This window comes from Lissotriton helveticus, chromosome 3_2 (assembly GCF_964261635.1).
Source record: "Lissotriton helveticus chromosome 3_2, aLisHel1.1, whole genome shotgun sequence".
In the NCBI taxonomy this organism is placed as follows: domain Eukaryota; kingdom Metazoa; phylum Chordata; class Amphibia; order Caudata; family Salamandridae; genus Lissotriton; species Lissotriton helveticus.
This window is the reverse complement of record NC_136062.1, coordinates 359495785-359638255: the sequence shown is the minus strand read 5'-3', so window position 1 is coordinate 359638255 and position 142471 is coordinate 359495785. Positions and strand designations below refer to the sequence as shown.

The 142471-nt window shown below is 44.9% G+C and overlaps 1 protein-coding gene across 5 annotated transcripts; it reads right to left on the bottom strand.

Annotated features, from left to right (window-relative positions):
• Positions 1–24893: 24893 nt before the first annotated feature.
• E2F8 (E2F transcription factor 8) lies at positions 24894–89409 on the bottom strand. 5 transcript variants are annotated; one of them, XM_078684235.1, is made up of 13 exons: positions 89037–89409; positions 76002–76128; positions 71286–71558; positions 64579–64735; positions 63044–63352; positions 62430–62591; positions 58661–58798; positions 57681–57899; positions 47799–47883; positions 33099–33618; positions 30637–30766; positions 30157–30539; positions 24894–25604 (listed from the first exon to the last, which is right to left on the bottom strand). In XM_078684235.1, exons 2-13 carry the CDS (start codon positions 76017–76019, stop codon positions 25422–25424), a joined length of 2577 nt encoding a protein of 858 aa, XP_078540361.1. In that variant the 5' UTR covers positions 76020–76128; positions 89037–89409; the 3' UTR covers positions 24894–25421. The 5 variants fall into 5 exon arrangements, with proteins under 5 accessions (XP_078540361.1, XP_078540359.1, XP_078540360.1 ...); XM_078684233.1 differs by having other exon boundaries at positions 76002–76085; XM_078684234.1 differs by lacking the exon at positions 89037–89409 and adding an exon at positions 87331–87503 and having other exon boundaries at positions 76002–76085.
• Positions 89410–142471: the final 53062 nt, after the last annotated feature.

Genomic DNA, 142471 nt, shown 5'->3' with positions numbered 1-142471 from the left:
CCAGTCAAAAGCACGAAGCAAAATATCCAAACCCTAGAGAGGCCTGTGAGTAGGAGAATCGTGTTTTCTTCACTTCAGATAACCTATTTAAGGATTCCCCTGGAATGGATTAAACGTTTAGTATAGATTTTGAAGCAAGGTTCATTTTACTCCTCGAAGGAAGGGATTGGCTATGAAAGCTTAATGAGCGCAATTGTCCTGACAGAACATTCCAGATCATTTAGTGGGCCCGACACACTCATGGCAATGGCTGGCCTATTTATTGTTAGTTGTCGGGAAGGTGAAACATGACACACATGCTATTTCGACAACTAAACAAAGCATGTGGAGCATTTTAGTGTTCATGCTTCAAGGTGGGTGACACATTTGATACCCTTCGAGGGCAGTCAGTGCAGCTGCTCTATCTAATAACCCCGACTTGCGCCCCCTTGCATAAATAAGGCTTTTTTGTGTCTCAACCCTCTGTTTCGTCTGAAAATATTGGCTGAAAATAGGAGCGTATTTACAATGATGAATCAACGGAATGCGAGTGAAGGCGCTTTTAATAAATATTAGAGGGAAAACTGATTCCCGAAGGATTTTCAGCTTATTCATAACAGACTGCGTTGCCCTTAGTAAATGGCTCCTTCGCAACGCGAGTCCTTTTCAATTTATCAAGGTCTCTTTTTAGCAATCAGAAGAAAAATATGGTCGCTCTTTGTACAGTAGTGAGACTCGCACCTGTGGCTGTGGATCCCAACTCGCACGGTGCCACAGGCTAACGCCCAGTACCCCTCCCCCCACTCTCCCACTTCACAGCGTCTCTTGGAGAGGAGCAAAAACACGTGGCGGCACAAAAGATGAGCTGGAAACCCCCTGAGCGGTGATAAAGCTAGCATTAAAAGGGCCTGCACAGTACATATTTATTATAATACAAGGTGTGAAACTTAGTAAAATTATCAAACTTCCCCAGGGTATCTATAGCTTGGGGCTGACTACAGTTGAATGACAAGCGATGGTGGTGGATCAGATCAGGAGTCTCTCTGTCCTAATGTATATATAATATAGCAGGACTGCAGGGGCGGTGGGTGACATTTCAAAGTGGTGGGGCGCAAAGTAATTAGCATCCAGCACCGTAGCGAGCGAGCGCAGCGAGCGAGCCCGAACCCCAAAAGGGGGGTTAGGGGGGATAACCCCCCCCTAGAAAATTTTGAAAAAAAAGAAGACAAATCGTGCATTTTCAAGCAAATTTGAGAAAGCAGGAAGGTTAATAAAGCAATTGTGAAAGTGCAGTTATTACATTAATAGATGGCATAACATAGGTAGCTGCTTATTCAGTATAACCACAGAGCTTCATACATTCCGTCCTATTACGCTCAGGTGCTGAATTCAGACTATAAGACTTTCATGAAAATCTCAGCTCTAAGAGAAGAAGAAGTTGCTCAGCAGTTGGGAAACAGCCTTCACAAGCATTGGGAAAATGAGAGGCAATTACTTGAAAGCAAACTGAAAGCAATGCATCAAGTAGTAACTTAAAGCAATGCATCCAGCAAAACTGTGCATGCAGTCAACCATACAAAAGTAAACTAAAGCAAGTGTGAACCTGTGAACCTTCACTTTGAAAGCAGGGTGCTAGTCAACAGGCCAGCACATACATTTAAACTGAAGAAGAGTACACCTCAGCATGCAGGCACCAACATAAAAGCACCAAGCAAGTCAAACAGTTTAATGAAAGAAAAATGAAAGCAATACATCCAGCAAACTAGACAGTGACTCAAAAAATAAACTGAAGCAAGTGCACACTGAAAGGAATGCGCAGTCATTAGTCAGACATTCACATAAAAGCAACTTACCAAGACACCTAATCAATTACATGGGAAAAAACTTGAGCCAATGCATCCAGAAAACCAGACCAGCACACCAAAGCATCCCACCACTGATAGGATGGCAGCTGTGCTCTTAGGGTCACCCCTCAGTTTTTTGGCAGGGTTGAGCAACCCCCACTTTTATGCCCTGTGTGTCTGAAGGGGAGACAGGTTAAAGGGGTCATAATGGGACATCTGGCACAGCCACTTTGTAATTGAGGTCACCCACCCAGCTCAAGATTGAGTTACAGGCTGATCCTAAATCTTTAAACAACCACAAGGGTCTCCAGCTAGTTGGTTCTTGAGCCAAAAGAGTCCTCAGCTCACTGGGAGTCTTTACATCGCGCCTGAGATGACATGACAATGTCCCTTAATCCGGAGCAACTGTGGGGACTGGTCTGGGTCTGGATCTGGATCTGACTTGGTACGCGCAGGATACAAAAAGTAACGGGTAGGTGGTAACCCACTTCAAGTGAAGGAGCTGTAAGGAACCTAAGCGCACTGGTGTTGATACCACTAACAGGGCAGCTCTGGCTTTCTCAGGGTGGGTGTCAGCTGTGTGATGAAACCAGCATGTGAAGCAGTTACCTCAAACAAACTAAAACCAATGCACTCATCAAGACAAGGATTTACATGAAATCAAATAGAAAACCACCATCAAGCCAGGTAGTCACCTAAAGGCAAATTGAAGTGACTGCACACTATGGGAAGTGCACTTCACCAGCCAGCCTATTACACTAAAGGAAAATAAAAGCAATGCTCCCAGTAAACAAGACAACATAAATTGAAAATGTTTCCCCGCAGGACCAACAGTCACAAAAAGTAAAGAAACAGAACGAAGTCAGAGGCACTCCAGGAATCCAGGTAGTCACACAAAATCATAACTGATTGAGCAAACTGTGTACTGAAAACTATTGCAAATAAGACAATTATATCAGAACAAACTAGTCACAGGAAAACAAATGCATGCACCCATCAAGCCGTGCATCACAAGTCAGCAAACTGAATCCAATTAAACCAGCAATACTTGGTGTCACCCAAAAGCAAAGTATAAAGTGCACTTCAGCACCCGAGATGCAATATGTACACACAAGGTAGTGGCACTCTTACCTGCAATAGGCGTACTTTTTGCCCTTCTTGCCCTGGACGGTTTTCGGGGAGTCGTTGGAAGCGGGGGAATGCTGCAGGAAGTAGTTCATGCGGGCTTTCCAATCTTTCAAACTAAAAAGGAAGAATAAAAAGGCACGTTAAAAACATGTCCCTCTTGGCAAAAGCGAAACAAGTGTGACAACGAACTACAGTAAGCATGCACAAAGAATGACAGGGGTCACAGTGGGGGATGGGCATGCACAAGATCACATGGAGCGGCCGCAGCGCTGGAAGCAGCGTGCATCTAATTTTCACACACCCACTCACTCGCGCTCAGACACCCCGGACTTTTCTAGTCGATTCCAGAGCCAAGTATGCAGCACAAGCTCGAAAGAACCACCACAATCCCGGAAGTGACCTTTACACCAAGGTGCGGTGAAGGCGTCTCAAAGTAAAGCTGATAATCGCTTTCCTGCATTCTACATATCATCGCGTATTTACAGACGTTTATGTTAACCCTTTGTTCGGCTCATTTATCGGGCACTGATGGGATTTTGGGAAGGAAGGCAATGTACCCAGATGTGGGTATCGGTCGCAAAAGATATACTCGCCCCCCTTAGTAAAAAAAGGAAATCTTCCTAAGTACAGAAGAACAAACCTCTTAGTCAGCCCTTTGGGGCGCTTCAAATCGATCTGCACTTGCATATTTCTGCAGCAGATGTATTAACCCGCTGAGCTAAATAAAAGGGGATTTCACACCAATTTAAGTGCACTGGCGAGAAAAAAAACACCTTTCTGTTACAATGTTCTTTAGGACGACTTTGGAAATCATACAAATTCTGCTTTTCGCAGTCAACGACTAATCGATTCCATTATCATTTTAATTACATAAAAATAACTAGTTATACAGCCGCCATCGAATGCCGGGGTAGCCTAACCAACAAGGATGCTACATTGAGGACGGTAGTCGGAACAACTGGATACTCGCAGTAAAGCACGCCAACGAATGGCCAGGGGTAGTAGGCGCTATATAAATGCAATTCCCAGTTTCCCTCATAATACAAAAGGTACTATTCTGGGATTCGGCAGAACTCCCTTCCCATCCAAAACTGTTTAATATACATTTGCAACAGAGGTCAACTGACAGCAAACATGACGTACATATAAACACTGCGCAGACAGGGCTTACAGACAACTCTCGCCAGCAGTTCTGCAAACAAGAACACACCAAGCCCAGACTACTGCATGTGATCACTTTCAGATGCTGGTAACATTCCTACTCCCATGGGTCCCGCTGCCCCTGTTCCTTTAACCCTACTGCAAGACCCACCTCCTGCCTCACAACACATGGATGTGATCAACCTCATCGCTGGTACACACATCTGCAAATTTATTTTTGCACTGCCATGTTGAAAGGCCCTGAAACGCTCTACCATAAAAATGTTGGGTATGGGATGCGGTAGCTACAACAGCATGATGTGTGCTGAGAAGGTTCAATGGAAGAGACGCAGTAACATGTACTTGGCATATAACTCGGCACGTAACTCAAAGCACATCAACATATACATTTACAGTTCTGTGCACATTGACATAGATATGCCCCAAATCACATAATGTCAAAATGGAATCTGGACCCATGTCTTGCTCAAACCAGCAGCTTTGTAGTCGCATCAAGTTGGGGCAATGGCATGACCTGGAAGTCGGTGCCCTCGCACCCGGTATTAGCGTTGCCAATATTCTGCAACTCTTTGATAACTCTAAGCCACCAGCTAGCAGCACATTTGTTAAGGTCAGCTGTTTTCATTTGGCCGCTTTAATAGGGTTTGAGTAAACGTTGACCTGTAGCAGCGGACACGAGGACTCGCGCAAACGGCTATTGAGGGGAGCATGTGGTTTTCACCTTTAAGGAGGTGAAGCACAAGCATGCCTACAGAATGGTGGCTTAATCACCTGCTGTAAGAGGAAAGTGCTTTGAGGCATTCGGATCAAAGCCATTTTTGTAAACGTATCATCTGTGTACGTTCAAAATGCCAGCTTTTATCTATGAGCAGACATAATCACTTATTCTTTAAAGTCAAATTAATATTTTTTCACTCCCCTGAGATGTTGGTCATATTATAAACATGGACATACCACAGTGTAGAAGAAACCTATTTTTTCAGTGTAATAACCATAATTTCCTTTTAATAAAGCGCTTCATACCGCCCTTGTGCTGTTTCTAAGCCGCTGTAAATACCAGCTGTTGCCATTACCCAGTTTAGTAATACTGTATTACTCACGTAATTTTTGTGCAACTAAAAGCAAACTGTATGTTGTCAAACAACCTTATGTACTAAAATTTGCTCACATGCCCTATGGTAATTGTTGGGATTGGTAGAAAGAAATGATTTTTAAACCACGCTGTTAAAATCTGGCAGAAGTCTGCCAAGAGTCTCTGTACTATATATGAGATATACTATATAATATATATTCATTATTATCTAGAGGGAACATGTACTAAAACCCCTCAAGAAAGAAACCTGTGTTGTTATTTCTGCTGTCATTTCAATCATCATGTATCAGACATAAAATGCAGTGACCGAGGAAGCGGATTGATTTTACAGTGTGCTTTCCTCCACCCGTCCTAACATGTCGGTAATGGAAGATCCTCACGTGGGCTCCAGATAATCATGTTTTATCGCTGCAGAGAGCAGGCATCCGAGTGATGGCTGCCTGAACCCCAGCCGGATCAATAGCCAGCAGACAGGTCATCGAACGGGTGGAAGGCTGAGTCAGCCTTCCAGGTTTGAAATCATGCCATCCAAATCATCTCATCTCAGCAGCAGTCTTTTATTCACCAAGCAGTCCTGACAGCCCAGCCCGTGTACAACAGGCGCTACATAGGGTAGAAAGTTCTTGTCCATGGAACTGCCTCGCAACAACGGACATCAGGAATATCTGTAAATGTTGGCAATGAAGGTGACTGTGGACAGTACGAACAAAACAGGCTCCAGACAAACTGACCACCAATCCCAACAAGCAGACACACGAGCTACGAAGCGTCTTGTAACACACTGTTTGCTACCTCGCACATTTTGTTTGCTTTAGATACTTGCACCCGGCCACCATTGCCTACGTAACGTTTGTTCTTGTGCTGGAGTGTCTGCCTTTTATTGCAGTATTATACTTCTACTTGTATTTTGTACGTTTTTGTAACCTGCACACATCACTTTTATTTCTCCTGTAATGCACCGATTGCTACCTCATGTATTTTGGTCGCTCACTAGTGACACTTTTGATCCATGTAACTTGTTTGCTTTCGTATTTTGTTCCTCGTGTATCATTATTGGCCCTTTTGTGAAGCGCTCTGACACCTTCGGGTAAAGTCTGCGCTATATAAAATTGCATAAATAAATAAATTTAAAAAGCCGGGTCAGCACCAAAGCAATGGTGCATGCAGGGAGCAGTTCTTCATCATCCGCCGGACACTTACATGGAACCTAGTCATTATTACCGTCTAGCCTTTGCGAGCATCAATACCTGTAACTTGCAAGACTGTGGTTAAAACCGCATTGAGATTGACTCCGTCTTTCGCTCCCGTATGTTGATAAAATGTGTATCATATAAAAACACCTTCAGATCTATTAGTGGGTTAACACTACATAACTTCTAAGACTCTCAGAGCCCTGCGAAAATACAGCGAATGTTAACATCTAGACTCGAAGCACAGGCACCTGGCAAAGGGTTTGAAATCATAAAAAGGCTCTCAGAGAGAAAATATTCAGGGCTCATGCTTATGAACACACACATCTTAGAACAGGGGGAGGCAGGAACCGTAACACCGACCCCACAGAGGTGGGGGCTCAACACTGTTCTGACCCCCAACTTATTATAACTAATTTATTTATTTATTTGTATTTATTCATGCGTTTTTCTCTCACACGGACTTTCCCCGAAGGCGTCAGAGGCTTCACCAGAAGAGCAGGAGGCTGGGAGGGAGGTGAGTGAGTGCCAGAGTCCTTCTGTCCCTGCGCGCGCTGCTTGTGACCCTCGGCAGATGATGCGCCGTGTGACCAGGGATCCACACTACACCCGGGGCGGGGGGCTCTCTGAACCTCCTGGTGACCATAAGATAATATGGCTCTGATACGAACCCCTTCAAAGAGCTGCTCTGGAAACCCTCAATAAAGGGGCCGTTTGAAGACACAAAGACAAACCATGCCTGTCTGTACAGCAGATCAGAACGAAGAGGAACGGCTGTGATTGTGAACTATCAGCGCTCCCTGTCCACACACGCAGGTACAATGGACGACGGGCTCGAGCAGCTGACACAACAGGCTATGTACACAACATTACAAATGGTAAATGCATTACGTTTTGGAAATACAACTTTTTTTACACGTCGTCCTGAAAAAAAAAACAATAACGGGAGAAAGGTTCCCAAAGTTTTCTTACCGCGGCGCCGACATCCTAGCAGTGCGTGCGTCAGACAGTGTGTGTGCCACCCCCAAGCGCGGCATCCAATGGGATGCTGCACCGGTGGACAGCAGCGCAAGGATTGGCTAGCGTGGCATATTTGCTGCTCGCCCTTTCTCCCTCTGTAAACCCGGGCTGTGGCAGGCGAACAGCACCCCTGGGTCCCGCTGGGGACCTTACAGTGCGCATGCTTGGGAAAGTTTTCAACTTTCCCAAGCATGCGCACTATAAGTTCCCCAGCGGGACTGCCCACTACGGTCTGCTGCAGCCTGAGTGTCTGTCACTCAAGCTGCAGCAGGCCACACCCCCCCCTGCACATTCCCGGCGGCTGATTTGTCTTTTATTTAGATAGGCCGGCAGTCGCGATGCGTCCATGGTGGCTGGTGGGGCTCCGCCCTTACGCCCCAATGGACGCACCGCTGCTGCAGGACTGGAGGTCTCACTTCTTACCTTAAGACGTCACGTTAAACAACTTGTTATGCCAACGAACAACGAACGGGGCCCGTCCCGAACCGACTCCACCCTCCTCCTGGCCAGGGAGCGCGCGCCGCGTACGGGGTGAATGCTGCGTCATAGACAGTGCTGTTAACTGCAGAGCGGGGGCTGGCCAAAATGATGTCAAGGGCCGTCATTTGTAGCGCTTTCGCGCGCTACCAGATTGACGGCCCTGGGACCCACATGGCGCCTGCGCACGGCACCAGGCGCACCACCACCACTAAGCTAGGTGGTGGGGTGCGTGCTGCGTGCATGATGACTGACGGACTGCCTTACCGTAACTTATTGCCTCAGCTGCGCAAGTGCGCATAGCGCTTTTTAACCTAATTTGACAGGCCGGCAGGGGCCGGCGGTGGGCCCCCTGTTCTGCGATCTACTGTGGGGCCGGCAGCGGGGCCCCCAGGAGCGCGAGGCCCTGGGCAGCTGCCCATACCGCCCATGCCTAGGACCGGCCCTGCTCTCACGGGTGGTACACAGATTGTACAATATTCACTTACTTTCATCAAGGGAGCCTCTCACGGGTGGTACACAGATTGTACAATATTCACTTACTTTCATCAAGGGAGCCTCTCACGGGTGGTACACAGATTGTACAATATTCACTTACTTTCATCAAGGGAGCCTCTCACGGGTGGTACACAGATTGTACAATATTCACTTACTTTCATCAAGGGAGCCTCTCACGGTGGTACACAGATTGTACAATATCCACTTACTTTCATCAACGGAGGATCCCACCGGTGATACACATATTATACAATATACACTTACTTTCATCAAGGGAGGATCCCAACCGTGATACACGGTTTGTACAATATTCACTTACTTTCATCAAGGGAGGATACCACAGGTGGTACATGGATTGTACAATATTCACTTACTTTCATCAAGGGAACATCCCTCGGGTGGTACACAGATTGTACAATATTCACTTATTGTCATCAAGGGAGCCTCTCACGGGTGGTACACGGATAGTACAATATTCACTTACTTTCATCAAGGGAGCATCCCACGGGTGATACACGGATTGTACAATATTCACTTACTTTCATCAAGGGAGGATCCCACGAGTGATACATGGATTGTACAATATTCACTTACTTTCATCAAGGGAGCATCCCCAGGGTGATACACGGATTGTACAATATTCACTTACTTTCTTCACGGGTGGTACACGGATTGTACAATATTCACTTACTGTCAAGGGAGCATGCCACGGGTGGTACACGGATAGTACAATATCCACTTACTTTTATCAAGGGAGGATACCACGGGTGGTACACAGATTGTACAATATTCGCTTACTTTCATCAAAGGAGGATCCCACCGGTGATACACAGATTATACAATATACACTTACTTTCATCAAGGGAGGATCCCACCCGTGATACACGGTTTGTACGATATTCACTTACTTTCATCAAGGGAGGATACCACAGGTGGTACATGGATTGTACAATATTCACTTACTTTCATCAAGGGAACATCCCTCGGGTGGTACACAGATTGTACAATATTCACTTATTGTCATCAAGGGAGCATCTCACGGGTGGTACACAGACAGTACAATATTCACTTACTTTCATCAAGGGAGGATCCCACGGGTGGTACAAGGATAATACAATATTCACTTACTGTCATCAAGGGAGCCTCTCACGGGTGGTACACGGATAGTACAATATTCACTTACTTTCATCAAGGGAGCATCCCACAGGTGGTACACGGATTGTACAATATTCACATACTGTCATCAAGGGAGGACCCCCCGGGTGGTACACGGATTGTACAATATTCACTTACATTCATCAAAGGAGGATCCCACAGGTGGTACATTGATTGTACAATATTCACTTACTGTCATCAAGGGAGCATCTCACGGGTGGTACACAGATAGTACAATATTCACTTACTTTCATCAAGGGAGGATCCCACGGGTGGTACACGGATAATACAATATTCACTTACTGTCATCAAGGGAGCATCCCACGGGTGGTACACGGATTGAACAATATTCACTTACTTTCATCAAGGGAGGATACCACGGGTGGTACATGGATTGTACAATATTCCCATACTGTCATCAAGGGAGCATCTCACAGATTGTACACTGATAGTACAATATTCACTTACTTTCATCAAGGGAGCATCCCACGGGTGGTACACGGATAGTACAATATTCACTTACTTTCATCAAGAGAGGATCCCACGGTGGTACACGGATAGTACAATATTCACTTACTGTCATCAAGGGAGCATCTCACGGGTTGTGAGAAGTTGGCCTGATATATGATGTTTCCAATTCTGGAACCACCTTGTATCAGTACAAACTATCCCTTATGGTGTCTGGTTGTAAGTCAACCTTGTAGACAAGCTATCTTAATGGTAGCATAGACTAAGCAGCCTTAAAGGCTAAACTCAAGAGGTCGTGTAAAGCGAGCTGTTTTACCAATCACAGTCCTGTAATATCAAATGAAAGGACACCACACAAGTATATATTATAAAAATATATGTGTTTATTTCTAAAAATAATCCCAAGTACTCTTTATGAACAAAGGGGCACAAGCGTTAAATCAAAAGCACAGTATAACATACAAAGTTGCACAATTATGGATGAGGGCGGGGGGCCACTCAGACCATATACTAAGAAAGTGGTATAAGAGATACCAATCGAACAGTGGTTAGGCCTAGGGCATCGCTGGGAGCAGTCGGGACAAGCAATGCTGAAGTCGGGAAAAGCCCGCGGGATTCGGGTGCAGTGCTTAAAGCACACGCATGCACCAATGTAAGTCAATGGTGCGTAAAAGTTACACAAACAGAGTTTTAGGATACTTCCGATGAACCTAGAAGGACAAAACTTTAGACACAGACCCTAGAGGTGTGTACCAGTGTGGGAACACCGGCGTTGCAATGTTACCTGACCCACAGGAAGCGGGTGCATAGGGTCGAAGTGGCGTCGGGTTTCGTCACGCAGGTTCTGGGTGCTTGAAGCTGAAGATGCTGCAGGCGATGTGAAGGAGAAGTGTCCGGTGTGATCCAAGGGTGGATCAGAGTCGAAAAGTACCTGAAAGCAGAGGGAACAGAGTCTGGGTCACTCAGCAGTGACCAGGGTGGAACCAGGACGGAACCAGGCAATGTTGGGCGCAATCAGGTGGTTGTCGAGGAGCTTCTCTCCGCTGCCACGTGGGCTCGGTGGCATCTACGACGTCCAGGAGCGGGTCACGAGCTGTCCCACGTAGGCTCTCACCGTCGGTACTGTCGGCTTCAAGATTGGAGCAAACAACACTTGGCAAGAGCAATCCACGCGGAACTGGAAGATTGCTTCTCACTCGGACCAGGAGGGTCAGAGTGGGAGCTCCTTTTCAGAGGAGCTGGTGCAAGTCTGGAGCAACCAGAATCACAAGTTGTATTTAGGTTTTTTCGCTGGCACAGGGGCCACAAGCCAGCTGGCAAGTGACCGGGCCAACGCGTTGAGCCAAAGAAAGCAGAAGGGCCCCACGCAGCACTCGTTGAGTGTAGAGGGGTGAACTTCGGTGCAAGAGTGGCTCAGGGTTGGGGCGTCTCAAACCCCGGTGTACAGCTTCGAGGGTCACTCGTGGGCTGCACGGTCAGCGTCTCGTGGTCTTTTCAAGATGGCGTGCCCCACGCTTCCGGTCGCCTCCACGGGTCTCAGCTCTGCAGGGACTGTGGATCGGGCTGTAAGAATGCAGGCAAGCTTGATCTCGTTGATCTCTGTCGCTCGAGTTCCGGCGGGAACTGCAACAAAGCAGACGTCGAGGTGCTGGATGGTGCCTGTTTGCACAGGGTGGTCACTCCTTGACCACAAGGGAGATTCTTCAGTCTTCTACGTCGAGTAGGATGTCGAAGGGTCCAGAGTTTCGTTTCTTATGTTTCATCAGGATAATCTGAAGTGCATTGGCACTGCTCCTACTCTTATTCGAATCTAGGGGGCTGGATTACCTGCTAGGTCCCCTCCTATGGGTGGGACCCAGGAAGGGGGTGGGTACACCCCTTTCCTTTGATCCAGGCCGCGCTGGGACGGGGGCTGGTGTGCCCCGGAACCGGTTTGGCCGGATTATGCAAGGGGCAGCCTTGTGCTCCCCATGCAGTGTCTGGTTTCTTTCAAACCTCCCTGCTACAATCCACTATCTCCTGTCTGGGGGGGTGTGACACCTCCCTGCGACAGGAAACCCTTTGTCCAGGCCTCCTTGGCTGAGTTTCGGTCAGCTGCAGGAGGTCAGACCCGTGTCTGTGGCAGAAACATCCATTTTGTGGATCTGAGGCGCTTTTAAAAATCAACTGCATTTTAGTAAAGTAACAGGTCTTCTCCCACTAGAGGGGTGGAATGCTATCCCCGTCGCCAGAACTGGCGAGGGGATAGTATTCCAAATCGTATGACACCTTACACGACATGTTTTGATAAAGCCAAACCAAAGTTGCCATATAACCGCGAGGATTATAATGCACTTAATAGTATATGGTATGGCATTATCCCGGAACAGCTTAGGGACTTGTTCCCGACAGCTGCAGACAGGCTCAGCTCATGCTAGAGCTCCATCTCACATTAAACCACGCACTCTGCCTCCAGGATTGATAAGGCCTTCCATAGGAGTGGCTCACAGGTTTATATGTGTCCAGATATAGGTTTAGATATAGGTATACTATATCTAAGCAAGAGGTGATTACACCATCTTGCCCCAGCTGAGTGATCAGCCAGTTGTGTCAATTTAAGAACCAGCCAGGGGTGGCAAAAGATATGCTGCAGCCCCTGGTAGGCCTTGGTGGCACCTATGCCCTGAGCACCTATAGTGCATAGTACAGGGGCTGACAAGGAGTCCATTTCCAATTGTGGTATGTACCTATAGCACATGTATTACTAATTTAGAGAGAGAACAGCAGGCTGGGGGTCTGGTTAGCATGCCCACAGCCTCAGTAAGTCGAAAACCAGTGAAGCAAAAAGCAAAAATTTGGGGTGACCATAGGATAGCAGACCCTACTCTACTACACGGGTGGTACAAGGATGGTACAATATTCACTTACTTTCATCAAGGGAGCATCCCTCGGGTGGTACACGGATAGTACAATGTTCTTTTACTGTCATCAAGGGAGCATCTCACGGGGGGTACATGGATAGTACAATATTCACTTAATTTCATCAAGGGAGCCACCCTCAGGTGGTACACAGATTGTACAATATTCACTTACTTTGCATCAAGGGAGCATCCCACAGGTGGTACACGGATTGTACAATATTCACTTACTATGTATCAGGGGAGAATTCCATGGGTGGTACACAATTGTACAATATTCACTTTCTTTGAATCAAAAGAGCATCCCACAGGTGGTACACGGATTGTACAATATTCAGTTACTTTGCATCAAAGGAGCATCCCACAGGGATTGTAAAATATTCACTTACTTTGAATCAGGGGAGCATCTCACTGGTGGTACAATATTCAGTTACTTTGCATCAAGTGGGGCATCCCACAGGTGGTACACGGAGTGTACAATATTCAGTTACTTTGCATCAAATCAGCAACCCTTGGGTTGAGTCAACCAAGCAGTCAACCATGGTGTTTGATGCAAAACCTTATCTTCTAACGTTTCTAGACAGGCATTTGTAAAACAAAATGACTCCTACTTAAAGTAGTCACAAACAAGGGGCCATTTTCTTCTCACCACACTTATCTAACCATGCATGTGTGCTGCACTCTACAGCACACAAAGTGGGAAAAGTTGAAAAATTAGTCAAAGCATAGTACTTTGTACTGGAAAGATATACTTACGGTATAAAATCTATGCTAGACTCACGCAGACACGTTTGCACACGAGTGTAAATGTGTGTAGGTTGCCCTAGGCAGTGTTAAAGTGCATATGCGTGGGAAGAGAGTGTCGTAACGAAGGAAGACGTCAGGGTATATGTACTGATAAGTGCTTTTGTAGTTTAATCAGAACAGCTGAGCCATCACAGGCAAACCAGTCGTAGCATCAACAACCACCAACTGTCATGCCCCAATGCTGTTTGATCATTTTGTCCGTGCAGTGGCAAATAAACTGATCCCGTACTGACTGGTCCGCAAAGTTTTTTAACTGGCCCTCAGATACCAACCTTCTCAAAGCGGTTATGTAAGTATCAACATACTCGCTGTTGTTTTGGTCTCGCAAAATAAAATTGTGTTGCAAAACCACCGGACTAGGCTGGACATCAAACCTAGTTTGAAGTCTTTTGACAGTATCTTGGTACTCATTGAGTCTCCTCACCAACAAGAAGAGGAAGAGGTTTCAAAATTTCCCTTCCCTCAAAACCTAAGGAATGAGGAAGATATTTCCTTCTCTCACATCTGAATCTTATGGCACCAATTGCATCAATATATGTCTCAAACACACCAAACCATTGTTTTCATTTGATGGGAGGGTCACTTGGAGTTTTCAAAAAGGGTGGGGGCGGCGATACAGCTTGCATATTGTAACGAAATGTGTAAAACTCTTTAAAACAAAAAGTGGTTAATATCGCACACACAAAAACAAATAGTTGAAGGTTTGACAAACTAGAGAGCAGTGCAAACATTTTTCATAATTCACTCCAAAAAATAGTCGACTTCTTTAGATTAACGACTACTCTTCAATTTTCAATGAGGCTTCAGTATCCCACACCATATGTATTGAGTTAGGATGAACAAAAAACAAGCATTTGCAATGCAATTGGTCTCGCATTTACACAAGTTTGAGCTATTGGCATTGTAAATGACAATGCCTTTTATGTACGTTTTAAAAACAAAAATTTAAAATAAAAGGCATTGCCATTTACAATGCCAATAGCTCAAACTCGTGTAAATGCGAGCCCAATTGCATTGTATATGCTTGTTTGGGTAGCCTGGGACCACGCCATGCAAGGCACTTCCGCAGAGGCTTCTGTACTATCCACACTGCCGACCCCCCCCTCCCACCCACCGCTCCTTGCACCCACCTCCCGCTGCCCACAGGTGTTCTGGAGAGGTATCATCTTTTGTGAGATCTATTCACACTGCCAATGCCTGGGGCAGAGAAGGCACACCTGAGCTCCAGTGGGGCAGAAACACAGCAGCTAAACTGTGCTAAGAGCCTCTTAGGGACACAAGGGTCTCAGTGACAGATAAGGGTTGGAAACACAGCGCCCTCAGTGACAGATAAGGGTTGGAAACACAGGGGCCACACACACTTCTTTGTCTGACAGACACCAGAAAGTGCTTGTCCACACAGCCATTTGGTTCTTTTCAAAGGAACAGCGCCCTCGGCACACGGGCAAGAAGGGGGTCCTTTTATCAAACTCGCAAGGATGCCTGGGGGTATGAGGTTGGAGAATGAGGAGGGGGCCAAGAGAGGAGATGGGAGGGAGTGAAGGAACAGATAGAGAAGGACAAGAAAGTTAGAAAAAAGGGGATACAAAGCGGCTCCTAGAAGAAAGGTGGAAAAGAACGGGGATGAGAGAGACAAATGAAGAGATGGAGGCAAAGGAAGAGTGAGTAAGGAAAAGATAAACACACAAAGCGGAACAAGAAATCAAAGTAGTGCAGAGAAAGTCCAATGGGCTAAGAAGACCCAATAGAGACGGAAAAGAAGAGAAAGCAAAATAAGAATGACATATAATTGAATAAATAAGAATGAAAGGGAGAAAGATACAAAACAAAGCTACCCTTGTTCATGGCACAGCATTAACATGCAGAGTGCATCCACAAAGACTGTGCCTTCGAATGTGTAGCAGCCTGATGTAACATGAACCCAAACAGCTTTCTAATCACCATAATGACGATATACCAAACATCGGGATATGCCACAACCAGCTCACAGCCCTGTCTCAGGCACGGGAGGCAAGGAATGGCAAAATAGAAAGAAGGTGCAGCTCCACATCCGGGCGGGGAGGAGACCTGGGAGGGCGAGCGCTGGCCCCGGCACCAAAGAGGAAGTGAAGTGCGGGAGCTGAAGTCCCGGGAGAGCAGCAGACAGCAGTGCAGGGCTCCCATGCCTAAGGAGGAAGCCCCGCATCGTGCTGCCAGAAATTTGGAGGAGCTGGAGTGCTCCAGAACCGCGCCGCAGCCAGCGACACCGGGTGAGTTTGCACGTTTCCTCTTGGCGGCGCGGGGGGGGCTTGGTCATGCCGGGGAGCCGGTCTTAGAGGCGCGAGTAAAATGAAATTCTGCTGTGATAGCGGAAAGGAGCACTTCGGTGCGCATTGACGGGCCGTGGAGCCCACGGCGGAGGGGGGAGGGAAAGTGAAAGTAACTGCATGAGGCTTACAAGGGAAACAGGAGATAGGCACAGCGCGTGAGTGTATGTGGTGAACGCGCGCGTTCACAGATCCAGGCCGACCTGCAGCCTGCACGTGTCCATCTCCTGTCTCCCTTGAAAGCCTAGTCGACAATAGATCTCGCTGGCGGCAGCGCTTCGCACTGCATCGCCAGGTGTGAGACCTAAAAACCACTTTGTCCATCTAGAAAAGAACAAACACCAATTTACTGCTTAACTGTAGTAGAAGAAGGATGACTGATAATATAGCTGTGCCATGCTGAAACCTTTGTGACGAACTCCCAAGCCGAACAAAGCAAAACCAGATTGCTGGTTTTGTAACAACACAATAGAGACAGAACGCGTCTCTGGATGCCTTTGAAACCAAGAACACTTGACGTCACAATAGAGACTGGACGCGTCTCTGGGTGCCTTGGTAACAAAGAAAACTTCCTTTGCGTTCCAGCCGGAATCCCTTACGCTCACCGTAATTGTGCCATCACGCCACTGTAGTCTATACGTCCTCAACATTGGTGAAACGCAAATCGTTCAATGGGTTTCACTGCTCCTTCTCAGCACGAAAATACCTCTTTGCCCCTTGCCTCGGATGTCCGATGTCGCCGATACATACTGCAGAAGCGTCTCACTTGAGCCAATAAACTCCACACACCGATCATCAAATAGAAAACGATGTCCTTTGTGAAGAAACTCTTGAGGCAGGCACGCTGGTCCGTGTTTTTTTGCCCTTCCTTGTCGCCAAAAGAATCCTCTCGTAACAAAGAAAGACACCAGGGAACAGGTACTGATAAGTGCTTTTGCAGTTTAATCAGAACAACTGAACCATCACAGGCACAGGAGTCGCGGCGTCGACAACCACCAACTGTCACACCCCAACTCTTGGTACAGAACACTCACACAGTGAGATTCTGCAGCAATGAACATTCCTGAGAAAACATAGCACAAGCTACTAAAGAGAGTAGTGCTTTCTGTTTGTAGATCTTTATTGTATGCTTGTAGATCCTTTTCCTGTCCACTACAAGATCACTTTACAAAATCAAAACTTGCAGAAGAGAATGGCATAATTTTCATGTTTTGTTAAAGATTAAATCCATAACCTGAACACTAATTCAATATCTCAATTTCTCCAAGTGCAATATTCAATTTACTGACTATAACAGTGTGTTCTCTTATCTAGCTCTCTCTTCCCCAACTATTCCACTGTTCCACTTTGGTACCCTTCCTCATCATAATCGAATTGTGAACTCCTATGTCCCTCTATTCTGTCCATATCCACGTTTCTGAGTCCTAAAGGTGATGTGCAATACAGTGTCCATGTTCCACATGAGCAAACTCCCTTTTACATGAGTTGTCCGTTTATGAATCATTGATTCTGATTTACCAGTGAACATAAAACCAAGGGCCACATGTGCTATTCTTTCATGCAACGTAGTACCATGCAGTAACCAAAGTTACAACTCTGAGATACGTGAAAGGGAGAGACTCGGAAAGGGAAAGAGGTGTAACCAGTACAAGCAGAAGAGGAGTGAGCCATCAATCATAATCGAGGGTGCACAGTGCAGTGGTCTGTAGAGGACCACATTTAGACCAACAATCAGAAACTAAGTGCCTCCATCTCGTATTCCATCTTTACAGGAGCTGGTTATAAGAACCTTTCTCCCTCCCAAGAGGATCACAGACACTGGCCAAATAGGGCCAAATAGGGATTCTTGTAATAGGATGTTACGGGCCGTCCAAAACGACTGTATTCCTATACAGGTGTGGCATACCGTAGCCACACAGATGTCCCTATTGGTCCCAAGTCATGAGGTATAGAACAGGGCCATACCTTAGGCATAGTACTCGGGACACGGCCAAAATGAAAAAAACATATACCACATCATTTAATTGTGAAGCATCAGAATGTACCAACAAGTTACTTAGCTTCAGTGACACTCTTTCTGGTGGATACTCTAACCACAGATTCCTCACTGACCCTCCCACCTCCCTGTTCAGTGAACTGGACGCTTTTCTATCTTAAAAGGAATTGGGGCTAAGCAGGCAGCTTGCATTGACCGAGTGCATGACAAGGCTGACTGATGAAAACATGTAGGCAAATGTCGCAATGTGCTTGGACTCATGATCTGTGGGTAACACATTTTGGTTGATTATACTAATGGAGGTCTGCACCACTAAGCTTTAGGGCAGCGGATGCTGTGTTGGGAAAGCTGTCTCCTGGAACAAGGCGAGGGTGCCAGGCAACTTGAGGATTGACAGGAGTTCCAAATCATGACTTTGCTCAAATTCCCAGTAGGATATCCATTAGGGCTTCACTGCAAGGAAGCAGAGGCACAGTGTGGATCTCGCCTGGCTGAAGGACCTCAATCAAAACATTTGTTTTAATCTTCATGGTTGGCAGTTAGAGGTCAAGTACATCTGTTGTCCTCTGTATCCCTAAAGCAAATGAAGCACTTTCTTCAGGTGAAATGACAGGAAAAACCAATCAAGTGTCTGGCAAAGTGTTGAGGACCGTCGCATCTTGTAAGACTTCATTACAGTGCAGTGTACTGCGGTATTAATTTGCCATCATCATATTAGTCGTTACTTGAATCTGTGCTGAAAAGGTTGTGAGGAACCTACTATGAGGTTGAGACAATGTGTCAGAATCCAAAAGGTTGCTGTAAGGCCAGTGCCCAGGATCATCATGGCATGGCCTCGGCTGAGGTCAAGATAAGTTTAAAAGCACTATTGAATTTGCGTTGTCCTCCGGCATCTAGGGCATGGACACAAAATCTGTGGCGTAAAGACTGAAGTCAGTACCGGAGCAGAACCAAGAGGGTGCAGAGGGTCCAATTGGCTCCAAGGGAGACCCCGTCAGAAAACCCCCAATTGGAGGCCCTTGAGATTCCTTGGCACCCAAAGGCACGCCAGTGGGTGACACTAGAGTGACACAAATATGCAGCATGGGTTCACAGAATTTTTCTATCTGCTGCGAAGAGCGCCAAAGGGAACAGTAACTCGGGCTGCATCAGGACCAGACTCCGAATTGGCTCCAAAATAGATCGAGTTTGGGAGTGCGACCAAGAGGCACATTTATGCCCTTGTGCGTTCTATTCGACTCGAGAGTGGCAGGAAGGGGTTGATTCTTCAGGTTTTTTTGGGGGGGGGGGGCTCACCGAGGATTTTCGACCGTGACAATGACCTGCTGCATGGGATGACTTTCTGAACTTTCGACTGGTGACAATTGCTTGGCGATGTAGAGCTTTGCATCACTGTGCCATATGACCGTAGGATTCATCTGGGTGATTCACTGCAGATTCTGAAGTCGTTTTTCGACCCCAGTAGATCCCATGGAAGTGGCTATGAAAGACTATAGTGTGCTGCAAGTGTGTCCCCTCATCAAGTTCTTGCTGTTCTAAAAGCCTGCTAGTAACCGCCCATCTAAAGTTTCGGAGTGTTTCCATCTAATACTTAACATGGACAGGGGGGGGGGGGGGGGTACAACACCAGACTTCATTTGCAGTCATTAGTCTTGATTTATGCACAGGATAAGGTCTTAGGCAAAGTAGCCTTCTCCGGTGTCTAAATTGCTGCTTAGTTTCTGGTGACCATCATTCCTACCTTCCCTTCAACAGCACACAATTTAATTTCAATGCCGTACATCATCCACAGTCTTGCCACTAGTGAGGTGAAGATCAACATGACTGAATGCGCCGAACTGAGTGGGGTCACCTCCAAGGCAAAGGGTAATTTGCAGTGGAAATCTTGGCACCACCTTAGCCTTTCTCCCTGAAGAGGGTAAATCACCTGTTGGAGTCCTTTTGTGGGTCTTTCCAATTATTGCTACGGTCATATGCAGTGGTCACCATAGATTGTGGCAAGGAAACACTACCTACTTGCTCCTTCTGGGAACTGATATCCTGAACAGGCTACCTAACATCAGGATATTTAGCATAGTATCTGGCACACTGCTATGACTGTATACAGCACTGACCAAGGACAAATATAGCAACCTGACCTTGTGTCATTCAATCAGGTCTCGCCAAAGAACTTATTAATGGCTTGGGCTGGGCGCTCCCACCCTCTCTTGTGATCTTAATCAGGTATCACTCCAGAATGGCTTTTTGTACAGGATCTACGCTAGCAGTCATAATCTCCGCTTCACAAGAGACTGATTCTCATAGCACATTTCAGCACAGGCAGGCTTCATCCATACAATCAATCCACTTAACAACCCACACGCCAGACTTCCCTCTGGTTGTTAAGGGATATTTTGGTGCTCCCACAACACCTAGGCTGAATGTATTGCTGCCATCTAAGGGGCCAGTACAACCACAAACCCAGATCATACGGATCAAAAAAGCACACTTAACTTGTGGTTATGAAGTTAGATCTGTAATTTACTTGAGAGTTATGCCCATTCTTTTTCAGTTTCCTGATCTCTTTCAAGTTTGATTATTTGGATAGGATTATTGTAAATGTCCTTGATTGCCCTCAAAGGGAAGTTGACGCTATAAACTTATCTCAAATCAATAAATCATTAAATATCCCAGCCATGTGTAAGTGAACATGGCTAAGTCCACCTCGCCCGGGAAACTAAATGCATAAAGACATCCAGCAATGAGTGCGGCAGCATTTTCTTGACCAAGAGTCTTTGCTAAAGTGTTCCTTCGTTGGGAGGTTATCAGAAGGAAGGAATATGAAACAAGCCACTGAGCACCCTTTTATGTCAGGTAGTGTTGATGTTGTTACTAACCATGCATTTTCCATGACAGCGATCGCTATTCCTTTGAGATTATGATTGGAGTACACGATGGAACAAGACAGGCTTGGGTGCCATCACACGATGTAGTGAAGCTCTTTATTCAAGATAAGGCATCTTCGAGTTCTTATGAAGAAACACAAAATAGGACAGTTGGCTGGTCACTGATGGGACCTAAGCAATTCCTATGGCCCTTTATCTGGAGGGCAGAACAACATCCAGAGATACACTAAGCAGATTGCAAATTATTCCTCACAAATAAGAAAGGTGTTTCTCCAAACTGTGATGAAGTACAACCTTCCTCGCTACACCTGCTCATCTCATTTGAGCACGGAGTTTTCATGATATCTTTCCACCAGCTGCGATTATTCGAAGGATTCTCTACAAGGTGAAGATTTTGAACCTGGACATAAGCGCCTTATGCCCAGAAAATGGATTTCTCTTTTTAATCTGATCCTTCTAAGCCATTGTTACTTATCATGCTTCAAATCAACTTATTTAGTTAGAAAGAAGGGGAATGTATCGCCAACCTTTCCCACTAGTGCGGAGTAGTTTCATAGAATTTAGAGGATGCCCACCTGAGCTTGTCAGACACGAATAGTGTTTGTGCATGTGGAGCCAGGGAAACCTAGACAACCGAAGTATTGGCTCTGCTTTTTTTTAACACTAGACCCATGAGCATTACAACTCTTTACAACCTTTCTCAGAACTAACTCTTAATGATGCTGCCATTTCAACATGGAAATATTCTTCCTATTTGGCGAGCTTCAAGTTCCACCCTCATATGGTCCAGATTTGCTGTTTCAGGCCAAAGTAGTATGGGAACAAAGACCTCTTTCATTCCTAATGTTTGGCTCAATTTTCAGAACCAAGAACTATATCTTCCGGTAGTTGAACTTATACCTCATAGTCCATGATCTTGGGAAACCATATAAACTTTAAGTTTTATTTGACATCTGCCATTTAAATGTCTGATCTTATTTATTACCTACAATGTGGTTACTCCAGGAAACAATATCGAGAAGGAATGAAGGCAGTATTGGGGTATCTCTGTATATACCTATTGCTAAATTTGTCAATCGGCTGCTTTGGTTACCTTGCATGCCTTCAGTAACTTACCCACTTGATGGATCTTCACAAAAAGATTACTGAAACCGGTTTACATGAACACTGGTCTGCTGTATGTAGTCTCCCCATCAAAGCACTGTGAGAGCGTAAGAATCTGCTAGGAAAGGAAAAGAACAGGAGTATACAACAAGTGATCTTTCTCTCTTCTTCTTCGCAACAGACCCCTCCACCCAGCCAATAAATTGCCGTACTGCAACCTTTCTTGGTAAGGAAAACATATGTTGGGAGTGAGCTGGGATGGCTGGCGGCACACTAGGTGAGGCTAGTGCTCAAGGAGGGAAACCTTGCATTGGGTGCATCTGAAAGACATTAAAAGCATCGTTTGGAAAAGCCCGATTTCTGGTTCTGCATTAAGTACGGGATGTCCCAACCATTTGTGAAGTATGGGGAAGAACTTAGATTACTGGAATCACGATGAAGGAATTTTCCTAACATGGGTGTTTTCTTGATGCATATCAAACCTGAATGATCAGTATACAGATTTTACAACAGTACTTTACCACAAAAGTATTCTTTTAACAATGGTTTTAAGTGACTTAAGCATAAGCATATATATATATATTTTTTTTCCCCACTGAATAAAACCAAGATTTAAGGGACGTTATAGATAGGTGTTGAAAAAACAATTAAATTCACTCGTTAGTTAACAGTTTATTATGTGCCCCCACCATGCACTGCTTATGACCTCATATTACAGCACTCATGACATGTTAAATGCCATCATTGGTGAGATCTAAAATGACGGAAAACAGCACCGTCATATACACTGTAGATACTGAGTTTTCACATGAGGCTCCATAGAAAGTGAAAGAATGCCTGTTTATAGTTATATGGTGCAGTTTTTACAAATCACTAAAGCTGGGGTGCAAGTATTACAAAGTTAAAGGTTGAGGACACTGGATGTAGGTTGCAGAGGCAAAGTAGGTTGTTTCTTAAAGCCAGAGTCTGATTAAAAAAATCTGTAGAAAAGGCCAGAACTTCTGCTAACAATTGACTGCCACCAGTGGATATCTGGGCACATGAACATTTCTATTATTATGCAGAACTTTGCTGAAGGATTGGAAGCATTGCATATTTTTCAATAATGTAATAGTGTCCCACATAGAGATGCATTTTCTCACACCGGTGTTTTACATATGGCTTACAGGTTGCATGCCTTTGTAATGTATTTTAAGAAACTACAGAGGGTTGTTCATAGGGCATGGCAGAAGGTGTCTTTTTTTCAGTTACAAAAGCATATAGGATCAACCTCATGACTTAACATTGCAAGTCGTGTGAAGTCTTTAAGACCGTAATCCTGTTAAGGTATATAGAAAATTGGCCACAGGTGTAATGTGTTGATTTACATCATGTCCACAAACCCTATAGGACACTGCAGCTGCTTCCGTGCAGGTAACAGCGGTGGGGCCGTGTAAGGGAGTAATCCTAGGCCTTACGCTGATGGAAAATTAATTAATTTAATTTTCCCTCACACGGCCTCACCGCTGTGTCCATTCGAGTTAAGCTTCAGTGGCAGCTACCACTGAAGTACCGTCGTACCGCACAAGAGGCTTGTGCTGGATCTCACTGGAGTACCCTTAAGACAACATTTTTATTTTGGCCTCAGGAGGGCTAGGTGGTCCCTTTTTCAAGACAAAGGGAAAGAGTCATGTAATGGTGGACGCAACATTTTGTTCCAAGTTGCTGCCAGCCAATCAGACCACTTGGTAGTGTGGGACCAGTTCTAAAATGGCTGATGGCTAACACACACCAAAAAAAGAAGAAACTTCCTCAACCAATCAAAGTCCCTCTCTTTAAACATGTTTATACTGAGGTACAACCGTTCTGATGTATCCAACAACATAATGGATTTCCACCAAATCAAAATTTTAGCCAAGTACTGACGTTTCTGCCAAATTTGATATAATTCGAATAAGCTGGTTTTTCTGTATCGGACCGCAAAGTTTCCTATTTGAATCAACATGGGAAATCAAGGTTTTGGGACCACCTACTCAACAGATCTGCGAGAAACTTTCCATTCCATGTAGGAGTCTGTGACAAAAACCATAAGGTTGAAACAACACGTTATAACTAAATAAATCATACTACCTCTTGGGAGTGCAATCACGCAGGGCTTATGGTGGGATCTCTAGAGGCACAACTGGATTGTAATATATATATATATATATATATATATGCAGAAGGCTACAAACACCAACCAGTTGCACACGAGTGGGTGCACACCAAATCGGGGGTGTGCCCGAGTTCCAAATTAGCTCCAAAGTCCCAGGAAAATAAATCCAAAAGGAAGGTAGCACACTCAGGGGAGGTTTCACAGAAGATTTAATAGGGTTTCCCTATTAAATCTTCTGTGAAACCTCCCCTGAGTGTGCTACCTTCCTTTTGGATTTATTTTCCTGGGACTTTGGAGCTAATATATATATATATATATGTATATGTATATATATATATATATATACACACACACATACATGTGTGTGTGTGCTAGTGTGTATGTATATATGTGTGTGTGTGTGTGTGTTAGAGTGTATGTATGTATATATATATATATATATATATATATATATATATATGTCTGTGTATGAGTGTGATAAACTATCATAATACAAAACAATGCGTTGTAAAGGTGTGACTGATGTGTTGTAATGTAACATGTTCACATGTGGTAATGTCTGTCATTCTAAGAATCTTGGGAAAACAAATGGTCTTTTGGAAAAGGTCTTAGTAAACGCATCAGAAGACATTCAAAATGTGGACCCAGAGTAGGCGCACATGCACGTGTCTTTAAGGAATTGCAACTGCTTCATGGACTGACAAAGACATTACTCTTCTCATCCAGTCAACAGACAAAAACACAATACAGCTTTCAAAATGCAAGTATTTTTAAAATTTGATTCAAATACATTATATAAATAATTCAAGTTGTTTTTCGGTGCCTTGATCAAGGATTCATAACTTTACAAACACATTACCGTAAGAACTTGTCAAACAAATTCCATCAAAATAGAACTATGGCTTCTATTTAAAATTACAGTATATACATATCACAGTACTTCCATTGTGCAAAAGGTGTACTTAATACACAAAATAAGTTTAAACACTGTACAGAAAAGTACTCTTTCTGCAGTATTGGTATAATAAACAGGAATATAACCTATTTCAGTAATGCTTTCTGAAAAAAATAAGTGTCCACGTTCATAAAATTATTACATAAACTCCAGCACCGAAAGGAAATTTTCTGTATAAAACATAGCTATCCAGCATTGGTTATGTAGTAAAAAAATACTTGTAATATCTTGCTTAGGTCTCTGAACTATGTTTACAAATATGTGTGCAATGCTAAATGCAGAAGAACTTCAAGTCATTACAGAAACAGACATATGGACAGCAGTTCACAGAACTTCTGCCCCAACATCAAGTTTTCTTTGTGGGATAGAAACAGCACCCATGGACAATTTAGCAGCACTGGTTAGATCCGAAGGAGACGAACTGGCACTTGAAGTCACACCTCCTGGAGTTCGGAAGAAGTTCTCCTCGATAGGTTGCGAGCCCTTGGGAGTCAGTGGCAGCGAAGTCTGTTCAAACAGAAAAGAATAACACCAAATTACAGGAAGTTCAGATTTTTATCTATACTTCAATTTTGAGCATAAAACAACTGCTGGTCAGAAGGCAACTAGATCAGCTTTCAGCGAGGAATGGCTCTCAGACATTGTACACCATTAGACAATAGGGACATTTTCTTAGGGTGAAGAGGGCACTACACAACGAAATGTATTTAAAAATGGTTAACTGCTAACTACATTTCATTTCAGGTCATGTGCCACTTCTTTGCTGAGCGCCCAGATTTTGATAATTTATGTTTTCCTTTCACGCCACTAGGGTTTTACATCGGAATTTTGGATTTAAAAAAAATCTGAATTTACAATGATACCACATTTTTATTTAGGTTCCAGCCAATATATCTTTCATTCAGCCTATCTTCTCCAGAGAAATACAATGAAATGAAAAAGACACAATGACAGTACCGTCATGCTACAAAATATGTCTGGAAATGTGCGTTTGGAGAGCCATCAGGTGAACATGACAATCACATGTTAGCAGCTCCTGAAGACAAAAATCGCTGTGTATCTGACTAGAGTTAGGGGTCGACGAGAGCGGAGCTGGAACAGTGAAATATTTGCTGTACTTCCCAATAAGCTTTAACACTGGCCTGGATTATTTACCATGTCCCTGTGACGTAATCTCCGGGCAAACATTTTTCTGTGGTTTTTATGCTATGTACTCTAAGAACTTTCCGATTCCCTTTCTAAGGAAACAATGTAATAAGAACTTGAGGGACGCACTGAATATGCTTTTATGGACGAGAAAGAAACCATTCTTTCTTTCACCAGGCTATGGCAGCTGCCATAGCCTGTCCCACAAAAAATACTTTACAAGTCACCAGTATGGTCTTAAAACTGGGGACTTTGCATTGTATTTGCTTTCCAACGCTAAACTCCTTTATCAAAAAAGTAATGCTAAGCAGCACATGACGCTGCTTTACATTACTTAACGCCATCAGGCGTACCAAGGGTGGAGCATGGGCGTTCCCATGCAGCCACTCAAAATTTCACACGCTAAACCCAATTCACTAACCAAAGTATATTGGGTTTAGCGTGAGAAAACTATGCCTCTTTTAAAGTAGGGGCTTGGAAGGAGAAATGAAAGCATTTCTACTTCTATTTCTGACTTTGTGTTCGTGCTGCCTGTGCAGCACGCATACAAAGTGGGAAAATCTTTGCATCTGGTCTATGCCTGGTATGGTATTTGTACAAGAAGGGTACCCTTCACGTACAAAACCAATGCTAGACACACACACACACACACACACACACACACACACACACACACACACACACACACACCCTAGCACTATGGCGTGTGCATGGTGCAATCAGTGTGGGCACAAGGGAAAAGGGAGGAGAGACATATTTTTGAAGATATGGCGCACTCCTACTTTTCAGGCAACGCATCGCAGTCTTGCTGGGGGCTGCACTGCATTTAATGGAGTTTTTATAAATCTCCCCCTTTTTGTTTTATGCACTATTGTTGGGAGAGAGTAATTTTAACCATTGGATGTTTTATACACATTTGTTTTTAACATTTTAATCTTTTATTGTATGTATATAACTGCTCTGCACTTTCATGGGTACTACTTGTATTCGAATAAAGCATATTGGACTGATATGTGGGTTCTTAGGGGGTAGTGGTATGTAAGCTCAACTACGCTTTTAAAATGGTTTTAAATCTCCAAACCCAAAGAGATAAACTGCGGAGTACCCGAAGGATCGTTGCGAAGTCCAAAATACCTCAATGAAAAAGTCTCCTTCCACATACCCAGGAGAAACCTCTGCTTTGCCGACCTCGCAGAAACCCAGCGCATCCACAGAACCAGAGGGGGTGGTAGAGCCTTTTCCTACAAGGCCAGGAACAAGTTTCCGATCAACATAAGAGGCTCCCCTACTCTGCATACCTTCAGGAAGAGTCTCAAGACCTGGCTCTTCGGGTGACCCGCAGCTGCACCCCCTCGCTGTGAGACCCTCACGGGTGAGTAGCACGCTTCACAATTTCCTGATTGATTGAATGTGTAAATCCTTTTCACAGTGATCTTACATAAATCTGAGGCGCAGCAGCTTATTGTGCCACGCTGCATCTAATAAACACAATGTTCCCAAGTGGGGGGCTGTAAAAACCTTGTTTCATCCAGCAGACTCGTTCTTGCTTTCAATCGCCACTCCTGTCCCGAAGAAACCACGGCAGCGCAGGTTTGCGTTGCCTCTGGTCTGTACTCGCAGCAGGGTTCCTTCCACGGCCTTGGTTTATTAGATGCAGCGTGGCACAAAAACTCACTGGAGTAGAAGTGGGGACACTACCGATACCAGAATGCCATGCAAACGGCCACACCCACTTGTGCTGGTATCAGAACTGATTTAAGAGTGCCCCGCAATATGTTTGTGCACGCCAGCATTTTCCAAGCCTCTGAAGAAGTGATCAGTCATGAAACGCGCCAGGCGGGATTTGAGAAAGAAAAGAAGCTGTGCCCCTTGTTTTTCCCCAACAGCAAGCTTTCATTACATTTTGAGCAATATTCCTCCTGCGTGGGCTCCTTCTGTTGTTGTGGCAACGATTGATGGAGCTATATATATATATATATATATATATATATATATATATATATATATATATATATATATATATATGGAAAATGCTACTTACCAGTATGCATCGGTTCTTGGCATGTAGAGCAGCAGAGTTATACACTGTAGCATAGATCCAAAGAACTTTTCAAGACAAAAACAAGTGCAAACATCCGGGCCCAATGCTAGATGGTGATCTATGTTACAGTGTGTAATCTGCTGCTAATATGCCTCGAACATATTTAACAGAGAAGAGAACCGTGATAATATGAGGCTTCCAGAAAACCTATGCGGTCTGTGACACTGCAAAGTAGCATCTATAACTGAAATAGGTTAAATGCATAAAGTTCTAAACTTCGGGTTCAACTGAAATCTATATCGGGAAGATCCCAAGTTTCAAATATTTATTGGGGAGCTGTACACTTTGAATAAAGACAAAAAGCTACACTTTGTTAACTCCTCTGATCAGCAGTAACAAGAAAAAAACAAGTTACTTCAATGGAGCTTCTTAGAACATGTCCCTGCAAACCTAGGAACAACCAACTTTTGGCGAATTTAGAACACTTTCGGTGACATGAAGTCTGCCTCCATCTCCAACAAGACAATGTGCAACCTTTTCTTTTTCTCAATGATTCAAGTAGACTCAGCAGCCATACTCAGATAAGTTAGTCAGCTGTGCATTGTTGGACTACCCTGAAGGTATTATGTATCAGAGTATTCCAATAAAAAGAGGATGGAGCTGCAGAACATGGCTGAAGCAAAAAGAATAGGTCTTACGTGTTTATAGTGAAGGTCCCCCACCCGCCCTTCCACAAAAATTGAACGTTAGTGAGGGTAAGCCTTACCTACAAGACATTAGCATACTGGACAGAGTCAATGTTGATCAAGAACCTGTCCTACAATATGAATTAATACTTTTTTTTTTAACTAGCAGTATCCAACCCATCAAAATTGCTAGCAAACTAGATTACCTACAGAGGATACCAAGACTGCGCCCATATCATCGACCTGTTTAAGGCATCAATGCTAGTCCTGCTCATTCCTAAAGCAAACACCCTGAGCTAATTTGGAAATGAACATGAAGTCATCGCTTTTCCAAAATGTTTATCTGAAGTAAGGAAGGTACCCATCATAAAGATTGACAGACAAGAGAAAAACTCCACTAGTCAATCTGGCATGCTAGGCGTAAAAAAGTAAACAGCTAAAGACACTAATTCTGAACATTGCTGCAGGCACCAGTTAGTCCACATCAGCCCAAGCCTGGACAGGCCTTTACAGCAAGCATTCTTATCCTAACTTCTCCCTGATCTTTCAGTACCCATCTGTCATGGATTAGTATGGACAGTTCTAGTCTTTTGCTCTTCAGATGCTGCCACAAGGATTGCGCTGAGACACTAAATTACATTTTATCTATGTCTTACACCTAGCAAATTTTTTACTTTCCCAAATATTCTGGGTCTGGAGTTAGAGTAGGTAATGAGCAGTGTGCGTGCCCACAAACCCTACGCAGTCCTGAATGTGTCACTGAAGCCAGCAACTCATTGGATCATTTGTCTGGATATGGTCTTGGCCCTACATGGTGGTCAAGAGCAGTTTAAGCAGAGATATTGAAGTAGGAGACTGACAGCTGCCTCAGATAACAAATATTTTTTTTCTCTCAAGTTTAGGGGCTCAGCCAAAAAATAACATGGGGAGAAAAATACAGTAACTTTAAAACTCCTGCATAAATGTGCATAGACAACCCTATTTACAAGTCAACATAAATGTGCATAGACAACCCTATTTACAAGTCAAATGTCAGAAATAACCAAGAAAAAAACCTGAAATCTGAGTTCTAGTTACCAGTAAAATAATGATCATGTTAACCAATGCAAGCGACAGAACAAACACAACAAGCCAGTTTGCCACATTATTTTAAAAACTTGCACTTGCCAATGATCTAGTGACATACCTGCTGTAGAGCAAATATTGTGACTGGCTGTCCGGTGAAATGACTATGTGCAGGTAAAGGCGAGATGTGTCTGAACAGTTGCCCATGATGCACACTCAAATCGTCAGGCATAGGACTGTTTCTCTGTGATGAAATTATAGGTCCAGGACTGGAGGAAACATGGCCCCCAGGAGAAAGCAATCCCATGTTCTGCAGTGTGAAATTTAAGATGGCTGGGCTCGGGCTTTGAGGGGCAAGAGGACTGGAGCCCAGCGGTGTACTTGCACTGTTCATCATGGGCATGGCTGCCAAAGATGATGGAGAGACCATCAGCTTTAAAGGAGTCATGTGAAGAGAAGGGAAATTAAGAGCCGATAATTCAGATGCAGACACTGGAATCACACCTGGAGGGAGAAGAGAACAAAAGTTAATTCTAGTAGGCCGAGCTAAGGTTTGAACAGTAAGTACCACCAAAGACAGACACCTTCCCCAATTACACACCCGCAAATGGAGAAGTGGGGATCGTATGTTCTGAAGACAGCGTTCCATTGTCTCTTCTGGAAAACACAGGATCCTTCCCAATGGATGCGAGATGAGCCAAAGGAATAAGATATCCAGATGGAATCAGTGTCTGGAATACAAAGAACACGTGACTGGCAGCTCATTATCATCCAGACTTAGTCCAGATATTGTGGAGTTTTACTTTGTTGCCTACCACGTCTACTCAAGAAACCTCCACCACTTTTGCTCATTTTGTATACTCACAATCGCGCATGACACCTGAGGGTAGCATGGCGCTTTACAACAGGTGTAATCAATTAGTCAAGTAGAAGCAATTCAAAGAACAGTTTTGTACTCCATATCTCACATTTATTCAGTTTGTCAGAAGAGTGAGACCACTCTTTTCACATTCCTAATATGCAACGTATTGGATTAAGTGAAGTACTGTATGCGGTAATGATGCACTTTAATTGGCTTGGAGGCTTTCCATTGTTAATGCATTTGATGAACAATGTATGATGTTTATTTTCTGTGAAACATTCTTTGAAGTACTATGGTATATTTAAAAATTAACAGGGCATACTGTATTTGTTCTCACCCCCCATGTAAGAGACCTCCAATGGCTCCCCATTCAGGAAAGATGAGAGTTCCTTAAGCACGTCTACAAAGCCCTCCACGACCTAGGACTTGCATTTCTCAACCACCAACTGAACTTCCACCAACCCTATAGACACCTGCGCTCCTGTTAGTTTGCCCTCGCACACCCGCCCCCCTGCATCGGTCATGGCTGCAGAGACGGCCGCTCCTTCATCAATGTCAAGACCTTGAACGACTGTCACTCCCAGCTCCATACAGCCCCCTCACTGGCAGATTTCAGAAAGAGACTCAAGACCTGGTCTTCGTCAGAGGCCCAGAGCCCAGATACCCCATGGGGTGACTGTGCTGTACTTTACTAATGCTGTTTGAATGAATGATTAACATCACCTCATATTTATTCTACAATTATAATTTTATCGATATCTTTATACCTAATTTGACATATGCTTGCATACTGCACTATATATGAAGATATTTTGACACATTTTAGGTTAATAATGCACTCAAAATGAAAAGCAAACCTCTCATGGCACATTCTACAAAATGTGGAACATGGCAACAATGCAGCAAATATTATTAGAGAATTTGCATATTTGTTTTACTGAGAGTGAAGTGGGAGGCCAGAGTTGCACGATTCCACATCTCATTATGAAACAAGCTGTAGTCACAGCACTCATACATAGAGGAGAGCGCTAGGATCAGACACGTTCTAATGCAAAGAGATGTGCCATCTCTGAAGAGCAAGGGGACTGAGATAGAAAGACAAACGCCTCGTGAGAGGTGGAGTCCACTGAATGACGGAGCTTGGAAACCGAATTGCAGCATAGGGTATTCTATTAAAAAACATGTTTCAATTATGTAGTTGACAAGAGAAATGTCGACTACATAACTGGTTACTGTGATGTAACCTACTAGTAGCACCCATAAAAGGTCTTCCAGTAAAGGTAAAAGAGGATTCAAATATTAACATGCTTGTTACTAGTATGAACCTGATATTGTGACAATGGGCCCAGGTAAAACCAACCAAGTAAGCATACAGCCAACTTCAAGTGGAGATAAAATAAAAATGAAGATGACGTGCTTAATGACAAGGCTTATCGGGACAACTACCTAGGAAGGCCGCAAAGAATGAGCCGCATTTCCACCAGATCCATCTAAGAAATATTATGCCCTTAGAGGAATCCCAGCGTTGGCCTTAAAACTCTGCTACCTATGTTTCTTCAAAATGGAACTTTACATGCTGGCTTTTGACTGAATTTCACCCAGTTGAAAGGTGGTGAAGTAACATCTGATAGAGTAAATCACACTTCTGTTTTCTAGCTTGTTTGAACCAGTGTCCATAGTGGCGGTAAAGTCAACTGAGGCACCCTATATGAATCTCTGATCAAGAATGAAGCCTAAACAGCAGACTTTCAAGAAACGAGATTAGGAGGACATCCATGTGCTGCGTCAATGGAGGTGCACAATAATTAATTCCAATAGGAGTTGTCCGATATGCACAAGGACATGAAGTCCTGTGCGGCTCATACACTCAGCCCAATATGAAACCGGTAGAGAAGCAGGAGAGGAGCATCTTTAACTGTCACAAGCAGTGTACATTTGCTTTATAAACTGGTCAGCAGTTGTAGTTGCAAAGAGTTCACGCTTGTCCAGTAGGCAAGACGGTACACTTGCTAAGAGAGCAATGGTCACCAAAGCTACAAGAAACCCATTTATGACCTGGACACATTCACATTTTTCGAAAGGGTGGAATCCTGAGAAACCAGAGGCTAAGATAAGTACACCCCTAGGACAGAGATTTTAGCGCCGAACCACCAACAGAAATCAAAGCACGTGCACTCTTTATGGAACGCAAGTTCACCTACCCCTGATAAGTCGTCACGTGTTCCAGTATCGCCTTTCAACCGCTTGCTACCACAGCTGTCCTCATGTGTTGGGTACCTCTTACAACACTTCTCTTGGGCACCTTCGCTAGTCGCAGCCTGCTCCTCCGTAGTTGAAGGCGGGCTATCGGCGTTAGTCGTGCCATGAGATGTCCTGTTCCCGCCTTCTGTATCAAGTGCATCTTGAGATTCAGGGCTGGGGGAACTGGTAATCCCGGGCCCATTAGTGCTGGGTACACCATGTGCTCCAAAGAATGGACTCTGTGCAGCCATGGCTGAGAACTGTGAAGGGTGTAAATAAATTGCGTACGGAGTGCCGGAGTGAGTGTGAGGTAGCATTACGGGCACTCCTCGAGAGAAGTCACTGTTTATCAGAGGCAGCAGGCTCGGAGGCTGCGATCGAAGCCCCGCCTCCAAGGATGACGTACTGTTTGATTTTGGCAATAATTTTGAATCGGAGGAGGCGGACTTACAGTTCCGTTTCATTTTCTTCTTCAATCCCCTGTAACAAAACACAATATATCCCAGATTAGGTCTATGCAATTCATTCAATGAAGGTAGGTAAAGATCCAACCAGTAGCGTAGAGCATGGTTTTACTTAACACGTTTTGGAAATATTTGTAAAGATTCATCAAAGGGGAGAAACGTTATAAACAGGGGAAGAAAAAAAGCTTTTCCTAGTGACAAACAAACATAACTATATATCAGGAAACTCGCGTAAACTCCTCCAGAATGAGACGGGCACGGAGACCAGCGCTTGTTGCTCTTAAAGAATTTTAATGCATTCAGTCAGCACAACACATTTCAGACAATCCTGGTCTTGATCACAAACGCGCCGCAAGAGCTCAGCTTACATTTATACTCATCTCATGGTGCATAGACTTAAAAGACATCCTAACATTCAATAATACCCAATAATAAAACATACAACTGCAGTGAGAGGAAGGGTTAAATTGTTACTAATACTACACTGTAAAATACAAAAAGTGCAAAGTGGTTCAAGTATCCAGGATAAATTAAGTACAAGTGCTCGGTCATAATACTGAATCACAGGACTCAATAAATAAATCCGGTGAAGTTTACCTAATTCAAATCTTATTCAAGGTTTCTCAAACCTATATTTATAGGTTTGCTGAGAATCCAAAATACAACCAATATACGGAATATTCCAGATTTAGAGCGAAAGGGATTCCTATTTTTATCTCCCATGGAATCCTCCCCAATTTTTAGGTTTCGCCCTGGGCGTTGCAACTGCGCAGCAGTTGCTCCGCCCACGGCGAAATCTCATGATCCTACATATGGGCTTTGGTTCCGCCTCTGTCTCCCATTGGCTAGCTCCATAAATGGAGGCTAGCCATTGGGAGACAGAGGCTGTCAATCACGCTTTCTTGTGAAAACGCGATTCGGGGGCGTTTCTCGGTCTTTTTTAAAGTCCCGCCCCTTTGTCCTGGGCCGCGCTGTCATTGGCTGCCGGCCCGGGACACCCCCGTGACGTCATTCCCCGGGCCGCGCTGTGATTGGCTGGCCGGCCCGGGACCTGACTTGTTTTTACATGTGTATTATGTCCAGCTAGCACGCTTTCAAAATGAGCCATCGCCTTATTAGATGATGACATGAAGCGAAGAGAAACAGTGTAGCAGAGAAAGAAACTGACACGATCTAGAAGCAGTGAATGAAAATCAAATGGGCGTTGTTAACCGCTGGCAAGTTCTGGACTGGTATTTATTTTATTGTCTAAAATGAAAATTTAGCGCGGGTATAAAGTTACACAATTAGGAACACTTTTACTAGATATAAACGCGGTGACTTATTTCGTTCCTTAAATGAGAATGCTTCTACGAATTTAGGAGTTGTGAATCACCCAGGTTAAGGAAAACATTATGAACTCTGGGGTTGCTACTACAGTCACGAGCACTGCTCCCAGCCCCAAGCGAGCACGAATTCGTCTCTTTGCATTACTCTTTTAAAGATGGCCACCCGAGCTGACAAGGTCCTTCCGAGGAACGCTCGGTTCCGATGTTGAAAACAGCACGGGTGGAAACGTGGTGCGCCGACTTCACAGTTCCGGTTGGAAAAGCTTCGGTTGAGACGGTTCTGTGATGAGATGCGACCGCTCGCTGCGCTCAGGAACCTCAGCCGAACCCTGCGAGTCGTGCTCGGCTGCGGACGAGCAGAACCGCGCTACCTCCACCTTCCGTGTGGTCAGCAAGGACCCGGTAGGGCAAGAACCGGAGCGCCTTGTTTGTAGCACACAGCTTGGAAATAACAATGCTTTAGATGGCCCCGTGCTGCCACTGCAGCTTCACGCCTGCATAGTTATTCATGGTCGGCACAGCCAAGAATGTTCTCCTTCCTGAAATGACACTTTCCGCTTGTTGATTGTGTTTTTCATGCCAACTGCATGTTGCATTATGGGAGTCGTAGTATTGTAATTATGGGTTTAAAAATCCCAGCAGGCAAAGTGGTGTTGGATAAAAAGACATGATCAGTAGCATTTCTCGTACGTGGTTTGGATGTTGTCACCAGTTTGTCTCCACCCGGAAAAGATGCTGCACTCGCTTAGTTTTTGACCTTTCGAGATCTTTAGGGCTCATTGACGTCAACAGCCTCTTCTGACATAAGTTACCCTCTTAGTGCTGTGGATGGAAGGAGTCATTTAGGCGGCCATGACATACACACTGTATTTATTTGTACCAAATATAGTGTATGGTTGGATGTATCATACGAGGATCACTTGACACATCTGAATGTACTTCTTACATTAATTAACTAGATTAGATACATGTTTTGAGGGTCACGTTAGGACGTGCAGTTAGGTGGCCAGTCCATCTAAAAAGGTGTCTGCTGTCAACTCCAAGTTGGAGACGCATCGAATTAGTACATGTGGGTTTAATGGCTGGTTGAACGGGTGTCATTTACAAGTTGAGTGGGTGACGTTCTGATTCCTTGTACATGTGTGGCTTTGGGGATGGGGTATCTCGATGTGGCAGGGTGATGTGCTGTGCTGGAGTCTGGCACTGGTGTATTATGTTAATGGACACTGACAGAGTAAACAATCCATCGTGATCAACCCGGATACTTACCAAACCTAAACACTCTCCTTACTAGTGGGAAGAGAAGAAATGCCCTCCGCTTTGCAGAAGAAAGCTGAAAATGTAGACCTGTAAAACTAGAGAAATGTACAGAGTGTAAGAATAAGGGTAGGAGTGAATGAGATACATGTGCCAGGATTAGTGGGAAGTTATGGAAAACTGTGGTTCTCTGTGGACTCAGTCTGGAAAACAGTAGTAAATATGGTGGCTATCTGATTCATCCACTAACGTTCAGATTATCACTCATGGAAACAACCATAGCCAACAGTGCCAGCCGGTTTTCCCCTCTCCACAATCCCCCTCCCCCCGGCATCGGCATTTCCCCCCCCCCCCCCCCCATCGGGACGCTTACACGTTTTTCACACGGTTGGTCTGGGCGAGACATTCATTCGGCCCCCTTCCTCTGGCACTCTCTGCAACCATGGTACTCCAGCGCGGAGAGCAAATCCGGCCCGGATGCTATAATTTCCATGACTCCACAATGATTGTGATAACCATCACGCTCATGTCCTCGAGAACAGAGTGAACATGAAAGATGCCCGCGAGCACACAACACCGACCTTAGTAAGGGTTTGTTGACATTGTCTTTAAAGGAACCCTTGATGTTTTACCTTTCTTCATTGATGGTATGCCTGACTTTAAGTGGTTTCCAGCTACGGGCTCAATTTCCCTCCCCACCTCCCTCTTTTTTCCTTGTAACTTGTTTGTGTTTATTGTTCTCTTGTAACTGATGCAATTAATGTATCTATCCACATTTATGTAAAGCGCTCTGATACCTCCGGGTCTAGTTAGCGCTATATAAAACTCTAAAAAAAAAAAAAGCGTCTTTTTTGTGTGTGTAGAGTTTTATATAGCGCTCACTAGACCCGGAGGTATCGGAGCGCTTTACATAGATGATCTTTCATTTGCGATCTTTTGTTGGTGATGAGCCGCTTGGAAGTCCGGCTCCGCCTTTGCCTTCCTCCCTCCCCTACCAAAGACCTCTTTACTGGAGCATGAAAGCGGGGCCTGGACCGAGCCACCCTTCTCCCGGCTGCCACCTCACCCGCGCCCCTCTCACCTGCCGCCCCCTCCTTCTTCACTGGCGCCGCCCCCACAGTGCCATTTTCTTTTGACAAAAATGATCAATCCACTCAGCCTGTCTCAGGCCAAAGATTTGTCGGACGACTTCGAGCAAGGAAGAGGCATATATAACTTACATATTTATTCATTCATTCGTTCTTTCATTTGTTTATATATTTATGTACAATAAAACCATACATGGCCAGCAGCCCCATTGCTGTGGCGATCAGACAGGATTGTGGCCGTTGTGGAGGGCTTTGCTGGACTTTACTTTTGGGTTGTGTAAGAAGCTGGACCCTCCCATCAGAGGCCGCTCTGCCCGAGACAGAGATAATACCGGCGAGCAGTCACATTGAGGAGAAGAACCCGGAGGAGTGTGCAGGTACGGGCATGAGTAATCAGAGCAGAGAAATAGCCTTCTCTGGGGGGGGGGGGGGGGGGGTGGCAAGAAGTAAATCGTGTAGGCTGGGCTTTATGTGGGATGAAAAAAAATGGGGGTCTCTCAAAACAGCGTGGCCAATATAATTAAGGGCGCGGCGTAAAAACATGTAAACTAAAAGTCTGTGCTTAATAGTATAGTGTGCCGCCCGGCCTGTATTTTGCTGTTTCTGTCATTACACCCAGATATATGATAAAAGTAACATATATACAAGTCGAGACTGTTGACTTTGTCAATAGTCATTCGTTGCATAAGATAAATAAGCAGCAACTATGGGTTGCATATAATCAGGGCTCGAGTCGGGGTACCACGCAGGTGGACTGCGTCCCCCCACTTTTTGTACCAGGTGAACGCCGTCCTGCCGCCAAACAGCTGGACTACACTCTTTGGCCTCTCTGGGACGAGATCTGAGCTCACAGCACACTTCTCACGCGCTGCTGGATTCTCAGATGCAATCGCATCTAAGGTATGAGCGAGGGGAGGCAATGAACCCGATGGTGCAAGCCACCTTTCGTGACGTCACTTCCGGTTGTGACGTCACCTTTGATGACAGCGTCCCCCTACTTCTTTTTTGGAACTTGTGCTCTGCATATAATATTGGAAAAGCTTCGACTTAAAGCCCTGGTGACACCAAGACAATGTTGTTGCTCCTTTATTTCAAAAAGAGAAGGGAAATCCAGAGAGAAAATTACTCTCTTTAAAGGATTCCCCTTCCCCTACAACGCTCACCTGGCATGACCTCATGCCGTAACTTCTCCACTAGTGAGAAGTGAGCAGTGTGAGCACGCATACATCAATGCTCAGCTATTGCCATTGTAAATGACAATGCCATTTATTTATCTGTTTTCAAAACCAACACATAAATAAAAAATTTGTCATTTACAATGCCAAAAGCTCTAACTTTTGCAAAGGCGAGACCGTTGCATTGTAAATGCTTGTTTTTTAATGAGAACACAAAATTATCAGTACAGGGCATTCATCTCTACAACAAAACCAAATTGCCATATGTCCAATGTACAAAACACCACTTTAAAATAACTGCGCCTATATGTCACCCAAAGTGTGTAAGGAAACTTAAATACACAAGGGGAGGGGCAGTAAAAATTCCCAAAGGGATCTTATACGGAAAGAATCACATGGAGAAAATAACCCCATTTGTGTAGGAGACGAATAAAATCTCAAGGTAAGAATATCAAAGAAAAACCTATAAAGAAAGTTGTAGAAATCGTAATCCATATGAGCCCATTGGGAGCCTTGAAATCTAGATTATTATATAAGTGTCTCCAGGTGTCTAAGAATCCTCTCTATTGCCTCCCCGAAACCAACTTGGAATGAATCACAAAATATCTGATATTACAAGAGTAGTGCTGTTAGAAATACCCTCTGTTAGAACCTGGGGTAGCCTGGCCTAGGGCAAGACTAACATTCAGAGGCACAGTGTAAAGGTTGCAGACCACCCAACAGTAAAACCACGCAATAACACTCAAAAAGAAAACGCTACACCAAAAATGTGGAAAAATAAGTGCTGCTTTATAAAAATAAGATACTCTTCAGTTTCAAATTATACAGTGTAAGATATTTTAGGTTATCTTAATATCGGCAATCACATTTCTAAGACTGTTAAGTAAATTACTAAATCATTCTCTTCAGTACTCTTAATCTTAATATTCAGTCACCTTTAGCAAGTAACTCCTTTCTTCTGTCAAACAATTGATTAAGTGCAACAATTCAGCTTCAGTTGGAATCACAGTTCAATACCGGTCAGTTTCAAAAGGAATCACAATTCAGTACATTACAGTCAAACTAAGAGGATTCAACTACTGAGCAATTGACTAAAGGGGAACAGGTTTATGATCTCAGTTAACCTAGATCACCCTGGCCAGATTATAGACAAAGTAGGCCTCCTCCCGGTAGCCAGTTCCAAGGTTATCACCAAGAAGAATAGCTGGATTCACTCCTCCAACACCTTGATATAAGGCTCCTCAGATTTCTGTCAACCTAGAACCCTTGTCGTTAACTGTGAGGGTGTTGGGAATCACCTCTGATAACAGTAATTCTCTCTGCCTGAAAAAGGCTCCCTGGCATCCGTTTTCCCACACCCCCACTCTCCTTACTTTTGACTCAAAGAGTTGGGGTCGTCCTGCGCCAGGCTGATAGAAGAACAGCAATGAAGGGGGTCGAGGAGCTGAGGCTGGGGAGGCCCTCACGCCTCGCAACGCTCCACAATGCTCACTCTCCCGCTCCTTCCTCCCCACTCGGGCCAGCTCCTCTGCGTGGCGCTCGAGGGGAAGGTTATGCCTATTTTCAACTGCCCACAGGCCACTCTCGGGCCTCTCCGTTTCCCCCTCTCGGCTCGGCCAGCTCCTCTGCGTGGCGCGCGAGCAGAGGGAGAAGGCGGGACTCTCCCTGGGTTCCCTGAGGCGGCCGGCGCTCCTTCCGATGCTCGGCGGGGCCGCTTCCCTCTCCGACCTGCGCAGTAGCGCTCGCCCTGATGATGCTACACTCCGCCTACGCTGCCAGGAAGGAGGCGTCCACCCGGGCCTGCTCGATCATAGGCCCCTCCTGCGCCCGGGACACTACAGCGCTGGGGCATGCGCGAGGGAGCAGCGTCTCCTTCCTGGAGATCGCGCACTCGCGTCAGCGCCTCCCCTCGCTCTCCTCAACTCCGGGGACCGGGGAAACCACCACAGGTCGGCTCCTCACCTCCTGATCCAGCCAATGCTCCGCACGGCGCCGCTTGACTCGCGCCGGTTAGGGGCAATACAGCCTGTCACTTCACTGTCTCCTCCACCACAGGTAGGAAGAGGGACACGATGGCGAGGTGGCGCTAGGGGAGAGGGGGTTTCCAGCAGTCGGCCTGCGACCAATGAATGAACCGGGTAAGGGGAAGGGGCACCAGGATTAGCCTCACTTCGTTTGGAACCCTTGCTGCAACAACCTCACTGGGATCCTTAAACTGGAACAGTCACTTTAGGATCCTATGCTGGGCAGAGGACTATACTCCTCAGTAGAAGAAGGTGATTGGGAGGGATTGGTCAGGGGTTGAAGGGGGAACGTCTTCCTGTAGTGGCTGTCTGTCACAAGGACAAACTAACTGCTCCCAGTGCGTCCTCCTCCTCTCACCACTGCCTCACTCCTCCACTCTCTGGTCAGCACAAAATGGCTGCCCCGCATTCCGCCTTATATAGGCTGCCCTTCAGTGGTCCAGAATGGACCAGAAGGTTCTAGAATGCCCTATGCTAGGCTATGGCCAAGTTCTGTGTGTGACAGTTAGGGCAGTTGGTGGCCACCATTTTAGGTGGTACCAACTTTCCTGTCAGAACAGGCCTCTGGGCCTGAGGTAAAGGATTATGAGGGGGAGAAAGAACACCTATCCCCCTGGCCAACACCTACAAAAAGTCAGTAGACAGAAAATTATCAAGGGTATGAGGGGCAAAAAGGGGACAAAATAAATAATAATGAGGAGGGACTGCGCAAAAAATCCAGAGAGGTCTAACACCCTCCAACTGTACAACTCTGATGCCTTGTTTGTAATGGCTCTCAAATGTTGAAGCACCCTCTTATGTGCTTGTACCTTGGTGCTCTTCACATACTGCGAACTCCAGTCACATTCTCACACAAACAGAAAATTCAGTTTTGCAGTTGTACATTCCTGTTATCTGTTGTGGTTTCTCATAGAATTGAGTAATGTATTTACTGATATTGTTGCCAAATTTACATGCCCTACAAGAACTACATTTGTAAAACCCACGTCATGGGTTTAACGTCATGGTTGATTCCTGCGCTGTGCTGAACATTCTAATGAGCCAACGGGCTCATGACGGAACCGTTCCGTCATGAGCATCGAAGGGGTTAACCAACTACCAGAAATCACAATTTCCGGATTGGACTTTACTAGTTTCTCATGCAGAGCTTTGCGAAAGGTGATGGAGGGCCGTTTTGGAAGTGTTGGCCCCAGAACGAGGTCCCCCTGCACTAATGAGCAATATCTGTTGCAGATGACCCGATAATTACTCATTGGTGGTCGTCACTGTGTAGTCATAGTTAGGTAAGCTTTTCCATAGAAAATGTGTTTTTCGTTTTGTTAATTATTTGGGTGCTCTTTTTTTTGCCATTTTTGTGCACGAAATTTGAGTGATCCGGCAAACGGGGGCCAAGAAAATTAAAAAAGGGGAGGGGGTCAAAATCACACGATACCCATCCATTTTCTCTAGACTTCTTTAAGAAGCACTACCACAAAAACTGCTGAAAGGATTTACACCAAATTTGTCAGGAAGCACATCTTGGTCCGCAGATTGTGCTTTGTGATTTGGTGTAAATACATTCAATAGTTTGATAAATTAAGGGTAAAAAATATTTATATAGCTGGACGGTTGGTTCCGCAGGAGTTTCTTGAGTCTCTTGCGGAGTGCCAATAATTTAAAAACAGAGTTGTGATAAGCTGCGGTCGTATCATAGGAGCTGTGGGGTCGGATGGGGGAAATTGAGACGACAAGGGAAAATTATATATTTAATTTACCCTCGTGGTCGTCTGTCAAATTACCCCTGCCAACCCGGCCCACCACTCTTACTTGTACGGGCCGCTCCTGGTTGTGGTTTCCCCTAGGTGCTCCCCCCCCCCCCCCCCTTTAGGCCATCTTGCTCCCGCGGAAGTCAGGAATTTAAAAAGAAGTACAAATGATAAGGAAGAAATCAGAAATATTGGTGTTGAACAACTGCACTACCAAAACACCGAACTAAAAAAATAGCCTAATTAACCTAAACAATTACTAGATTATTTGCTCTTCCAACACCAGCAGTAAAGCATTTGCTAGGATATTAGTTTATAGACAAAGGGTAAATTGCAAAATAAATTGGGGTCATGGATGTGCCTTTTAATTCTTGCTGTTCCTTTCTATATCTGTGGTCTGAATAAAATCAACTGAAGACCTGACTGTACACCACTTTTCCCAAGATGCAGTGTAAAGCCTTTGCAAGGTTAATGTGGATAATAAAGTACCTTACAGTACTCTTATCAGGTTACAATGGACGTTGGATACCATTTGCACACATATATCCAATGGAATTACTGGTTTAAATGTTAGTAGTTCTACATAGCGCAAAGAAGACCTAATCGGTTGCAGAGAACTTTATAATAAGATGGTTTTACAAAAATCATTGTAGTGTGTATATATATATATATATATATATATATATATATATATATATATATATATATATATATTTTGCACACTCGGAGATAGAATGCTATTCACCAAAGGTTTATTACCGCAAACACCGCTACGCGTTTCGACACCACGGTGTCGAAACGCATAGCAGTGTTTGCGGTAATAAACCTTTGGTGAATAGCATTCTATCTCTGAGTGTGCAGGATTATTGTGCGAGCAAAAGGATGGAAATTGCCCGGCGTATGGCTCTGCCGGACATGCACCACCCGACAATGGGACTGATCCCACCAAGAGCCTAAACTGTGGATTTATGTATATACACACACACACACATCAACGGGTAAAATATACCATAACAATATTAATAAGTCTATGTTGTCCTGTGACTATTAGTTCCCTGCGCCCATGCCCATCACTATGGGGCCTACCTGTGGGGCTTTCCAGTTTTCAAATCAGCTTCCTGGCCTTGTGCTGCCTTTCAGTTAGCAAGTTCCAGCCTCTCGGTCAATATTTTGAACTGGTCTTTAATTTCAGTTGGGTTTTCTGACAGCTAGAATGCTTGTTTAAACGTTTACATTTATTAGATGCCCTGACTATGTGGAATATCCTAATACTGATTCCTAGCTTCTTTTAAGCAGTTCAGGGCTTCATTTGCAATCCAGATTCACACCAGGTTTCATTCCAGCTAGTTTGCTTTGCTGCTAAAGACTGCTTAATCAAGGCAAAGGATAGGAGGAGGAATCAGCACATCTGTGATGAGCAGCTGCTAACTTGATCACACCCAACGAACATGATCATGAGTTAGCTCTGTTCGCATTTTTCTGCTCCAGTGCGGGGCCTCGTATACCTGAGCACGGTCCAGGTGAGGTGAGGTCCAGTCCCCTGTCATGCTGGGTGAGCAATCAAAATGTTTAGTATGTCTTTTTTGACTTGTTTATTATATGTATAAGAGAGGATGAGAGCACATTTGTGCGTTAAAATTATGTTATCAATTTGAATGTCATATATGTTTTCCTAGATCACGTTGAGCGTCCACTGACAAGGAGGATGTGTATATAACTGTAGGTACAGGTTGTATCGTTCCTACGTATCTTTTTTCACTGATTAGATAGATGTATTATTGATTTCACTTACACATAACCGTAGCAACCATTTTAGAGGAGTGGCCCTGATGAAAGTCAAGGGACGAGTTGCCCGGTAGGCAGAAACATGTTGGCCCGAATTGCAACAGTCATTTATTCCATACTGTAGTTTGCGCTGTTCCTATCTTTTAATTAGGGGGTGTGCCTGGTTCCTATTAAAGTGTTTGTTTAGACATATCACCCTATTTTAGACTCACCACTTTATTGTACGTTGCACAGTTTTTTCATTACTTTCCACTAACCATCACAATCAGACCAACAATTGGAGGTTCAATTTTCACTGTAGGAGAAGTGTGGCTCAATGGTTAGAGCGGCAGACCCTGATGCAGAGGTCTAGCCCGGGACCAGGGTTCAATTCCCCGCCTCGGCGGGTCTTGGGCTCAAAATTCTACTGACCTGATAATTCTCGCCTCGGTGCCTATTCCAATCATGGAGTCCCACTCTGCAACTCTGGGCAATAGCTTGCTTAATCTCCACAACGGCCCCCACAACGCTAAGGATGCCTGGCCTCCACCTTGGGGGTGCCCAGGAGTGAACACCTTACAGGGAAAGCCAGGATGGGTTCCACAGCGGTATTCGTACAAGCGCCTTGAGACCCTTGCGGGTGAGTAGTGCGCTATACAAGTATCAATTTACATTTTACTGTAGACCGTATCAGGTACTCACGACGACTGTGTGGCATGAGGTCTAGATGATCGAAGGACCCGCTAGGTCACAGTGTGGACGGCCAAATGATAGGACTGATCACCTGGTTTGTTTGATGGTTATCCACAAACTAGGTGTACTGGATCTGGTTTGACCAGTTTTCCAATTGAGTCTTAGATAGTACGACTCTTTGTTCTTTGTCCTTTCTCTCACACATGTGTCTCTCGCTCTCTTTCTATTTTTTAGACACTGTTACATGGTGGCTGCAGCACCAACTGACAGAGATATATTTGCCAGTTTTGCCAGCATGTTGCTTGGCCTATAGACCTACTGGGTTCCTGTTTGTAATTCATATGAGCTCTGTTAAAGGCTTTGTTTGCTTCAGCAGAGTTGGTCACCGATTCCGTGTTCCTCTTTAGTTGACCAACTTTTTCCAGAGCAAACCTGTGTCTCCTGAACTTGCAGTGTATCCTTGCTTCTTAAACTAAAACTGTGCTGAAGTTCTTTCTTGTTTCTTGAATCTCTACTGTTTCAGTGTTATCAGTTTCCCAAGCTAGCACAATTTCAGGTCACCTTACCTTTTATGGCCTTTACCACTTTCAGTAATGACTCCTTCAGTCCATGACTGCCTTTATCTGCTTGCTTAGCTCCTGGTATGCAGTCCTCCTCTCAATGATGCCCTAATTTCCAATTCCTTGCGTGCGGTTTGCTAACTTTCTGCCAATGTTTTGTTTTCCTTTATCCTGTTAAGCACTATTTCAGTCTAGTTCCTAGTCTACTGTAGCAGTGTTTAGTTTCTGCACACGTGCTGTTACGGCCTTGCGTGCTTCTGTGTGACTGTCAGGATTTTGTAGGCACACCTGCTAACGTAGAGGTTTCTCGTCCAGTGAGTACTGTCTCTATGTTACCTTTTTAGGTCTCGCCTAGCGAATGCAGCGCATGCGCTGCTTCGTCTTGGTGAGACTATTGTTTTCGGTTTTGCTAGCGAAGGGAGACAAACCATGTGCGTGCCTGGACAGGCGATGTTCACGCGCATGGTGTCTCCTCTCTGCTTCTAGCTAGCGTCCGACAGCCGATGTGCATGAGCACCGCACGGAGTCTCATTTGCTCACGGGCTTGTTTTCACAGCATGGGACAAACGTAATGGTGCCCTGGTATATTCGGCTTTAAATGCAAGGTTTGCAATGGCACCAGCGCATCTTCTTCAGAACGCATCCGAGAAGTATGTAGAGCGCAGCAGACTTATTTTATTAATTGTTATGATTTTATAAATGTTTTCTCCTAAAGTTTTTCTGTTCTTTACTTACACAGGGGTGTAGAAAATATATGCTCTTACTGGTGGCGGTGGGCTGGATGGAGGTTTACTCACAGTCTGCCGACAGCGGGAGCAGTTACCTTGGAAACGAGGTTAACATACACCAGAGAAGAGGGGTTAGGGGTTGGCAGGACGTTCAAAATCAAAACGTGACAGAGCAGCAGATGTTCATATGTTCTGACTGAGGTGGAAGACGTTACTGAAGGAGTTTGAATGATTTTAAGACCTTTCCTGGACACTCTGGCTTGTTTCTGGGTTTAATGGGGATTTCTTCACACTAGTGTGCAGTGGCAACCGCTCTCACGCCCATGACTGCACATATTTCCAGTTTCGGGGATCAGGCAACGCAGGCCAGCAGTACAGTGTGTCTGATGCTGAATCTGGAACCCGTCCTTTATTCGGCTAGTCTGTGGACAGGAAGCCAACCCTTTAATTGCACATACAGGGAGGGTAGCGCGTTGCTTCCTGCGTGTGCACGCCTCCAGTTTAATTACATCATGCTTGTTTCTTTTAGACACTCGGATAAGGGAAATTGTAAAACATTATCTTTGGTTTACAAATAGATGACTTTCCGTGGTACTCCATTTGTCACTCCACATAACTAAGATGCGTGGATTTGTATTCAAGAGCTTTCCTGATTTACAAAAGTACTTTACGGCTCTGAAAGTTGCAAAGAAAGGGATGCCTCCTAAAACAAGCATTTGCAATGCAATAGGACTTACTCGAGTTTTATCTATTGGCATTGTTAACGCCAATGCCTTTTATTTTTGTTTTAAAATAAAAAACAATAATAAAAGACATTGTCATTTACAATGTCAATAGCTCAAACTCGCGTAAATGCGAGACCTATTGCATTGCAAATGCTTGTTTACCATACTCATTGGTGTCAGCTTAACAGACCTGCTTTGCGTTTATATACTACATGTGGATATTCTGCAGAGAGTATCTACAACAGAAACTGTAGGCGTGGAATTTCAGTCTTACGGTTTGATGTTTGAGAATGCTTTACTCCACGTAATCTCTACTCTTAATGTTATCTCTATATCCTGCATGACCTGGTTGTAATTTTTTTCTGAATGGCGTGGTACATTGCCCGATGAGTGAGTGTTCTATATGAGCTTTGGCTATGTTACCTTGCGCAGAGCTTCCCTATTTGAGCCCTCTTCTCATTTGACTGTGTGTGAGATCTCATAAACCTCCAGAACAAAATTCTCTCTTTTCTCTACTTTGCCATAAATTCCATGGGAGATCACTGGAGAAGAAACATAGCAATTTGTTAAAAAATACTATAACCGAATTATAAAGTAATGTCTTGTTAATCTGAGCAATAGTTGAAACATGGTATACAAAATAGATAAAAACAAAATAAAAAGGGGAGCATGAGGAAGGAATAACCAAAACCACAAGGTTATATAGAGGAAAAAAAAAAACGCTTGGGTAAATACTTGATCCAGTGCCATACCATTCATGGGATACAGGGCGAAAAAACAACAGGCAGTTCAGCTCTTTTTTTGGATTATTTTGTTAAAATAGTCCTAATGGCCAGTGAAATTCATTTTCAGACACCGGGGTTACAACGTGAAACTGAGACTGGCTTTTTCTTTTTTCAAATTATCGACTTTTGTTTACATTGTGTTCAAAGAAACGTTATCACTGGGAAGCGTAAAAACCAGCAAAGCTTCAAGGCTGCCTATTACCTGTGAATGAAGCATGTGCTTTAATACAAGAGCTTGGGCACTTGACCAAATGCTGCAAGTTTGTGCTCCAAAGGGGAAGGTATGCATGTTATACACAACTCAAAAAACAGGCATAAACTTACTTGGATTGTTCCTCTAAGTGCAGTTTACAAATCGCAGCAAGCTGGGCCATTTTACTTGGTAGGGATGTAGAGTTCTGATCTGTACCTTTTTGAGAAAATAAAAATATGAATATAAAACAAAACTAAAGCTCAACGCAGTTCAAAAAACATATTTAGCTGCCCTTTGGAACAAGTGTGGCCATTGTAGGATTATAATCTACAATACAACTTCGAACATGATAACTATAAGCAATGTCCTTAAACTCACTTTAAGGCAGAGGTCTACAAACTTTTTGACGAGGAGACCCCCTTGTCAAACCTTTTTAGGCATAAGGACCCCCTTCTGACAAAGGTTTCTGAAAACTGGTACACCTCATCATCGCCAACTATCAACAACAATAAATGCCCCTGTTAGACAAGGCATCTTTTGGCGTGTTTCACCTATTGTATTAGGGATTGGTGTTTCAAGGATTGCCATGTTTGGTTTACTAGTAAGTCCCTAGTAAAGTGCCCTCAGGGTTCCAGGCCTGTCAATCAAGTGCTGCTGGTAGGCCTGCAGTACTGATTGTGCCACTCACCAAAGCAGCCCTGAAAAGGGTTATCAGACCTGCAACTGCAGTGGCTGCGCGCAGTTTGCAACTGCCATGTCGACCTGGTAAGTTAACCCACTTGCCAGGCCCTAAACTTTCCTTTTCTTATATGTAAGTCATCATTTTCTTACATGTAAGTCACCCATAAGGTACGCCCAAAGAACCCCTGTGGGCAGGGTGTCATGTATATTAAAGGTAGGACATGTACTGGTGTGTGTGGCATGTCCTGGTAGTGAATTACAGTGTGTTTCATTATTCACTATGAAAAGGCTATCTGTCCCATAGGATTGAGTGGGAGTTTACTTATAAGATCTTATAAACATATCTACCAATTGGGACAAATAGAGAAACTGGGTTTAGTATGCCTGAACTCAGAATATGTAAATGTACAGGAATTTATATAGCGCAAATCACCGAGCGGTTTCTAAGCGCTTGCTTAGGGAACCCGTCCTGGTATTCCCGTGAGATAACCCCAGCAGGGTATCCGCCAGGTGAAAGCCAGGCATCCCGCCGCGAGGGGCCGTTGTGGAGATTAAGCAAGCTATTGCCCAGAGTCGCAGAGTGTGAACCCGTGAATCGAGTAGGCACCAGAGCGAGAATTGTCGAGTCCATGGACATTTTAGGACTCAAGACCCCGCCGAGCCGGGAATTGAACCCTGGTCCCGGGCTGACCTCTGCTTCCAGGTCTGCCTCCTCTAACCAGTGAGCCACACTTCTCCACTAAGCATATTTTAGTAAAGATGATTTTAATGTTCTGTGTTTGAAAATACCACTTTAAGAAAATAGGTATTGTCTTGCTTAGCCATCTAGTGCGCCTCTGCTGGGTTTGTGGATTAACTCTATGAAACAAAAGAAGGAGTATCCCCAACAGAAATTTAGAGAAATTCTCTGGAGGGTAGACCTTTTGGCATAAAGGAAAAGTGTATCCTTTTGTTTAAAACCCCTCACTCACCAACCTAGCGGTGACATGCTTCATCATCAGGGTCCACCCTGGTGGCCTAGCGTCACCAGGGTGTGCTTCGACACCTGCAATAGAGTGGAGCGGGTTGTGACTGTAAGTTCAAAAAATTATGTTAAAAATTGTCCTGGTTTAACTCAAAAATATAATTTTTATTATAGAGCAACTGAACAATGTTAAAAAATAAATAGTGGCGAGATGCTGGTAGGCAAGTTACGACCAGTGCATCTCTATATGTGTTGGTGTGAATTGGTCGACATGTTTCTACCAATGGGCGAGTGCCCGGTGTTGGACCCGGCCTCATGGCGTGGTCCTACCCCTCCCGCATGGCGGGCCCAGGACGACATCAGCCCTCCTCCGGACCTCGGGCGGCCCCTTCGGCCCGACCCCGCATGCCCCAACACCACCGGTCCGGCTACCATCCCGGATCCCCATCACCGGCCTGGCTCCAGCGTAGGCCCATCACGACCTAAGCACGAGGCCGTGCCCGACTCCATCTTGGGTCCCCCACGTCATGACCACGTGGCCTCGGCCCCGGCCCAGGCTCCAGCGAAGCCCCGACATCGAGGCACCAAGATCCGCCCAGGTGGTCGAGTGGCCACTCGACAAATCCCGGAGGAAGAGGAGTTTCGATGGCCCTCCAGCCGTCCCCAGACGCCTGGTATCGATCGCCCTCCGGCCTCCCTGGGCGCTGGCTCCACCCCCCTGCTGGGTGTCTGGACACCATCATCCCGGCCCCTCTGACCCCCAGGCGAGAGGGTCCGGACATCAAAGGACCTCCGTCCTATATCTGGGCCAGCTCCGGAGTAGGACGCCAGTTGTATCCTGGACTGGAAGCCCTGCTGACGCTGTCACGGCCGACACCAGACGAACTCATCCTTCTTGTAACCCGACGTCCATCAGAGAGCCTGCTGGCGCTGCCGCGGCCCACCTTGCTGAACCACCTGAGAGCCTGCTGGCGCTGCCGCGGCCTACCTTGCTGAACCACCTGAGAGCCTGCTGGCGCTGCCGCGGCCCACCTTGCTGAACCACCTGAGAGCCTGCTGGCGCTGCCACGGCCTACCTTGCTGAACCACCTGAGAGCCTGCTGGCGCTGCCGCGGCCTACCTTGCTGAACCATCTGAGAGCCTGCTGGCGCTGCCGCGGCCTACCTCGCTGAACCACCTTGCAAGCCTGCTGGCGCTGCCGTGGCTCGAACCTCTCGGAACCCCCCAGCTCGAGGATTGAGAGCTGTGCGTAGGGTATCCCTTCCCCGCCAGAGTGAGACTGCCCCGCTACCTTATCCCCCTTTTCGAGACTTTACGGATCCCTCGATCCGCCTGTATATACTGCCAAGAACCCGCAACCTTTATTACTTCTAAAAGCCTGAGAACTTGACCTCCTGTGTGGTGTCCGTTTGTAGTGTTGTGATTACTCTGCTGTACGATCCTAGGAGAGGGCCCTCATTCAGGAGGCCTCTCGGTAACGCTCGGCTACTTCTCGACGGAGAGGTGGACCTAGGGGTGGTCAGTCAGACATCTTCTGCCTCCCCCGGGGTCGCCTTTCTAACATTGGTGGCAAGCGCCGGGATCCGAGCCCACGCAGATCGTACAGAGAGTGATTCACTCGCTACCGAGAAAAACCCACTGCGACCATGAGCACAGAATTCCAGAAAGAGAAAATGGAAGACTAGTCACAAGGAGCTAAAGCAATTCTGCAAAGAACTAGGCATCGCTACCACTGGCTTAAGCACCAAAGAAGACTTTAAATCGGCCCTACAGGCCTGGGTGGACGCCGGAGAGGCGCCACCCCCGAATAAAGATAACCCGGGCCCGAACGGAGGCCCGGAGACCGAGACGAACCCAGCGGGAGGGAGACCCGCAACCCCAAACACGGGCCTCTCCCACGAAGACGCCCGAGAACGAGAGAGGAACCGGCTCCACGAGTTGGATCTGGCTCGACTCCGACAAGAAGGAGAAATCCAACTGGCAGAAAGGAAGCTAGCCCTCGAGGAGAAAAAACTCATGCTCGAGCACGAGCGCGTCCTCAAAGAAATGGAACTTAAAGCCAAGGCAAACGAGACCGGCACCTCCGGGGCCAAGACCTCACCCCCCCCGGTGGACACGAAGGTGCAAATACCCAAGGATGTCGTCAAAGAGTACTATAAGAACGACGACATCCAACAGTGGTTCAAAGCCTACGAGGTCGCCATGACCGCCCATCGAGTACCCCTCAAGGACTGGGGCGCCGGCCTGTGGGGGAAGTTTATCAACGAAGGGCGAGACGCCCTACTGGAGCTCCCTGATACCGAGATGACCTCGTACGAGCACATGAAGACCGCCCTCCTCACTCGCTACGGACTCACCCCCGAGATGTACCGGCAGCGATTCCGAGACTGCAAAAAAATCCCCGGTACCACGTGGGTGGAATACATGAACTATTACAGCAGAGCCTTCGAGGGGTGGATTCGAGGCGGGGGGAGCTCTGACCGAGGAACCAGAGTGGCCCGCACCTCCGCCACCCGTCGTCCCCGAGGTCGCCGACCCTGAACACGGCCCCCAAGGGCCCGACCAAGAAGATCTCACCGAGCTCAACCACCTCCCAGAACTCGCTCAATGGCGCCAAGAAGGTGGCCCCACCCGCGAACAGTTCCGGCAGGAACAGAAAACCTGCCCCTCCCTCGAGGGGATTCGACAGCAAGCCGCTACTCAAGCCGCTGGAGACCCCGCGGGGTCCCACTGGGTCTATTGGGACAACGACCTCCTCTACAGTGAGCAGAAGATTGCTGAGCTAGGGGCTGGCCGGGTACTGGTCGTACCCCTCCGATTCAGAGACTTCCTCCTGAACTTAGCACATGATGTGCCCCTCGCCGGGCACCTGGGGCAGGACAAAACTTACAGCCGCCTGGTGACCCATTTCTACTGGCCAAAAATGCGCACCGATGTGCATAACCACTGCAGAACCTGCCCGACCTGTCAAGCCAGCGGGAAGAGCGGGGGGAAAGTCAAAGCCCCGCTCCAGCCGTTCCCCGTGGTGACCACCCCCTTCGAGCGAGTAGGAATAGACATCGTAGGGCCCCTGGACCCTCGCAGGGACACCGCTTCATCCTAGTCCTGGTGGACCATGCCACCCTCTATCCTGAGGCAATCCCCCTCCGAACAATCACGGCCCCTGTGGTGGGCCGAGCCCTCATGAGCATCTTCTCCCGAGTCGGCTTCCCCAGAGAAGTCGTGAGTGATCGGGGCTCCAACTTTATCTCGAAGCATATGCGGTCCCTATGGCAACAGTGCGGGGTCGCCTATAAGTTCACCACGCCGTATCATCCCCAAGGAAATGGACTAGTGGAACGATTTAACAGAACACTGAAGGGGATGATCAAGGGCCTAGAAGAGCCACTCCGGCGCAAATGGGATGTCCTGCTGCCCTGCCTCCTGTTCGCCTACCGAGAGGTACCCCAGAAATCCCTGGGGTTCAGCCCTTTTGAACTCTTGTACGGACACCCGGTTCGAGGCCCCCTCAGCTTGGTCAAGGAAGGCTGGGAGACAGCAGTTCGAGATGCCCCACCGGATGTCTACCGGTACCTCCTGACACTCCGCAATCAGACTCGGAAGTTCCGGGAACTTGCCGAGGCCAACCTGGAGGCTAGTCAAGAGGAGATGAAACGCTGGTATGACCAGAACGCCTCGTCCATCGAGTTTGAGCCGGGCCAGCAGGTCTGGGTCATGTCCCCGGTTGAACCGTGTGCCCTCCAGGACAAATGGACGGGGCCCTTCAAAGTGGTGGAACGCAAGAGCCCCGTCACCTACCTGGTAGACATGGAGTCCCCCAGGAACCCCCTCCGGGTTCTACACGCTAACCGGCTCAAGCCGCACTTTGCACGCACTGAACTGAGTCTGCTGCTGGCGACCGATGACGGAGCTGAAGACGACTCCGAGCCACTACCAGATCTCCTCAGCACCACCGAGAAAGACGGCTCCTTCGAAGGGGTCCGGCTCTCCTCTACCCTGACCCCAGAGCAGCAACAAGACTGCCGGAAGCTGCTGGGGCAGTTTGCGGATCTGTTTTCCCTCACGTCGGGGGTCACCCGGTGGTGTGTCCACGATGTGGACACCGGAGACAGCCCACCTGTAAGACACCGAGCTTTTCGAGTGCCCGACCGGGTTCGGGCCTGCATCCAATCGGAAGTGGCCAAGATGTTGGCCCTGGGGGTAGTCGAACCCTCCAACAGTCCCTGGGCCAGTCCCGTTGTCCTGGTCCCTAAAGCCGCCACCCCCGGAACAGCTCCAGAGCTCCGGGTTCTGTGTTGACTACAGGGGACTGAATGCAGTCACCAGGACCGACGCCCATCCCATCCCCAGGGCGGATGAACTGATCGATCGCCTAGGGGCCGCCAAATACCTCAGCACCTTCGATCTCACGGCGGGGTATTGGCAGATCGGCCTTACCCCTGGTGCACAAGAGCGATCGGCCTTCTCGACCCCTGATGGCCACTATCACTTCAAAGTGATGCCCTTCGGCATGAAAAATGCGCCGGCCACCTTCCAGAGACTAGTGAACCAGGTGCTGGCCGGACTAGAGGAATACAGCGCCGCCTATCTAGATGACATTGCGGTGTACAGCCTTCATTGGGATGAGCACCTGACGGCCCTCCGGCGGGCCGGACTAACCATCAAAGCCAGCAAATGCCAGATAGGCCAAGGGTCCGTGACCTATCTGGGACACCAAGTGGGGAGCGGCCAAGTAGCTCCCCTCCAACCAAAGATAGACGCCATCCGGGCCTGGGAGCCCCCGGTCACCCAGACCACCGTCCGAGCCTTCCTGGGGCTCACCGGATACTATCGGCGATTTATAAAAGACTACGGGAGCATTGTGGGGCCCCTCACAGAACTGACCTCAAAGAAATTACCCCAGAAGGTGCACTGGACCCCTGCGTGCCAAACAGCCTTTGAGACTTTAAAGACTGCCATGTGCACCGCCCCTGTGCTCCAGGCCCCCGACTACAGCAGAGAGTTTGTAGTCCAGACCGACGCCTCGGAGCACGGCATCGGGGCGGTCCTGTCCCAAGTTAACCCCGAAGGAATCGACCGGCCTGTGGCCTTCATCAGCCGACGCCTCCTGGCAAGAGAACAGCGGTGGAGCACCATCGAGAGGGAAGCCTTTGCCGTGGTGTGGGCACTCAAGAAGCTCCAGCCCTACCTCTTCGGCACCCACTTCCGAGTCCAGACCGACCACCAGCCCCTGCGTTGGTTGATGCAGATGCGGGGAGAAAACCCGAAACTGCTGCGCTGGTCCATTTCACTGCAGGGGATGGACTTCACTGTGGAGCATCGCCCCGGCAACGACCACGCCAATGCTGACGGCTTGTCCAGCTTCTTCCGCCTCGGCGAGGAGAACCCCCAAGAAGATGGGTGACTCTCCCCTGCCTTCAGCTGGGGGGACGCGTGTTGGACCCGGCCTCATGGCGTGGTCCTACCCCTCCCGCATGGCGGGCCCAGGACGACATCAGCCCTCCTCCGGACCTCGGGCGGCCCCTTCGGCCCGACCCCGCACGCCCCAACACCACAGGTCCGGCTACCATCCCGGATCCCCATCACCGGCCTGGCTCCAGCGTAGGCCCATCACGACCTAAGCACGAGGCCGTGCCCGACCCCATCTTGGGTCCCCCACGTCACGACCACGTGGCCTCGGCCCCGGCCCAGGCTCCAGCGAAGCCCCGACATCGAGGCACCAAGATCCACCCAGGTGGTCGAGTGGCCACTCGACAGATCCCGGAGGAAGAGGAGTTTCGATGGCCCTCCAGCCGTCCCCGGACGCCTGGTATCGATCGCCCTCCGGCCTCCCTGGGCGCTGGCTCCACCCCCCTGCTGGGTGTCTGGACACCATCATCCCGGCCCCTCTGACCCCCAGGCGAGAGGGTCCGGACATCAAAGGACCTCCGTCCTATATCTGGGGCAGCCCCGGAGTAGGACGCCAGTTGTATCCTGGACTGGAAGCCCTGCTGACGCTGTCACGGCCGACACCAGACGAACTCATCCTTCCTGTAACCCCACGTCCATCAGAGAGCCTGCTGGCGCTGCCGCGGCCCACCTTGCTGAACCACCTGAGCGCCTGCTGGCGCTGCCGCGGCCTACCTTGCTGAACCACCTGAGAGCCTGCTGGCGCTGCCGCGGCCCACCTTGCTGAACCACCTGAGAGCCTGCTGGCGCTGCCGCGGCCTACCTTGCTGTACCATCTGAGAGCCTGCTGGCGCTGCCGCGGCCTACCTCGCTGAACCACCTTGCAAGCCTGCTGGCGCTGCCGCGGCTCGAACCTCTCGGAACCCCCCAGCTCGAGGATTGAGAGCTGTGCGTAGGGTATCCCTTCCCCGCCAGAGTGAGACTGCCCCGCTACCTTACCCCCCTTTTCGAGACTTTACGGATCCCTCGATCCGCTTATACTGCCAAGAACCCGCAACCTTTATTACTTATAAAAGCCTGAGAACTTGACCTCCTGTGTGGTGTCCGTTTGTAGTGTTGTGATTACTCTGCTGTACGATCCTAGGAGAGGGCCCTCATTCAGGAGGCCTCTCGGTAACGCTCGGCTACTTCTTGACGGAGAGGTGGACCTAGGGGTGGTCAGTCAGACATCTTCTGCCTCCCCCAGGGTCGCCTTTCTAACACCCGGTATTCCTCAGGACCAAAAGACAGGTAGACGGAAGGTGTGGGCCCCCTAAAAGGCGCACCCTATCCTGATCCCCTGTGGACCCGCTGGTAAATCGCTAGGGGTGTATGCGCTCAATCTAATAAGTGAGCAGGCAGGAAAAATTTGAAAAACAAGAGACTTAATTATGGGCTCTTAGGTGCTTCATCGGGCAGGGCGTAGGCTCTTCACGTACGGGCAACATATTAGTTGGCGAGTGAAAAGGTCAGTATGTAACCTACTACCATCGTCCTGTCTGGCTTTGGAGTGACAGGGGCTGGGGATGTGCATTCTCATCAGACAGCCCTTTGATTGTGCCCGTTTGGGTCACAATAGGACAGAAATTCCTGTCTGATGCCAGAGGCAGATGTCTGCCTTCTGATTGTACAAATCTATTTAGGAGATGCTGGAATGAAGTGAAATGCATGTTATACAGGAACTTACACCGTGGTGCAATCGGAGTGCTTACTCATATGTCTTTTTAAATGCCACCCTCTCTATAAATCACACATTGCAACTACAGCACATTTTAACTGTGCTTTTGGAATATGAGGAATCCAAATTTTGGAATCCTTGTAGGACGACTGAATGGCTAACATCCGGTGAATCCTTTGCGCTGCAACTTGCTGGAATCTAAATCAATGTGCTTGACTTCCTTGCTTTTGGCTCGTTCTTGTCTTGGAAGCTTGAAATTGCTTGCTTTTTTAGTCTAAACTCGAATAACAGAAAAAAGGCATTCATCAGTTAAGAGCTGTACACTGTCATACTGCAGAAAATCCCAAAAGAGATAAAAATGTAATATAGATATGATCATCCCTCTGGCTCTTTCACCATGAGGTTTGTCATTTCCTAGGTTCAGCGCTCAATGCTCTGAACGCAGGATTCAAGAGCATGTGCCATGGTCACAACATGGGGAAAATTGCAGATGTATTTACCCGCTTGATATTTACCATTTTGCACTTGCTCTCCTGCCACTTCCATTTTGGTCCTTTTAAAATTCCACTACCACTTCTGCTTCCCTTCACAAGTGGCGAGGCAGCTCTATGAAGTCATTGCCTCTGCTTATACAACATTTTTTCAGAGGTGGCTCCTCGTAGGAGTGCTGCGGGGAGGGACAGGGTGGGGGTAGTAAACTCCGCCTTACGGCCAAACAGAGTTAAGTAAATAAATAAATAAAACGAATTACATTGCGCGTGCTGCAACGTCAAATCGGCGATACAGCGAGCAATGGAATTCATTTTATTTATTAACTCAACTGTTCGGCCCTAAGCCGGAATTTAACTACCCCCCACCCTGCCCCTCCCACGAAGAGCCGCCACTGCATGTTTCCACCCGCACCTTCCTACTCTATGCTTCTTGTGCATTACTAGCATCAATATATACACACACACACACTCGTATAGTACCCATGTCCTGCTTCTACATATGGCCTGTACACACGTACAGCAGTTTTTCCTAACACAAGACACGTGATCTGATGCGGTTCCACTGTGAAACCCTATTACAGACCGTATTGGTCCATACGGAGAGTGGTCCTTCAGACCGAACACATTGGATTAATTCACATTAATACTGCACACCTTAGAAACAACCAAATGAAACCAGCACAGTGCGATGTAGTAAGACATGTTATTGCAGTATCAATATCCCTCACAAATGTGATTTTAGACAACAGAAGCGATCACTGTTCACATTTACCATCTTTATTTGACTTGATGGGGCTGGTTGGAGCAGAGTTTATTTTCCTCCGGTCGTTGTCAATGCTCTTTGCCAGTTTGATTAGCGATGGGTGGCGCGTGAAGCTTTGTTTCCCACGAGAAGAAAAGAGATTTTTGGCACATTGCTCCTTGGGCGTTTTTAATTCTTCCGTTTTGACAGGCGAGTGTGTAGTGTTATCGACACATTTTATGTCTGGAACTAAAAAACAGAATTCTTTAAAGCATGTATCCCAAAATGTATGCAAGCAAAACAAGTTAGAAGTGATATAAGAGAGGATGTGAATAGGAATGCTAGCGATAACTTTTGCACAATTCCACATCTGTAATCTCCAGATCTTTTCAGAAATCTTCTATAAGTACCTTATTCAACTGATTATTTCGTCCTCTAAACACAAATGTAGACAAAGAAAGGATGTCGCCATTCAGGAAGTAAGTCATGCTTTCCCTAGCCCTTCATTGATGTCCAGTGAGCCACACTTACCAATCAGCTGACCCCGGTAGATTTACTTATAACATACCATACTACTAAGGCTACACAGACACAGATGCACACACACATAAGGGTTTCCCAAGGTCAATTATTCTTTTTGTCTACTGGACCGGCAATTCACACCTGAAAGTAAAATCATCACCACCCAACCGGGAAATTAGCGTTCCTCAAGACCAGGAGCTCCCATTCCTATGCTCCTCCCTCAATAGAAGATACCACACAAAATGCAAGGCAATGTTCACAGACTACTACATAGGAGGTACCTCTTGCAATAGAGTTAGTCTTGGCTCTATTTCACCAATAAAGAACAGGTTTTGACTAACGCATTGTAAACTAGACACTACTCCTTTAGAATGAAAATACAAATAAAGGCAATAAAGATTGAAAGTGAAAAACACATTTTCCTGACACACATCGGCAAAATATCACAGCAGTATAAAAAAAAAACACACCAGAAAAAAATAACGTACCTTCAATGTGAGTTGATGTGTCAGGTCCTGTCCATTTAAATGCTGGTTTTCTCCCTTTTTCTTCAGTAACATGAACCTTCTTGATGAGATCAAGGCTACTGAGAACATTTGCTATGTCGTAGAGCCTCCGAATTTTAGCTACAACAAAAAGATACAGGACATTACATACCATTATCTTGCTAAATATCTACTTAAAAGAAAACAAATAAAATGACTACAAATGCCTTTAAAAATAATTGTATCCCACAGGCACAGTGTAGGAAGCTGGCTCACTATATAGTGCACTAAAATGTAGTTCACTGTTGAGAGTCTAGTGCGACCCAAATTAGTATATGAAGGCAACAGTAGATAATTACGCTCTATTTGTGGTAGTGTGAGCGAGCAGTTAGGCTTATCAGAGAGTAGTACTAAGCATTTGTTGTACTCACAGAGGCAATAAATAAGACACACTCGAAAATAAATCCGAGCCCTATTTACAAAATAACACTGATTTTTATATAATTTTTCAGACCAAGAATTTAGTTCTACAGCAAGTACTTTGAAATATGAATTTTTAAAGTTGGCAACATAATCACTTTTGTGTGCAATTATACACCATTGCAGTCAATGGGAGAAAACAGAAAACTGCATATCAAATCATGCATTTGGATTTCAAGCTTCACCGTCAGGATTTAGATAAGTGGAAAGGCAGGTTCGCTGTTCCGCCAGTCGATTCTCAGGAGCGTCCCGGACTCGGCCAGGAGCAGGGTTCGGAGGTTGCTGGTAGCAGGTATGCTACAAAGGGGGCCCCATGAAAACACACCGCACAAAGGGACTTAAAGTTAAGTCCGAGGAGTCCCACTCGAGGGAGCATGTTGCAAGTGCCTCAGGACCACGGGAGCACAGCTTTTTCGTCGGTACCCAAGCTGGGTGCAGAGCAAATAGGTCAACCGGGTGGCATGCTTCAATATGTCTTCGTGGTCAGCAGCAGGCATGTTGCAAGGACGACTAGGGACAGCAGGGACACTCATGGAGTGGATCTCAGGTGTATCGAAGTCCCGCGACGGGTACTTGCTTCCTGGGCAGATGGCATCAGAAATGGACTCTTGGTCTCGGTGTAGGTGACAGGCACCACTTTTTGCTTGGATGCTGCGTTGGAGTCGCTGGGGAGTAGAAAAACAGTAAACCGGACTCGGTGCCTGCGGATTGCAGTGGAGTACTTCCTCTACCTAAGGAAGTTCTCTGGCGATTAGTGAAGAGCTGGGGGTGCGCGGAGTCCTCACAGCAGCAGCAGTACGAGACAGCATACCATGACTGTCGAGTCCTTGAAGCAGCTGGCAGGGTTTCGCTCCCAAACTTGTGCAGCAGGTCTTCTATTCGCGGGTCAGCCGCACTTTTGTATCCTTATCTTCTTTGTGTCCATCGAATTTAAAAGTAAAACGACTAGGGATGCCACCTAAATACCAAATTTAGGGGTGTTACGGGAGGGATGGAGGATGACAGGTAGTAGCCAATGAGCTATCTACCTTTCGGGTGTCCACAGCCTTCAAATGGCAACTACCTGTAGGAAGAGGCATTAACCTGACCATGATTGTCTGATTCACTCTCAAACCAAGATGGAGAAAAGTGAAAAGTGGGCTCCATATCACCTGCCCCACCTTAGGGTTGGCACTGGCTGAATGGGCACCATACTCCTAATTTAACTAATTTACCCCCCTGTCCTCCCGCCCACATGTGGAGCAGGACAGGAGGTTTGGCATCCTTCTCTAGCGGGAGCTGCCTGGGTTGCATTTAAAAGGTGGCAACACCTTTAAAGCTTCCTGCCTTGGGAGGTCATCCTGGCCTGGGGGAGGGCACCTCTGGACAGAGCAGGATTTGTTTCTGACCCCTGAGAGCGCTAGCTCTCACCCCATGGAGGTCAGATACATGTCTGGTGGTGGCAGGCTTGCTAAAACTAGTCACAAATCACATAAGTGTTTGGTAGGTTTACAGGGGACCCTCTAAAGGATCTCTTGTGTGTATTTATTAATAAATCTGACACTGGGATCAGTAGGGTACAGTGAAGTCATCATGGAGCTAGGAAACTCGTGATAACAAGCATCCAGCCCCTGTACTCCCGTTGGCTTCCCTGTGCCTTTACAATACTCAAGAATGGACTTGGATATTATAGGGTCCAATCTGCTAATGCACATATGTCCACACTTGGTATAGGCCTGCAGTAGGAATGACTTAACTATACCTCATACAGTATATGGGGGCATAGCACACAGGGTTGTGTGCCATGTCAACTTTTCCATTTTCTCTGCACCTAGACATGCAGCCGGCAATAGCAATGTGCATGGTCTTGGTGAGTGGTCCCTAGGGTGGCACAAAACATGCTACAGCCCTAGTAGACCCTCTTCAGTTCCAATGTCCCCAGTTACCAAGGGTACCATTTACTAGGGACCTATAGGGGTTGAAGATGTGCCAATTGTGGGACAGTTTTAGGGAAAGAACACTGGTGCTGGAAACCTGGGTAGCAGGGACCCAGTACACCTCAGTGAAAGTTGCCCTGTGGTCTTACACTTCATTCTTTTCTCTTGCTGTGGACGTACACCTGCTGCACTGCTGACCAAACTATGCGGTTTTATATGATCACTTTTGAAAATGTCCATATGGTGCTATACTCGGCATGTGGTAGAAGTAATCCTTTGTGCTATGAAATTCTAGGCCTGTAGTATATAAATAACCCCAATAATAAAATATTTGAGCAGCCAGGTCCAGCCAAACTAAACAAAGGCTATTGGTTATCCAAGTACATTTTACAACTGTTCCTTAAAATAGCCCATGTTGATGGACGCTGCAAAAACAAAGTGGCAGAGATCAAGCCAGGAATAGTTTAATAAAACGAATGCAACTGGCTCAATTAACAGGCTGCCTTAAGTAACAGATACATGGACGAAACAGTCTTTTTCAATAGCTATGAACAAAAATGAATGTTTAGATCTATGCATTGTTTCAATGTTTATTGTATTTTTGCATGTAATAACTGTCTTCTAGAATGGATTTTCACAGTGCCATTTGTATGGTGCTACATCTATTGATGGATTGAGGAACTTCGAGCCCCCCTGGTGGTACCTCATAAGGAAAAGTAGTACAGAGCATATCTGCTCCTGCCCAAATGACATCCTACTGTCACCCTCTAATGGTTTCTATAAGTCAGTGTTAACTGGATCCCATACATCATGTAATTGTTTACACATTAACAACATTAGAGGTGATCCTTTGACAAATAATGTTACTTGTACAGCACTCCATTACTCCTGTCAAAAAGTCTTGAAATGGGATCTGGTTGGGTTGGAGCCCATCTCTACAGCGAGTGATCCTCCCAAACGTTTAACGTTGTTAAGCTTCTACTCTACAAATTTCCGTGGGCAAGGGTTGTTACGGTATATAATCTGGAGAGAACAGCAATGCCGGAGAATCTTTGGTTAGCAAAGAGCATATCACAGTAAGGCAACCTGAAAAAAAAACTAACGAAACCCTCTCCTTCTAAGGGGACAAACTGTACTGTTTGCCAGATTCTTTCTAGATTCACAAGTTGAAACGGTTCTCAAATGAAGCCAGCTTGGAATAAAGGAAGAGAAGCATAGTGGAGAAGAAAAGGCTATTTAACTAACATTTATTTGCTTTTAAATCTTAAAGCACTACCACTAGGTTGTGATTTTGTTTCACGAGCTAACACGTTATCATTAAGGGAAATGCAATCAGTAACAAATGATTATGAGCTCCTCAAAAGAGTTCCACTTACTTTTAAACTTGCTTTTATCCAGATCTTCTACCTGGTCCTCACCAATCAGAATTTTAGCAGCAATCTCAAGACTCACAATTTGAGGCTTCGACACAAGAAAGAGCATCACAAACTTCTGACTCATTACTCGCAGAGACTTATCTTTCCTACCGTTGACAGACGCTGTAAGAGAGAAGAGGGATACAGTAAGAATTTCAGTCCAATAGAAGCGATCATTAACTTACTTGGATTCTATTTTTTATGCTGAAGAAAGAAGCTAGAGATAGAAATGGTTACTACTTGAGGCAAGACCATAAGAATATAAAATAAGAAAGCCTGTAGTCCCTAGTTTTCTATAGAAAAAAACAAAATCTGAAATGTGTTTTAATAGTTTTTTGCAGCCAACAAGTCCTTCTCATGTGCCTTGATCCAAGGCTAATATTCCCTGTACAGATTGACAAGAATATGTTTGCAATACCATTTACTCATAATTTCGAAATGTATGCACTTGAAAACGAAGCCTCGAAAGGTGACAGTTACTTTTCTGCTTACCAGCTATCTTTTATCATCCGAAAAATGTTTTAATGCTCTAAAATACAACAAATCTTAACAAACATACCCACATATACAAGTACCTGCTTTAAACTCCATTCCAGGCAGTTCAACAAAACACATATCCGAATGCACAGCAGCTGGTGGTGGTGTTGCCACAGTCTCCTTGTTTTTATATTCAGTGATATCAAACTCTCGGTCAAAGTCTCTCCTTTTGATGACCAGGATTTGCTCAGCATATTTATTCTCTTCGCCGGCTCTTTTCAGTGCTCCAAAGGTCTTGATGAGGTTGTGACGTCCATGCCAGGTGTACCGGTTCTTAGCAAGGCGGCTGACCATGTGCAAGCTCTCGAGCACGTTCACTATGTCATAGATGCGCCTGCGCTCCACACCTACAAAGAATGAGTTGATTAGTATTGCAGAATGGATTTTGCAATTCTTTCTTGGCTATGTAAAGCATAGTTTAAATTAGCTAACTTACTGGAGAGCATGGTGCAGTAGAGCTAAATCATTGTTACAGGCTGACAAAACTACATTCTCCAAAGCTGCCTCAGCTTATTCTGAAACAGACTTCTGTGCATCATTTCTAATACATGTCTGTCATGTTTCACATGGAGGACACTGGCAGCGAAAATCATGAACAGAGGCCCATCTTTAGCAGAATAGGGCACCTGCCACTTTGGCTCAGGTGTCCTGTGGCAGTTGCACAACCAGTTCAGGGATTACTGTTAGTGGAGCCTCCACTTCCTCCACCCCATGTAGAACTGTGGGTTTGGTGGGTGGGAGCACTGCAACTTTATGATGTTCTTTGCACTCCGTTAAACTCTACATGAGGTTCTTAGACTCTGAAGTAGTGGAGTAATAACCAAAGAAATAAAAGCAGGTCTTTTTCCACGCTATTGGTTTTATATCTAGTCCAGTGTGAAATCATGTTTATAAAGAAATCCTACGCAGACTCTACTTCTGGCAAAACAATTCCTGTATACCCTGCGAAGCAGATGTGTGCAATGCTGTAGGACATCCATGGTAAAAGGAACCCTGCAGCACTGGAACACCTAGGAGTAGCCACAGCAAATACAGAAAGTTCTGCTTTGCTTGGCAACTAAGACAAGAGGCAGCTTATAACAGGCAGCATAACATTCAATATATATTTTTTGTTATAGAGGAAAAAAAGCACTGCTGGAGAATGGTAATGAGGTAGTCTCTGTAAATAGAGCCAAAACGACAGAAGTCTGAGACGCTAATCACTGCGGCTAAGGAGAGAGGGTGTGATGTCTTCTACTACATGAAGTACCTCTGAAACTTAACCCAATAGTCAATTAAAGTTGATGTAAACTGAGATACTCTCCTTTATTCTTTCATACTGGTAACAGGTTTCTTACCATGCAAGATAAAATTTGCAATGGGAGGCCTATACCCAAACTGTTTGTACTCAAGAACCTCATAAGTAGACCCACAGTACACAATACATGACCTTTATGTCCATTTTGATACTAGCAGTTTGTAAGGCCTAAAGCTTCATTTGTAAGCAAAAGTTCCTACTAACTGGTATACAAAAACTCTTCACCTAATAGGAAACAAAGAGCCACAAACATGGTCAACATGTGCAGACACGTACTTAACTCTTCCGCAACTTCATCGAGACAAATGTCATTGTTCACTGCTGGATTTGGAAAGTTGGGATAACGTGCTAAGAATTTATGACACAGCAATCCTAAACTTTTGTCTTTCCGGCTCGGCTGGGATTTTTCATTCTCATCTCCTGAAAATTGCTCCTGCAAGAAGGAAAACATGGCTATTACAAAATTAAGTGAAGTCAGATCTGGGGATAAAGTTGCATCCTCGGGTAACACTTGCTCAAGACGGAGACATGAAGTCAGTGTAACAGATTAGGTTGAGCTCTCTGTAGTTAAAAATCATTTGCCTTACACACAGTATTTTATGTAAAGTGTTTTTTATATAGTGCAAGTTGCCAGTTACTTTGACGCTTGGCATTTCTCATTCCACAACTGGCTTTTGTGGATTTGACCAATGAGGGTGTCTGTGAAGTGAATTTGATAACAAAAAAGGCTCACATGTCTTTTTGTACTGTGTTTGGAGAGGCTAGCTATTTCCACCTTTGAGTTCTGAAGGGGGGGATTAAATGTTAGATACTGGTTGTCTATGTAGGTTCTGTCAGGGTAGGGGTATGGGTCATGTAACCCTCCACTTAATATCTGTCTGCTGTGTTTGTGCTGTTTGTAGCCATGAGATGTTAGCAGAATTCTTTATCAAAGGCAGTACTTCTGCTGTGAGGGTCTTAATGGGTGCATGCTATGGCAATTGCTATGAGGTGATTGAGGCCAGGACATGTTCCCTTCAGCTCTGGACTGATCCGTTTGCTCTGAACTTGTTCAGTGAGTCTTTTTATCAGTACCTTTAATATTTTTGGGTGGCCCTTCTAACTATATTGCATGAACCGCCTGTTCAGAGTAAAGATGCCATGTTTCTTTGAACTGGTGCTTACCTTTACAAAGTAGGCATGCAACATACATGATAAAGTTGCCATAATGCTAAAGAACATCTATTTTGTTTTTACTTCATAAGTCAGTTTATATATGAACAGAAATGTTGAATTCTATTTGGATTGGCAACTCTACAGACATCGGGAGATGTGTGAAATGATTGACGGGCTAATCTGTACTCGAGAAGGTAGTGTAGAGAAAGCCAGAACATAAGTGTGAATAGTCAACGATCTTGAGGCCTGTTGAAGGATCTACGGGAAGCATCATATAGAGGCAAGAGAGCTGCGGCACAGGTCATACAGAGGTGGGGCATGCAGACGTCACCAAAGCTTTGCAGACAAGTGGTGGTTGTATCAGGCGCTTAGAGCGAGTATTGACGTGTGAGGATGCCTAGTGATCATGTGACATGTACGAACAGCAGCCCCGCCCATCAAGTAATCCAGAATATAGGGCGATTATCAGAGATTCGGCATAGCAAAGGCCACACCACCTTCTCGAATAGGTACATGTACACAAGACAAGCAATGGGTCTTGTTACTACACTCCACATTCACAGCAAGGGTGATGTCAGGTTAGGCAATACCAGTTCCAAATAAAGTTTTATGGCACATGTAGCAAAGCTGCCCATTTTTACCATTAATCATTGCCATTGCTAGTGAACCTTTAGTGAATCTTAGCCAAATATGGAACCGTGAAAGGAGTAATAATCCTACTAGGAAGGCCCCAAATCATTTAATTAGATGCAGATGTTGTTCTTAAGTAATTTAAATGACGTTAAACCCAGATTGGCTACCACAATTAGAATCCTAAAAAAACTTGCGTAGATGCCAGAACTAAAGGTAAATTGGTAAAAGTTGTGCATGCTCCACATGAAAAAAAAGCCTAACTTGTGCACACAAAGGGCCGTATTACGACTTTGGCGGTGCAGCACCAGGTCGCCCTGTCGCCGCATCACTTAAGACTGCCTGCCAGATCAGGTGCTGCCTCCTGTCTGGCAGGTTTTTGGCATTCCTATGGCAGGGTCTCTTATAATGGGCACAGCAATGGAACACCAAAAACAGTTCCTGCACGACATGGACTTTGAAGTTTATGTTATGCAGGAACTGGAGGGCATGCACACATGGGGCACATTGTGTGCCCCCCCTGCATGCCTCCCATGCGGAGGGGGCACAGGGGCTCTGCAGGCCCCCCTTGTTTCCTGTACACCGCCAGCAGAGAGGAAACTCGTAATGTACTGGGGGAGGGGGTGGGGAGAGGGGGAGTGATCCCACTGGCCAACTCATAATAGGGTGGTCGGGAGACCAGCACCGCTGCGAGTCTTGCGGTTTGTGGACCGCGAGACTCGTGATCGAGGCCAGAGTCTTCACTCCTATTGCAAATTTATGGTACAACCTAGGATGCTGTTCTACTTTGCTAATTGGTGTACTTGATTTATGGATTCCTTACTGAGGCAACAGAAGTATTCCTAAATGAGCTGCGATGAAGCTTTGTTGCGGAAATAGGCAGAGAATGGAACAATGAAGATTACTGACTGAACATCAACCCATCTCTCTTCTAAATGGAGATGATAAAATCCTAGCAGGAATCCTAGCAGGCTTCAGTGAGTGCTAGGGAATAGTATTCTTTAGGATCAGCTAGGTTTCATCAGGAAAATTAAATCGAGCGGCTGGTGGGCAGGGGAGGGCTCAATAAAGCAGCTTTTTGCCTCGTCTGCAAAGAGCCATAGCAACATTACAACCTCTTTTGATTGTAGCATAGAAAGTCTTTGACATGGTCAATTTGGACTTTCTTTGGCTGTTGTAGAACATAGTATGGTATGGCATGACCTGTCATTGCATGGTATGGTCTGCTATCATATCCTAGGTTATGGTTTGTCATTTTATTGTATGGTATTGCCCTCCATTGTATGGTATGATATAGTATGGCATGGCCTATGATAGTATAGTAAAGTATGGCCTGTCAATGTACAGTATGGTATGGCACGCCACTGTACAATATATACGATTTAGCTTGTCATTGTAGAATATGATATGATATAGCCTGTCATTGTATAGTACAGCATGTTAATGTTTGTTACAATGTACACACAAAGCAACGGTAGGAAGAGAAAAATGAGCAGCTAAAGAAGCAAAAAGGGAGCTTTACAATGTTATTTCGCACGTTGGAATGTTCTGTCCAAACTGTAAGAGCAAATCAAAAGGGAGAGAGAGGACTAGGTAAGCCAGTCCGGGTCCCCTGGTTATATGTAGAAATATCAATATAGGACTAGCTACGTTGTATTTAGTGGAACTCAGAAGGTATATCTGCGGGCAAACCCTTAGGTTTGGACATGAAGCCCTCACACACCAACCTAGTTGGTGTCATGCTTCATCATCGGGCCCACCACAGTGACACCGAATGTGTCCCGGGTGTGCTGCGACTCCAGATTACTGAGGAGCTGGTATTCTTGCTGAGTGTGCAGTGCTAGTGAGAATGAGAGTGAAAGTGAAAGGTTAAAAGCTATACAGGTGGTCCCAGTTCCCGAGGGTAAAAGGTAAATTTAATACCTGGGCCCCTGTTAGCAAGATAAAAAGGCTGTGGACGATGTGGAGTGTATTAAGAGCTCCTACGTCCTTGTGGTCTACATGTTTCAGCCAGGCCTTTTGATTAAAACTGGCTTTCCTCAGGACCAATGAGTATGTGTGAGTGATGCTAAACTATATTAAGTGACAGTGTGTGGTAAAAAAGTGTTGCACTCGCTAAGGTGCCGTACGTGTAAGAGGGGGATTCCCTCTACTTTAACTTGCTACTTGCTGTTAAAGCCTCATGGGTCACTTGGCAGGGAGGGAGAGGAGACCGGTATTTCCGATCAGCGTGCTCCTGCGACCTATCGTCCTGCTCCAGTGTCCCGAGTGTCCACTCCAGTGTCCACTCGGGACACTGGAGCAGGACGATAGGTCGCAGGAGCACGCTGATCGGAAATACCGGTCTCCTCTCCCTCCCTGCCAAGTGACCCATGAGGCTTTAACAGCAAGTAGCAAGTTAAAGTAGAGGGAATCCCCCTCTTACACGTACGGCACCTTAGCGAGTGCAACACTTTTTTACCACACACTGTCACTTAATATAGTTTAGCATCACTCACACATACTCATTGGTCCTGAGGAAAGCCAGTTTTAATCAAAAGGCCTGGCTGAAACATGTAGACCACAAGGACGTAGGAGCTCTTAATACACTCCACATCGTTCACAGCCTTTTTATCTTGCTAACAGGGGCCCAGGTATTAAATTTACCTTTTACCCTCGGGAACTGGGACCACCTGTATAGCTTTTAACCTTTCACTTTCACTCTCATTCTCACTAGCACTGCACACTCAGCAAGAATACCAGCTCCTCAGTAATCTGGAGTCGCAGCACACCCGGGACACATTCGGTGTCACTGTGGTGGGCCCGATGATGAAGCATGACACCAACTAGGTTGGTGTGTGAGGGCTTCATGTCCAAACCTAAGGGTTTGCCCGCAGATATACCTTCTGAGTTCCACTAAATACAACGTAGCTAGTCCTATATTGATATTTCTACTGTCCAAACTGTAATCATGCAAACAAACCATTTAAAAGACACTGCTTTATGCATAAAACATTATAATCTTGCTAAAGACATTCTATAGGTCACGTAACATGTACCAGAGAAAGGACTTTGTTGCAAACGAAACGAGTGATAAGGTCATCGTGAAGAGCCAATAATGTATTTTTAAACCATTGTAAAAAGCGATGTCAACAACCTGTGGCCTGGTCGTTTTACACTATACAAAAGAGTATTAGGAGAGAATTAAAAGTAAAACAAAATAAACATAGGAAATGCGCAGGAAAAGCAATAGCTCGGAACAAAACCAGGAGCAAGATAACCTAAAAACACATGCACTCTTGAAGTGCTGCAAGTAGAAGAAAACCAATAACCTCATTACCAGCACAAGCAACGAAACAAACTAATCAAAAAGAATCAATCAGTACTTGATCTACCGAAGGAAGAAACAAACAAAGAGAAACTGAAACTGAAAGCGACAGACACGGACCAATCAGGAGTCAACGAAATAAGAGAGTCAAAGCAGCCAAAGAATGGTTTGCAATTGCGGGTTCCAAGCCCTCTTTTAGTTAACAGAATGTCTCACACCCAACACTGCATGCGCGGTCTTAGGTGAGACCTAAAAAAGTAGTTTAACAAATAAAGTTATATGTATTCCAACACTTAGCAACCTAAAGCCAAGCTCATTTTTTGCAAAAACCAAAACCTAGGAGTTATAAATTCATCAATTACTAACAATCTGCTTATCTCAAGTAAAAGAACACTCAGCAAAGGGCCAGATAAAGCAGGTCCTGAAATAACCGATTTTTAAGTTAATATTGGGCATCAAGGTTACATTTCGGATTTTAGAGAAATATAGTTTATTTAAAATTAATGTATGGAGTGGCTAATCTTCCTACTTTCTCCACATGGGCTTATATTGAAGTTCAAAAAAACAAAATCATTTTCACAAATTAGGTGGAAGTTCATTAGAGATATCACAAATATATTAATAAATATTTGAAATTGACCCATATTCATGCGCTAACACACATGCGATCCAACCATTTATTCCTGTCGCTCCAGCTCTCTATGAAAGAACATACAAATAATTATGGATCTGTTGGATGACCATTAAATCCTTTTAATCGTTATCGTTAACTGGGTTTTATATTGCGCCAAATCACCGTCAGGTCTCAAGGCGCTTCTGACAGATACAACAACAAGAAGATAAATTGACAGGGAACCAAATTGTCGGCCTAACTTACAGAGATCCAAAGGCATCTCTGAAAAGGAGTGTCTTCAAAGATTTCCTAAAAAGGAGGAGGTTAGTTTCTTTGCGAAGGGCCTCAGGTAGCTTATTCCACATTTGAGGGGCTTTGATTGAAAAGGATCTCCCACCTTTGGTTGCCAGACGAAACAAATTAAGTTAAAATGATCCTTCTTGGTTTACTGTCAAATTAAAACCATGATTGGAGCGAGGGAAATTAAGACTGAATGAATGAAACCTGTGCATCTGTTCTTTTATGACCTATATGAATCTGAATATTCAAAAAAAAAAAAAAATGTATATCCCACTTTTAATCTAAAATTCAAGAATCGAAAGCAACGAGAGCATCTCCATGGGAGAAGAGACCTACAAATTAGGTGCGCTAAAAAAAAAAACCCCCATCTATTGATTCCCTTTCGCAGATGCAGTTACTTGGAATCATTTTACTTTTGATGCAGTAAAATACAGGAGTATTCTTCAAATTAATTAATGATCCTTACATGACACCATTAAAAAATATATCAAGATATTCACACAATACAACTACTGTCTACATAAAAAATGTCAGCACAATGATGTGGCCTCAGTGATAAACTATTTAACTTAGTTACGTAATTTCCTCCTAGCACATAAGTAATGATACAGAGAGCTCAACGTCGTCTTCCTGGATTCTACAAGCTTACTGGCAACACTATGATAATAAACCATAAAAAACACCCATCACTGATTCAGTTTCCAAAGTTTAGCTGGCACAAAAATGGGTGGTGACAAAAAATTCCAAACTGAACAGTGTGGGTCCTCTAGCACCAACACACAAATGGGGCTAAAAATGAGCGGACTCTCATTACAAGTAGAAGGGAGGTTGATATGATGTCAAATACAAGCTATCAAATTTAATACATGGTTCAGCTTGAAAAACATATGAAGCTACTCTCAAGCACACTATACCATGAGAAGTACTCTTCGCTGAAATATATTAAATAAACACATAAACAAAGTTTCACTAACGTACAAGCGCGTCTTTTAACTCCTGGGTTCCACTTCCTGTGGTCAGCTGATCTCTCTGCTGCTCTCGGTTTCGAATCTCAGGACTAGCAGCGCTGATTAGCATTTTTAGGTTCGCTGTTGGCGTCCATGGCTCCCCAGATGGGACTTCTTTTGGTTTTGTTGGAGTCACTAGTGATCCCGATTCAGGTTGGATTTCTCCCAGTATCACGTGTGAGGTACATAACTGCTTCCGTGGAGTCTTCAGTACTCCTTGATGTGGCTCAAAGAAGGTATTCTCCTGGGTGGAACAGTGAAGGACATTTCATCAGGTTAAAACTTTAACATGGCAATTATTTTGGACGCAGGGTCAGGACATAAAAAGATGATTATGTCAGAATTAAATGCAGTGGTGCACTGGGTATTCTAATTACTGAAAACATGCAAGATATCTAGTCATTGCTTCAAGTGAATTCATTTCAGAGCATACTGGTGACCGATTATAAAATATTCCAGGAGAATCTAATTTCTTTAGAGCTCATGACATCCTTCTGGGTACTTTGCAACATATGGTTTGAGTGTTTAAGAATCCGTACTTTCTGAAGAGAGGGGCCAAGCACGGAAATGATGATGAGTTCGTTCTTGTTTCATCAATCAACACAGATGTCCACGTTCGGCCATATTACATTCATGAGTTTCACAAACTAACGGTGGTGAGCTTGCCTGGTCGAAAGGTAACCAAGAAATTACATACATCCCCCATAGTTTGGAACTCAAGCAATACACCTAAGTACATATGAGAAAACAGATTTTAAGAGTATATATATATATATTCGTTTCACCTCCTTCGATCAACCGGGACACTCAGACTGCGGTGCAAACTCAGGGTCAAAGGCTCCCTGCCCAGTGTATAACGTTTCACCACACACTCCCAAACGTAGCGTGAATGCACTCAGGAACCAGCAGTAATCACCATTCAATTAAACCATCCGGCAATAGTTCGTGAATATTCAATTTATTTCCAGCATAGTGGAGAAGCGTGGCTCAGTGGTTAGAGGCGGCAGACCCGGAAGCTGAGATCGACCGTGGACCAGGGTTCGATTCCCCGCCTCAGCGGGTCTCGGGCTCATAAATTCCACGGTCTCGACAATTCTCGCTCCGGTGCCTACTCGACTCACGGGGTCACACTCTGCGACTCTGGGCAATAGCTTGCTTAATCTCCACTACGGCCCCTCGTGGCGGGATGCCTGGCTTTCACCCTGTGGACACCCTGCCGGGGTTTCTCACAGGGGAATACCAGGACGGGTTCCCTAAGCAAGCGCCAGGATGCCCTTTGGGTGACAGGTCTGCGCTATATAAGTACACCTACATTTACATTTACAAAGACAGTGCATGGAACCAAACCCCCAACGCGTTTCAGCGATCACTCGCCTTGGTCACGGGTGAAATGTGTTTGAACATAAAACAAATAAATAAAGTTTTCAATAGCCACTTCCTCGTGTGGACAACAAAGGACCACCGTGCACATGATAAACAAAGCGGCCATCTTGAAATGATATATCTGTTGCAAGCCAAATTTACATATATTTAGACTGTGTAACCAAACAGAATATTATAATAGCGGAGATAATATGCTAATAAAGATTATATTGCATTGTGCCCAACCGCATCTCTAATGGATTAGCAGCATCATTCCCAATAATATATTGTGAAATAATATGTTCCAATCCCCAGTGGGAAAATATCATGATGATGCTGTCATTTTAACAAAAAATCTGAAAAATTCTCAAGCAGAAAAATATCTCAAGCAGAAAAATGTAAAGATATATTTTTCTGCTTGAGATATTTTTCTGCTTGAGAATTTTTCAGATTTTTTGTTAAAATGACAGCATCATCATGATATTTTCCCACTGGGGATTGGAACATATTATTTCAGAATATATTATTGGGAATGATGCTGCTAATCCATTAGAGATGCGGTTGGGCACAATGCAATATAATCTCTATTAGCATATTATCTCCGCTATTATAATATTCTGTTTGGTTACACAGTCTAAATATATGTAAATTTGGCTTGCAACAGATATATCATTTCAAGATGGCCGCTTTGTTTATCATGTGCACGGTGGTCCTTTGTTTATGTCCAAACGAGGAAGTGGCTATTGAAAACTTTATTTATTTGTTTTATGTTCAAACACATTTCACTCGTGACCAAGGCGAGTGATCGCTGAAACGCGTTGGGGGTTTGGTTCCATGCACTGTCTTTCAATGCTGGAAATAAATTGAATATTCACGAACTATTGCCGGATGGTTTAATTGAATGGTGATTACTGCTGGTTCCCGAGTGCATTCACGCTACGTTTGGGAGCGTGTGGTGAAACGTTATATATATATATATCATACATGAGGGTGTCTGGTCTCAATTTCATCTTCGTTGTACCAGTAACATTTAAAATAGGAAAGCGTATTGACTATGCTCAAGGCTACTGGAATTTCGAAATTCTGAGACATATTCCACATATTTATCGATGCTCCATTTACCAGAGAATCCATTGTCTCCTGCACAACAGCATATTTTAACAAAAAGATATTTCTACCTCAAATAGATCAAAAGTTACAAAAACACATCAACATGTGCTGGCTCACAGTGGAAGGTTTATTTATTTATTTATTTATAATTACACTTGATTAAGCGCACAGCTACCCGGAGGTTTCCCGGCGCTATTCCAGGTTCTACGCCAAAGACATTAATGAGGTCAAACATTGCCTACACAGGACCGTCATGTGAAAAAATATCAAACTAATGATGTTACTCTATCATAAAATGTGCCACATTATGCTGCATACTATACTTTTTCTTGCAGCATAATTTGGCCCTCGCCTGTTGCATAATCCCAGTTGCATTGACTGTCCTTTACGGGTACCCTTACATAATTTTGATTGGTCATTTATAAAAGTTTTAGGGGAGTGAAGAAGTTTATAGAGTTCCTGCATTTATGTGTCAATTAACTGGTCATGTAAGTTAGAATAGTAAAACGTCAGAAAAACATGACATTTTGTAATGCTGCTCTTTTATGAATTGCATCAGCACCAGGTGCCAAAAATCAAACCGATCGTCCATACCTTATTCTGTTTGATGTGGTTGCACTGTCCAACAAACCAATCTGAGGGCACCAGCTTAATTGTTAGCCTCAATTTTCAAATTCCATGACATTTACAGAAAGTTTGAAAGTGTTTCAGTTTCCATTGTACTTTTATATTTATAAAGAAAATTCAATGATACTTGGAAAATTAAATTATATATGAACAGATTAATAATTTTCTAAGTAGTCACAGACTTGATAAGAAGGCCTTGCAGACCCACAGCATTGGTAAAATGTGTTGCAGCATGGCATACGAAAAGAAGATAAACATATGTGCATTGATGCAGCTGCTTCATTTTGTAGGCGCGACAAGCGCGATGTAATCATGAGTCAGCTTGCAAGCGGCACATGCATCACCACACATGCGTGTGCTTACAAAATGATGTAGATGGCTTTTTTTGACCAATCCAAGATGAGACAAACACAAGACAGGAAAGGCAAGCCATAGAATATGAAGTAGGCAAATGAGAGCGACAATAAATCCAACTAACAGCAAGCAATGGACTGGCTTAAGACCCACTGTAAATGCTTCATAAACCCAGAATCGGCTTGAGCTGTCTTATAGGTGAGACAAGAAAAAAGATTTTTGCATGTAGCAGTTACATTAAGTGTGCCTTAAGTGGCTACTTCTGGAAGAATATGCACACCACAAATTAAGACGGTCACAATTTTCAGAAACAGCAAGTTTTAGATTGCTTTTTTTGTATGAACATCAATGTCATCTAGAAAATGATTTTTTTTCTAATACATGTTTGGAGAACTCAAAAGAAATTACTTGTTTCACATAAATAATTTAAAAAACACAGCACTCTCCGGTAACCTAATAACCACATGTTCCACTGATACAAAAATATTGCCATTTGGACAATGATAAGAGTTTCATTGTCACAGGCAACAACCCATGAAGAAGCACCAGATATCAGTTAAAATGTCAGTGGACATTTTGTCTATTTTAAAAAAAAGCCACCCTTGTTTCAAATGTGTAGTCACTTGACAGTGTATTACTAGAGAGATCAAAAGGCTGATTACGATGGTGGCCGGACGAGTGTCTGACCGCTGTCGTCTCGGGATCGCCTGACAAGTAGGAGGCGGTCAGAAACATGCATTTTTGCACTGAGGCTTGTGCTGCGGCCTGGAAAAGGGCTGCACACAAGCTTCAATGTAAAGAAGCATGTTTATAAACATCCCTTCACCACGTGCCAGTAAACAATAAGGCGCCTGGCACAGGTTGCATGGATGCTTCGGGGGGCATCAGAGGTGCATCCCTGGCCCAATAGCACAGGCCCAGGGGTCCTGATAGGGGCCCCCCAAACTCAATTTCCGCCTGCCTTTTAATGGCGGTCAGACCACCATAAAAAGGTAGAATGGGACAACGTAATCTCGACGGCGGTGCCTACGCATGCACAGTCTCCATTCAGAGATTACCTGTTCGGCCGCCGCCCCGAAGGGATTTCGATCCTGTCGGAGGCAGCGGTCTTCCACCCCTCCTCCCCCTCCCACAGTGCTCCATCCGCTGGCATCGTAATTCGACAGTCGGACCACAGCCTTGGAAGGCTCTAGTTAATGGTTTCAGTAGCATAAAAAATTACATAAAATCATACCTTTTCTTCGGTAGCCATTATTTCATCGCAGTAAACCTCCTCAATTTTCCACAGAGAGTCAGGACTATTATTCTCAGCGGGAGCCTGTCGATTAAAGAAATCAGGGCTAAGTAGGAAATTAACATTACTGCAAGACAAAAGGAGATAGTTTTCACTTAATATCCATCAGAAGATAAGCCATTAGCAAAAATGGGGTATGACCCAGAAAAAGTCAAAGGACCTGGGTATCGTATGGTATAGAAAACAAAGTGGTCCTAGACAATATTTATCTAACACCTTTAAATGTAATATTCATTTTCGCATCAAGGTAATCTTTGTAGGACTTAATCCTGAAAAGGAAAGAAAAAACAACAAACCAAATGCGTTTGCAGTCTCGTCATACAATACCCAAAACAAGATAATCTGACACTGAGTTTTATATAGCAATGTAAATTCACAATTTATTTCATATTCATATATACATATTTATAGAGACCCAAAGGTTTGGGGGAAATCTGCCAGGTGCAGTAGAAAGTGCAAAGAGGTTGTGCTCAAGTGAAGGGAGAGAAAAAATTAATATAAAAAAAAAACCATAATCCAATACTTCTAAACCAGAATCTAAGGTTCTATTCCCTTAGTATTATAGCCTTCCCCACGTATATCAATCATATGATTTGGTTATAATCTTTCCAAGGACAGGGGAAGCAGTACAGGCATAAAGAAAAGGGGGGGGGGGTGGGGGATCGTCGTTGTTGTTTCGACCCTGGCGCTGTGAAGGGAGGAGCAACACCTCAGCTACGGGTCTTCTTCAGGACGGACAGAAGGGGAGAACCTAAACTGCAGAGAGACAGCGCCCCAAGAATGAGGGTGGCCACCAGTTAATGGTGTGCTCAAATATCCCAATAAATGAACCACTTGATCTATCAATCTTTCTTAGCTTCGAGAGATCACATGTAGGGAATGTATCCAGATCACCAACAGTGAAGCTCCAAACAGACAGCCCAAAGATTTTGTAATTATTATGACAGAAACCGCCAAACAGATATTTATTTACGGCGAGGTCAACGCTGATGTAATTAAATGGCCAGAAACCGCCAATCCATTATTTCAAGGCGAGGTCCTGTAATGAAGCGCAGATCTCCTACATTTTGTCTTTACAATAGGAGACGGATAGGAATTCCGAATTGTGGTTATGATAACGACGGCGGCGTGCACCTTTTCCAGGCTGTATTGAGTCTGGACTATACACGGTAGGGAGATTTCTAATTAGATCTTTAGACCTGTGCTCCTTAAGTATATAAGGCCATTTCTAAGGACCTGGTGTTCGTGGATTTGTATTTCAGATTTGAATTGGGCACGACTGAAGATTATATAAATAGGCGACCTTGGAATCAAGTGAAGCCATAGTGACTATTATTGAAAGGTAAGGGGAGAACAAATTTGGAGAACTCCTTTCTTTTGGTACTGTTTGGATAAATGATCTTTGGCGATTTTAGGCCTTTTAGAGCGCGAGTACTGTCAGTTTATAGAATTTACTGTTTGAAATCTTGTTTCAGACTCAACTGGTCACATAAATTGATTGGATCATATATTATTTGTGGTTCATGAAATATCAAAGAAAGTGAACTTGAGATCAAGTCGCACCAGATCCAGCAACATTGTGAGGTAAGATAGATGAAAAGTGGTAATATGATTTTCGTAGAAATACTTACAGAGGCTGGGCAGGAGGATAAATTAAAAGTATATTATATGTTTATCTAGAGACTACTTGCATTACAGATATTATAAAATAGTTGAGGACAAAAGTACAAGGAAAATAGACGCATTTATTTATTCAGTGAGGTAGGACTTATAAGCATGATGGCTGTTGACTGAGCTCTACATTGACGTACCTTTGCCTCGCATGTTCTGGAAGAACGGGAGACCTTATTTTACTTTGGTTTAACAGGGTCAAATTTGAGAAACTTTAAGGTACCGGCGCCAATTGACGCAATTTTACATATTCTCACATGGGCTATATAGATATAATAACACTATGGTTGATCCAGGGAATTCAATAGAATGGTCACAATGTTACACTGAACTAGATGTAAGAAAGAAGTGGAATGATAATTCTTGAATTGTGTTTCAAAATGCACTTTTAATATGTGGTAGAACAAAGTAGAGTGTTGTTCTAATAGGCACGCTCACTGTAGGTTTGAATAGTCCTTTTGCCCAAGGTTGAAATGTTGTGGGCTCTTTGGCACTAATGTAAGTGCTGTAGTTTGTAATTACAAATGAGTAATTTGTATTATTTGCAGCCCTGATGAAGCCGTAGGCTAACCCTACCACGGAGAAACGTGTTGGCACAAGGGATTGGAATTTGATGAAACTAAAGAAGAAAACAACAAGAGCCCAACCGATTATTGCTGATTTTTTCATATATTCATAATTGAACTATAGTAGTGCATGTGTGCTCCGAAACATTGTTTAGGGTGAAGCTGGATCCGGGTTGCTTGTGTTCAGGTTTAGGGAGGACCTGCCCTGGCAGTTAGGGTGGACTGTTCCCTAGAGGAGGAGCAAAGTCATGCCCGATTTGCATATGGCTCGGTCCCTTCCAATTACCTTTTGTGTGTTCCAGATTACATTACACAGGGACAAATTTCTATTTTTTTTAGGTACAGGGTGATAAAGTAATGGCCAGATTCACAAGATTTGTTTACTTGTCTCCAGGTTCTCAAACCTGGTTCCCTGGTTTACTCCACATCTCCTCAATGTTACACCGTTGCTGGTCTTGACATTAGCAAAGACATTCCTTTTGCAGTAAAATGTCAGGTCTTTTAATGAAAGCTCGATTCATCAGATAGTCTTGCTTATCTCCCTCAAGACTTGACTGTTTCTAGCAAGAATATCCTTTACTGTATCTTAATCCATCCAGCTATAATAGGTCCTTTTGGCTCATCCCTCATGATGGCGATAGGTAATGGTATGCGATGGTAGCTACCAGCCTTTTTAATTAAATAGTTCACACCTAGTATTTAGGAATAAAATTGTGGAGAGGTGTGTGTTGATTTTAAGCACATTTATTTGTCACAAGCAGATTGTATCTGCTACCACTTTCTTTTTCACTTTTTGGTTTTTGTTTGGGCACACTTTTTCCTTTTCTTTTGAACTGAATGACGACCAGTGATGAGAAAGGGGCCCAGTCTGGTGATCACGTGCCAGTTGCCCCGAGGGTGGTGTTCCCGTGAGGTGTCATTCGGTTCTTCACACATTTTTTTGCAGAAATCTGTCTGCTGTTAATCCTATGCGGTGGATTCTCTGTATTGATTAAGGTCTCAGACAGTTTTTTGTTGTTCTATGTGACTGTCAAGAGTTGTTGGCCAATAGGTTTTCTTTCTTTTTAACTTTAGACGGTGGATAGGGGAGTGTAACAGAGATCATGAACATGTGACTGGTCAGTTACAAAATATACTGACATTTTTTACGCCCAAAGGACAGGGTTTATTGATTGTTGATGGTCTTTGAGTAGAGGGCAACCATGTCCTTTTCTTTCCCTCTGAGCTACTTTTTGTGATAGGTCATCCCTCATGACACCAAAACACAATAGCTGGTTTTACTTTCAAGTTTTTTTTTTAAGCGAACATTGAGAATTGGCACCTAAACAGAATTTTTGGGTTACAGATAGGAGATGTTGATCTGACTCAGCAAGACACTTTGTAGTTGCAATGGCATATCAAAGGCCACACGAATTATGTGATTCTACTGTGGTGGCATGGTCTGTAAAATTATGGATTTTATTTGACACATATTCCATTAACTTATACATAATCTGCAGATGTAAACACAAAAACGTTTCTAGCTCAAAAGGACAAAACGTTACTAAAAATGTAGCCATGAGTTGCTGCTCAGGGACAGCCCTTCACCAGGTGGCTTTATATTTGGGCGTTAAACTAGTCTAATGAGGTGAACCCCGTTTCCAGACAGTATTAACATGTATAACTGACAAAATAACGAAATTCTATCCAAAATGTGCCACATAATAAGCCGCTTCTTGCCGCATAGTTGTCAACATGGACAATTAATTATTTTGGCCCTGCTTACATCTGAAGTTGTAATGGATTCTCAAACCTAATTGCTACCTAATGTTGTCGCACAAAATGCATTGGATTTTAATGATGCTCTTGATTACCTATGCACTGTTCTTATGTTGACAGGCGCCCAATTTTCGCCGTTCTGTTTTTGAGTGTAGTTTAGTTTGCATTACAGAAAATGTTGTTTTGCCTTTTCAAATATAAATGCATAACTAAAAGTACTGCAAAGCAAAGCAATTAGAATTTAAATACAAGCATTGGTCGGAATTCCTCAAACCTGACATACAACACGAGGACTGGCTGGTCATTTTTAAAGGACAGTATAGCAATTGCGGCCTGGGGAATTCACACTGCATGCAAAGAATTTGTGTGACCATTAGTGTGCCATTTTCAAGTCACTTTGCCCGAGAAGGCAAGCAGGATGCACAACAGGTAAAATGATTGACTTATTAACTGCAAAAGACACAAATGATGGACCGAATGCTGAACAATGCAAGAATTCACCCCCAGTCACAAAGATCGGAGTTTAATCCATTGTTCTGTTTCTCACCACGCCAAACTAATATGGCTGGGTCGAATCTGGGGTGGTGTAGTGAGCAAAAGAACAAAGAATTTAACCCAAATCTCTTGACTGTGGGTGAATGTTTGATTGATTCAGCATTCTGTCCATCAATTGTTGCTGCAACACTCTTCACTCTAAGTGGAATGGACATGCCCAGACGTGGGTCCCTTGCTTGCTGTGCAACTGTGAAAGGAAGTACGATCATGGAAAAGGTAAGCACTCCTGTTTATTATGTCCCATCAAGCAGCTCCCAGGCAGCAACTGCCGAAGCTACACATTCAATGTTCAACGCAGGGAACAGTGCCGTGAGAGCATTCTACGAGGGAGGACGTGATACAGATCCCAACACACCTCCCTTCCTACACAAGGAAAGAAAGGGAAAAAAAAAGAGAGAAGAGAAATAGATAACAGAACGATAAGATAACTAGAAGAGCAAGAATTAAACAGAAAAACAATATCATCAATGCATAACATATTCTTGAAACATAACCGGAGTAGATCTCATCCTGGAAGGAAACCTTTTTAAAGAAGAACATTCTGAACAAACATTCTAATTGTAAGGAACTGCATTAGAAGAAGATCAACTTGGAAAAACAGGAGTTGCATTAGCGGGATCCAAATGAACACCCATCTTCCCACCAACGTACACAATTTTAGATTGAGGAACAACAGATATGGCACACTTGTTCCAAATCTTCCCATTCTCCAACACTACCACACGCTCTCTTACTACCCTCACCCTAGCCGGGGCTGAGAACCGAGAAGTCCCCTTGCGAATGTAGCCAGGCTTCTTGATTCTTACCCAATCTCCAACACACAGGAGAAACTCTTTCAGAAACAGTGGTGTACTTTGATTGAACTGCAGTACTCACATCTGCTACCCAGACAGTCTAGCTTGATCGACTTTTTTCGTGGACATCCAATCTTTGTTCAACTTAAAACTGGCAACTCTTTCTCTAAGCAGAGTGAAAGGAGACATCCCAGTGCTAATATGAGTAGTAGTTCTGATTGCCCACAACATGTCTGCAATTGCCATAAGCCAGGGTAAACCATTCACTAAAGCCAATTGCAGTTGATCTTTGATAACGCGATTAAAGCGTTCAACCAGTCCGTTGCTGTGAGGATGATAAAGTGAGGTAAAAACATGTTTGATGCCATGCTCTTTGAGGAAATGTTGCATTTCCAAAGACACTAACTGGGTCCCGTTATCTGTCACTAGTTCCTCAGGAAACGCCGTTTGGAGAAACACTTCCATGAGGAAATGAATGCCGGACAAAGAATTCACACACTCCACATGATCTCGGGCCACGCAGACATATAGTCCCCTAAGACCAGAGCATACAAAGGAGAGTCTCCAGAAATCCCAAAAGGACCAGCAACATCGAAAGCTAATTTACACCAGGGTAGATTCTTTACAACAACAGGATCAATTGGAGAGGGATGAGTTACTTGAGTCTTATCGCTCAGAACACATGCACAACAGTCCCTGACATAATGCTCGATGGACCTGTCCACTCCAGGCCACCAGAAGTCTTCTTGTATTCTGCGTTTCATAGCGCAAATACCAAGGTGACCTTCGTGAGCCAGATCTAAAACTTGTCTTTGCATGCATGTTGGAACGACCAAAAGACCACCCCCGCGTAAAATTCCATCCACCGTGGATAACTCATCACAAACCCTTTTGAAAGGAATTAACCGAGGAGACAAATCCTTGTTGATAGGCCAACCATGAACGAAAAAGTCCACAATCATCTTGATTTCACTGTCCCCTGAAGTCGGTATTGCCATTTGGCAATTTGTGGAGTGGCGCGAACGCCACCATTGGTGGTGAAGAGATCAACCTAAGGTTTGTGGTCGGTCCCGAAGATGAATTCATTTCCTCACAGGAAATTCCAAAAGTAATGAACACCCCAACATACTGCTAACGCCTCTTTCTCAATGGTGGAGTAAGAACTCTCAGCACAACGAAGAGTCCTGGAAGCAAACGCAATGATCTCCTCACAACCATCACTTCTCTTTTGCATAAGAACAGCGCCCAATCCTATGTTGCAGGAAACAGTAGAAACAATGCATTTGTCATTAATATTAAACAATTTCAAAGGGCGTGCTTGCACAATTCCCTTTTTGAGAACATCAAATTGAGCAACACACTGGTCGCACCACACAAACATAACATTTTTCTTAAGTAATTCACGCAAACAGGAGGTCTTATTAGCAAAATTCCCCACAAATTTGGCATAGTACTCCACAAGACCCAGGAAGGAACGAAGTTGGTCTATATTTGTGGGTGAAGGTGCATTTTGAATAGCCTCTTCAATTTTAATTTTGGGTTCAATTCCTTTGCAAGAAATATGGTGACCCAAATAATTTACAGTATCCAGTACATGTTTAACTCTGCTAGCGTGCTCTACCTCAGTTTGTGCATACACAAGAATATCGTATTGGATAAAACACGACTCCGGCTGTGTTTTTTTTTATAAATTCCCCATGAGGCGCTGAAACGCAGCAGAAGCCGATGCCAGACCAAAAGGCATTTGTTTGTAACGGAAAGCTCCTTCCGGTGTTACGAAAGAGGTGAGATGTCTGGAGTCCTTGCTTAGCTCAACCTGGTGGCAGGCTAAGGAAATGTCAAATGACAAAAAATACTGGTCTCCATCTAGCATCGCTAGCATTTCATTTATATTGGTCAAAGGCTGGCAGTCGATCCAAACATTAGCATTCAGATTGTGCAATCTACGCACATCCTAAGAGACTGGTCAGCCTTGCAAGCAAGAACTACAGGGGCCAACCATTCGGATCTTTCAATGGCTTCAATCACATCCATGGTGCATAAGCATTCAAGCTCATGCATCAATTCCACACGCAAACTCAGGGGTACCTTACTTACGCACCTTGTGTGCAACAGCCGTTGCACCACTTTTTAGGATGATGCAGCAGTGAAAACCTTTTAGCTTCCCAAGTTTGTCACAAAAAACTTCAGGATACTTCTGGATCCACTCATCGCTTGATAAATGTCCCACCACTTACGCATTAGGCTGGTTGGAAGATGAAGAAGGAGTGTAAAATGTGCGTGCTTCACGCCTAGACAAAACCATGTCAGGATGATTGGGATCAAGAATGATACAGAGTTCTCCTCCCATCCCAACAAATTTGCACCATCCTCAAAAATGTATACAGTTCATGTCGCAAGATCCCCACAGAATTCCAAATTTGCCAAGAACTTCCACTGTTTTGCCCCCATGGGCAAAAATTCTAATGTCAGACTGGTGCAACTGAATGTCTCCTAACCCCCCCCAAATCCTTGGCATTTATAAGGGTAAATGGGGAACCGGAATCGGACAAGAAATTTATATTTTTCCCATTCACACAGATAACGCATGAGGGGGGTTTCTTTCACGCACACCACCCATGGACGCAATTTCAACGATACCCTCAGATTGTAAAGATGAAAAGGACAACATATTATCACTATCTTCACTGCCAATAAAGTCTTCTTCAATGGACTTGACGATTTGAGTGCTTCCTTTGTAGGACCCCATGGCTTTACAGAGACGTGCCAGATTACCTTTTTTCCCCACATTTGAAACAAGTCTGGTTCAAAGCAAAAACAGAACTTTGCATTTCCGAAGTGAGTTTGCTCCCACAACAAAAACAAAAGAGTTGTACTTTTTCAGATTTTATTTTAGGCAAAGGTAGAGAAGGTGAATTTTGCAGTGTATTTTCAATGGGAACTTTGGTAGACTTAATATTATGCTTTGATGACAACGGTTTAACTTCAGTGGGTTTAGAAGTATTGCACATTTCCTTCATGCATAATTGAGAATGTTCAATGTTTTTCGCAAGAGTGATAGCTGTTTCGTGGTTGTCTGATGACAAAAGCTTCTCTTGAATTTTCTTGTTACATGTGCGCTCGATTCGTTGATCACGTATGATTTCACCCCTAAATTCTCTGTAGTTACAGCTGATTGATAGAGTTCTGAGCGCAGAGACAAAATCGTTGATAGATTCACAAGGAACCTCGGCATGTTGTAAAAACGTGTAACGCTCAAGTACAACATTCTTCTTGGGGTTGAACCTTTTGTCTAAAGTTTTGATCAGTGATGTGTAGTCACCAATGAGTAGGGAATCACCGTCGTCACCACAACTCACACGAGTGTTGACGACCTCAAGAGTCAAAGTTTTCAAAATGCTTCTACCCTCCGCACCAAGATTATACATAAGAAGTGCTTTCTTCTGCTTTGTAGTAAACATATCACCATCAATGGCTTCCAGATAACTCTCAAATGTATCCTTCCATTGTTGCCATATAATGGGAGGAGAACCAGGAGATTGTAAAAAGGGCGGCGGAGCTAACACGTGATCCATGATAAAACAGAGCGTGGGTGAGTTGCTGCCCACACAATTGTAATAAATGCAGGAATAAGATGAATTAACGTAAACGCAGTAAAATTATTATGATGCACACTGTGAGTGCATCACAGAAGTAGCTGGGTGTTAATTAAGGAAAGAATAGGAAGAACAATGAAGGAATGAGCTGTGCACATCAGCGATTACTTTACAAGCTGTGCACATGAACAATAAATGTTGAACAGCTGTGCGCATATGCGGTGAAAGCAACACTGGCGTTGCTAAACTGGTGCACAAATTAGGAAGCGTGGTAATCCGATCAACAGCTGTGCGCATCAGCATGAAAACAACCTTAGTGTTGTTATGACAACGCAGAAACGAGGGATCGGAATAATCTAAAATGGCCGCACGCAACGTGAGGACGTTGCGTGCGGGATGACAGGCAGGACTCCGAAGGCACGCAGCTAGTCTTCAGCAGACGACGAAGTCACGGGGCAGAGCGCGAGAAGCAACAATTGCTTTACTCGCGCGTGCACAATAAACAGCAAAAAGTCCCTGAAATGGCCGGAAAACAGTCAGAATTGACGTCAGAGCCCCAGGACAGCAGCAGATCCACAACAGGAGTCCACACAGATGGCGAGACTGCGAGGAGGCGCCACAGAGTAGAAAATGCCACACAAGAAGAATGGAGCGCCAGGGATCGACTGGTAAGAAGCAGGTTCACTCAGGAGAGGGAGGCCAAAGACTGGACTACTCATCGCCAATGAAAGGAAGTACAATCATGGAAAAGGTAAGTACTCCTGTTTGTTATGTCCCATCAAGGCAGCTCCCAGGCAGCAACTGCAGAAGAAACACATTCAATGTTCCACGCAGGGAAAAGTGCCACAAGAGCATTCTACGAGGGAGAACGTGATACAGATCCCAACCAAACTGGATTCAAGCTAACCTTTCAGATGAGGAGTAGTACCCTGACACTGGTCCCAGGATGCTGGTTTCTGGTCCAGGGAAGTCCTGTCTTGCAGGGCACAAGTCGTAAAAAAAGAAGTGGGTCGACGCTGTCACCGGCAGTGACCTCACAACAGGAAGTGACGTCACGAAAGGTGCCGAGCTCCTCGTCCCAGAGAGGCTAAAGAGTGAAGGCCAGCTGTGTGGCAGGGGGGATGGCGTCCTCCCGGTAAAATAAGTGGGGGGACGCCGTCCACCCGCGTGGTACCCCGACTCGAGCCCTGCTGTCTTGGCAGTTCGGGCTGGACGGTTCTCAAGAGGAGCAGGGTCACGGCCGATTTGCATATGACTGGGTCCAAACTGGGGTGGCGCAAAAGAATGATGGAATTAACCCAGATCTCTTGACTGGGGTTGAATGAGTGATTCATTATTCCGTCCATCAATTGTTGCTACATGTCTTATTAACTGGCCAAGTGATAAGTATCACCTTAAAGAAGTTCTAAGTGTTAAACAAAACACAGCACTGTGATGGGAGAGGCAAGTTATAGACATGGTACAAACGGCGATCTAGAAACACTTTCAACCTTTAAGAAATCTCACGCTGGGCACATTTAAATACTGGTCCCCGGTAAATAAGTCAGCTTCACAATTCACCAAGGTAGCAGTTAACCTATCGAGAAAAGCTTCACAGGAAAACATTGACCTGGTGATACCAGTTGTTGAAATTGAAGAGATCCCCCTAAACAAGCCGATATCCTGGTAACAAAACCATTGTCTAAGAAATGCAATTGCAAAACGGTACAATGATTTACACTGATAATTGCTTCATGCATAGCTTTAATTGTAATAAACTGTTTAAAGCATTATTTTGCCATATGACTACGAATTGATCAACTGATTGTCTGATAACGATAAAGTTATACAGCATGCTATGCTATGATAAAGCTAATGCATGAAGCATTACCCTTCCCAAAATGGCCACGATTCATGACATTTACTAGGGTCGGTCACGTACCCGGAAGTAGTCCTCGGCAGCCAATCATGGAGCAAGAGGGCGGGACTCTTCGCTACGTAGATTGGACTGATTGGGATCGGACGTACTTTTAAATAAAGTGGCGCGGAAGTAACCGCCAGTTCAAAGGTCAATTTGTTGACATAAGTGGCTACCGCGTAAGTGAGGGCGGCCGGAGGACCAGCCATAGCAGTCTTTGCGATTTAGACATGGAACAGTAGAGCTAAAGTAAAGATAATCCTATACAGATCTTATCGGAGAAAACCCTCTTACCGAGGTGCGCGTCGCTCTATTACAAGATGGTTGAGGGGCACCTTGGTAGTCCACCTGACAGGCTCTTATGTCGATCTACTACTCGGCGCGGACACCTCGGTTTTTTTAAGCCCACCGGACCCTTAACTCTAGCCTTACTTTTCATCCGTAGGCAGGCCCTCTTCTAAAACGAGCACCAGACCTCTCCCGCTCGCAGCCGTGATCCGCGGCGGCGCTCCCCTTCTGCTGCCGGCGGCGGTTGGCGGGGCTCCAGTTGGCGGGGAACGCTCTCGGAATTCCCTCCTCCCCGCGCGGGAGTTTGAACGTTCCCCGCGCGCAGCCCGGGCACCGAGGGCGGAGCGGTCACCGCCGGGGCAAAAGAAAAAAAGTCCGCGCTCAAACTCCCTCCCTGAACCGAATTGTAGCCCCTCCCCCAAACACACGATTGCAACACCGTAGACTGCCCCAAGTCGAGGAAGAAGCGATCGACTACCCGTGAAGTCCAAGGGAGCCCTCACACCTCCTTATGGTGCTTTCCCCGAGCGCCCCTAACCATCCACCGCAGACCCCTCCCTGTACTCTGCTTCGAGGGGAAATCCACCCGTATTGCTCGTCTCTTAACCCATCTCCTTTGCAGGGTGTTCACCGGTTTGGACACTTCTTCATCCTCCTAGCAAGCTTTCTCCCTTATATCTTAATGGGGTCACACGCCCCAAAAACACAATTTACGCCTTAACGAATGTCAACGTTTGGAAAGTGGGAGATAAAGAATAGTTGGGATAATGTATTTCCCCCAAAGAACTCTTTTGAAGGAGAGGGGATTTCAGGCGGGAGACAGCCAAAAGTGTTAATTGTTTTCGGTTTCAATTCAGCCCGCGATCCAAAACATTGCAAAACTACTCTTTGAAACTACAGGATTTTGTTCTTTCCTACAGTAAAAGCGCATGTCAAAGTACATTTACTGACCACATCAGCATTGTGTGTCTCCACCGATTTAAACTAAAGTTATTCTACTTTTTAACCCCAAAATGATATCCTTTAACACAAAGAGAAAAAGTTGTACCCCCCAAATTCTACACATCTGTTCCGTAATGTTGGCATGCTAAATGCTCAATGAGTGTCCGAGAGCTCAACTACATTAAAGTTGTCACATCTGATTTCCATTACTTTCGTGATGCCCACCTGCGAAAATTAAGTTACTAGATCTGAAATACTAGATTTGACAAGGGGCCAGCTTTGGGCACCATCATTTACTCTGAGAAACAGATCAGACATTGTGTGACACAAGAGGGCTTGTGATTTACGATATAACCTGCTGTACCCCATTGTGCAACTCACCTAGGGGGCAATTTAAACTTAATGGCTCGTCAGCCCACACCCTCTATAGTGATGTTCTGGCTTCCCTTCCCGAAGGCCATCGATACACATCCCCGAGTCACAACTCCCAACTTTGTATACAAGTTCCCTTGTTTAGACTGTCTTAATTCTGAATGAATGTCGCCACCGTGCACCCTGATGGGTTTCACGGTACAATTGACTATACAACCCCCACCAACGAGACAAGACCCACTGAATTCCCATAGTGTCTTCAACGTCCCGCAGCCCCCGCCCTGAAATCCCCGTGACATGATTCACATAACACTAAAGTCCAAAGTGCAGGCGGCAGGATCCCCTTGCCGTGGTTTCTATGTACAGAACCCTCCCCCAATAACCTTCAAATGCCTTTGGGTTTACATGTCTGCCTCAACCCGACCTCATCAATTTTATTTAGCATGTAAAGTTTGCATTTTTAAGGGAAAAGCACCAGAATATACAACGGGCCCAAAAAACTGCTGCAGTCAGCAGAAGAGGGGAAGTGTCTTTACCTTCATCGGCTGCGGCTTTCTCCCGCGCAGACGGGATCGGACCAGGAACCGGGCAGGGGTCGGTCGAGGCTCGTCCGGGGGCTGCACTGGACCTGCCCGGGGCAGCACAAAGATCTCTCCCCTCCAGACCCTGGATATCTGCCGGCAGTCGGTTCAGCTCGCAGAAGGCCCTCAGTGGGACTCTGTCCTAGGATTCCTCCCTGTGAATCAGCCTATCTCTGTGCCTACGCGCCGGCTGCAGTCCCCGCCGAGCCCTTGTTGTCACCAGTCGGCATTAATGCCCTCCGCTGTCCCAGCAGGCTGTTAATGGCCCGCCGCTGCTGCGCTCAAGATTTGAATTACTTCTGCTGTCCATTGCCCAACGCATCGGGCGTGCGCTTCCAAACCCCCCCTCACAAACACCCGGGAGCCAATCAGAACGTGGGAACCGAAGCCCACGGGCCAATCCCGGCTGGTTTCGTTTGATGAGCTCCCCCGGCCTGTGGAGTTGGGCGGGAGATGGCGCGCGCTCTATTCTGGTGTAAGTGCCTACTCGCGCGTGCTGAATGAGGCGTCACAACACGGCTCGCAGTGCGGGAATGGCACATGTAGCACATACTAAGCGAATGTATTCGCGAAATAATTAGTAGCTAAAGGCGTACACGCTTAGGAAGTGTATTGAGCATGTGGGCTATATATGCGCTATTTTATAGCGCGAAAACAGCCGAGCTGCAATGCAAGCATAACGTCAAGGAGTGATGGGGGAGGGAGGTAGTTTATGAACTAAAACAATTCTGATGTAGCGTTCTTGAAAGAAGCGGGACTTCAGCTCGTTGTAATGCAACTGATGCTCATGTAAAGCGCTCTGATACCTTCGCGACAAGTACGCGCTGTATAAAGCTGTAAAAGAAACAAGCATTGGCATAGCCAATTGTAATATGTGCTTGCTTTGACTTTTATGTACACAAATGGTTGGTTGGTGATGTTTTTACAAATTCGCCGAAAATCGTCGCCAATTGTAAAAGGTGGTGATATCCAAAGAAGAAATAATCCTCAGGAAGCAATTAAGGTGTAATGTAGATTTATTCCAAGTAAATAGTAATAACGCCATGGGAGTGCGTCCTTCCTCTCCGGAGCATGAACGGCAACTGACAAGTACAACCGTCCATGCCAGAGAGTCAGGCTGCCCTTACGAGAATGCATTTTAAATAACAATACATAACAATACATAGAAACTAACTACGGTGTCAGGGTACACCTAGAGACCTCGGGTTCTTCCTGATCCAGACCACAGAAACTCAGAGTCTTCTAGGTGAAGTCAAAGATCGATTTATTGGCTGCAACCAAGGTAACAAGTGTCCTAGAAGTACAACACACGGGGAAGTATATTCCCAGGAGACTGCTCGAATTTACACAATCAGGCTTCTCTTCTTATACACAATTTTAGGCTTCAGGCAAAACATTCTTGGTTGTAAAGTAAATCGTTAACATATTTCCAATACAAAGAAAAAGCAGAGTCATGATGACATGTCCATATTTCACTTCCTGCTGCCTACAACAAATCACCCGGCAAGGCCCAACATTTCATCAGATATCGGTGGACCCCCAATAAAACAGGCACCTCCCCACCATAAAGTAAGTGAAGCAAAAAGAGCAGAGACAGATGGGAGCAAGATACGGCAGGTGTGCGCGGTGAAATGGTTTTATGGTTTGTTGAGCCCTGATGCTATCTTGTTCGGCCACTGGGAGGGGAACTGACCTAACGAGTTCGGCCTGGGGCAATGGTTCCTTCCAACTTGCACAGGTCATAGGAAAGTCGATTAAGGAGTACGTGTCCTTGCTGTAATGAATTTGGCTGGATTTAGGCCTATGTAAAGGGCAACACACAAGATGGCTGCAGTATATAAAAATGGAAGCCAAGGGTTCTGGACGATAATGACGATTTAAAGGAGAAATCGTTACTCGAATACGCTGAAAATATATGTACATGGTGTGCTCGTCATTCTCGGTCTTTTGATACCAAATTCGTCATGTTTCGATGAAGTTTTATTTCTCGAGTCCAGAATGATTACATGAATCCAGAATCCTCAGAACCACAAACCCTCCTTTTGCCCTTACATAGGCAATTAATCTATCCTCATGTTAATCTGAGTCCAGATCTATATTCCTAAAGTCATTGAGATGTTGCTGTAACATCATTCTAGTACTCAGTTCATCTCTTGATACAGGCTTCCTTACACATGATGTAACACAGAGGCTCTGTAATGTTCAATCGCTCGGATGGTGTCACAGCCTTGTGCAAAATGTTCTCATTCTCTTGTTCAGAGTCAGTTCTCTTTACGTGCAAGTCATGAAAAGGGACGGTATGTGACACGGTATCAGGTTCAGGGTCAGCGACACCCTTCTGGACCCACTGGTCATGGGGTAGAGGGAAAGGGAGTTTCTTACAATGGATCCCGTGGATCCAGTTGGCCTTCCCCTCCACCCGAACGGCTGATCTTGTAGAAAGAAGGACAAGATGAGGCCCGGTCCACCTAGGCTGGTCGTTCTTTGTTCTTTGGAAGTTCCTTACAAGGATCCAGGAACCGGGGTCAATGGCGTGACCCGGAGTCTCTGAGACCGGAGGCAGGGTGTTGTGGACCTGTTGATGCAAAACACGCAATTTAGCCGTCAATTCATACAGATAGTTAAGCAAAATAGGGTGTTCAAGCTCTCTGAACTTGGTGGGTCTAGGCACTCCCCATATGTTGGCTGGCCGGCCAAAAACTATTTCATATGGACTAAGTTTCACTCGTGAATGTACAGTCATCCTAGTGGACAGGAGTGCTAAGGGTAGAGCGTCAGGCCATTTAAGACTCGCTTGGATTTTGGCCAGTTTAAGTTTTAACGTGCCGTTGTAACATTCTACTAATTCAGCTGATTGGGGGTGATTTGCAGCATGGAACTTCTGCCGGATACCTAGCCCTTCGCACACTCTCTTCATCACACAACCCACAAATTCACTTCCATTATCAGACCAGACCATTCTAGGCATTTCAAACCTGGGGAAGTACTCTTTCACAAGGGCTTTTGCTGTGGACAAGGCAGTATTGTCTTTTAGGGGATAGGCTTCTACCCATCTTGAGAAGGCACAAACAACAACGAGTACGTATTTTAAATTGTTGCACCTCTCCATGTGAATGAAATCTAGCTGCAAAACCTCGAACGGGTACGTAGGAGGTGCAAAATGACCAGCTGGAGTTGGGGTTCCCCTACCAGGATTGTGTTTCAAACATACCATGCAATTCTTGACAACATTCTCTGCACACTTGGGAATCCCTGAATTCTTCCATACTGGGGCCAACAACTCGCAAATCCCTTTCACGCTGATATGAGCCATTCCATGAGCCATTGTAACTACTGCAAGCACATATGCATCAGGTAACAACCATCTCTGATGATTCAATCCAGCAACCATTTGCATCCATTCTACCCGTACTTTCTCTCCACGTACTCAACTCTTTCTCTGTGGCCTCAGCGTGAATGGACTTCACACTCTCTATTGTGTCTTCACACATCCCAACATCACCAGTCCATCTTGCAGGGCCTGCAACATACATTCGGCTCATTACATTCTTTGCAGTTTCTTTCGCGATCTCATCAGCAAATGCATTTCCACGACCTACATCATCAGTCACCTTCTTGTGAGCACTACATTTCACAATCGCCATTTGCAGGGGCAAGGTCAGTGATTCAAGAAGCTCATTCACCAACTGACCATGCTGAATCTTAGCTCCATGCGAAGTCAGGAATCCTCGTTCTCTCCACAATCGCCCAGAGCTGTGAGCCACTCCAAATGCATACTGACTATCAGTGTAGATAGTCACTTTCATCCCTTTAGAAAACACACATGCTCTCGTCAGTGCAATCAGTTCTGCTGCCTGAGCTGAATTATGTGGGACACGTGCAGCTTCAACTACTGTGTGCAACGTCGTAACGGCATATGCTGTGGTCGTGTCCCCACTCGGGAGCTTAAAGCATGAACCATCCACCCATAATGTACCATCACACTCAGCAAGAGGAGTGTCGAATAAATCTATTCTCCCTTTCGTCTCTTCCTCTGTTCTGAGAAAACAATCGTGCTGTTCTGAAACATCTGATTCCTCTGTAATTGGCAACAACGTAGCTAGATTTAAGGTACTGCATCTTTTTATGTGCACATGGCTCGCTAGCAGTGTCAATTCGTAACTGGACAGTCGAGCACTAGTTAAGTGCTGTGTCTTGGTTCTATTTAACAACGTGTCTACTGCATGCGGGACCATCACGATTAGTGTATTATTCATTACTAGACCAGCAGACTGTCGAATAGAGACAGCTGCTGCTGCTGTGCGTCTTAAACAACTGGGTAATGCTTGTGTTACCAGATCCAAGGTCGACGAAAAATAGGCACATGGACGCTGCCTACCTCCAAACAACTAAGTCAACACTGACAATGCACAGCCCTCTTTCTCGTGAACATATAATGTGAAAGGCTTACTGTAGTCGGGGGTACCTAACACAGGAGCCGAACACAATGCTGTGCGCAATACGAGAAAACTTTGTTGACACTCTTCAGACCAAGGAATGGGATTGGGTGTATTCTTACACGTTAATGCCACCAAGGGTTTGGCTAATAACGAAAAATTTGGAATCCACTGTCTACAGTACGATGTAATGCCCAAGAAAGCACGCACTTCTCTCTGTGTTCTTGGCACATTCAATTTCGCTATTGCCTGAATTCTTTCTGGGGTCAGTTTCCTTCCCTCCTTCGATAAGAGGTGACCTAAGTAGGTCACTTCTTGTCGGCAATACTGTAGTTTGGAAAGTGACACCTTGTGATGAAGATCACACAGATGATGTAACAATGATAGCGTGGCCTTTTTACAAATTTCCTCAGTGTCTGCGGCAATGAGTAAATCATCCACAAACTGTACAAGAGTCGCACCTTCAGGTAAAACAATCGTATCAAGCTGTGTTTTTAGAGCTTGACTGTATATTGATGGACTTTCACAGTTGCCCTGGGGAGCGCGTTTAAAGAGGAAGCTGCGACCTCCTAAACTGAAGGAGAAAATATCCCTGCTCTCCTCAGCAATCGGGATGCTGAAGAAGGCATTCTTCAGGTCAATCACCGAAAACCAAGATGCAGATGCTGGAATCATAGTCAATAACGTGGTAATGTCGGGGACAACTGGGAATTGTGGCACGACTATTTTATTCACCTCTCTCAGATCAATCACGAATCTGTACACAGGTGGCTGAGAAGGGTCAGTTCTTTTTAAGACAGGCAGACAGGACTATTGCAAACATTGCCTCGTGTTTCTTCAATCAGATCCTTTTCAATCAATTCGTAAACGATCGATAGCAAAGCTTTTTCACCTTCACTCGAGATTTTGTATTGGGGAATTTGTGGCATTTTAACGTTGGCTTTCAATGTTACAACATATGGTGGAATTTCTAAGCGGCCCACATCATTAGGACCAGTGGCCCAAAGAATATCTGGAAGAAACGACAATTCTGCTGGAAGTTTGTCCCCGACAAATACATGGGAGAAACTACTTTCTTACCTAAAGTAAGGTGTACTCCCGAAGGAGAACAGTACAAAGTTGCATGCAACCTTTTTAACAAATCTAATCCTAGCAAGTTTTCACCACAACCTGTTGTCAGAATGAGGGGTGCTTCGAATTCACAATGACCAACAGAAAGAGACAAAGGGTCAGAAATCGGATTTCTAACTGGGGCGCCAGAAAAACCTACAGAAACGTTCATTTCGCCAGACAAAGGTGCACCAGGGAGTTTGGAGTGCATAATGGAACTCTTTGTAGCACCAGTATCCAACAGAAAAGGCTCTGACACACCTGATGTAATCACCTCGACGTAAGGTCTACTCTGATCTACTGGAACTGAAACAACTCCCTCTCTTTGTCTATGGCTGTCCTAGCAATCATTACCCTCCAAATACTCATCTTCTGTATAGTAATCATCAACGTAGTATTGAGCTGTCCTGTCAGATGCGTTATTCTGCTGATCAAACCTATTCATAGAGTTTTGTGGTGGAAGGGGACGTGCGTTCTGAGGGACGTTTCCACGTCCTCTACCTCTAGGTGCTTGCTGAACACCACGACCTCTTACGCCAGAAACTCCATTTGCACGTTGTAATAGAATAGGACAATTATACTTGAAATGACCCTCTTCTCTGCAATATGAACACTGGTTGGGGCCTACAGGGACACGGGGTTGAGTATACTCGACTCTTTGCGAGTTCCTCTGATACGGTGGAGGCTGCTGAAAATTACTCTGATAGTTATTCTGATCATTATTATTTTGATTACCACTACCACGTGGCGGATATGCTTGCTGTAGTAAAACCTTCATTTTCAATTCTTTAGTTTTCTTTTCTACTCTATCTTTCTCGTCTTTGTCTCTATTTTCGTAATATTGGGCAGTAGCTAATATCTGCGCTGAAGAGGAGACTGCCCAAGAACTTTCTGAATCCTTTAACTTTTTACACAATTCTGGAAGCAGATTGTGTGCGAATTTATCGACGAACAATCTCTGTCCACCTTCTGTGGTCATATCTTGACCGCTGTGGTCAACAAATGTTTCTTCAAATCTGGTGAAGAAATCTGAGACTGTTTCTTCTTTCTTCTGCTTGCATGCAGATAATTTATCCCAATTTACACGTATCGCAGGCATTATCGTTTTCATGTAATCAACTATTCTACCAAGAAGTTCTGCTATCAAAGGCTCAGGCTTAGCACCACCAACTTGTCGGGCATCTGCAGCGGCAATATTAGCCCATGAGTCGCCTAATTCCTGATCATGATCTGTATGACGAATTTTACCCCATAAAGGCTGTGGAACAACATTCCCAAATAACATATCGATATCGGCTAAATTCATTATGCATGACCCCGCAGTTTGTGACAACTCTTTATAATACCCTGCAGGATTTTTACGCGGATCAGGTAATGTCTGTTTAAGGGCTAAAACTTCAGCTCGCTTCCATGGGACATGTACCCATACACGCTGAAAGTGTGGCAGAATAGGTGGGTTAACAGTTGTCGCCCTCTCTCCATTGTGGGGGAACTTCTCTCATAGGGTATTGTCGCACCTTTTTCCTACTAGATGCACTAGATTGTGACCCAGAACTACTTCCCTTACTCCGATATGATAGCAACATTTCAACTGCTTCCTCCACATCTGGACCTACAATCATGCCCTCTCCAAACTTAAACCGTACACGACACATCTCTTGCGGGATGCATTCCAGATCATTGTCTTCCAAATCCTCGCAAAGGAAAACACACATCTGTTCAAAAACATATCTCTGTGTCGGTGCTTCCCATTGATGGAAGACTTCCATGACCGACTCTACATCATATTTTACGGTGTCCATAACCCATTTTCGTGCTAAACGATTCAATGAGTCTCTCTCTTGATAGTCAGGCAGTCGACTTCGCAACTGTCTTCGTTCCATTTTAGGGGTCGTAGTAGGCGACCCAAAAAGAGGTGAAAGAAGGTTAGTGACAGTGCTGGCCATTTTCTGCCGAATTGAAGGTGAAACTGAAGGAAGAACGGGGTAAGATAAGGCAGAGGTGGAGATACCAGCAGAGGAGGCATCAGGAGAAATAGAAGGAGCACTAGGCACAATCGTAGAGGGAGCATTAGGAGAAGCAGACAGTACAGTGGGCAAAATCGTAGAAACAAGTGTGATTGGTGGGCCTTGAGGAGGCTGCACCAAAGGAGTAGGAGCCAGCGGAAGAGTAGCTGGTGGTTGCTGCAGAGGAATAGGAGGCATAACAACCACAGGTTGTGCAACTGTGGGTTGGGGAGGTGCCGTGGCATTTTGTGCATAGGGGGGTGGTGAACTTAATAAATGCGACATTAATGGATCTTTTTCACGCTCTTTTGCTGCCTCTTGCTGAAGAGACGGCAAAACTGGATAACATTTATCTATTGCCATTTTACGTTGCCTGTGCAACTGCTCACTCATCTGTTCTTCTTCATTGTCTTTAAACTGCATAGCAGCTTGCATTACTGAAATTCCTCCTTCTCTCTTATTTTTCTTAGCTAATTTGATTTCCTTCTGTTTGGCCTCCTTACGCCATAGGCGAGAAGAGTCGAAAATTGCCGGCCGGGCTTTCTTTTTGAAGAGTTTAACTTCAAGGTTATCTAAGATTTCGGTATCAAAGCTACCATATTGGGGCCATTTTAAAACACCATCTTTCCTTGTGTATTTGATCCACACTTCATTGTATGTGATGGGACCTACCCCATGTTTCACATATAACTCGTAAGTTTGAGTTCCAACTGGAGGAACCGGACATGAGTCCTCCAATCGGGAGTCCCTATTATTACCACTAAGACAAAACAAATTTCCAAGTCTAAGCATCTTCGCTCTCTAGTCTAGTTCCAAACTTCAAAGGATTATCGATTACGATATTTCTCGTGAATACACGAGTCCTTCGGTTTTGGTGCTTGCAAGTACCAACAATTATTCCAAAGGATACTCAAGACTAAGACCAACTAAGGACTGGGAGACGCTCCACTTATACTTAACTGAAATATCGATGACGTCACCAGAAGACTCGTCTTATCGTTTCGCTCTACCAAACTTCAAGGGTCCAAATCAGGGCGATAGCCAGGGCAGCAGTTCTTGTAGCCGTCGGGAAGCGGGGAACCTCGCAGCAAAGACCTTTGGACCACGTCGACATGCAGGGGTCGATGAGGTGGTTGGCTGTCCTCCGGAATTTTCACACGAAGCTCCTCACGATCCTCTGGCTGACTGGTACCACTGGAATCGCCCCAAACGTTGGGCGCCAGCTGAGGTACTGGGTTTTTCAGAACCGGCACAGACACCGGTAACCCAGCGGTGTCAGGGTACACCCATAGACCTCGGGTTCTTCCTGATCCAGACCACAGAAACTCAGAGTCTTCTAGGTGAAGTCAAAGATCGATTTATTGGCTGCAACCAAGGTAACAAGTGTCCTAGAAGTACAACACACGGGGAAGTATATTCTCAGGAGACTGCTCGAATTTACACAATCAGGCTTCTCTTCTTATACACAATTTTAGGCTTCAGGCAAAACATTCTTGGTTGTAAAGTAAATCGTTAACATATTTCCAATACAAAGAAAAAGCAGAGTCATGATGACATGTCCATATTTCACTTCGTGCTGCCTACAACAAATCACCCGGCAAGGCCCAACATTTCATCAGATATCGGTGGACCCCCAATAAAACAGGCACCTCCCCACCATAAAGTAAGTGAAGCAAAAAGAGCAGAGACAGATGGGAGCAAGATACGGCAGGTGTGCGCGCTGAAATGGTTTTATGGTTTGTTGAGCCCTGATGCTATCTTGTTCGGCCACTGGGAGGGGAACTGACCTAACGAGTTCGGCCTGGGGCAATGGTTCCAACTTGCACAGGTCATAGGAAAGTCGATTAAGGAGTACGTGTCCTTGCTGTAATGAATTTGGCTGGATTAAGGCCTATGTAAAGGGCAACACACAACATGGCTGCAGTATATAAAAATGGAAGCCAAGGGTTCTGGACGATAATGACGATTTAAAGGAGAAATCGTTACTTGAATACGCTGAAAATATATGTACATGGTGTGCTCGTCATTCTCGGTCTTTTGATACCAAATTCGTCATGTTTCGATGAAGTTTTATTTCTCGAGTCCAGAATGATTACATGAATCCAGAATCTTCAGAACCACAGCGCATGAAGTCTAATGTTAGTTTCTATGTATTGTTATTTAAAGATGCATTCTCGTGAGGGCAGCCTGACTCTCTGGCATGGACGGTTGTACTTGTCAGTTGCCGTTCATGCTCCGGAGAGGAAGGACGCACTCCCGTGGCGTTATTACTATTTACTTGGAATAAATCTACATTACACCTTAATTTCTTCCTGAGGATTATTTCTTCTTTGGATATCACCACCTTTTACACCAATAGGTCTTGCCTTTGGGACCTTGTGTTTAGCTAGAGCTATTGGTTTTGCCAATGTCTTTAATATATTATATACCTTTGAAGGAATACATATAATCACTACAGATACATGTGGTCTTGGTAGGACAACAATGTCTTATCCTTGTTGTGTGATTAGAAATGTCTTGTGTTGTATGGTCTATATGTGAACTATGAATGCGTTATGTACATAATTTTGCATATATATGTTCTTTTTAATGTTATTGTACAATCCACAATTGCATTATGAAAATATAAATATCACAAACAAATCCTATAATAAATGAAAGGATGAAAACAAAGCTATATGGTTGTGTAATTATTTTTAGTAATACTTTACACACATTTGTTTTGTGATTCACAAGCACATTTAAGTTTTTGTGTGGTTATTATTCCCTGGTTGACTAACTAGCCCTGCTACTAATCTTCTTTTATCCTAGCCTTTAGCTCTTGAACAAAAGTGATCAACGACCACTCCCCTTTGTGCTGGATATTTCCTCAGAAAGACTGGACAGAAATTCACATTCTTCAAAGTTTTCCTTAACTGGTACGGATCACCACATTGCCAAGCTCCTGCCCCATTGCGAATGTCGATGGTATAGCAATATTCATTGTGATCTTATCCACATCTTGTGAGGTTCAATGGACTGAACTGGGTCCATACTGGGTGGCAATATGCTGGACTCACACAGACTGGATTACATTACCATTTTCACATTACACTTTCCCCATATGCCCACTTAGCACTATTGCACTACTTGTACTACATACGTCTGTTGTCATTCTCCATGTTTACACATAGATGGTGATCACGGCAGTAGCCTTTCTTAAAAGTGCTGCTGCTGCTTGCCAAAGGGGCTGTCTAGTTTCATAACCGAGATACAACAAAGACTGGACTGTTACTACCTGGTAGTAAAAAAGGATGAGGGGTTGATACCAATTTTCCATCTTAGATAACTGACCTCATTTCTCAAGAAGGAATCATTGAAGATGATGACCCTTGCACAAGGACTACTGGCCTTGAACCATAAGAACTGGATGGTGTTTCTTAAGCTGCCAAATGCTTACATCAGTGTATGGATGAGAGAAATGATGGATGGGTTGCTGAATTGATAAGTGAAAGGGTGAGTTGATGGATGGGTGGAAGAGTGGATGGATGAGTGAAAGGATGGCTTGGGTGAAAGGGTAAATGGTGGGATGGTTGAGTGAATGGACGGACGGATTGGTGGTAGAGTGGGTGGATGTGTGAAAGGATGGATTGGGTGAAAGGGTGGCTGGATCGAGGAGTAAAAGGGTGGATGGAGGCACGGATGAGTGAAATGATGAATGGAAGGATAGATGATGGATAGGTATGCAAATGGTTGAAAAGGTTTGGCTATGGATGGGCACACATATCGAAGGACAGAATGAATGGTGAAAGATTGAATGATGGGTTAAATAATTAATAGATGACAGAATGTAAATTTAAATTGGTGGATGGCAGGGGTTTGATGGAACGATGAATGGCTAGATGTGAGAAAGTGGCTCTGTATATACTGTTCCCAAATAGGTACAGTGTGCACAGAGTCCACAGACCCAAGAGGTTTGGCACAGGCTAAAGTTAGATATAACCTTTCTCTCTAAAGTGGTAGCTTGGTCGAGCAGTAAGGCAGTATCAGTGGACAGTGTAAAGCATTTGTTGTACACACTCAGTCAGCAAATGGTGTGACACACTCAAGAACTGAACTCTAGGCCCATGGGTTGTATACAAAATATATACTTGTTTTATTTTAGAACCAACAATAGGTATCAAAATATACTTTATCAGATTGAGTTACTTTTAGATAAATACTTTGAATAGACTATAGACTTTGGAATAGGATAGTTACACTTATTGCCATAGGCAACACAATTTCAAACACAATAACACATTGAGCTCAATAGGAATTTCTAAAAGAAGGCAATAGATTACTTCTAGGACTAGATTCAGTCCTGGGACATGTACTGTAACCAGTTGAGCAAAATCGATTAAGTCACAGTAGTGATTAAAAAATAAATAAAACATTTTTAATTTATTTTATTCGTCAATAAGCAATTACAACGCAGGGCTCTGTACCCCAGAGACATCTGCCAAATCAGACCAATGGGAACAAGTATGCTATTGACATTGTAAGACATAGGATCTAGATGCATTAGAAAGATATGCGGACTCTTTAGTGAAAACTGGCAACACACTCACAGTTGTATCTGCTTTCCTCTGGGGCCGCCACCAGGCTCGAAGTGCTGCCCTGCCCTGCGCTGCTGTCTCTGCTCTCCCTCCGCCGCTGCACTTTCCACATCTCGAGTGTCGCCGCCGAGTGGGGGAGAGCGAGAGGGGGCTGAAAACTACCATACCCAGCTGCCCCTGTGACCGGAAGTCGCATATCGCGCCAGGAGGCGTTTAAATTCTTGGACCATTCCCTGTGGAGCGGGGACTCTTTAGTGAGAACTGGCGACACACTCACAGTTGTATCTGCTTTCCTCTGGGGCCGCCACCAGGCTCGAAGTGCTGCCCTGCCCAGCGCTGCTGTCTCTGCTCTCCCTCCGCCGCCGCACTTTCCACATCTCGAGTGCCGCCGCCGAGTGGGGGAGAGCGAGAGGGGGCTAAAAACTACCATACCCAGCTGTCCCTGCAACCGGAAGTCGCATACCGGCATATCGTGCCAGGAGGCGTTTAAATCCTTGGACAATTCCCTGTGGAGCGGGGACTCTTTAGTGAGAACTGGCGACACACTCACAGTTGTATCTGCTTTCCTCTGGGGTCGCCACCAGGCTCGAAGTGCTGCCCTGCCCTGCGCTGCTGTCTCTGCTCTCCCTCCGCCGCCGCAGTTGGTCGGCTGACTGACAGTACCGATTGAGTCCCCTAACAAAGATCGGGAGGGGTCTAGAAAGTTTAATGGAAGAGTTAATTAGATGGTCGATAGTTACCCAAAGCCCACTCCTGAGGATAGTGAAGTAGATGTAGCTGTAGCGCTTACCACAAAGCGCCCACCAGCTATAGGGATAAATAGCATGGAGATTGTAGCAATCGAAAGCCCGGGGGGTGGTGAAGATAGCGTGTCAGTTAAATATAGGCCTTTAAAAGAGGCGGCTACAAATGGGAAAACTGGAAAATTATGTCTAAATAAGTCGACTAAAAATGATCTCAGGATCCTTAGCTGGAACGTTGCAGGGTTGGAAGATTATCGGATCCAGACTGGTTAAAGATATTATCTGTTAAAGACACAATAATGTTCCAGGAGACATGGGCTATTACCGATCTCCATATAGAGGGCTTTTACTGTAACAGCGTAATTGCAACCAAGCCTGACTTTGGTCGGCCCGCGGGCGGGTTACTAATTGGTATTAGGATAACTGCAGGTGGCAGTATAAAGACAATACCGACTGAAAGCCCGAATATCCAGATCATCGAATATAAAGGAAAGGTACCTTTTTATGTGATTAATTTTTATAACAATGACTTTTGTTCAATCCCAAATAAAAATTTCATAGAACTTTTTAAAATTCTATCTGATGTGCCCGACTCACTAGATAAAAGCACGGGTAATAGGATTATCCTAGCCGGGGATTTTAATGCAAAGATTCCAAATTCTGGATTAAATGAGGTAAATATCCAAACTGATCGAGCAGTAAAAAGGGGTATAGAATTGGATTGCTTAATCCGTGAGCATATTTTAACCAATGCCATGGACGTAAGCCCTACCCCTACAATCAATTGCGTTCCGACATTTAGAGGTAGAGACCACTCCACCACTATTGATTACATATTTATGTCATCTGAGTTAATTGATTGTCTTACAACGGCTAAAGTTCTAGAAACCGCCTTTGGGGATCATAATGCACTAGTGGCGAATATTAGATTGGGTCCCTCCCCAGTGTTTGCTCGCACCCTAGGCGCCAGAGACATCACCGCCGCCACAAATAACTTGAGGTTGAAATGGAGGGGGGTCGATAGTGGAAGCATAGTCGAGCTTGTTATAAACAAGCATCAACACCTGATCGACTCATGCACACTCTCAGATGGGAATAATTTAAGGATAATAACAGACTTTACAAATCTGTGCTCAGTTATAAAGTCACTTTTAATCGTCCCCAACCATAGTAGAGATAGGGATCCCAGGTGGTTTGATAGTAATTGCTCAGCTGCTAACAGGGCCTTACGTAAGGCACTGAGTGCAAAACCCAGATGTCAAATGGAGGTTAGGATGGCAAGAAAGAAGTATAAATCCACAATAGGGGAACACAAGGCATCGATTTTGATAGAGCGTTGGAAGGAGCTATCTGATTCTGCAGCAGGGAAGAATGGAACGACTTTCTGGTCTGCAGTGAAAACTATGCGTAATATGGGAAACCAATTATCTACAATTAGCTGTACCATCCCGAGTAATTGGTGGGAAGATCATTTCTCCAAAGTATAAGCCACACCCCCATATGTTAATGACAACTACACACCTGGTCAACTGCGTTCCTTACAGATCAGTTTAGGCGAGGTGATTGCGGCAATCAAACAGAGCCATGGTAATAAGGCCCCTGGGTTAGATGAGCTTCCAATAGATATTATCAAATGGAAACCTGAACTCTGGGCACCCATATTAACAAATGTTTTTAACAGCCTACCCCTAGTGCCAATGCCAGATACAAGGTCAACAAGTATAATAGTGCCAATTTACAAGAAGGGGGAGAGAACAGATCCAGTAAATTATAGACCTATTTCACTCTTAGATAACACCCTGAAAATTCTGGGACAAGTTTTATATAATAGAGTAAATGACTGGGCAGAGGAAACAGGTGTTTTAGATTCTTGTCAAATGGGCTTCAGAAGTGGGGTTGGGACGACAGAGCAGTGCTTGAATTTAAATTTATTAATTGGCAAATATAACATCGCTAGGTCGTCACCAATTTACTTAGCCTTTATGGACTTATCGTCCGCATTTGACCTAGTAAATAGGTCCAAATTGTGGTCTACTTTCCTGGATTATGGCCTAGATGAGCCCCTTGTACATTTTTTGGCCTATCTGCATACCGATACAAAAGCCCAAGTAAGGATTGGGATGGCCGGGGAAATCTCCGGGGCCATAAAGGTGGAAAGAGGAGTTAGGCTGGGGTGCGTTTTAGCACCCCTGTTGTTTATTATCTATATTAATGGGCTAAATAACTCCCTAAAACTGGCAACTACGGATGTCCCAAAAATAAGGGGGGAACTGTTACCGACACTGCTTTACGCAGATGATGCGGTCCTCATGAGCCTCACACCAAATGCCTTACGAACCCTGGTTAAAAGTTTTGCACAGTATATGGATAATTTAGACCTCAAAGTACATTTTAAGAAATCTTTTATCATGTCTTGTGGGCCAGGGAAAAGACAGCTCAGCGTCATCTCGGTGGGAACTGACAAACTTTATTCCACAAATACTTTTCCCTATTTAGGAATGTTTTTTGCTGCAAACGGCCCGTGGAGTGGACATTTAGTCCACGCCACGAGCAAGTTTTCAAAAGCCATTAATTTATTCTTAGTCTTCCACGGCCCAAGAAAATAAATGCTACTCGAACAATTTAAAACATTTTTAAATTGCAGTGTGCCCAGGTTGCAACATACGGGGCTGAGATATGGGGCCTGGGTAAAACATCCAGTATTCAAACTGAGGAAAATCCTTTTTGCAGGAAAATTCTTGGAGTCCCCATCTCTACCTCAGAGTATATTGGTCACTGTGTACTAAATCTGCACCACATATCGGATTTTATAGCAACGAGACCAGCCTTGTTCTGGCTGGCTATCTGGAGGAATAAATCGGCCTCTCTCACCCATGAAATCATAAGAGATTGTCTTAACTGCGAGAAAGGGATGACAATCTCTTGGCTCTCTGGAGTTTTTAATAAATTGAGTAGCGTGGGTAAAGGTCATCTTTTTTCCGATCCCGCCAAGTTTGAGCCTATAGACAAAAATGAGACAAAGTTTGCACTGTATGCACTTTATAGTAAAGAGAGACTGGAAGGGGAGTAAACAAAATCAACCGTCCAGGCCTACGTGAACAAAGACTTGTATATACAACCAATTCCATTGTATCTCACGTTACCGATGACGATTTGGGAAAGATCACTCTTGTTTCGTCTAAGGGCAGGTACTGTTAGATTTTTATTATGTTTTCCATAAGGTTATTTTTCTACAAAATCCGAAGATAAGTTCTGCCCATGTGATGGAGTGAGTTTACAAAATTACCTACATTTTTTCTTCTCCTGCAAATTCTATTTAAAATATATTAAATGGTTTTTAGTTCCATATTTTAAGAAACAAAGACCACTTTCCCTAGAGCAGTCTTATCTGATGCTGCTTACCCTGCATACTGATGAACTGATATTCCGCACCAGTACTTTCTTGAGAGTTATTACCTATGTACGTAAAACAATGGAAAACCCCTGAGATAATTCTTGTACTGTAGTTGCTAAACAATATGTAATTTTGTAATGATTGTTGTTTTTAATGTATTTTGATCATAACTATTTTTATTGGGATTGTATATATGTGATTGCTTTAATGGATTTGAAAAAATTAGAATAAAGATTTTGAATCGAATCGATATGCTGAACAATAATAAAAAGGATTCCCCCCACAACTCCCCCCTCCCTCTCCCAACCCCCCAAGGTCGTACTACTACTGCTTGAACGTACCCACAGCCTACATAGCCTGCCAATAATCCCACCCCAGACACATGCATCTCCCTCAACTACACCCCCACTTCTCACCTGGGCCGTATCTGCAATTACTCCATAAGGTTAGTCTCCGCCTCCACCGGTGGCTCCAGGCATAAGCCCTGATAGTCTGTCGACCTTTTACAAATCTTATGATGTTTATGCGGACATCCCCTGGCCCCAAAGATGGGCTGCTCCAACCCCATGCAAAAATCGAGCCCATTCTTCCAGGCCAACACTGAGGGGTCCTGTGTCGCCTTCCATTCCCTGGCAATGTCCCGTTTCGCCGGCGTTCCCCCCAGCAGCATTAGGTGGTGTTTGTAGATATTACCCCTATCCCCTCCATGATGTGTAATAGGACCAGCTGTGGTGTCTGAGGGAGACCCCACCCCAACACCTCTGAGAGGCACGCAAAGAACCCCGTCCAAAAACGGTCTAGGGATGTACACTGCCAAACAGTATGTATGAAAGTAATCCATGGGGTCGCACACTGCTCCACCCACCAGCGGGTTCGCCCCTAAGCATTATGGTCAATGAGGTTCGATTCAGCGTGTGTGCTTCTTGTAAAGTCCTGAGTGTGTTCACCGTTGTGCTGGCCATCCCTGGACACGTGTTTCTGGGTCGTTACCCTTCATCAGCAGGGAATAGGCATACGTATGGGGTTGCTGTGTAGGCTGCCAAAAGTGTTCTCAGGTCTGGTACCTCTCCACAGCTCGCAGGTGCGTGATCCCGAGCTCGTCAGCTCAACCGGCTCAAGGAAGCCTTAATAAACAGTAATCCATGGGGGCGCACACTGCTCCACCCACCAGCGGGTTCGCCCCTAAGCATTATGGTCAATGCGGTTCGATTCAGCGTGTGTGCTTCTTGTAAAGTCCTGAGTGTGTTCACCGTTGTGCTGGCCATCCCTGAACACGTGTTTCTGGGTCGTTACCCTTCATCAGCAGGGAATAGGCGTACGTATGGGGTTGCTGTGTAGGCTGCCAAAAGTGTTCTTAGGTCTGGTACCTCTCCACAGCGCGCAGGTGCGTGATCCCGAGCTCGTCAGCTCAACCGGCTCAAGGGAGCCTTAATAAACAGTAATCCATGGGGGCGCACACTGCTCCACCCACCAGCGGGTTCGCCCCTAAGCATTATGGTCAATGCGGTTCGATTCAGCGTGTGTGCTTCTTGTAAAGTCCTGAGTGTGTTTACCGTTGTGCTGGCCATCCCTGGACACGTGTTTCTGGGTCGTTACCCTTCATCAGCAGGGAATAGGCGTACGTATGGGGTTGCTGTGTAGGCTGCCAAAAGTGTTCTCAGGTCTGGTACCTCTCCACGGCGCGCAGGTGCGTGATCCCGAGCTCGTCAGCTCAACCGGCTCAAGGGAGCCTTAATAAACAGTAATCCATGGGATCGCACACTGCTCCACCCACCAGCGGGTTCGCCCCTAAGCATTATGGTCAATGCGGTTCGATTCAGAGTGTGTGCTTCTTGTAAAGTCCTGAGTGTGTTCACCATTGTGCTGGCCATCCCTGGGCACGTGTTTCTGGGTCGTTACCCTTCATCAGCAGGGAATAGGCGTAAGTATGGGGTTGCTGTGTAGGCTGCCAGAAGTGTTCTCAGGTCTGGTACCTCTCCACGGCGCGCAGGTGCGTGATCCCGAGCTCGTCAGCTCAACCGGCTCAAGGGAGCCTTAATAAACAGTAATCCATGGGGTTGCACACTGCTCCACCCACCAGCGGGTTCGCCCCTAAGCATCCCGAAACCCGGGCCATGTCTCACACTCTGGGGAAGCAATCAACCCCGCCCCCCACAGTCGTGTTCTAGTAACATAGACCCTGTGGAGATATTTGAATTGAACCAGGCGGAGCCACATAGCTATTGCTGCACCCTGCGGAGCCGCCAGCCCCTCTGTCCAGTCTTCCTCCTCTAGGGTACCCATGTCAGCTTCCCAATCACCTGAAGCTTTTGTAATGTGGAGGAGCAGTGAGTCACTAAGGATGGATATATCCGAGAAATCCTTTTGTCCCCTAGATCCCCCATAAAGACCTTTGCCTCAATCGGACTAAAGTCGGGGAGAGACTCCAAACCCTCCAGGCCAGGAGACAGGGGGTGGCGAAACTGGAGGTAGCAAAAAAACTGAAACTGTGGCATATGAAATTCCCTCCGCAGGTCCTGGAAGGGCTTGAGCATCGTACCTCTCATTACATCTCCCAGAGTTGATATGCCAATGTCGTCCCATCCCCGGAAGCCCTGTAGGGCCGCAAGCTGAGGCAATCGCCCATTGTTCCACAGAGGGGTCTCCCGGGTCAGGGTATTCCACCAGCCCATACGCCGCAAGGCCTGCCTCCAGATCTAGAACACTACCTGTGTGACCGATGGCAGCGCACCCCGCAGCGATGCAGAGTATAGGAGTGTGTGTAGGGAATGGCGCCCCATGAGTTGTCGCTCCAGGGCATATGCTGGGTCCTCCCTTTCTCCATACCACCACTCATTAATTATCAACAAATGCGATGCCTGATAGTACGATAAAACGTCCGAGGACGCAAGGCCCCCGCAATAAGTGAACCTTAAGAATGTGCGTAGGGCCATGCGCACTCTACCCCCCTCCCACAAAAATTGCCCCAGCACAGAATTCACCAGTCGGAACCATCTAGGCGGAATTAGGTACGGGTGATTCTGCAATGGGTATAGGAGCTGGGCGAGTGCCACCATTTTGAATATTGCGGACCTGCCAAACAGAGTCAGTGGCATACGGGCCCAAGATTTGAGGTCTGACAAACTCGTTCCCACACTAGAGCCACATTCCGTTCCCAGGACACCACTGGTATGTCCGAAAGGAACACCCCCAGGTATTTTAAGCCCCCAACCGCCAACTGAATGAATGCAGCCCATGCTCCTGCTCTCGTCCGGCCACCCAAAGTCCACAGAGTGGATTTGCGAGGATTCATATACAAGCCCCACGTCTCCCCAAAGCCCTGCAGGATACGCAGAAGCCGCTGCCCCATCCTGTCCACCTCTGTACGAAAAAACAGGACATCATCCGCATATAACGCGATCCGGTCTGATTACCCGGGGCCCATTCAAAACCTCTAATCTGCGCATCAATGCATACCCACATCGCCAGCAGCTCCATGGCTAGGGCGAAGAGGTATGGAGACAGGGGGCTGCCCTGCCTCGTACCCCGTCTTATGGGGAAAGTGGAGGAGGACACGCCCGCCACCCGAACCTACGCCGTCAGCTCCGTGTAAAGGAGCGGTATATACGATAGGAAGCGGGGCCCAAAGTTTAGTCTGCGTAACAGTGCAAAAAGATAAACCCAGCTAAGGGAATCAAATGCCCTATCCATGTTTGCCAGGAGAAGCGCCGCCCACTCTCCCTTCTGCCGCATGGCCACCAACGCCACATGTGCCCTCCTAATGTTGTGTCTGGTCACCATCTGAGGCATGAACCCTGCCTGATCTGGGTGCACAAGTGCAGAAATGTGAGGCAGTAGTAGGTTGGCCAACACCTTTGCCAGGAGTTTGGCCTCCACATTTAATAGGGAGATGGGACGGTATGAGGCATGTTGTTCAGGGGGTTGACGGGGCTAGTGAAATACCACTACCTCCGCGTGCCGCCAATCTGGAGGGAGGGAGCCCTTTTCCCGGGACTCCTCCACAACCGCCCTGTGGTACGCGGCCAGCTGCACATTATAGCAACGGAAAAGTTTGCTAGGGAACCCGTTGGGGCCAGGTGCCTTGCCGGGATTGAGCTCTCCCAAGGCTGTCCCGAGCTCCTCATTCGTCAAGGGAGCCTCCAGCTGGTCTCGCACCTCGTCCGGCACCATCTTAGGGGGTAGATCTGTAATGAACTTGTCAACTGAGGTTTCCAGCAAACATTCCCGAGGGGCGTAGAGTTCCGCGTAGTATGTAGAGCTCTCCGCTATGGCGGGGGGTGGTCCGTGATCGGTGCTCCCACCGAGTCCAAAATGCCCGGTAGGTTCTGGGCATGGAAGGCACCCTGACAGAGTCTGTGCAGCAACTTGCTAGACTTGTCCATCCATTGATAAACCCTACTACGCGTCGCCAGCCAAAGCTTCATCAAGTAATAGGGGGGCACAGGTCAGCTGCGCAAAGAGCAATTGCCGTACGTGTTGGTCTCTCCCCACCTCCCGACACAGGTGCTCGAGGGCCTCCACCTCCGCCTCAGCGCGGGTCAGTCCCTCCGTACGCTTCCGGCGGGCCGCTATACACCAGGCTATGTGGATCCCACAAAGAGTAGGCATCATTACTTCCCATAGCATCGCCGCACTAGGAACGGACCCCTGATTGGCCGTCAAGTACTGTGTTCCATATTCAGTATCCTGTAAGTGCCAGGTCGACAAGCGCCACCGGAACGGTTGTCTCCCTCTTCCGATATATATCTCCAGGGACAACGGGGAGTGATCTGACAGGCCGCGAGGCAAGATCTCCACAGATGCTACCCTATCGACCACCACCCGAGGTACAAAGAAGTAATCAAGCCAGGACAAAGAATTATGAACCGCTGACAGGAACATGAACCCCCGCTGGTCACCGTGCATCCGTCGCCATACATCCACCCAGTCAAAGCCCGTCACCAGCGAGTGTAATTTCGTGGGGAGACCACCGCCAGGGCCACCCCCACCTCTAATTCTATCTTTGGCCAGGTCCATAACGTCATTCCAGTCTCCACCCACCACAGATAACCCATCTGGCATGTCAGCCCACAAGGAGTGCAGTTTCTCAAACAGATTCCATTGAAGGGGGATGCATAGACGCTGCCCAATATCAAGGGATCCTCCCCTATCCTGCCCCGGATGAAGACCACTGTTGTAGGTGCACATAGGGGACTCTACGATGTACCAATATTGCCAATCCCCGCGAGCCCCTGGTAAATCAAGCATGGAAGACTTGCTGGAAGCCATACCGTTGCAGGCACAAACCCTTCGTGCCCAAGAGGGGCATTTCTTGATGTAATACAGACCCCGTTTGATCTTGTCCAGGGCCCTACACATTCCAACTGATGATGCGCACACTGCCCTGGGTTAACCGGCTATCCCCTGTCCCACTTGCCATGGGGGGGGGCACGTGCTGTTGCAGAGCGGATATCAGGCTGTGGTAATGTATATATAGGGAACAATAATCGTCCAGCGGAATTGCCACCTGAACACTAAAACAACGCCCCCCCCAACAAACCCCCCACCCTATACCTCAAAAACACGTAAGTATCTGTTGCGGCATAGCCGATCTTCAGTCCCCAACGGGGGGATGAGGACCGCCCCAGCCAATGGATCCCCAACTCACAGCCCATGTCCTCAGGGAATACCTCCGACCAGTACTATCTGGACGGAAAGACCAGCCCACAACATGACTCCCTTGAATTAGAACTACAACGGCCCCAGATCTCCCCATTAACTTCACACATCAGGGTTCAATAGTACGTTGCCCCGAGGTAGAGTTCCCCCAGGAGGAGACGCTGCAGGACTGAGAGCGCCACCGGGACTTGGTTCGTCTGCTGCCCCTCTGTTGTTGACCCCGGGGGCCCCTCCAGACCACCTCGCTTGATGAAGAATCGGATTCCCTTCCAGGCGGTGTATGCGGCCTCACCCACACCGTTTCGTCCATCCACTTGAAGACCTCCTCTAGGGTGTCGAAGAAGTGAGTACGGGATTGGAAAACCACCAGCAGATGCACTGGGAAGAGTAGGGCATATGGAAGTTTATGGTCTCGCAAACGGGCCTTCACTGCCTTAAAAGACTGACGCTTCTGCTGGACTAGTCTTGTATAATCCGTAAAAATAAGGATACGTGCATTATTATATTGCGGAGGTTCCTTAGCCCTAGATTGCTTTAGGATAGCATCCTGAACCAAATTATTCAACATTTTGGCAATGACAGGCCAGTTCCAGTGTACTTATCAATGGGACCCTGCTTGGTTGATCTGCCGCCTCCCTTGTCTCGTGCATGGTGGCCCCCGCAGACCCCACACACAGTCCCAGTAGGAGCCGAGCTGGACGAGGATATGAGGACTACCAGTTCCCGCGGCCCGACAAGACCGCCGAATGGGTATAACAGGGCTCGTGGAGCCTCTCAGGGGCCCCTCCTCACCAAGGACTCCCCGACATGTGTGTGTGGCGTAGCCGACCTCCGGGGCAAGGTCCCCACAGATGAACATAAGCGCCCCACTATCACCAGATGCGGTAGTGACAACTGCACCCCAGGGGCCCGCCGTAGGCCCGACCGCCCACCAATGAGGGAACGCTAAAGAGCCAGGCAGCGAACCCACTCCCCTCCACCGCAGCGTTCCGACTGCACCGCCGAACCCCCTCTGTCGCCCCGCATACATGATTGTACTGACTAGAGCGTGCATAATTGGCAAAAATGTGAGAGCAACCATATTTACTGATAGTCATTATGGTTTCGGGGTGGTGCACGACATTGGTCAATTGTGGATGCAACGTGGATTTCTGACTTCTTCAGGATCCCAATCCGAAACAGTAAAAATGTAAAGGATTTACTGAATGCACTACATTTGCCTAAAAAGATTGCAGTGGTTAATTGTTCAGCACATAAGTCAGGAAGTGATCATCTGACAAATGGGAACAGATACGCTGACCAAGTGGCTCGTTTCTGTGCACAAAATTCAATTTCAACAAACAGAGGAAAAGAGAAAAAGAATACAAATTATCACTTGCTGTTCTCTGCAATAGAAACATAGGATGGGATTAAACAGTTGCAGGAAGAAGTTAGTGAAGTGGAGAAAGAAGTTTGGATCAAATCAGGATGTAAAAAGAGATCTGATGATGAAGTATGGTTGTATGTAGACGACAGACCATTAATGCCAGACTGTTTACTTTCACAGATGGCAAGAATGTACCATGGTTTAACACATGTTGGGAGAAATGCTATGATTAGACTCTTCAAACAGTCGTGGTATAATCCAAAGTTCAGGGTCATTGCAGAGAGTCTATGCAAAAGGTGTACTGTGTGCCAGCAGAAAAATCCAGGTAGGAAGACAGTTGTTAGTTGGGCAGAATTGGAAAGGCTGCAGGACCTTTTACAAGGTTACATGCAGATTTCATAGAATTCCCTCAGTTTAATGGACTAAAAGATGTGTTAGTCATTGTTTGTCTGTGTTATCGTTGGGTGGAAGCATATCCAACAAGAACGAATGATAGTCTGACTGTTGCTAAATTGCTGTTAAGAGAGATAATTCCTAGATTTGGATTTCTAGTCTCTTTAGAAACAGATGGAGGAACTCAATTTAATAATGAGATAATTCGAATGATTTGTGCAGCATTACAAATTGAACAAAAGCTTCATTGTGGATATCGACCAGAAGCATCAGGAGTGGTTGAGAAAATTAATGGCACTATCAAATTAAGACTGTCAAAAGTCTGTGCATACACAGCGCTGAAATGGCCAGATGCTTTACCCTTGGTATTGATGAGTCTGCAAAGTATTCCTGAAAAAAAAGACTGGATTATTCCCACATGAGATAATTATGGGAAGAGCAATGAGACAGCAGATTGTACCAGCAAATCAACTTATGAATATGACTGATGATCTGGAGATTGATTATTGCAAAGGATTGGCTGATGTAGTGCGTTCCGTATCTCATCAGGTTGGAGAAATTACAACTACAACTTAGCATGAACAAGCATGTGATCTAAGTCCAGGAGAGTGGGTCCTGGTAAAGAAACACGTGAGAAAATCGAGTTTTGAACCCAGATGTCATGGCCCTTACCAAGTAATACTGGTGACAACGACAGCAGTAAAGTGTGGTGGCTTACCAAATTGGATACATGCAAGTCACACAAGAAGAGTCGCAAGTCGCCTTTAAAGACAAGACAAGAACTAGAGAAAGCAAAATTGTATAGTGTGAACTTACAGATTCTGAAGTTGAAAAAGGAACAAGTCGAAAAGAGTGGGAATCAGCTACTGTGTCTCAAAAGACTGCTGTTGAGAAAGAAAAAGAGTGTTAGGTTGTCTTGTAAAGCGCATGGCTACCCCAGCAATGGGGCGTCCCAGCGCTGTAGACCACTGGGGAACCCGTCCTGGCTTTCCCTGTGAGATGATCCCTACTGGGTATCTCCAAGGTGAAACCAGGCATCCCCGGTGTATGTGGGGGGCTGTTGTGGAGATGAGACAAGCTAATGCCCAGAGTTGCCGAGTGTGATCCCTGGTTAGAGTAGGCACCGAAGCGAGAATTATCGAGTCCGCTGACCCTGGTCCACGACCCTGCCGCGTCGGGAATTGAACCCTGGTCCTGGGCCGTCCTCTGCTTCCGGGTCTGCCGCCTCTAACCAGTGAGCCACACCACTCCAGTGTAGTTCTTATATTCCCAATAGGCTCTGCGCATTGGAATATATTATCCTATAGATTAGAAGTAGGACTGAGGTCAACTAGGTCTCTATCGAATATACTAAACTTAATTGTGTGTGTGCCAGCTAACTCAGAGGTCACTAGAAACTTTCTCGAATACACAAGAAGGGATTAGTTTCTGACAACCGAATATACATGACAACTTTGTTTCCCAAGAATAAGAATATATCTCTCAGAGTCGCAGAAACAATTGATAAGTATTTCACTCAGTAAATTGTGCATGCTTCGTTTCTACAGAGTTGCAGAGAAATAGAGAGACAGGCGTTTTCAATAAAAAGGTTTATTGAATAGTCTTCTTTCTCATGCAGGAGTGAACTGCTACAATCGTTATGCAGACTGCAAAGTATAATGCGTACAGGGAGAATAGTATTATAAAATAATACTGTAAGAGCATTGTATGGTTTCTAAGCCATATAAAAATACATACATAAATAACATTGACTAACATACTCAACTGGTGCTTCTAAAATACGCTTACCCCAATGTAACTAACCTAAGTGTAGTACGAGGGAAGAAGTAAGTATTGTGTAGCATAGGTTTAGTTGTTTTTTGCCAAGAATCTACCAAAGGTTTCTCTAGGTTCTAATCAGCTCCATACCTTTGTTAGAATGAAGGAGGTCTGGTATCTCTGTCTCGGGACTCAATTTCCAAACACCCTGCAAGGGGAGCCAGAAACACTGGAGCTGTATTCTCGGCAGGAGAAAGGCAGCCTCCTGATCTGTGCGTCAGCTGGAGAGTCAGCTTCCTTCGGCACTGCGTCGGGCAAGTAGGTCTTCGAATTGCTCCGAACCACTGTATCTTGCTAGAGCAAGTGAAGTGTTTAGGAATGCCATAGTTTGACGTAAAGTCGGGCATATGAACATCAGGAAAGAACCCCTAGGGAATAGTTGTTCTTTGTAAAGTAACTGAGATCTTGGACAAATCAATATTCAAGCAAGGGGAAGTCCCTGACTGCTTAAGCTGGCTTTCCAAGAAGTCATTGTGGCGTTTGGTATGGGTGGAAGTAGCCATGCCTGTGTTTGGGTAGCATGGGCTATGCCTAAATAAGGGATTGATTTCTATGCCTATATAAGGGCAATGTGAATTGTACCTATATAAGGGCATGAATCGGCAAAATTCACTCGGAGCTTAAAGCGCCACACAACACCCACTCCACTTTCTTATGTACGACACTACTAAGCTCTAACCACATTAAAACATATCTAAACATGATGTGTTAAAACCCACACAAAATAGATAAAAATGCATTGATACTGGTTGTACATGAAAAGCATATGTGTTGTACGCATTAAAAGCAATGTTTCATTCAAAGCATATAAATGACATTTGAAAATGCTATCCGAATGAATCATGAAAATACATTTATGAAATTACTCTTAATTACAAAAGAAAAAGTCGAGACCATTTCATGGCAGATTATATAAACTGTTTGATTGTGGACAAGGTCAAATATTGTCTCTTGGAAGTTTTTCAAAGAATTCTAGTTCTCTATGAATAGTTCTACTTTATGCAGATTACTTTGTGCCAAAAAATGAAAAAATACAAATTTGGAAAAACAAAAGTTTGATCATAGAAAAAATAGAGTTCAAAAGTTAGAAACTTGTTTTGAAAAAATGAAGGTCGAATTCAGAGTCTCTCAGAACACTATGTGCCAAATCAAAAGTCAGTGTTTTTGTTTGGAGAAAACATCAAATCTACAACACACACTACATAGAAGGGGGTCCGAGGGCTGGTTTAAAGACTCAAAACTAGATACACGCCCCTGCTTACAACAATTATACACAAAGAGTATCTAGGAGTCAGACAGTAAAAAAGAAAAGAAGAAAGGGGAACAGCTCCATTCATCGAAAACCCTTGACAAAACAGTAAAGATCAAATAACACCACGTGATATGTTTGTATTCAAAATGCACGTGATGACTGGGAAAACCAAACCCAAGAGTAGGTGGAAATATTCCCATCAGTTGTCGATCTGTACCGCCACTTTTTCCATCATGTGGGTTTCTCCTTACCCAGGAGTTAATGCAATCGCAGCCACCAGAATGTAAAAGAGACTGCTAGAGCAGGAAGACTCTTATATCCACGAGGTTGACAGTGTAGATTAAAGAGTCAGTGTAGAAAAACAACCGAAAAAGGCAGTGCAAAAAAAGGAAGTGAGTAGTGATAAACTAAAATTAGATGAGACTGAGTAGAAGTGTGATTTTAATGATTTCTCTCAGCCCTCTAAGATTAAAAAACACTTGAAAGACAACAGATTTAACAAAATATCTGTTTAGCGAATAATGGTCAACATGTTTCTGCATAAATGGATAGTGCCAATGCATTCATCAGGACCTAGTTATTGCTACTGCTCTTCAATAAGTGAAAATGAAAATTTAAAAGGGAATTACATCACCTGAGTTTCAGGTTAAATACTCCACCACAATCTAAAATACCGAGATATCAATGGGAAAAGGATGAAAGGAGACAAAATATTTAAATTAAACATAATAAACTCATATGTAGCTTATATTTCATTTCAAGGATTTACACATATCCATGTTGTGCCACTCACCCTGTATTTGTGGGGATGGCGCTTCACCTCACCTGGCTGCAGCTCAGGTACTGAGGAGCACCGCTCTGTAACGGAAAAGAAAACTCTCTGTGAATGTTCCACTGTAATTGTGTCCAGAAAAATTGACTTTGTGGTCAGAGGAATACTCATTCAGGGATATTTCTAAATAGATTCAAAAGATCACATGATAACATTGACAGCGTGGGGTTGTTCAGCATATTAAACAAACCTGCACCTCTGTACACACGATAAATGAGGTAGGTGGTTTTTCGTGTTATTATCAAAACTGGAAAGGTTCCATTTGGCAAAGATGTTTTGGAAACAAGCTGCGAGGCTTTATGTGCTTACAAAGACAGGTTCACTAAGAATACGGTGAACCGTGCTGAACAAAGTATAGCATTGCACAGTGTCTGTTAGAACCCTAGCGGCACTTAGTCAGGATAATATCAGACAAATCACAGCAATTGTTGGTATTCGAGCAACGCGGCAAAGTCTAGCATTGTACCGCTGATGTCTGATAAAACCTTAGCGGCGCTTGATTTAAATCACATTTCTCCGAGTACGAGCAGCGCCACTGCTTACCTCTCCGTCGGTGTCTCCCGGCGTTCCTCTGCGCTTACTGGGGAGGCACCAGACTGTTCTCGGAATGACTATTTGTTGTTGAAACGCCCTTCCGCACATGTGACCCCGAGGAGGTTTTATGGGAATTGTAGTCCTCGTTACGACTACGCGAATCTCAAAGCCTATGAATAAACACTTTCTGACACAGCTCTGCGCAATCAAATTATTTGTATTTCTGATGCCTAGTTATAGGGATTTGTTGATTAATTAAAGGAACAATGAGTATTTCGATTTCAGTATTCACAATGTATGGCAAGACTGGGGCAAAACTGATGTTCTGTTTAAGTGCCAAGACTTTGACACCTAATATCCTGATCTGTAATGTTACTCTTTAATACAATCTATAGCGACATCCAGGGTATTGGTTCATTGAGACCCTCTTTCTCACTATTGAGTTTATAAACCCATTTTTGTTCCTTTTTAAATAAAAACGTACTCACATCTGGACAGTGGTCCAGAATCGTAGGTTGTTCCAACACAGTCCAAGTGAAATCATTTGGACCATGACCTGATTCTAAAAAGTGTGCTGTTAAGCGAGTTGCTTGTTTGCGACATCGCACTGTACTTTTATGTTCACAGATGCGCGTTTTTACTTTTCTTGTCGTCATCCCTACGTATCTTTTGGGACATGGGCATGTAATGAGATAGATGGTATTCTCACTATTGCAGTTCGTACATTTTTGCTTTTGCCATGGTCTATTGGTCCCAATGTCTATGGTTGTTGACTTGGTTGTTTGAGGGCCAACAGAGCAGTTGCCACAAGGGTGATGGCCTGCTACCGGGGGGAGATCCCATAGTGTCCCCACTTGTCTGCTTATTTTAATTTTGGGTCTCGTGTGTACAAGCTGATCTTTTATGTTCCACCCTCTCTTGAAGGCAAAGAGTGGCATAGGCAGGTTGTCACCACCGATGTTCAAAATAGACCAATGCTTTCTCACAATCTTTTGGACCTGGTTTGATTTAGTGTGAAAGGTGTTGACAAATGTTATCCTTTCAGTCTTCTCCTTTGGTACTGCCACTTCGAGAAGATCGTCGCGGTTGTTGTTAGACGACCTTTTCTTGGACTGGCGTATAATTTTGTTAGGATATTTCTTCTCACGCAGTTGTTCAGTCAGTTTTGCAGAATGTACCTCAAATGCCTCTTTCGTAGAGCAGTTTCTTTTTACCCTTAAAAATTGACCAAAAGGCAAGTTGTTTCTAAGTGCTCTAGGGTGACAGCTTTCATAGCTTAAGAGCGCATTGCGGGCCATGGGCTTTCTGTACAATTCTGAACTCAAACCATCTGCGGTAGCCGAGATGGTGAGATCCAAGAAAGGTAGTTGTGTTCTACTGGATTTAACTGTGAATTTCAAGTAGATATTGCGTGAGTTCAACCACTGGTGGAACTACATGAGGTCCAATTCAGAACCCCGCCATACCACAAAGATGTCATCTATGTATCGCTTCCAGATTCGGAGCGATACATAGTATGGATTACTGTGGGTGAGGACCTCAGTCTGTTCGAACACATGGACATAGAGATTCTCCAGACTCGGCGCGAAGACACTACCCATGCTGGTCCCAGATGTTTGTAGGTAGGTAGTGTCTTCGAATTTAAAATAATTCTCCTTCATCGCCAATTCTGCCAAGGACATGATGAAAGAAACAGGTGTCACAGATTGCAAATCTCTACTTTGTAAGAGGTTACTGATAACTTCAAGTGTCTCTGTCTGGGGAATCGACGTGTAGAGCGATTCTACATAAAATGAGACGAGGAGATCAGTTGAAATACCGAACTCAACTTCGGGAAGAAACCGGAGGACATCCTTTGTGTCTTTGAGAAAAGTAGGCATTTCCCTCACCATTGGATTCAGGAAATAGTCTACGAAGGTGGATAGTGGCTCGAGTACTGATCCGATACCAGATATTATTGGTCTACCCAGGGGTGGTCTCTGTGATTTATGAACCTTTGGTAGGCAGTAAAAATACGGGATGGACGGGTGAGCAGTTTGTAAGTATTTGCCTTCCTGCGGAGTAATCCATCCTTCAGGATTAGCTACTTCTACCAGTTGACCTATCTTGATCTGTAACCTCTCTGTAGGATCTTCTTTCAGAGGGAGATATGATTTACGGTCCTGAAGCTGCCTCAGACACTCTGTTCGGTAGGATACGGTGTCCATCACAACAATAGCACCGCCTTTATCGGCAGGCTTTATTGTGATGTTCTCATTCGATGTTAAGGAATTTAGAGCCTGTTGTTCTCTTTTTGGTAAGTTGACATAAGTGTTTGTCGGTTTTGTCTTGAGCAGTTTATTTATGTCATTTTCAACTGCCTCTTCAAAAGTCTGAACCTTCACCGGCAAACCAACCGTCGGTTGGTTTGCCGAACAGAGTGTCTGAGGCAGCTTCAGGACCGTAAATCATATCTCCCTCTGAAAGAAGATCCTACAGAGAGGTTACAGATCAAGATAGGTCAACTGGTAGAAGAAGCTACCTCTTAAGGATGGATTACTCCGCAGGAAGGCAAATACTTCCAAACTGCTCACCCGTCCATCCCGTATTTTTACTGCCTACCAAAGGTTCATAAATCACAGAGACCACCTCCGGGTAGACCAATAATCCCTGGTATCGGATCAGTACTCGAGCCACTATCCACCTTCGTAGACTATTTCCTGAATCCAATGGTGAGGGAAATGCCTACTTTTCTCAAAGACACAAAGGATGTCCTCCGGTTTCTTCCCGAAATTGAGTTCGATATTTCAACTGATCTCCTCGTCTCATTTGATGTAGAATCGCTCTACACGTCGATTCCCCAGACAGAGACACTTGAAGTTATCAGTAACCTCTTACAAAGTAGAGATTTGCAATCTGTGACACCTGTTTCTTTCATCATGTCCTTGGCAGAATTGGCGATGAAGGAGAATTATTTTAAATTCGAAGACACTACCTACCTACAAACATCTGGGACCAACATGGGTAGTGTCTTCGCGCCGAGTCTGGCGAATCTCCATGTCCATGTGTTCGAACAGACTGAGGTCCTCACCCACAGTAATCCATACTATGTATCGCTCCGAGTCTGGAAGCGATACATAGATGACATCTTTGTGGTATGGCGGGGTTCTGAATTGGACCTCATGGAGTTCCACCAGTGGTTGAACTCACGCAATATCTACTTGAAATTCACAGTTGAATCCAGTAGAACACAACTACCTTTCATGGATCTCACCATCTCGGCTACCGCAGATGGTTTGAGTTCAGAATTGTACAGAAAGGCCATGGCCCGCAATACAGGGCAGAACATAAAAGATCAGCTTGTACACACAAGACCCAAAAATAAAATAAGCAGACAAGTGGGGACACTATGAGATCTCCCCCCGGTAGCAGGCCATCACCCTTGTGGCAACTGCTCTGTTTGCCCTCAAACAACCAAGTCAACAACCATAGACATTGGGACCAATAGACCATGGCAACAGCGAAAATTTACGAACTGCAATAGTGAGAATACCATCTATCTCATTACATGCCCATGTCCCAAAAGATACGCAGGGATGATGACAAGAAAAGTAAAAACGCGCATCTGTGAACATAAAAGTACAGTGCGATGTCGCAAACAAGCAACTCGCTTAACAGCACACTTTTTAGAATCAGGTCATGGTCCAAATGATTTCACTTGGACTGTGTTGGAACAACCTACGATTCCGGACCACTGTCCAGATGTGAGTACGTTTGTCAGGATTCCCGGACGCTGGTAGATCACTGCCTGCTCTTGGAGTGAATCACGGGACACAAAAAAACTACGAATCCCATGACCCTTTGCGCGTCGCGCCGGAATGACGTTATACGCCAGGAAATGCATATATTGTAACTCTCAGGAAGACGCGCTGCCGATTATTTTGTTTGTAGGCGTAGCGTTGTTCCTGTTGTTCTTGATTCCCTGGGGGAGTGTTAGGCTCGTTTCACTCCCTGTCCGTGGATTACTTGCTGGGGCTTGGAAGCGCCTGCATCATTTGGTCCCAGGATTGTTTCCAGTGTTCGTGTGCACCATCTTGTGGATTGCTGGCTGGGGCTTCGAAGCGCCTGCATCTCCAGGTCCGGGGGCCTGCTCTGGGTGTTTGGTGCTTGTATTGCCCATGGATTACTAGCTGGGGCTTAGGAAGCGCCCACTTCGTGGAGATCCTACCTACAGGTTTTTCTTGTTTGAGTTTCGTGTCTGTTTATGCGGCTGGGAATCTCTGAGAAGTTTACTCAGTACACAATTTTGAATCAACTTGTGACTTATCTGGTCTTTGGGGGTTATTGAATGCTTTGTGCACAGTGTCTAACTTTCGAAGACCGGATATACAGGTTTATGGGAGCTATTGGATATAGCAGAGTTATTGGTTTCTACGTTCTTTTGCTGGGCTGCTTTTCGTTTCTTTTTTGGTTAATTTGTACTCGGCAATCACATTGCTCTGGAGGGAACTTGGTGTTCTAAGAGACTAAGGTGACAGCGCATATGTACACCTACGATTATACTGTTGATGCATGATTTAATGTATTAATGAACACTATCCGAAGACAAGTATAGGAGAGAGGTAGAGAGACAATTCAGTACCACGATATTCGAGGGCAGTCTGGTATTCCTCATCCCAAATAGGGTAGGTGTATCTTCATCCTTCTTCAATATAGCAAGGTGGTTATATCCTGAGGAGTCTAGTAATATTGAGATTGTCATTCTTCCTTTCCAGTAAGAACCTGGTGATGAGAAGTTGCCCATTTTCTTTACCTGAGATATCCAGCATTCCTGTTTCTTTCTTACAGGTGAGAAACGAGTAGCTTCTGTAAATATTGTTTAGGATAGCGAGTACAGTGCCACTTATTCCGTGCTTTGTATATTACAGGTCTCCAGTTCCAGCAGCCCAGCAGTTCCCCTCCGGACATTTTTTCCCCCGCTTGATCTCCTTAACAGTCTGCGAACCATCGGAGCCAGACTTAGGATGATCTAGAGGAGGGCCCCTTTACAGCATCAATACAATCCTGGGGATTAGCAAAGGAGACGTCTGACAAAGTTTTTATTTAAAAAGGAACAAAAATGGGTTTATAAACTCAATAGTGACAAAGAGGGTCTCAATGAACCAATACCCTGGATGTCGCTATAGATTGTATTAAAGAGTAACATTACAGATCAGGATATTAGGTGTCAAAGTCTTGGCACTTAAACAGAACATCAGTTTTGCCCCAGTCTTGCCACACATTGTGAATACTGAAATCGAAATACTCATTGTTCCTTTTATTAATCAACAAATCCCTATAACTAGGCATCAGAAATACAAATAATTTGATTGCGTAGAGCTGTGTCAGAAAGTGTTTATTCATAGGCTTTGAGATTCGCGTAGTCGTAATGAGGACTACAATTCCCATAAAACCTCCTCGGGGTCACATGTGCGGAAGGGCGTTTCAACAACAAATAGTCATTCCGAGAACCGTCTGGTGCCTCCCCAGTAAGCGCAGAGGAACGCCGGGAGACACCAACGGAGAGGTAAGCAGTGGCGCTGCTCGTACTCGGAGAAATGTGATTTAAATCAAGCGCCGCTAAGGTTTTATCAGACATCAGCAGTACAATGCTAGACTTTGCCGCGTTGCTCGAATACCAAACAATTGCTGTGATTTGTCTGATATTATCCTGACTAAGCCCCGCTAGGGTTCTAACAGACACCGTGCAATGCTATACTTTGTTCAGCACGGTTCACCGTATTGTTAGTGAACCTGTCTTTGTAAGCACATAAAGCCTCGCAGCTTGTTTCCAAAACATCTTTGCCAAATGGAACCTTTCCAGTTTTGATAATAACACGAAAAATCACCTACCTCATTTATCGTGTGTACAGAGGTGCAGGTTTGTTTAATATGCTGAACAACCCCACGCTGTCAATGTTATCATGTGATCTTTTGAATCTATTTAGAAATATCCCTGAATGAGTATTCCTCTGACCACAAAGTCAATTTTTCTGGACACAATTATAGTGGAACATTCACAGAGAGTTTTCTTCTCCGTTACAGAGCGGTGCTCCTCAGTACCTGAGCTGCAGCCAGGTGAGGTGAAGCGCCATCCCCACAAATACAGGGTGAGTGGCACAACATGGATATGTGTAAATCCTTGAAATGAAATATAAGCTACATATGAGTTTATTATGTTTAATTTAAATATTTTGTCTCCTTTCATCCTTTTCCCATTGATATCTCGGTATTTTAGATTGTGGTGGAGTATTTAACCTGAAACTCAGGTGATGTAATTCCCTTTTAAATTTTCATTGTCACTTATTGAAGAGCAGTAGCAATAACTAGGTCCTGATGAATGCATTGGCACTATCCATTTATGCAGAAACATGTTGACCATTATTCGCTAAACAGATATTTTGTTAAATCTGTTGTCTTTCAAGTGTTTTTTAATCTTAGAGGGCTGAGAGAAATCATTAAAATCACACTTCTACTCAGTCTCATCTAATTTTAGTTTATCACTACTCACTTCCTTTTTTTGCACTGCCTTTTTCGGTTGTCTTTTTACACTGACTCTTTAATCTACACTGTCAACCTTGTGGATATAAGAGTCTTCCTGCTCTCGCAGTCTCTTTTACATTCTGGTGGCTGCAATTGCATTAACTCCTGGGTAAGGAGAAACCCACATGATGGAAAAAGTGGCGGTACAGATCGACAACTGATGGGAATATTTCCACCTACTCTTGGGTTTGGTTTTCCCAGTCATCACGTGCATTTTGAATACAAACATATCACGTGGTGTTATTTGATCTTTACTGTTTTGTCATGGGTTTTCGATGAATGGAGCTGTTCCCCTTTCTTCTTTTCTCTTTTACTGTCTGACTCCTAGATACTCTTTGTGTATAATTAAAAAAAACAAATCTTCTAAGTCTGAAAAGAATTTGTCTACCATTGTAGGTGAAAGTTGGATTACCTCGTTAAGAAGATTAATTGCACATAGATGTGAAGCATCGCCGTCAGCGTTGATCGCATTAGAAATGTTTGAATTGGGTGGTACCTGTGTGCCGCTTTCCCCTCATACCTCACTGTCAGCATTTTGCGTCTGTGAGATCTCAATGAATGCCGTCATCAGAATTGGTAGCCGCTGGGGACAACTCAGTACATGAGCCGTCACTGGTCCAAGCAAAGTATAAACATCCATTGGCAGGACTGATGGGAGTGTCAGACAGATGTCTAGCACGCATTCTTCTCTACATACCAGGCATCGTAGAACAGGTAAGATGCAATCTTGCCAGGTTGGTCTGAATGACATAAACCATGTGGTATTCAATTCTCTTAAACGAGTTAATCCCCAAATTTGGACTATACGCTCACGACACTTCATCACCAGTAGAGTATTTTCCACTGTGATCTGGGTGTCTGCTGTGGATTGGCTTGCCATATCGCAGCAGTAGGAGCAAAAATAGTATCCCTGCAGCGAGTCCCAAAATGAGAGGCGATCCGCCAAACACAGAGTGCACGAAGTTTGGAAATATTCCTAGGACTACTTCAAAGGGTGCTAACAGTCCCGAAAAAATCGTCTTAAATACATGTACAATACCGCTCGTATCAGACATGTTTAAGATACGACCTAACATTTCTGAGAAATGAACAGGGCAATTTGTAGTTAATAGGGTGTGTATCTCTGCAGAAGTCCTTGCGACTTGCAGATCATAGGTCTCTTTGGCCAAGGTCAATGGCACAGTTTTCTGTAAAAGAATGGCTTTCATTCTGCTTAAAGTATCAATTCGTATAGAAGAGATGTTCAGTGAAGGCCATAATGGCGACTCCCGGTCTGTCTTGGTTTTTGGAAACAATGCTTGCATACAGCAAATGATCCTGGCTGACCCAGTTACGAGATCGTCTTAACCTGGCAACATGCCACAGCAGCTGTGATCATTCAACATAATGTAACTTCCTTTAGAAAGTTGGCCAAAATTGGATCGATCACTGCAGCTGGTGTACCTTGCAGGATACATTTTTAGAGGAACCATCGCAGGCCCCGTGTAAATTAATACCCTGACAAAGGAGAGAGCAGCTTAGTGCGTTTTCACAATTATTACCACTAAGAAACACTTCTTTCCCCCCACTCCAACATCTGTGTGTTTAAGGTAATTCCCAGGATGTCTCGATGTTTTCTTTACCCAACCTTTCATATAGGCCTGCAGGTATATGTTTTAAGCAATACTGAAAATGGAAAATTGTAACAGGCAGAGTGATTGTACTGTGTATTATCCATTCAATGGCTGTTTTTTCAGCGACTATAAATTGCAATCTTTCCAGTTTTTCAATGCTCAGCACCGTATAGTCTGCTCCCCTCTGTGCCAATTTGATCTGTTTATCATTGAGATTGAATTCTGAAAACAGTGACGTAGTGTTGATTAAACACCAAGGCACATAGCCTGAACAAAGGTTTTGTAACGTCCCGCCTAATAGCATTATAGAACGCAATTGCGACTGACCATGTTGCAACATGACCAAGTCCTGTTCCATTATGTCTATGGCAGAGGATACTATGCTGTCCAAAGCTTATATATCCTGGACGACAGAGTCGTTAACCCATTGTCAACTACAGAAAGAGATTTCTCTAAATTAATACAATCAATTTCTCGTATTCGTTCTGCAGTCTCTGCTTGCGTAATCTTCTATGCTTCATTATACAGAGCATAGATACCGGCGTATATAAAACGTTTATGACGCGGTTTAGTAGGTCCTTGTAAGAAGTCCCTCAACAAGTGTTGTTTTACTTCCTTTAGTGTAGACTTGTGTAGCCATTTAAGGCCCAGTTTCCCTACACTGTATGTTGTTACTATTTCTGGATGCTGTCTCAGAACATATCTTGGATCTGGCCTAGTGAATGTGAACCCTTGTGTCTTATTCAGGAATCCATCTTGACAGGTGTTTATGTTTGTGGGCCAGATTAACCATTTTTTCCAATCTGGATCTGTTCTGTTGTGATGCAAAATAGTATGTACGTCGACCACCTCCTCTGAAGTGTTACTGCTATCAGGTGTAGGTGTAGGTATGGACAGTTTGTTTAACTCCTTGATCTTGGCTAACCCAAGACAAGATGTCTGTTGGACAGTGTCATTCAAAAAGAGATATTTGCTCTGGGGTGATGCAGCCTCTAAATAAAGCTTCTAAGCCCTGCACCTGTCAGTCCTTTGTGCCCCCAGACAGTTTTTGTCTCAATATGGTCTTTCCAAAAGTTGAAACCTAACGAAGACAGCTGAGCATAAAAGGCCGTGGAATAGATTTGCTTGGTATTTGTCAACATACTTTTCATTCCTGTCCTATTAACACTTTTAAAGTAAAATGATTCTGGATTTGAAACAATAAAACCTGAAAAGTATGGAAATTTGCCATAAAATGTTTTTGAGCTACCCCTTGGTGACGTAGGACAAAGTTCTTATTGGTTATAATTAAATACATTTCTAGGATTTGCAGATTTATGCAAAAAATGATGACCATAGTGTTTATAACAATACATTTGCTCATAATCTGATGAACCCTCTAAGTCACAGCTTTCCAAACTTTCCATGTTGGTGACACACCTTTTTAGGAAAAATTTGTCAGGGACACGGTAACCCGAGCGAGCGCAGCGAGCGAGCATGAACCACCCAAGGGAGGTTTAGTGGGCAAATAGTGCATTTCCAAGCAAATTTGAGAAAGCATGAAGGTTAATAAAGCAATTGTTAATCTGGTCTAACAAAGCCAGTGACTGGTAAAACTGAGTGTAAGAAAGGTTAGGTTTGTGCATGAAACAAGAATATAATAATGCACACATTGACTTATGCCCCTGTGGTATAAGGCAAAAAAAGGGCAGGTGCATGCTCTGCCAACCCTTTCAACCACGCACAAAGTCCACCTGCTGCCTTGCTGAATATGAGTTATACAAAAATCCATTCTGGAAGGGAGAATTCTGAGTGATAAAACAATCATGCAACTTATCAACCGGACTCTGCGCATTGAACTCAGGTGGGACAGCTTTCCTCTGCGCAGCCTGCCAACAGGCAACAGAGAATAAGACTACTCATATGTTTTCCATTCAGCACTTTGAGCTAAAATTAACTGCATATAAGAGAGAAGGACAAATACATGTCATAGAAATTGTAAATATCAAAATGTATGGGGACACAACATATCGCACGAAAACCGTTCATTGATTTTTAAAAAAATGTAAGATTTGTAATATAACACACATACATTTCCAAAACTTGATGTCCTTTACGACTAACAATATGTAAATATGTGAAAGAATGAAAAGCTTTGAATAAAAACAACAGCACTTACTATTTTACTGAGATGAATGAGGTGGATAAGATTAACACAGCTCGTCAATATTTGGTGGAATATTAGATAAAGACACTGATGCAATCATAGTCTTGCATTTCAGCATTTGGAAAGTGTCTCATAGCACAAGAATTTCAACATGTGAATAAAAAAAACAGCACTTGTCTTACTTTTTCAATGAGATATATGAGGCTGATAGGACGAACACAGTTGGTCAATATTTGGTTGAATATTTGATAAAGACACTCGCATGTCATCATCAAGCATTTTTAAGCATCCACGTTTCAGTGCCTTTAAGTTTGTCATTGTTGAAAAGGATACAAATGTACGTAGTAGAAAACTGCAAGAGAATTTTTAACGCTTTTTTACCTAGGTATGGATGCATTTTTGTAACACGAACCCAAAAGCTGTCTAAATCACCCTCTGAATGCATCATGAGCATACTTCGATCATTTTTTATTTCAGCTAATTCTTCTTCTTCAATAAGAGAGAAGTTCCCAAGTGCAGCTGAAAGGAATGGATTTCTGATCCAATCATAGTCTTTGATTGCAATATTTGGAAAGTAATGAGAAACTTTCTCTCCGAGCAATGTTAAATGGTCAACAATCAGCAGGCTGATATCGCATTTCATCTGGCACTCATCTGTTTTAGAAAACATTTCAAAACTACCTTCTTTCACTTTCCTTTCCCAAATGTTTATTTTGTCTCTCAAACCACAAATTTTATCTACTGCTGTTAAGATATTTTCTCCTTTTCCTTGCATACTGGTGTTAATTTTATTCAAATGTTCAAATACATCAGCAAGATATGCCAATTTTGTGCACCAAATTTTGTTTTGAATTAGACCACAGAATTCGTGCTGCTTATTGTCCTCAAAAAGTTTAAGCATCATGTCACGCAATTCGTATACACGACAAAGCACTCGACCTCTTGAGAGCCAACGAACGTCTGTGTGCAATAGGAACTTTTTAAACCTTGCCCCCATTTGCTCACAAATATGAGCAAATATTCTTGATTTAAGAGGTCGACTTTTAATGTAATTCACCATTTGAATCACTTTGTCCATAACTTCCCTTAATTTAGTCCCAATGGTTTGCGCGACTAGTGCCTCGCGATGTAAAAAGCAATGAGTAAATATGATACTTTCATTTTCTTTCTTTGCTAAAGCTATAAAACCTTTTGTTGAGCCAACCATTGATGGTGCGCCATCCGTGCATATCCCAACACAATTTAACCAGCGCAAATTATTTTCCTTCATGAAGCAATCTAAAGTTTGAAATATATCCTCACCTCTAGTTCTCAATGGAAGTTCTAGGCAACACAGGAATTGCTCAATAATTGTGTCAGTATGAATGAAACGTATAAAAACCAGTAATTGAGCTAACCCACTGACATCTGTTGATTCATCTAGTTGCAATGCAAAGATTGTTAGGAAGCGGAGACTTGGACTTCCTCGAAGACCTTGAAATGCGTGTTTGTCCTGGATTCCCCTTCTTTTCTTTACACATGATCCCTACCAGCGTAGGCACTAAAGCAGAGAGACTTTACAGACCCTCCCTGGCGAGCGTAAAGAGGCGCGTTGGAACGTAGCCGTTGCTTGGCTTACTGTTCCGGTACCACGCCCCCTCCTACTTCCTGATTCCGAGAAACGCGTTGCCTCAGCGTTCGCTGATCCTTCCTGGTGTCTCTCGGCATTTTTTGCTCCTCCAACCCTGCTTGTGGATATCTCTTCTTGGCCCTGACTTCAGCCCTTGCCCCTCTTCAGTCAGGACCCTCCGTTACCGGTGATTCGTTCTCTGTTCCCGGTCGGGCTCTGGCGTTCCAACCTTCCATTTCCCACGCATTTAGCGGGCGTTCTGCTCAGCCCGGGTTTGGATCCGAAGCCCCAGAACTGGGGAACGGAATTGCCCCATTTTAAAACTTTTGCCTTGCTCCTATTGAGAGAGAGCGCTCCGCCCTGGTTTGCCCTCGGGCCGGGTGTCTCTCCTCCTGAGTGTGACACTGCTCCGCTATCTCTGCCCCCTGAAAAGCTGGCCAGTGCACCTCATTCCTTCCCCTTATTTTTCACCTTCTTGTGTGCATGAGGTGTGTGAGTCCTACTTGAGTTCTGCCCTTCCTGGCCTGGTATCCTGGTCTACAGGTCGTTTCCTATCTGCTATGAACTCAACTTGAAAACTATCACGGACTGCATTGGGGTAAGATATTCTTTGTGACACAACAACGCATGTCAATGTTTTGAGTGGTTACAATTCTATTTAGTGTGTATTGTATAGTAGAGTTCCTCCTGTTCTTTTTCCTAGCCTGGACCACCACCTGAAGTACTCCTTCCTGTGTGCTGACTACGTATGAGGAGAGTGGCGGACACTCCTTGGGTTTTTCCCTCATACTTTTAGGGGACAGTTGGCAGGAGTGTGTTCCCTATCACATTATTGTTTCTGTGTCCTGGAGGTATTGGGGATTCTTCTTCGTTCCCGTGGAAACTGGCTAGACTCTGTTAACAAAGATCATATTGTCATCTTGAAAAATATCCTTCATTTGCAGCTTAACGTTAGCAGACATATCTTGAATCCGTCTTCCAATTGTGTTATCTGCCAAAGGGATTTTATTAACCTCAATCTCAAATTCTGGCCCAAACATTGTCCGAACAATAGCACAGCAAGATTGCCTAATTGGTGGTTTCGGCAACAGTGTGTGGTTCCTTGTTTTTGGCAATTATTTGAGCAACCAAGGAACTTGCCTTTGGAGCTTTCTCTGATGTCTTCATTCTCTTTGTGAAGGATGCAGACTGCTTCCTTATAGATTTTGCAAGCTCAATAAAGTATTCCACTGTTTTTTTTGACAAATGGCTGTGTTTTGTGGTAAAATGGCGTTTTAATTCATTTGGCACCATACTTTCATTTGCCAGTATTTCCCCACAAACTAAACACTGGGGACAAGGATGGTTTTCATTACCAGAAAATGTGAACCCTAGTTCCATATAAGCTTTCTTATGTAAATGGGGATTGGCGATTTTCCCTTTACACTTCTTACGCACTGAGAAAGATTGTTCAGTTGATTCTTGGGTGCTCTGCTCAATAGCTGCTACATTTTGTTCTTCGCAAACGTCATCGTCACCAGCTTTTCGCTTCCGAATTATAAACTTATCCATTTTGAGTTCCTGTTTGCCTTCCGGGAAAATGAAATGTGGAAATCTAGAGATAGGAAGAACATGAGATACGAAGTTTAAAAAACTTACGCCTCGCTTACAGTCTAGATTCTCTCCAGTAACATTTCAGGATTTGAGTAGTAGATAATCACGTGAAATCAGAGCTCAAATGGTATTCAATATGCTCACTAAAAACAAGCACAACAAAGGTTCAAGCTGTGGCCAGTGCATCTAAGCACAAAAGGTCTTTGGCATGGGATGGCCATGAAAACTGTCCATGGGCATAACACAGAAAAACATGGTTGTCAAGGCTCTGCTGTGCAAGCCAAGCAGGGCATGAGTGGAGGGGTACATTAACGCTATTGGCATAAAATTAATATGCCGCCAATCTCAGAGGTGTAGTTTGTATCCCATGGTGCTAAGTTAGTTAACTAGTATGGCGCCAATCTCGGAGATGTAGTTACAACTAGGTGCTCATTGTGTCAATTAATTGCATCTCAGTTTAGAATGCCAATCAGAGTGGGGTCTCATTTAGTATAATATGCCTCTTTTAACTAGGGATGAACCTGTCTTGTGGAATCTCATTACAAAGTTACCAAGTTATTCTAGTTTTGCTGTACAGACAGTTCAGTCCTGGTCCATAATATGTATATTGGTCCTGCGCCAGTGCTGTGTCACACATTTTTCTATCATGGCTCAAGGAGTGCATAGCTATCATGCTACCACTGATCCACGAGTTCATGCTTTGCACCGGCAAGAGAAGTGTTTAGGCATGCTATCTGAACTAAAGTGTCATAGGATATAATTCACTTACAGCCCTGTCGAGTTTCCCCGGTCCTTGCATGATGTGCGGCTCCAGTCCAAGTTTCTTCTTTGAATTCCGAGTCTTGTAGTTTTGTTTATTCCATTGCAAAACTGGACTACAAGTCCCAGGTTTCAAGAAAAAAAAAACCTGGCCTGAAGCAGCACATCAGACAAAGATCTTGGAAGTTATGCATGCACTTGTAATGAGGCAGATGAGATATTGGCCACGTTTGTGACCTAAGTCTTGTTCCTGTACTAAGGGTCTCACTGCACTGAACAGGGCGTTTTATTTCTCCTTTTTTGCAGTTTGTACCCAAAAGTTGACGTTCAGTGAGTGACATCATTTTCTGGCTAGCAAGCATTACTTTTATGTTCCTTCCCGGTGTGTCAAACTCTTTCTTTTATCCAAATGCACAAGCGTCAGGCATGCACAAGCTTCAAGCATTCACAAACATCAGACATCCACAAGCATCAGACATCCACAAGCATCAGGCATCCACAAGCGTCAGGCATCCACAAACATCAGACATCCACAAACATCAGACATCCACAAATATCAGACATCCACAAGCATCAGACATCCACAAACCTCAGGCATCCACAAGCATCAGACATCCAAAGGCATCAGGCATCCACAAGCGTCAGGCATGCACAAGCGTCAAGCATTCACAAGCGTCAGACATCCACAAGCGTCAGACATCCACAAGCGTCAGACACCCACAAGCAACAGACATCCACAAGCAACAGACATCCACAAGCAACAGACATCCACAAGCAACAGACATCCACAAGCATCAGGCATCAGACATCCACAAGCATCAGACATCCACAAACATCAGACATCCACAAGCATTAGGCATCAGACATGCACAAGCGTCAAGCATTCACAAGCGTCAGACATCCACAAGCGTCAGGCATCCACAAGCGTCAGACATCCACAAGCGTCAGACATCCACAAGCAACAGACATCCACAAGCAACAGACATCCACAAGCATCAGGCTTCAGACATCCAGAAGCATCAGACATCCACAAACATCCAGAAGCATCAGAAGTCCACAAGCATCCAGAAGCATCAGACGTCCACAAGCATCAGACATCCACAAGCATCAGACATCCACAAACATCAGACATCCACAAGCGTCAGACATCCACAAGCAACAGACATCCACAAGCAACAGACATCCACAAGCATCAGGCATCAGACATGCACAAGCGTCAAGCATTCACAAACATCAGACATCCACAAGCATCAGACATCCACAAGCGTCAGGCATCCACAAACATCAGACATCCACAAACATCAGACATCCACAAACATCAGACATCCACAAGCATCAGACATCCACAAACCTCAGGCATCCACAAGCATCAGACATCCAAAGGCATCAGGCATCCTCAAGCGTCAGGCATCCTCAAGCGTCAGGCATCCACAAGCGTCAGGCATGCCCAAGCGTCAAGCATTCACAAGCGTCAGACATCCACAAGCGTCAGACATCCACAAGCGTCAGACATCCACAAGCGTCAGACATCCACAAGCAACAGACATCCACAAGCAACAGACATCCAGAAGCATCAGGCATCCACAAGCATCAGGTTCAAATATGTCCTCTCAATGTTTCAAGCTTTATTACAAATGTCACAAAAAGATGTTAATATTTCACTTCTGTTCTTGGATTTTCGTCACAATAAAATACACTGAACATAATCTTCACAAAAGTTATTTACAAAAGTTTAAGCTATTGCCATTATAAATTACAATAACTTTTGAGTATTAATTATTTAAAAAAATTAAAAGCCATTGTTATTTGTAATATCAATACATCTAAGTCACGTAAATGCAACACATATTGCATTACAAATGCTATCGGTGTCACATTTGCAAAAGTAAAAACTATTGGCATTGTAAATGACAGAGCTATTAATTTTGCTTTTTTCAAAACCAACACATAAATAAAAAATGGGTAATTTACAATACCAATAGCTCAAACTTTCCTAATGCGAGACCTATTGCATTGCAAATGCTTGTTTTTGTTAGTATCTGTGGACGCTGTGGGCTGACTGCAGTCTGTGGCAACACTTGATCCCAGATGCACAGCACACCGAGCCGAGTAACGTGTCGCGCCACACAGTTTTGGAGAGCTGTGCTCTACAGGAAGAAGGGAATTTTTACTTGGAGCACTTGATTCTGTGGACGAAGGTTAAAGAACCCAGACTACTGTTTTGCTTCAGAACTTCAGTGGTGTTATGCCAGTAGGCGATAATGACCCACGTTCAAGTCCTAACTCCGCATGTATGCACTTGTTTTGTGAGTTGGGATACAGAAGGCGTTTTTGACTGAAACGCAGTGCTGAGCCTCAGAGTATAACTGGATATAACACCAGTGGGAAGTGCTGATGTGGGTGGCCCCACACAATTTACCTTGATCAAAGTGAGAGGGAGTGCTTGGCCTGCGTCAGAGGACTGACAAATTAATCTGCTATGGGGGCGATCCTAGGAGCAAGGCTCAGTTGGAGAGAGGCAGAGCAGATTACGGGTTTGAGGAACTGAAAGCCTGGGAGGCAGAACTGGTGATGCCTCTGCAGTACAACATAGCCAAAAAGGTACCAGCATTGCTCGAGCTGGCGGAAGTCAATGACAGACAACAGAATGGGAAAACCCAGGACAACCAAGAGCCCTACTGGATAACAAAAATGCACCTGCGGCAGAGGATAGGGTGGGGGTGAATGACTGACAGGCTTGACCTTATCCTGGTGGCCATCTAGGACACTGGAACTATGATTGGCCAAAATGGATGCAATGGCAATCTAATTCACTGAGGGCAGACTAAAAGAAACCGATGGACAGCGTAGCAGAGGCTAAACTGAAGCTCATCAGTGTAGAACTGAATTCTTGATACTTAACCAGTAACAAAATAAACACACACGAGAGAATCCGTTTCACAGAGTACTCTGCCGAAGAGTAAGAAGGGATTGTCTGGTGGGACTTCTGAAAAGCACAGAGGGGCTAAATTTGAGATGTTCCAACAGCACAGCCTGAGGAACACAGAGGCGCAATGAAAATTACAAACATTTCTCAGTAGAGTAAGCCCACAGAAATCCTGCACTACTAACCCCAAGAGGTCCCTGCGGGAGCACCACCCAAATCTGTTATATCAAAACTCCCACACTACTGTGAAAGGAACATTATCTTGCAGTGCATCTTAACTGTGCAGTCTCCAGTGCACCATTGTAATATAATCCATGTTGGAGAGCTACACGTTTGAAGACAATCCGCTAGAATTCATGAAATCACCGAAGCATGGTGTGTAAATATTAGAGTACGACTACAACCCTTCCTTGTATGTGATGGCGCAAGTATAATATTGCAATAATCGACTGTGGTCCGGCAGCACGGCCTGACGTGGGAGAGGAAATGGACATGAAGACAAACAGATTGTATTTCAGCTGTCCTGGGTGAGCTGCCAGAGAAGCTGCAGAGGCCTTCACAGTAATTCACCCCACTTCCAAATGTACTATTAGTGTCACGGCGAAAATAGCTTCTTGATTACCCTCCTGAACAAAGCTAGTGAAAATGCTTTTTTTACGAGGCCCTTTGCACAGGATTAATGAACTGTAAATAAAAACAGATGACTTTGCATAATAAAACCAACAATTCCCGGAATGAACGTCCACTGGTTGTATATCATTATTTCCCATACCGTTATTTTACCTTTTTTATTTCGTGTGCATGTGTGTATGGAGGCAAGCTTACCTGCTTCATAGTCCGGGATCGAGCTCCAGATCACGAGGCTCCACTCCACAGCTGCTCTGCCCTCCGCCTTCCGCCTTGTCGCGTGCACGTCGAAATCCTTAGGTGAGAGGGCTCAAGTCGCATTCCCCGGCCTAATATCGGCCGGCCTGCCTATGTCATCGAGGCGCATTGCGCGACACACCTACGTGTGGGGCGTGACACAGTAACGTGTCGCGTCACACAGTTTGGAAGGCACTGCTCTAAGTATTCATGATTTGTAAACTTTGCAGACATTTCTAAGTCTGACATCATATAATTAACAGTCTCGAAGTCCCAATCATCAGAAAAGGTACTAGATGAAACAAAGTCATTCAAGGAAATCTTGAACTGGTGTGGAATCTTCAGCAGCTCCGCTAGACCAAGAATGTCATATTCAGTTCTGTCCCAAGCTATACCACAGATATAGGAACGGCTGTGATGTTCACTGATGACAAGTCTCTTTGTTCACAATGAGATGATTTGTGTGGCTTGAGGAGTAAGTTGGCGTTCTTACTTGCTGTGTCCTTGTTAACATCTCCTCCATTTATCAGCATTCCCAAAGTAAATACAAGAGTCAACCAAAGTAGAAGAAAAAGTACACCCAACACAATCCAAAGTTCAATCCATGGTGAAACCAGATAAGTCTTTTCCAGGTGATTGAAAAAGTTCTGTTGCTTGTTCTTTTAAAGTTCTTTTTACTGGCGTCATTTCAGGTTCGCTGGGATCCTTGGAAAACGTATCAAAGTTAATGAAATAGCCAGAGGCAGTTCTGTCAGATGCTATTTCATTGTAGACAGGCGTTTCTTGACAAACTGTTATTTGGATCTCAAGAGGTACAAGTTCCATGGCTTTGTTGCATAGTACTTCTTTTCGCACTGTAAATTCTTCAAAGGTAATGAGTCTCTCAGTTTGAACCTCTTGGATAGTAGCCAGATTAGGGCATCTGCTACATCTTTGGAGTCCACTTGGCCTACTGCTTATGATCGGCCACATGATGTGGTTTTACCAGGTCGATGGACACAAACCTGTTCTCCTTTTTACCAGCAAGGGGCAGCAGTAATACTGTTCTTGATCCGTGGATGGCTCGGACAGGTACTGGTTGTCTGTAAGAAGGCCCAAATTTCTTCTTATCCGCGATCTTTTCTCTGACTAGATCCCAAATCTTTGGAATCCAGACAGGTCTTTCTGGGACGGATGATTTTTCTTCAGTGGTCGTTGGCTTCAGGATCACGTTACTTTGGCTTTTTCTTATTTCATTTAAGTCCTGTAAAACAGCCAAACGGTCTTTGATATCAAAGGGTTTTTGTTCTACCACTGAAGTGTGACAATCGAGATCTGAGATAATCATTCTTGTTCCAAAAAGGATTTCATATGGAGTGATTCCCCCTAGAGAACTTCTTGGCAGATTATTAAGACTACATTGGACACTTATTAGATGTTTGACTCACCCATCACCAGAGCCTAATACCCTAGCTGTTATAGATTGCTTTATGTCCCGTTTTATTCTCACCACTACCGAATTTCCCTCAGGATGGAATGGACTAGAGTACCGCAATGCAACGCCCAATTTGACCATGGCCTCCTTGTAAGCTCGAGAGCTTAACGCAGGACCCTGGTCAGAATGTAGCGTGCCGACTGCGTATGTGCCGATAAAGACTAACAAATCTCTTATACCCAGTCGAGCATCAGCTGAGCCTGAGGCCACATCCAAATGAACTTTGTCTTAATATTTGTTGGACCGCTATTGTCCACAGGGACGTCTGCGTGTAGAAAGCCTAATGCTGCCTAACAATGGTACCTGTACTGGGCTGGCTACACTGTGTTCAGGATTCTGGCGGCGTTCTCTGCTGCGATCTCTGTTGCAGTTATGGCAATTTATTGCAAATGTGTGAATGTGACTATTCATCCCAGGCAACCAGTACGTCTCTTTTAATTCTAGTATAGATTTAGAGATCCCTGATGTATCAGACCCTCTCCCAAATGTGCTTTTTGTATCAAAGCTACTCTACGTTTCCTGTTTGGAATAACTCTATCACCCACTCCAGGAATTCGAGCAAAAGGAACGGAGTTTGCAGCAATTATGTATGAATATTTGAGTGGATAATTTTGAGGTAACGCTGCACCCCTGCCTTTGCTTGTTGCATTGACAGCTAGCATTATTTCGCAGTCTATTTTCGTTTTTGAACGAGTGATTGCAGCTACGGAAGCAGTTTGCACAGCTGCCTTCGCGGCTTCATCAATCAATCAATCAATCACGGCATTTGTAGAGCACGCTACTCACCCGGGAGGGTCTCAAGGCGCTGGGGGAGAGGGGGATGTTACTGCTCGAACAGCCAGGTCTTAAGCAGCTTCCTGAAGGAGAGATGGTCTTGGGTTCGCCGGAGGTGGGTGGGGAGGGAGTTCCAAGTCTTGGCTGCCAGGTAGGAGAAGGATCTTCCTCCGGCGGTGGCTCTGCGGATGCGTGGTACGGTGGCGAGGGCGTGGCTGGTCGATCGTAGCTGGCGGGTGGGCGTGTAGAAGGTCATGCGGTCGTTGAGGTACTTGGGGCCCAGGTCGTGGAGAGCCTTGTGTATGTGGGTGAGGAGTCTGAACGTGATTCTCTTGCTGACGGGGAGCCAGTGCAGGTCTCTCAGGTGTCCGGTGATGTGGCTGTGTCGGGGGATGTTCTGGATGCGTTGGAGTCTTTTTTGAAGTTTGGCTGTGGTTCCGGCGTAGAGGGTGTTCCCGTAGTCCAGTCGGCTGGCGACGAGTGCCTGGGTGACGGTCTTCCTGGTTTCAGTGGGGATCCATCTGAAGATCTTGCGGAGCATGCGCGGGGTGTTGAAGTACGACGAAGAGACGGCGTTGACTTGTCTGGTCATCGACAGGGAGGAGTCCAGGATGAAGCCCAAGTTGCGTGCGTGGTCCGTTGGCTTGGGAGCGGTGCCCAGGGCCCGGGGCCACTAGGAGTCATCCCAGGCGGAGGGTGATGATCCCAGGATGAAGACTTCCGTCTTGTCTGAGTTCAGTTTAAGGCGGCTGTTCCTCATCCAGATGGCGACGTCTTTCATCCCTTCGTGTAGGTTGGCTCTGGCGGTGGTGGGGTCGTTGGTGAGGGAGAGGATCAGCTGGGTGTCGTCGGCGTAGGAGATGATGTTGAGGTTGTGTTGTCGTGCGATGGCTGTGAGGGGGCTCATGTAGACGTTGAAGAGGGTTGGACTAAGTGAAGATCCTTGTGGTACTCCGCAGATGACTTCAGTGGCCTCAGATCTGAACGGGGGGAGGCGGACTCTCTGGGTTCTTCCGGCCATGAACGAGATGATCCACTCCAGTGCTTTCTCTTGGATTCCGACATAGCTGAGGCGCTTCACTAGGGTGCGGTGGCAGACAGTGTCGAACGCCGCGGAGAGGTCCAGGAGGATGAGGGTCGCTGTTTCTCCGTTGTCGATCAGGGTTCTGATGTCGTCGCTGGCTGCGATTAGGGCGGTCTCGGTGCTGTGGTTGGCCCGAAACCCAGACTGCGAGGGGTCGAGGGATCCGTTCATCTCGAGGAAGGCGGCAAGCTGTCTGTTGACGGTCTTCTCGATGACTTTGGCCGGGAAGGGAAGGAGCGAGATGGGACGGTAGTTCTTGAGGTCGGTGGGGTCCGCCGTTGGTTTCTTCAGGAGGGCGGTCAGCTCGGCATGCTTCCAGCTCTCCGGGAAGGTGGCGGTGTGGAAGGAGGAGTTGATGAGGTCCCAGAGATGGGGTGCGATGATGGCGTCGGCTTTGTTGAAGACGTGGTGTGGACAGGGGTCGGTTGGTGATCCGGAGTGGATGGAGTTCATCGTGCGGGTGGTGTCTTCGGTGCTGATCGGGGTCCAGTTGCAGAGGGTGGTGGTGGCGAGCGTTGGTTCGGTGGTAGGGTGCGTGGTCTGTGCGTCGAAGCTGTTGTGTATGTCGGCGATCTTGCGGTGGAAGAACGAGGCGAGCCAATGAATTCCCTGAAGCGTGAACGCCATCACGTTGATGACTCAATGTATGTATCACGTGAGCCTTTTGTAGTTCTTGTTGTAATTGGAACAACTTGTTCCCATAGCAACTTATGATTGACTGTGCCACCTTTTGCATCTTTGTAACTGTTTTGAATCCAGTTTTGCAAGTATTCATTGTAAGATTGAAAACAATAATACGAATCGCACACTACGAGTGTGGGGAATTCGCGATCAGTATTTTCAAGCGCCATCTTGAATGCTTGTAGTTCAGCTCGCTGAGCTGTACCATCTCCTAGAGATTGCGTTTTAGTGACCATAGGTCGGAATTTACCATCGCGCCAGCGACCTTTAACGATCGCGCACGCAGGACTATAAGCTTGTTTACCCTCCGTAGCGGGTTGGGCTGATCTGTCAGTATAAATGATACATTCATACTGCTCTAGAAGCAGAATTTCAGTAGGCAGAGGACATTCTTGTTCATATTGTAGAAATGCTTGTGTTTTCAAATAAGGGTCAAAAACGTATTCAACATCTGTTGCAGCAAGAGAATTAACCCATTGTATCCATCTTGGATGTAAAGCTTTAGCATTCGGAATGCTTGTTTTTGTCACTGCCTCTAAGGCAGATACAGGAGTAACGACCATTATGCGCTAACCCTGTGCGAGGGCTCTCTCTTTTGCTACTGCAGTTTGAACCGCTGTCAGGATTTTTTCTGTTAAAGTGAATTTTATTTCTGCTTGCGTGTACAAATGTGATTTGTAAGCTATTGGTGCTTTTTCTCCTTCATTAAAGGTTAAGTATGTGAATCCGCATTGTCCTGGAATGCTACGGATCACTAAGTTGCGTACTTTTACGCATGTTTGTAAATGTTTTGTTGCTAACATGTCTGTTTGCAATGAACGCAACATTTCTTTGTGTTTTTGAGTCCAATTAACTGTTTTGAAATCAGGTTTGATTAATTCGTAGAGAGGTTTAACCCTTTCTGTGTAATTTAGAATGTAAGTTCTTCGGAAATTTAGGAAACCTAGAATTGACGGTAAGTTTTTCAGCGTTTTTGGAGGTTGGAGCAGCGCACATATCTCGAGTTTGATGCCAGGCTTTTGCCTTCACTTGATAATTCATATCCTAGGAAAAGGACGTTTAGGTGGGCAATTCTCGATTTCTTAAAATTGAATTTATACCCTTCAGTGGTAAAGCCCAATATTATGGTGCTCACCCTGTTCAAGTGCCTATCCAAGTCATCGTCTGTTAGATAGATGTCATCCACATATGACAATGCCTCATCATCATAGGTTTGTAGTAGCTCTGTTACTCTGGTTGAAAATAACCCTGGACTATTCTTGAATCCCTGTGGGAGACGACAGAAGTGACGGTGTGTCCCCATTATTGAGAAAGCGGTCCAATACCTACTTTCATGTGCAATGTTTTGACAGAAGAAACCGTTAGAAATATCTAATGTGGTTTTATATTTTTTACGCACATGTTATTCATTAGTGCTGCACTGTGTACATTTTGTACTGTAAAGGTTTTGGAACAAGAGTTTAAATGTCTGTAATCCAAAAATAGACGAAATGTATTGTCTGGTTTGGAGACAGGAAACAAAGGATTGTTCATTGACGAGGTGCATGTTTCAATCCCCCTTTGGTATTCAAGTTGATCTAATATCTCCCTGACTTGTTTTCTAGCTTCTTGCTTTACTGGATACTGCCTTTGGGCAGGTGGTTGATTTTTTAACTGAATTTTATGGTGAGGAGAATCCTCATCCCATCCTACATGATTTTTATACAATGCAGGAGCCTGGGCTACTGCCCATTTCCTGGCAAAAAATATTTTAAATGAATTGGAATGTGGTTGGAGAAAGCTGGCATAATGATGTTTTCGCCATGTGGGCACTCCCTGACAAATTCAAGTGGCCAGTCTTGTTCAGCTAGAAGAATGTCATAACCCTGAGAGAGCCGCTGCCAAAAGAGGGCTCTTATTTTTCTAGTTATGTCCCCCTCATTCTGGAGTGTTACTTCATATAACTTATGTGGGACACTAACCCTGGTATCTGCAGTTTTAACTTGGATGTACTTATTCAAGTCCACTGTCACCAGATAATCCTTCAAGTTCTTGCGAACTATGGTGACTTCTGCTGCGATGTCCAAAATCGTTTGAGCCCATTCCCCGTTCTTGAGTTGTCTCTTCAAGATCCTCGGTATGTTTGATTTTTAGACCTGCTACCTTCTTTTTTGTTAATTGAGTTTTCTTATTTTTTGGAAAGTGTTGATCGTCTTTGGACTTCACACGTTCTTACTTTTGTTCTGACCGTCCTCTTCTTTCGGATTTCTGTGAGGAAGTCTGAAAGGTACGAGAGGAACGTGTATCAGTATCTTGATATCTATCAGGTTTTCTCAAATTATCCCTATTCCTGAGGTTATACCTCCTTTCAGAGGGCTCCTTTTGATGAGACCTACCTCTGGATTGAGAACGCTTCTCTTTAGAAGTTTGTTTAGTGTTCTCCCACTTCTTTTTATGAGGAGTAGGAGTGTTTTTAATAAAGACCATTAACTATATAATTCTACTAAATTCTGTATATTACTCAGTAATTCATCTTTTGACATTGCTTCAATGTCAGGGTCAGGTCTGTAGTTGGCTAAAGCTAGCCATGTTGCTCCTGGTCTACCTAGTAGACCGAGCCTGGTAATGTGATGTATATGTTTTAGGGTGCCTTTAAACCAGAGCACATGCTCTTGGTATGTTAGTGGAATTTCAATGTCCTTGAAAGGAAGGTATTCCTCTGGTGGTTCTTTGTAGAAGTGAAACACTTTTATTCCTGGATTTGCTTCAGGGAAGACTATCCATGAATAGAATACCTCTGTCTGATAAAATTCATGTGCCTCTATCACAAAAACTACCCTGCCACCTCTAGATGATAGGCCGTTTCTTATAAGTTTTGTAGTGATGGCTTTCCTTAAAGTTTCTGGAATGCTTATAGCATCCCCGTCGGTCTCTTGAAAACCTGTAAAGTTTAAAACTTGTACGGCGTTGCCGCCTGTAGCTCCACTATTCTCGGTGTCGCTATTTGTCATTTCTTTTAATGAAAGTTTGCAAAGCAAGTTTCAAGGAAACAAAGATAAGGTGCACAATATTTTGGAACACTGTATCCTTCAACGTTGAACAACCAAAAACTAATACATAGGATTTTCGTCCTACTCAACTATGGCAGATATTATCCTTTTACCCACTCCAGACGTCTATTGGAGTATTTTACGGGAAAAAGTGGTCT

Excerpts from the sequence above, each read along its gene's own strand:
- E2F8 (XM_078684233.1), bottom strand. Across the intron at positions 57,900-58,660 it reads CACATCAACTCACATTGAAG|TTCCAGACATAAAATGTGTC; the intron begins GTACGTTATTTT and ends TCTGTTTTTTAG. Across the intron at positions 30,767-33,098 it reads CACGTGACGACTTATCAGGG|ACACTGATTCCATCTGGATA; the intron begins GTAGGTGAACTT and ends TTTGTATTCCAG.